Genomic DNA, 134980 nt, shown 5'->3' on the forward strand with positions numbered 1-134980 from the left:
TGAGCCAGCCAGAGGCTCCACAATTTCCTCCTTTTTAAGATTGAATAATATTCAAAGTTAAATATATCTATATATCTCACATTTTCTGCATGTATTCCTCCATTGATGGATTTCCACTTCTTGGCTCTTGTGCATAATGTTGCCATGAATGTTGGTGCACAAGTATCTCTTTGAGATCCTGTTTCCAATTCTTTTAGATATATTTTTTAGTATTTTTAAACAATGGATAATTCCAAACATACATAGAAGTAAATAAAATAGTAATGAACATGCAGGCTGAATCAATGATTCAATTAATTGTACAGAGGAGCCCCCCAAAATACCTGGGACTTCTCCTGAACCCCCCCCTTTCACAGAGAATTTGCTACAGGTGAGGATGTTGGGATGTTCCAGCTGCACTTCATCATCTAGGCCTTTAGCCCTCAGTGTGACTTGAAGGCCCATCTGCAGATCATTATGCCAGGACTGTTAGTGGAGATAAGCAGAAATGAGTGTAGATGCCTTTTCCAAATTACAGAGATGTGAGGAGCTGAGCTTGGGGTGCAAAGTGTTCTTTGGGCCTAAGAGTTTGCTCTGGTTCAGCAACTCCCTCGGATGCATGGTCATCCAGAAAACAGTCACTTTGGACAGAGACGTTGGATAATGGATGATACCAGTAGCAGGCTGGGAAGACGAGTTGTTCACACAGTAATTGCTATAGGATAGGAACTCAGAGGAGAAAGAAATGAATCCAGCCTGGGGAAATCAAGGAAGGCTCTTCTCAGAGAATGTGATGGTGACTTTACCCTGTTTCCATTGACCTTGTATGTTTGAACCTTATGCCTCTTCCTAGATGGAAAAAACCAGGGCTAATGGTCAGTGAGTACCGGAGTGGAATTACACTCTGGACTTTTACCTGTGGGACCTGTGCTAATGAAATGAAGGCTTCAAGGTGGAATGCCTTGCTAGTCAGAATTGGCTGTACCTCTAGTGGGGTTGTGTGAAGCGTACTCAGAGGCCAACTTTTCTTTCTTTTTTTAAAAGTTTATTTCTTTATGTATGTATATATGTCTGTAATCTGCACCCAATGTGAGGCTCGAATTCATGACCCTGAGATCAGGAGTTGCATGCTCTTCTGACTGAGCCAGCCAGGTGCCCCAGAAGGCCCACTTTTCTTTGCTCTGACTGAAAATTAGGTGTTTTGTTTTGTTTATGATATGGGCCTAATGTGGATTGTAGCTAATAAGACAACAGAATGAAGGATGTACCCCCCCCCCCAAATTCCCAAGGTGAAGAACTAATTGATTCTCAGTATTTTTTCTGTAATCAGATACATATGACATTTGTCCCCTTTCTTCCATGTTTCAATACTTGAAGAAACTAATGCTATCTGGATCAAGTCTGAAATTAGTGCAGTAGTTAAGAAGCTAGAGGAAATGGACTGCTTTGGGGGTGCTGACAGGGTAGGGCATTTTAATATTTTAATATGGGGGTATAAACGTGGGAGGTCATCTGTGCCTTACCATTAATTTTCAAATACTTGATTCATGAGGAAATGAATGGGGAAAGTATGGTGGTGGTATAACCAATGGTTTTGCCAAGATAAGGTGGGAGGGGATGAGATCCCTGATTTGTTTAGCATTGTAATCACATTACAGAACTTTTGTCTTCCCCAGAACAGTAGAAGAATTATTATGAAGTCATAGTAACTTCTAATACTTAAGGAGTACTTCCTATGTGGCAGATACTAATAAGCACTACACATACATTCTTTCATTTAAGCCACAGGTTAAAAGCTTGTCCAAGTTCACAAAGCTTGGAAAAAGAAAGGACTAGTTTTGGACTCCGGGTGGTCTGACATAAGAGCCTGGACTCTTAACTACTTCTCTGGATGGCTAAATCTGATTGGCCTACTTTTCTCCAATTTTATGATGTCACTGTCAGGAACAGAGGTTTCTTTGCTGAGTCTATGGGCCACAGACCCAAAGTAAGAGCCATATTTCTTTTGTTTCAACCTTTAAAACTTTTCTTTCTACATCAGTGTGTTTTTCTAAATATTTATTTGTTTGAGAGAAGGAGCACATGCATGCATGAGTGGGAGGAGCAGAGGAAGGGAGAATCTCAAGCAGACTCCGTGCTGAGCACAGAGCCCAACGTGAGGCTTGATCCCATGACCCTGAGATCACGACCTGAGCCAAAACCAAGAATTGGATGCCTAACCGACTGTACCACCCAGGCCGAACATCAGTGGTATTTATTTATTTATTTATTTATTTATTTTTTTAACTTTTCTTCTAGATCTACTGAGAATTTACACAACTTTTTTTTTAAATTTTTATTTAATTATGATAGTCACACACACACACACACACACACACACACACACACAGACAGGCAGAGGGAGAAGCAGACTCCATGCACCGGGAGCCCGACGTGGGATTCGATCCTGCGTCTCCAGGATCGCGCCCTGGGCCAAAGGCAGGCGCCAAACCGCTGCGCCACCCAGGGATCCCCATCAGTGGTATTTAAAAATTAGTTTCGGGATGGCTCAGTGGTTGAGTGTCTGCCTCCAGCTCAGGTGGTGATCCCAGGGTCCTGGGATTGAGTCCCACATCAGGCTCCCTGCAGAAAGCCTACTTCTCCTTCTGCCTATGTCTTTGCCTCTCTCTGTGTGTCTCTTATGAATAAATAAATTAAATATTTAAAGAAAAATAGTTTACATTTATGGAGCACCCACTGTGTTTTAGCACCTTTGGCAGAGTACAGCCAGATGTCATGACAACAGTGTAACATAAATATCTAAGTATATGAGTGGTTTTTAATCTTTATGGGCTCACAGCCCTTTGTGACAATCTGATGGGTTTTGGATCTTCTTTCCAGAAAAATTCACTTATGTACATACACATAATATTACATACTTCAGAGGCAGCTTCTAGGATCTATTGAAGTTTATCCTCTAGCAGTTCATGGACTCCACGGTAAGAACTCTTGCCCTATATAGCCTTTCCCGGCTGACTCTTCTATGGTGTTAAGGGGATGGGCAGTGGTGGTGGTGGTGGGGGTCTACCCTCCTCTCTTTCTCCTCAGAGAGAAATGCTGACAAAGCTTAGGCCCTCCAGATGAACCCAGCATCTGTGAACATTTTTTCTTTCTCTTTTGCACACAGGACTCCAAGGGAAGAATGCAGACAATCAAATGTGTGGTTGTAGGAGATGGGGCTGTCGGGAAGACCTGCCTCCTCATCAGTTACACAACAAATGCCTTTCCTGAGGAGTATATCCCCACTGTCTTTGACAACTACAGCGCCCAGACCTCTGTAGATGGCCAGATCGTCAGCCTGAACCTGTGGGACACAGCTGGCCAAGAGGAGTATGACCGACTGCGAACGCTGTCCTACCCCCAGACCAATATCTTTGTCATTTGTTTTTCCATTGGCAACCCATCCTCGTATGCCAACGTGAGGCATAAGTGGCACCCGGAGGTCTCCCATCACTGCCCCAATGTACCTGTTCTGCTAGTAGGGACCAAGAGAGACCTGCGGAATGATGTTGAGACAGTGAAGAAGCTGAAGGAACAGAGCCTAGTGCCCACAACTCCTCAGCAAGGCACTTCCCTGGCCAAACAAGTAGGGGCAGTGAAGTATCTGGAATGTTCGGCCCTGCTGCAGGATGGAGTACATGAGGTGTTTTCAGAAGCTGTCCGGGCTGTGCTTTACCCTGCTACAAAGAAGAGCACCAAGAAGTGTGTACTGTTATAGCTTTGGGGGGTGCTACTTGGAGACTGCACCTAGGGAGAAAAAGAGGGACTCCTTTGATAGCATTGGACAATGCCAGCATGAGCCATTTGTCTCTTTTCCTAGAAACCCTAGACTCCAGGCTATTGGAGGAACAAAGACAGCCTAGTTTATACCTGGCTGCTTGGAAGTTTGTGGAGGAAGAGAGAGAGAATAAGAGAGAGACTGACTTTCACCTCTAAATGTGGCTTTCCTAGCCATATTTACTATTGAACAAGTGCCTCAAAGAAGGACAAATCTACAGTTTTCATATCATGGCCTTAAACTTCTTGATATACTAACTTCTTGATATAATTTTGGAAAGCCATCTTATGTGTGATTTCTGGGTGTTCCCAATGTCGGCATGTTCTTGAGATGAGACATGCTTGCAAAAGTGCTTAAGCAGCATTTTTTCAAAGTACTGGGAGATACTAATAGATAAATGTTCTGTAACAAGGTTCTGTGGTCAAATAAGTCAGGAACCAGTGGGGTGTTAAATGTTTATTTAAATCCTAGTTAGTTAACACACAGTGTACTATTAATTTCAGGTGTGCAAGATAGGGATTCAATACTGCCACACGGACCTGGTGCTCATCACAAGTGCCCTCCACCTTAATCCCCATCACCTATCTACCCCAGTCCCTCACCTACCTCCCTTCCGATAGCCAGTGATTTCATTAAAGCTGAAGTTTCCTCTGCTGCAGGAATCTATGACAATATTTGTATTGTCATACAAATGTATGATGTATTCATTTATTTGGCAATATTTCCCAAATTTATTTCACTGAACTTTTTTTGGGTCCATGCAACACCTGTTAACATCTCTAGAAACAATTTCAGAGATACTGGGCTAATAGGAACTAGACATTCCCAAAGAGGCTGTGAGAAAGAAAGCGTAACCGTGGTCCTGTGCTTTTTGATGTTTCCTTCTTTAGGCCTTTGAGAGGAATTTTTTTTAAATTTTTATTTATTTATGATAGTCACAGAGAGAGAGAGAGAGAGGCAGAGACATAGGCAGAGGGAGAAGCAGGCTCCATGCACCGGGAGCCTGATGTGGGATTCGATCCTGGGTCTCCAGGATCGCGCCCTGGGCCAAAGGCAGGCGCCAAACCGCTGCGCCACCCAGGGATCCCCTTTGAGAGGAATTTTATCGCCATGGACTTGTTACTAGTTCCTCTCTGACCCTTAGGAGATGGGTTTGGTACTTAGTCATGATAGTGCATTGGATGTGGGGTCTGATGGGTGGATCTGCTATCAGATTATGGGCCTAGTGATGTGGAATTAATCCCCCATAAAGCTGTGTCCTTGAGGTCTCTATGAGGCCCTTTTTTTCTGTCAGCTTCTGCTTTAGGGAAAGACCACTGAAGGTTAACCCCATAAATCAACCAACCCACCAACCAAAATGTTCTTCCAGTCATTATCAGGGAGTTATGTGATTGTTCTCAGTGTCCTACCTTGCTCTCTTCCTGTTCCTCCCTCCTCTATACTGTATGTGTGTGTGTGTGTGTGTGTGTGTGTGTGTGTGTGTGTGTGTGTTTGCAGTCCTGGTTGCCTTTGAAGTCTTTTAGTTGCCCCAAGAAAGTTGGAGTATGTAGGATCTCCAGACCCCAGGGCTGTCACATTTGTGGGGATTTTGCTGGAGTTGTTCAGCCTGCCCAGGTGCAGTACGAGTCAGATTCCTTACCCCAGTAAGCCTGCTTCTCCTTATTCTCCCTAGTTGTACTTTTGACCTTCATTTGATATGGAAGGAAAACTCTACCTGGCAGATGGTGGTTGACAACTCCACTCTGCACATACCCTCTCACCCTGCCAAAATAAGCATTGGATCTTCGAGAGTTTGGGAAATGAAATTAAAAGAATCACATACCTCCTTCTGTGGTGAATGAAGTGTCTCTGTTTTGCTCTGTGATGGTCTTACTGTTGCTCTTTGTTAATATATGATAAGATTAGTCCTCAGGTTAACTGAACCTCCTGGATACGGTTGCCAGATAAAAGAGAGTAAATAATTCTTTAGTGTAAGTAGGTACCATGCAATATTTGGGACATAGAATGAGAAATTATTTGCTCTTTATCTGAAACTCAAATTTAATGGGACATCATGTATTTTTATTTGCTAAATCTGGCACCCTTATTCTCTGAGAACTTGGAACCCAGAGGTCAAGCAGATACCAAGTATTGTTAGAAGGTAAAAGGTTACATAAGCTCACTATTCTTCCTTTTCTCCTCTCCCTCACCATAGACTAAAGTGTTCTGTTTTGCTTTTCCTTTATCACTGCACTTTCCACTCCATATAGTAATTTCTACACCATTTATTGTCTAAAACTGTGGAGGATCCATGATGAATAGTATTGCCTCGTAGATGTCTTCTTTCTCAATTTCAGTGTACTGTATCTATTTCTGGTGTTTGGCCCAGAGCTTCCTGTTATGGGGTTGTAGGGACCCTGTATGAGCAGGTTGTTAACTGGAAGAGGGTGAGGGTGGCCCTCCTTAACTAAGGCCCAGTAACACTTTGGAAAGTGGGGGTCTATTATAGTAGTGTGGTGACTGTAGGAGTCAACTGGCCTGTGGGCATGTGTGCTAACTGCTCTGTGTATTCACTGAGTTTTCCTACAGGCAGCCAAATGAGGCACCTATTGCTTGAGTGTATTCTGGTCTCAGGATGTTCTGATTGATGCTGCCTGAGGTGCTTACAGGACTTCATGGTTGAAAGGGGCTAGAAACATGGCTGTCACTGGTGTCTGGGAACTTTCCATTTAGCTACTGAAATCTTTTTAATTGGCTTTTAATAGTGCCTCCTGCTCTCACTTTGCGTAGCAAATTGCCAAATGTAAGCCTGGGCTGGGTTTGGTCAAACTCATATCCTCTTATGAATGGAGGTGTGACCCACAAGTCTGAGAGTATGGTTCTGTATTAGACTGATCTGATGGTCTTTTTTTTTTTTAATTTTATTTATTTATGATAGTCATACAGAGAGAAAGAGAGAGGCAGAGACACAGGCGGAGGGAGAAGCAGGCTCCATGCGCCGGGAGCCTGATGTGGGATTCGATCCCGGGTCTCCAGGATCGCGCCCTGGGCCAAAGGCAGGCGCCAAACCTCTGCGCCACCCAGGGATCCCCTGATCTGATGGTCTTAAACATATACTGACATCTTGTTTTTATACTTAAAAGGAATTTGTATGAAGACTAACATGCTAATAGTCACTTTTCAATTGTTTGTAATGAATGGTAATAAACTTTTCTGATTTTACCGGGTCTGTTGCTTTCTAAAAATCAAAAATTCCTCAACTTTCCTCCTTTGCTCTGAGTGGTTTCTAAATGCCTTTAAACTTGCAAAGGATGAGAGGACTATAATTGTATTGCACATTACACCTGTGTGTAACTGTACTTATTTTTCTACCTCAGACAATCAGGATAGGGAGCTGTCTTCCCTGCTAACATTGATTCTCTAGTTCCTGCTGGTTTTCACTAGTGACAGACCATTTAGTTTCCTGTAGGCGATTTTTCTCACTTATCACACTACATTCAGTAAATAATTATCAAACTCCTATTGTGTTATAGGTATTACAGTGCTAGGTGCCAGGGCTTGTAAATATAGGACATAACATTTAATGTCCTTTGCCTCTTGCAGTTATCTCAAGGTCTCCATCCTCTGTCATAAAAATGAACTGATACTGTTAATCATATATAGCGCTGGTGCACTATTAAGTGACTAGTAAGGAAGAGCAACTGATAGTTTTGCTTTGAAAACCACATACCAAAAAATTCACCCATTTCAGGTGTACAGTGTAATGACCTTTAGTAAATTTACTGACTCATGCAGCTGTCACCAAAACCCAGTTTTATTTTTTAAAAATATTTTTAAGTAATCTCTATACCCAATGTGGGGCTCAAACTTACAACCCTGAGATCAAGAGTTGCATGTTACCAACTGAGCTACCTGGGCACCCCAACTAACATCCCATTTTTATTTTTTTTAAAGATTTTATTTATTCATGAGAGACACACAGAGAGAGACAGAGACATAAAAGAGTGAGAAGCAGGCTCCCTACAGGGAGCCCGATGCAAGACTCAATCCCAGAATCCTGGGATCACAACCTGAGCCAAAGGCAGATGCTCAACCACTGAGGTGCCCCTAAAATCCAATTTTAGAACATTTCCATCACCCCAAAGGGATCCCTCATGCAGTTAATCCCACCCCCAGCCCTAGGCAACTAGTAATCTACTTTGCTTTCTCTGAGTATTTCATGTACATGGAATCAATATGTGGTCTTTTTTTTAATCAGGAAGACCCTGAGATCAAGAGTTGCATGCTGTCCTGACTGAGCCACTCAGGCACACCCAATATGTGGTCATTTGCAACTCGCTTTCTCTATTTAGCATAATGTTTTCAAGGTTTATCTATATTGCAGCGTGTATGGGTACTTTCTTGGGGGGGGGCAGATTTTTAAAGTTTATTTATCATCTCTACACTCAATGTAGGGCTTGAACTCACAACACCAAGATCAAAAGTCACATGCTCCACTGACTGAGCCAGGCAGGCACCCCTCCTTCATTTCTTTTTATTGCTGAATAATATTCCATTGTATGGATATAAAATATTTAATCTACTTATAACTGAGGGAAATTTGGGTTGTTTCTATCTTTTGGCTATTATGAATAGTGCTGTTGCCTTGTATACAAGGTTTTTTTGTGGACATGTTTTCAGTTCTCTTGGGTATAAACTGGAGTGCTGGGAATTGCTGGGTCATATGGTATATTTATGCAAAACCACGTTTTGAGGCAAGAATACCATCTTGAGTATTTATAGTATCTGAAGTCCCCTTCCCCTTTCCATAAGCCTCCATCCCCCTCTTGTTGAATCTGCTTTTCCTTAAGCATAAGCATCTAAGAAGCAGTATAAAGTACACTTAGGGCACCTGGGTGGCTCAGTTGGTTAAGCATCTGCTTTCAGCTCAGGTCATGATCCTAGGGCCCTGGGATCAAACCCTGAGTCTGGCTCCCTGCTCAGAGGGGAGTCTGCTTCTCTCTCTCTGCTGCCCATGTCCGCGGACAATCCTGGGTCTCCAGGATCACACCCTGGGCGGAAGGCGGCGCTAAACCGCTGAGCCACCCGGGCTGCCCGGGAACCAGAATTTTAATTGTAAGAGAAGCAAGACAGAAATATGAAATAGGGAAAAGTGAGGGAGAACCCTGTGGTGTTGGACTTGAATGGGAGGTATTAGAATAAACTTATTTTTTAAAATTTCTATTGTTTTAAAAGTAAGCTCTTCACCCAATGTGGGGCTTGAACTCATGGCCCCAAGATCAAGAGTCACTTGTTCTACTGACTGAGCCAGCCGGGTGCCCTTTAAACTCTTTTTTTTTTTAGTTCTCTCCACTGAAAGGGCCTATTAAGCAATGATGCCCCAGTTTCTAAATATAATTCTCCACTAAAAGAAATCAGGGCTCCTTGGAGAAATGGCTTAAATCAGGTCTGGGACAGGGAATGTACAGAGTAAGCCTAGAACATCTTGTGCCAAAAACCAAGGAAGTACTCCGCGAATAACACAGGAGCCAGAGTGAAGTGGTTCCCACTGGACAAATTTGGAACAGTTTGATCATCAAAAAGGATAATGATGGTGCTACATTATAACACATAAAAATAAAAATGGGAGAAGGGAGGTAAGAGCAAGTTCTTCACTGAGTAAGTCCACTTAATAAATGTAGAAGGAGGGCAGCCCCGGTGGCGCAGCGGTTTAGCGCCACCTGCAGCCCGGGGTGTGATCCTGGAGACCCGGAATCGAGTCCCAAGTCCGGCTCCCTGCATGGAGCCTGCTTCTCTCTCTGCCTCTCTTTCGCTCTCTCTGAATAAATAAATAAATAAATAAATAAATAAATAAATAAATAAATAAATCTTTTAAAAAAATAAAATAAATTAAAAAAAATAAATGTAGACGGAATTTAAGAATTAGAAAAATCATCCTTTTGCACTCAACATAACTGATTCAGGCAAGGATCATTAAAGGATGCTAAACCCACTGGGTGAATATTCACACAATCTCAACCCTATTTACTAATTACAAAAGGAAAAATGTGCCTGTGCAATGGAGAGATCTGGTGCTCAAATACAGCAGCACCAATTTTGTGACAACCTGACTTTTTGCCTTCTGATGGTCGGTAAAATATTTAACCTTAACCAATTCGAAGAAACAATCAGATGAATTCAGAATATTGGATATTTTCAAGACAACTTGCCTGGATTCTCCCCCCCCAAAAAAATGTAGTGTCATGCAACATCAAGAAAAGGCTGGTGTTTCTGGATTAAGACTGAAGGGAGATTACCAAGTGCGGTGCAAGAACCTCAAATGGATCTTGGATTGAAGTGTAAAATGCTCCAACCAGGACAACTGGGGAAATCTCTCTTTTTTAAATTAATTAATTAATTTATGAGGTAAAAACAGACATAGGCAGAGGGAGAAGCTGGCTCCCCGCGGGGAGCCCGATGCGGGATTCGATCCCCGGATCCGGGACCCACACCCGGAGCCAAAGGCTTTTTTTTTTTTTTTTTTTTTTTTAAATGCAGCAGACTGGTTCTACCCAGGTAATTATCATCTGCCCTGTGAGTCTGCAGTGAAGGCCTTTCTTTTAGTAGGTCTATTGCTCTTTTCAGATAATTTTTTTTTTAAGATTTTATTTATTTATTCATGAGAAACACAGAGAGAGGCAGAGAGAGGGAGAAGCAGGCTCCATGCAGGGAGCCCGACGTGGGACTTGATCCCGGGTCTCCAGGATCAGGCCCTGGGCCAAAGGCAGCACTCAACCGCTGAACCACCTAGGCGTCCAACTGGTGAAATCTCAATATGAACTGTATGTTAAATGATAATGATTTAATACTAACTTTTAAGATGCAATAATTTTGTGGTTATGTAGAAAAATATTTTTGGGGCTGGAAAATCACAATATTTTTGTAACCTACCTTCAAGTGGTTCAGAAACTTTAAAAAAGCAAACCTGTAAAAATGTTAATCTAGGTGAAGGGTAGGTTCTTTTACTCATCTTTTTCACATCTCCCGAAAGAAAACGAGGGGGAGGGGACTCCATTTCCATGGGGGAAATGTCAATCAATTCAAAACATCTTGCATAGGTACCTCTGGCACAGTGCGATTGATGGCCAGTTTCTCCTTAACACGAAGCGGCAAAACAGCTGGACGAAGGAAAAGCCTGCTTCTAACCTTCACTTCCGCGTACCACGGCCGTGGTGACTCGCGGTCACAAGGGCGTAAGCTACGTGACCCAGGCAGCTCTTTATGATTGGAGAAACAGCTGTGGCTCTATCCAATGCACAGAGAAAGCTGTTGCTCAGATTAGTTAAATGGGGCGGGACCAAACGTTTTCTTTGACCAACCGCTTTCCAGATACCCAACCTCCTGATCGCGTATGGTCGAATCAGAAGCCGTTAGTAAAGTAGTGCAACCAATTTTCCTTTTTAGTAGGACCGCCGGTCTTTCCGGTTATTCCCACCACCATCCCTTTCCACATCCGGTAGGGCCTAGTGAGGTCAAGGAGCCCTGTAAGTCATTTCTGGGCGACTGATGTTTTTATTTCCGGTCTATGGGACCTGGCTGGGATTTGCTGCTGCCTGCAGCCGCCGGAGACACTACCAGCGCCATCATGTCAGACACGGACAGCGATGAAGATTCTGCTGGAGGCGGCCCATTTTCTTTAACCGGTTTCCTTTTTGGCAACATCAATGGAGCCGGGCAGCTGGAGGGGGAAAGCGTCTTGGACGATGTGAGGGGGGGGCGGGTGGGCGTGGGGATAGGGTAGCGGGTGGTGCGGCTGAGGAGAGGCGGTGGGGTGAGCAGAGTAGAGGGTGGTTAGAGTAGAGCCTCTGTGAAAGGGCGCGGTTAATGTAAAGAGAGGAAACCAGAAATGGAGTGTGTATCCTAGTAGAGTGTCTATAACGTTGAGCGTGGAGGCTCAGTTGTGCGTGAGCATGGGGAGAAGAGAGATTTGTAGGCAAGCCCTCGTAGGCCGAGCGCTGATGTGGGTGGCTTTGGGGATGATATTCATCCTAACAAGGCAGCCGGAAAAAATAGCGTGACCTAGTGACGTTGCTTTTAAGCCGTTGCTATGAGACCCTTGAAGATTCTTGAAACGGCACTGTCTGACCATCTTTGACCGGAAGTGGCTCTAGAGCAAGAGGACTGGACAGACCCTGTAACAAATTCTGTGGTTCAGGCCTCAGTTCGTAGAACCGTGAATGTTTAAACTATTAGGGACAGACCCCCTTCTGGTCTACTTCCTAGGTAGTTTTCCCGGTGTTCACTGGCATTCATGAAATTGTTTTCTGTGTCCAGATGAGCCTTACCTACTTTGATTTAGGTTCATTTTCTCAAGTAGAAAATATTGATCAATATTCCTCATCTGCATCATACACAAACACACAAAAGGTAGCAAAAAAAGTTCTTGCCGTCCCTTCTCTAATCCCAATGATCTTTGCTTTAGGCTTTAGAGAACTGCTGTTCCCTTTGTTTAGTCTTGGTGATGGTTCTTTGAATAATCTTTTCTTATTAAAGCATGGTAATGAAGTTGGACATACTATGTTAATAAAGATCTGATCAACGTGTGGAGTTTAGCAGAAGATTTACTTTACAGTTCTGGAATGTGATGCTCCTTTTAGCACACTGTAGAGTTGTATTTAATATGGATTTATAGCTTTGTGCTGGACCAGAGAAATAAGCCTTGTGGTGTGGGAAACTTAGGTTTAGTTGTTATCTTCGACTCTGGTGCTGTCCCTTTTTCAGGAGTGTAAGAAGCACTTGGCAGGCTTGGGGGCTTTGGGTCTGGGCAGCCTGATCACTGAACTCACGGCAAACGAAGAATTGGCTGGGACCGATGGTGCCCTGGTAAATGATGAAGGTGAAGTCTGGGGTCATGGGGAGTAAAGTGGGGGAGGAGGCTAGCCACTTAACCATGTACACACTTTTCAGTGGGCATTTACTTGCTCACTTGGGAGTGAGAGTTACTTGCTCTTTGTTGAAATATACCTGCCCCTCCTTTTATTTATAGGATGGATCAGGAGTACAGAAGATGCTGTGGACTATTCAGACATCACTGAGGTAGCAGAAGATGAAAGCCGAAGATATCAGCAGACAATGGGGAGCTTGCAGCCCCTTTGCCACTCAGGTGATTCTCTAGTGTCATCAGTAGGGCATTCCAGTTCATTTTCTTGCTGTGTAGTCTATTTTGTTTCTGTGTATGCTTTCTGCCGTTATTCCTGCTCTCTGTCCTGTGCTTCTCTCTTTGTCAGCTCAGTTCCATGTAGCTGCTTTTTTTGTTCTGGGGCAGTGTTCTACTCAGACATTTATTCCTCATAGTGGTTATTCCCAAATTCTTGGTGAATGCCAAGTAAGGATGCTAATGCTGTCCTTATCATCTGGTCCTTAAGTACCTGCAGGGTTCATGGCACTGTTTTAGATACTATTTAAACTCAGCCTTTGCCCTTAAGGACTTGGTAGTTCAAAGAGGGTTAAGTATTTACAATGACATATATAAATGAGCACATGTATTTATTAACTCCACTTCTGTTAATCACCCACCACCTGTAATGGTGACAGAATGCACTTAATGCTTGCTCACAATACAGATTTCTCTCCCTGGTGTAAGGTGCTACATGTAGAATCAGAATCAGAGCTGGAAGGAGTCTTAGTAATTATTCATTACTAACCTCATCACAGATTTAGACCTTGACTTTAATAAGATGTGAGCCTTTATTAAAAGTTCTGTAAGTTAAGTAGTGGCAGACCTTAACAAATTCAATAATTCAGATTACTAGACTTTTATTGAGCACCTATTATGGGCTATAAACTATGACAGTATTGTACAAAGATAATAAAATCAATTTTCCGATCTTGAGGAGCTTAGTTCTGTGGTCTAGAACCTAGGGCTACTGATCATAGTTCCTTTTTCTTTTTGACTTTTAATTTTTTACAACTTTTAATTGAGGTATAGTTGACACATATATAATTCATTGTTTCCACTGCCCTATACTTACTATTCTCACTGCTTGACACTTTTTTTTAAAGATTTTAATTATTCATGAGAGACACACAGAGGCAGAGACATAGGCAGAAGGAGAAGCAGGCTCTCTGTGGGAACCTGATGTGGGACTCGATCCCAGGACCCTGGGATCATACCCTGAGCTGAAGGCAGATGCTCAACCACTGAGCCACTTAGGCATCCCTGCTTGACCCTTTTGTAGGAGGCTGCTCATTGTTTGTTCATTGTCCACCTTGTTGAATTAGATTTTAGGACCAGTCAATGGATTGGAGTGCTTGTTATATAGAGAGAATTAAATGTACCACATATACAAGAGGTAACCCAGAAAAAGAGAAGATACAGGTTTCACTGTTGTGGATATTATTATCATTTGGGGAAAATGGGATAAACAAACGTGAAGTGTAATTACTCATAAGAAGAAGACATAAGCCAGCTACAAGCTCATATTTCTGTATATTGTATTTCATTTTGAGAGGTTGACAGAATATCTAAAACAAATATCATGACTATTATTTTTGAGCACCCCGACTTAGGCTAAGGGACAGGTGGTAGCAGCTCTGATTTTCAGGGAATATTGTGGTTTTTCAGGTTTGGGTTTGTTGTCTTGGCTAGGGACGTGAAGGAAGAGGAAGAGGATGAGTGCGGAATTCCTAGTTGGGTTTTATGACCTAAAAAAGGAGGATGCTGCATTTGATAGTCTCAGTAATCTAGGATGCTCGTTTCCAAGTTCTCTTACTTAGTGAAGGTGCCTTCACCTGTGCCCTTAGCTTCCTCTTTCTCTGGCATTGGCCACTTCACATGGCTTGATTTACAAGGATTCTTTGGAATAATTTTGAGTGGAGGTCATTATAAAAGATATCATAGAGGTGAATTTTGAGCAAAATTTTGACAAAGTTTCATGGAGAGGGAGCAGCAGGGCATTTTGGTTGGGAAACATGGCTTGTCTAAAAGTTTGAAGACAGAAATAATTGAGTAGTGTGGGGGGTGGGAATTGGCCAGCAGGTTTTCTTGAAAGGAGTGGAAAACATAGTGCTAGATAGCAAGAACCAAGGGTAGAGCAGTTTGACAGCACTTATATGTATGCCTTACTTGGGATTTGATGCTATAAAGGATTGTAAACCAATATAGATTGTTGAGTTAGGGTCAGGGTGGTATAATGAAAAGAAAATGGTCTTTGGAGTCAGAATGATAGATTTAAATCCCAGCTCCGTATTTAGTTTGATCCTGGGAAAGTTGCTCAGTCTTTGAGGCTTGGATTTGTAATAATCCCTCAGTTTTCTTGTCATCTATAAAGGTGATAATACCCAACCTATTAATAGGTCTTATGTAGGAATTTAAGCTCATTGTCACTTGGTGTGAAAGCACCTACATAGTATGGTGTCATAGTAGATGCTCTGTAAATGTTAGTTGCCTTTCCTTCCTAAATGAAAATGAGAAGTGATGCTTATTGCTTTGGGGTTTTGATTAGAAAAAGGGTAAAGGGGTAGACTTTTTGCCCACTATATGTAAAGTTATCAAGGTCTTTGAAAGTGACAGTTGTGGAAAATGTTAAGCAGAATTAAACTTGTGAGTTGCTAATAAAATATCAGTAGGACTGGGTGAGTGAGGAAGTGCGTGGGAAAGCATATAGGCTTTGTTGTTCAACCAGCCTTGAATTCTGTCTTTGTCACTTAAAACTGTGTGACCCTGAGTAAGTCATTTTACTATCTCAGAATAATTCTTATTTTGCCAACATTCTTGGGAGGATTGTAGATAAAATAACTACAAATACCTGGCACATAATGGAAGGTAAGTAAATGGAAGTTGCTATAATGACTACTATTAATGATTGATTGGAAAAGGTGTGTTTTCCAATCACATAATGGGAACTAAGTAAATGGAAGTTGCTATAATGACTATTAATGATTGATTGAAAAAGCATAAGAGATTGATGGAAGGGACAAGAGACAGTTATAAGGTGGGAAAATAAGGATGGAAGTGGTATTAATAGTAAGGAAAGAGAGTTTTAAAGAGGTGAAGGATATTTCAGTGTGATGAGAGATGGAGTTGTGAGGTATCTGAGTGGAAAGGTTCTTTAGGCAACAGAACATGTACAATTATAGAGGGTGGGTAAATCAGGGCAAGACCTACAGATTGGAGTTTAATCTGGATAAGGGTGATTCTTGAGTAAGGGAATGGAGCTTGTGTAGAGGAATGAAAGCAAAATGTTCACCATCTGGTATTGAGTGATGCCAGAGGTTAAAGGTCAGTGAAAAGAATAAACTGCAGAAGGTAGACCAAAAAATGTGTCAAAGACTTGGGGAGTGGGGCGCCTGGGTGGCTCAGTGGTTGTGGCTGCCTTTGGCTCAGGGCATGATCCTGGGGTCCTGCAATCAAGTCCCACATCCGGCTCCATGCAAGGAACCTGCTTCTCCCTCTGCCTATGTCTCTGCCTCTCTCTTTGGGTCTGTCATGAATAAATAAATGAAATCTTTAAAAAAAAGAAAAGACTTGGGGAATGGGAAGAGAGAAAGTCCAATCTTAAAGGAAACTGACAGAGAAGAAAGAATATTAAATTCAATTATGAGATTGAGCAGAATGAAAATAAAAAATTAAATAGGATTTGATCAGGAGAAGGAACAAAGGTTTTAGACAGTTCTTAGGAGCTCCCTAAATTTCTATATGTGGCATACATTGTGTCCTAGTATTTGGTGATAACGTGTCATCATCTCTTTCTCAAGGCAGAGGCTGCACCTCTTGTGTGTTCTTAAGGGATCTATGTAGTGTTTTGCGTGGTACTTTAAATTCTTGCTTAACAGAGGAACTCAGGACTGTTATGTGATATTTTGGGTATTGAGATCATTTTCCTGGTTTTATTAGATTATGATGAAGATGACTATGATGCCGATTGTGAAGACATTGATTGCAAGTTGATGCCTCCTCCACCTCCACCTCCAGGACCAATGAAGAAAGATAAGGACCAGGATGGTCTTACTGGTGGTGAGTAGAGACTATCTTCTTTTGTCCAAGGAACATATTTCATTTATAGGTCTAGGCTTTTGGCATACCCATAGGGAACTATTAAAATTAAGATGCTAGGAAAGGATACAACTTCCGGAAGTAAGCATATAATTTTCAAATTTTAATGTTAAAGGGAAGTTTTAAAACATTTGGCAACCGTATTTTAATATTTACTCAAGAAAAGGTAGTTTAGGTCAGTGTTTCTCAAATCTGGCTGTCCATCACAATCATCCCAAGCATTTAAAAAAATAAGATTTCTGACTCTCACACCAGAGAATCTGTTTCCGAAAATCAGCAAGAGAGCCCAGGAATTTTAAAATGTTCTCCAGTAGTTGGTGATGCAACTGATCTGCATACTGGTATTTGGAAACTACCTGTTTAGATGACTCTCTCTAAAAGAAATGACCAAATGGGGAAGGCATCGTAGAATGTACATAAATCATATAGAGCCAACTACTAGATTCAGAGATTTCAAAGGCAGGGGCTTTAGTGATCCTCTCCACCTTTCCTATGTTGGCCACAGTAGTACAGTAGTAACTTTGTCCTAGGCTAGGAGGTTGCGGAGGAGCAGTGTCTTTGAGCTCTTGTTTTTTTGAGAATTATGTTAACCTAAATTCCTCCTATTAGAGTTTTAGCCATTTCTGCATTAGTCTGCAGGCTAAATAACATCTGATAACTTTATGTTCTACATCTTATTTTATGTTAAAGAATTTCATTATCATCCTGTGGGCTTAAAAAAAAAAGTCTTCAGTTTATGTGTCTCTGAACTAGAAATGATAAGGCCTGATTGGTATAAAAGTATTATATAATTTTGCTATTGATCACATTCCTTTAAGCTAATACATGTATAGAAAGTAGTAAATGTAGTAATAGTGTTTGTTTTCTCTCATCACAACCCTAGGGTACCAGGTACAAGGTGAGTTGGGGATGGTGGGAGATAATGAGTTGGAATGAGTTTTTTTGGGTTGCATACTAGTAATCTGGGTGCTTGGAACTATATCCCCTGCCACTGAGCCATCCATATAGCCTAGATAGTGGGTATTGACTGAATCGGAGGAAATATGCTCACAGTTACATGCCAAAGGGGTTTCTCTTCCTTGTTGCAGTGTCTGAGGATGGAGAAGGCATCATCTTGCCCTCCATCATTGCCCCTTCCTCTTTGGCCTCAGAGAAAGTGGACTTCAGTAGTTCCTCTGACTCAGAATCTGAGATGGGACCTCAGGAAGCATCACAGGCAGAATCTGAGGATGGAAAGCTGACCCTACCATTGGCTGGGATTATGCAGCATGATGCCACCAAGCTGTTGCCAAGTGTCACAGAACTTTTCCCGGAATTTCGGCCTGGGAAGGTACTTTCTGTGGAGAAAGCCCACATTGCAAACCCCTGACCTCTCCTAAATACTGAGTTCTGTTCTAAGATGTTGAATACAGAATGAATAAGATTTAGAAGTTTTGGGATGCCTAGGTGGCTCAGTGGTTGAGTGTCTGCCTTCGGCTCAGGGTGTGATCCCGGTCCAGAGATTGAGTCCTGCCTCGGGCTCCCTGCAAGGAGCCTACTTCTCCCTCTGTCCATGGCTCTGCCTCTCTCTCTGTGTCTCTCGTGAATAAATAAAGAAGATCTTTAAAAAAACAAAGATTAAGAAGTTTCCTCATTCGACTGCGTTGTATTAGGTCTTTAAAAAGAAAAGTCATATGCATTGATGATAGTACATGTGATTTTTGTAGTTCTCATTAGAAATTGCCCTTGTCTTAAATGAACGAGTCCAAATTATTAAAGGATACTTCTTTACTTTCTCAGTAGATGTTATAACTCTGAGTTCAGCACTCCTGGTCCCTCCCCTACAGTCAAGTAGACCCCTCAGGGGAGTTTGCAGACCCAGACACTGCTGTTTTCCTACCTGATACTGAGTCTTTGACTTTCCATGTCCTAGGTATTACGCTTCCTTCGTCTTTTCGGACCAGGGAAGAATGTCCCATCTGTTTGGCGGAGTGCTCGGAGAAAGAGGAAGAAGAAGCACCGTGAGCTGATACAGGAAGAACAGATCCAGGAGGTGGAGTGCTCAGTAGAGTCCGAAGTCAACAAGAAGTCTTTATGGAACTATGACTATGCTCCACCACCACCTCCAGAGCAGTGTCTCTCTGATGATGAAGTAGGCAAAATAGATACCTGGGATTGAGACCTATGAGAGGAACAAATGAGTTCTCCCTAGCTTATGTCTAAATTGGAAGTACCACCTTAGCAGGCAGAGTCCTGTGCTGATAATGAACGAGAAATTGTGAGTTCAGTCTTAGTGGCTGTCCCTTCCCTTACATTATTTCTACTGTAATAACACTAGAAAGGATTGAGGGCAGGGAGTTGGTGATACACATCCTGGTGAATAGGAAAGTTTGAATGATAGGCAGAGTGTGGCATGATAGCACTCCATTGTTTACATTCTAACTCCAGTCCCATTGAAGAATTGTCCTTATGGCTCCTCTGACTTCCCTTCCTGACTGTGGACTCCCTGTAATAGCCCTAGGACATCTGGGATCAGGAAATCCTTCCCTCCTACTTTGTTCTGTTACAGATTACAATGATGGCTCCTGTTGAATCAAAGTTTTCCCAGTCAACTGGAGATATAGATAAAGTGACAGATACCAAACCAAGAGTGGCTGAGTGGCGTTATGGGCCTGCTCGACTGTGGTATGATATGCTGGGTGTCCCTGAAGATGGCAGTGGGTTTGATTATGGCTTCAAACTGAGAAAAATGGACCATGAGCCTGTGATAAAATGTAGAATGATGGAGGTAAGCGATACTGGTATGTAAGAAAGGAATCTGTGCCCAGGGCCCTTGTAGTTTTACCTAACTTTACTTTTCAGTTGAGGACATACCAGATAGGGTATCTTTGGTGGGAGATGGAGGTGTCCAATTCTTTTGCTTGTTATATAATATTGCCCTGGCAACTAGACCCTGTTGCAAGGGTACTGTTTGTGCTGGACTAGGAGTGGGAGGAGGCTGATAATGCTCCATTACCAGGTTCTTTCAAGTCAAGGACTACATTTGATGTATCTCATGTGAGATCTGGAGTGGGAACTTTGACCGTTGACCACTCAGGGATTTGTTGTTCTTTTTCTGTTTCTGTAGGATTTGAGGAAATTTGAGGAAAACAATGGCTCTGACCTACTGGCTGATGAAAACTTCCTGATGGTGACACAGCTGCATTGGGAGGATGATATCATCTGGGATGGGGAGGATGTCAAGCACAAAGGAACAAAGCCTCAGCGTGCAAGCCTGGCAGGCTGGCTTCCTTCCAGCATGACTAGGAATGCCATGGCCTACAATGTTCAGCAAGGTGTGCTTCCATGCCAGCTGTGTCTAGCACACTGCCCTTTGCCTCAGTTACCCTAAGTGGGGTTAGGTGTGCCCTATGCTGCTGCTGAGGGACAGTGAAATGTTTCAGACCTGAGCCCTGATTCTAGTCTTTAATAAGTTTTTTTACATGATTACTAAGCTAGGATGGACTCTGATGTCTCAAAAAAATGTGAAAACCAAAAAATAAATTAAATTAAAAAAAAAAAGAAAAATGTGAAAACCACTTTGAAGTTAAAGGTCTTTTTTGGACTAGAATAAGGCTTGATCTCCTAGTCTACTTTGGTTTTCAAAGCCAACCCCTTTGTTTTTTATCATGCTGGAATTTGCTTTTTCTCTCCTTAAATACGCCCAAAAAAGGTATGTCATGCCTAATGTGGAAAACTTTGAAAATAGAATAGTGTCAAAAATCACTGATAACACCAAAAAAAAAAAAAAAATCACTGATAATCCAGCTATCCAGAGATGATCGACTATCTATTAACTTTGTGGTACACTTGGTTTTTGATTTTCTGTCTTCTGTGTGTACGTGTAGTTGAGCTCATTTCTGTAGACATAGTTTTGTATGTTGTGCTTTTCGCTTGACATAAATACTATTGTGTGTCATTCCGAGTTCTTCATAAAAATATTTAATAACATGGGAAACTCGAGTAAAAAAAAAAAAACATAAAATGGCTTATACGATGCCCTGTTTGTGTGAGTGGGGAAAAAAGCACACTGTGTTATAATCACAGAAAGCTGACTGAAAGGAAATGTGCTATGGGATTCACAGTGGTTATTTCTAGTTTGTGAGATCACAGACAGTTTCCTTTATATTTTTCTGTGTCTTCCTTCAGTTAACTTGGATTACTTTTATAATTCAGAGGAAAACAAAATTGTCTTAATTTTTAATTCTAAGAAATAGTTTTTTCCTCCTTTCATTCTATCTAAACACTTTGTTTATTGCATAGTATTATATGGATGTTTCCATAATTTACCAATAGTTACTCTGTTTTAAATATATTTTACTACCGTTTATTAGTATTTTTTACCATATCATTTATTACTGTAATTTCTTTAGCCAGTCCTTTATTGAACACACTGGCTGTTTAAATTTAGTCTTTTTTTGTAAAAATTTTGAGTCACAAAAAATATTGCAAGAACATTTGTCTGCAACTTTTTTTTTTTAAGTGAGAAATAATTCCAAGAAAAATAAAGCGAGAAATACACTGTGTGCCCTAGGTTCCTTTTCAGTAGCCCCATGAATAACTGTACTAACATTTGCTCCTTTTCCCTTTGCTGGGATCATTATTGAAAGGGGCATAGATACTTTGTCAGTTATTGAGTGTTTCCTCCTCTTCTGAGTAGGTTTTGCAGCCACCCTGGATGATGACAAACCTTGGTACTCCATCTTTCCCATTGACAACGAGGAGCTGGTGTATGGACGCTGGGAGGACAATATCATTTGGGATGCTCAGGCCATGCCCAGGCTGTTGGAGCCTCCTGTTTTGACACTTGATCCCAATGATGAGAACCTTATTTTGGGTATGGTATTGGCAGGGACCAGTGTTCCTTCTCCATAATTGAAAGCTTGCTGCTAATGTCAAGGGACAGGGAGAAATCAGAAAGGTTGGGAAGGTCAAGACTAGAAGCTTCTTGGAGGTGCCTGGCTGGCCAATTCTGTGGAGTATGTGGCTCTTGATCTCAGGGTTGTGAGTTCAAGCCTCACATTGGGTGTGGAGTCTACTTTAACAAATAAATTATGCCAGCCCTGGTGGCTGAGAGGTTTAGCGCTGCCTTCAGCCCAGAGTGTGATCCTGGAGACCTGGGATCAAGTCCCATGTCGGGCTCCATGTATGGAGCCTGCTTCCCCTTCTGCCTGCGTCTCTCGTGAATAAATAAATAAAATCTTTAAAAAATAAATTAAAGAGACTAGGACTTTTAGGTAGCAGTTTGAGAGAGCAAAGTTGTGGTTCTTAGTTTCTAGTATTTCTGTTTTGCTTAGGGAAAACTCATAATGTAGGAATATTGAAAAGTAGTACTTTTGAAATTCCAGGAGTGTAGTTTGGGCTAGAGGGAATCACCTACTAGAAGTTGTCTAGGATGGGATGAGACATCTGGTTAGGAAGCACAAAGATATCTGTAGGAAAAGTGAATCTTCAGGGATAGAATCTCCAGAGTGACTTTTGTTTCATCCTTAGAAATTCCTGATGAAAAGGAAGAGGCCACTTCTAACTCCCCCTCCAAGGAAAATAAGAAAGAATCATCTCTGAAGAAGAGCCGAATTCTCTTAGGGAAAACAGGGGTCATCAAGGAGGAACCACAGCAGGTCTGTGAAGAGAAAAGGGACTTAGGGCATTTAGAAGAACAGAGAAAGGTGATGGAGAAGGGTAGTCTAAGATTTATTTGATGTCCTGTCATTAGAACATGTCTCAGCCAGAAGTGAAAGATCCATGGAATCTCTCCAATGATGAATATTACTACCCCAAGCAACAGGGTCTTCGAGGCACCTTTGGAGGAAATATTATCCAGGTAAAAGTAACATTTTTTCTAGGATGGATGGGACCCACTTCCTTGTTTTGATAGAGGATATGGATAAATCTTGCCTAGGCTGGAGATCGTATTTAATTTGAACTCTTATTTCCTGCTTTAGCACTCAATTCCTGCAGTGGAATTACGACAGCCCTTCTTTCCTACCCATATGGGGCCCATCAAACTTCGGCAGTTCCATCGTCCACCCCTGAAGAAATATTCCTTCGGGGCACTCTCTCAGCCAGGTCCCCACTCAGTCCAGCCCTTGCTGAAGCACATCAAAAAGAAGGCTAAGGTATGATTGAATTCTGGTTAGGAAAAAAAAACAGCTATAAAAGACATTAGAGTACAAACTGGGGAAATGGACTGGATATTAGGTGATTTTAGGGAATTGCTTTTTTCTCAGATGCGGTAGAATGTTATTGATGTTATTTAGGAGAATGTCCTTGTTCTTAAGAGATGCATGTGAAAATACTTAAGAGTGAAGTGTCCTGATGACTGCAGCTTTCTTTTTTTTTTTGATGACTGCAGCTTTCAAAAATGATTCAGTAATATCTATAGAGATAGTTTTAGATAAAACAAGGTAAAATAGAAAGTTATATCTAGGTGGTGGGATAGTTAAGTGTTCATAGTGTCAACTTTCTTTTTGAAAATTTTTGCATGAAGTTAAAAAAAAAAGGAAGGCAAAATCATTTTTGGTGTCATTGTCTCATCAGTTTGAAGTTATTGTCCCATCAGGAGCTGGTCTGTATTCTCTTTGTTCTGGGCAGATGAGAGAACAAGAGAGACAAGCTTCTGGTGGTGGAGAGATGTTTTTTATGCGCACACCTCAGGACCTCACAGGCAAAGATGGAGATCTTATTCTTGCAGAATACAGTGAGGAAAATGGACCATTAATGATGCAGGTTGGCATGGCAACCAAGATAAAAAACTATTATAAGCGGGTGAGTCTCTGCTCAGAAAACCTTTGTTATTAATACAGTTGTAATTAGATATCCAGCAATAATCTGCAAACATATATTTTGTCTTTTTTTATACTGTAAATTTCTTGGGAAAAAGAAATAGTATTTTCTTTGTATTTAGTAATACTAGTAAAAGTTCAAGGAATATTTTGTGTAGGCTTATTGATTATATTCTGTGATAGTAATTGTGGGTCTTCTGTGTTTGATCTAGAAACCTGGAAAAGATCCTGGGGCCCCAGATTGTAAATATGGAGAAACTGTTTACTGTCATACATCTCCTTTCCTAGGCTCTCTTCATCCTGGTCAATTACTGCAGGTGAGGGATTCTTTCCTGTTTTAACTCTTTCCTAGGGAACTTGACAGGTGAGGAGCTAGTCAGCCCAGAAAGAACCAATTCTAGTTGATTGAGTAGTACCTTAGTCAACTGTGGGGAAGATCAGCGTAATCCTCAAATGATTATAATCCCCAACATTCTTTGGATCTTTTTATTAAAACTTGCTCCTAATAATGTTATTTGTAAACTAAATTTGAGATCGTTTTTTAAGGGACACCTAGGTGGTTCAGCGATTGAGCATTTGCCTTTGGCTCAGGGCGTGATCCCAGAGTCCTGGGGTCGAGTCCCACATCGGGCTTCCTGCATGGAGCCTGCTTCTCCCTCTGCCTGTGTCTCTGCCTCTCTCTCTCTGTGTCTCTCATGAAAAAATAAAATCTTTAAAAAAATAGTTTTTTGAAAACACACACTGGTACGAAGTCAGAAACATCTGGGTGGCATTCGAAAGTCAACCTGGGATTAATCATTTACTGTAGTGACTTAATATTTAATTTGTATCTGCAGAATTGGCAGGTTTTGATTGTATTAGTCATGGTCATTTTGAGTACTAAAGCACGCCTGAAGTGTGCCATTTACAGTCCCTAGCCATAGTGAAGTGTGCCCCCTCCCCTTTCTGTTCTGATGGGCATAGAGAGGCCCTCTGGTAGTCTAGCTTTTACGTGTTAAAGGCAAGTATAGATATGTGCAAATGATGTGAGGACATCTCTAGCACTCTCCTCCCTTGTTTTTTTTTTTTTTGTTTTTTTTTGTTTTGTTTTGTTTTGTTTTGTCCTCCACTTCATTTCTCTTGGTAGGCTTAACCACTTTGCCTCCTCTCATAGCTAGTGTATTCTATTAATACTGTTGCTTATTCTCCCAAAGCATCTTTAGACTGCTGGCATTTCTCTCCCTGTAACCTTCTGTTGAGATTTTCTACCAATCCCTCCCTTTCTTTTGTGGCTACTTTTTAAAAAATATTTATTTATTTATTTATTCATGAGAGACACAGACTGAGAGAGAGAGGCAGAGACACAGGCAGAGGGAGAAGCAGGCTCCTTGCAGGGAGCCCGATGTGGGACTCGATCCCAAATCCCGGGATCGTGACCTGAGCCAAAGGCAAGCGCCCAACCACAGAGCCACCCAGGTGTCCCTTGTGGTTACTTTTATAGCCTCTTAAAGATCCTCATTTTTATCTTGTGTAATTTTGTTTTTCTCTCCATTTCACACTTAGAATTTTCTTTTTTTTCTCCCACACTTAGAATTTTCTATTCATATCCATATGTTGAAGATTTGTCTCTCTTCTGTCCTCCTTTCTGATTTTCTGAGAAGTCTTTCCTTCAAGTCACAGGTTTGATTGGTCCCCATCTGGCTGCTGCTTAAACAAGCTCAGATGTTTCTGTCCTGTGTGTTTAGTCTGTTTTTTTTCTAGCACAGTTTCTACTCCACTAATTTTTGTTTTTGTCGTTTTATTTAACAAATGTTTTGGGGGATCCTTGGGTGGCTCAGTGGTTTAGCACCTGCCTTTGCCCCAGGGTGTGATCCTGGAGTCCCGGAATTGAGTCCCACATTGGGCTCCCCTGCATGGAGCCTGCTTCTCCCTCTGCCTGTGTCTCAGCCTCCCTCTCTCTCTCTCTCTCTCTCTCTCTGTCTTTCATAAATAAATAAATAAATTAAATAAATTAAATAAATTAAATCTTTAAAAAAAACAAATGTTTTGATCTTACTTGTATTATGACAGGAGCTATGCTGGGGTCTAGGGTAATAATATATACTTGTTAGTTTATAAAGTGATTTTCATATATAAGCATAGCAATTCTGCAAGGTATAGACATTTTTAAATATCTATAGATATAGATATAGATGAGGACAATTAATTTCAGAGATATTAAATAACTTATCTGACATTCAGTGAGTAGCAGAGTCATTATCATCTGAATCCAAATCCTGTGATTTCCCTACTACTGACTCTTAAAGATAGCCAGTGGGTAAAAAATTACCTTTTTTTAAAAATTACTTTCTAATCCTGTTTGACATTCCATATTCTAATTTGTTTATATTACTGGATAGATTTTAGATGGCATTATGGGGATGGAGAGCAAATAAGCTTCATTTTCCTTTCTCAGTTGACTAAATTTCCTAGGGCTTCTCTGTATATAATTTTTGTATTTTTACTTTTGTTAGGCATTTGAGAACAATCTCTTTCGTGCCCCAATTTATCTTCATAAGATGCCAGAAACTGACTTCCTTATTATTCGGACAAGACAAGGTTACTACATTCGGGAGTTAGTGGATATTTTTGTGGTCGGCCAGCAATGCCCCTTGTTTGAAGTTCCTGGGCCCAACTCCAAAAGAGCTAATACACATATTCGAGACTTTCTCCAGGTAAGAATGACAGAATAGGGAGGTGGGTCAGGATGCATATAACAGGGTATGTGGATTTGGGGGGCACATCAGGAAAGATCAAAATACATAGGGGCTTAGCAGGGGAAGGAGTCCTGGCAAGGACTTTTATCCTTTACTTTGCCAGATGAAAAACATTGGATTTGTTTGGCAGGTTTTTATTTACCGCCTCTTCTGGAAGAGTAAAGATCGGCCAAGGCGGATCCGAATGGAAGATATAAAAAAAGCCTTTCCTTCTCACTCAGAAAGTAGCATCCGCAAGAGGCTAAAGCTCTGCGCTGACTTCAAACGCACAGGTCATGAATTGTGACTAAATATTTGTTTTCTCTTTCTCTAAGAAAGGAACTCTGGCTTTCAATGAAAGGATCAACATACAGCTCACAGAATTAGAAATTGAGAGTCATCAAAAGAAGGAAGTAGTAAATCTTTAATTATGGAGGCTGTGATTGCTTTTTGATTTTCTCCTTCCAGGAAGTTTATTGTATGTTGGATGTCACAAGGTATAGGAAACATAGCAGCAGAAGTTTTCTTTGGTAGGCAGGCTAACTGGCTAAACCTTCTGGGAGATTGCTTGATTCAGTCTTGGTTTGTTATCCTTGTTGCTGTCAGGGGAAGGGCCTTTGGGTATCAAAATGGTCTCATTCTCTCTACTTTTTCTAGGGATGGACTCAAACTGGTGGGTGCTGAAGTCAGATTTTCGTTTACCAACTGAAGAGGAGATCAGAGCTATGGTGTCTCCAGAGCAGTGCTGTGCTTATTACAGCATGATAGCTGCAGAGCAGCGACTGAAGGTGAACACCTTCCTCTTGGCCTTGCCTTTGCTCGTGGATTCGTGTCAGAGAGATGAGGATGAAGACTATCCTCACTGGCTTAGAAACGATGGTTACTAGATTATTAACCAGTTACTCAAAAATTCAGGCCATGAGGTACTCTGTGTATATTGGTTCTGAGGAAAATTATAGTGGAACTAAATAGTAGTGGGAAGGCTTAATGTGGGACTCAGGGCATATTGTTTCGTCCACTTGGGTGGTGACTTGTTCTTTACAAGACAGGTATGTAAACAGGGAAAATACTTCTCAGTTGTTTTCCAGAGCCTTCCAAATGGGCAGAGATGATGGTGCTGGACATGTGCTTTAGAGAAGCACAGTATCCTTCTCAGGCCCAAACAGGAAAGGTCTAGCCAGGGTGAGAGAGCACAGGTATACACCTGAGTTCATGAGTCTGCAGTGACGAGTGTCTCTACTTAGCTTTCCTAATGGTCCTTAACTATCCACACATCAGCTGGCAAGTTCCCTGAAACAAAATATATTTTCTGATAGTCCAAGGATGTAGAATGGGGACAGATATAGTGAAGACTTTACAGAATCCATTCTCTATGCAAAAATATACTTTGATATTTTGTTCTTGGTATTTATTGAAACTTGTACTTTGTGTTTTCCAGTGTGTTGATTGGTTTATGCTTAGATTTGTGCTCTTCCAGGATGCTGGCTATGGTGAGAAGTCCTTTTTTGCTCCAGAAGAAGAAAATGAGGAAGATTTCCAGATGAAGATTGATGATGAAGTAAGGCTTTACTCTAATTTTTTTTAAAGGTTTTGTTTATTTATTCATAAGAGACACAGATTGAGAAAGGCAGAGACATAGGCAGAGGGAGAAGCAGGCTCCATGCAGGAAGCCTTCGGGGGACTCAATCCCGGGATCCCAGGATCACGCCCTGAGTCAAAGGCAGACGCTCAACCACTGAGCCACCCAGGCATCCCTACTGTAATTTTTTTAAGCTAGTTAATATATTTATTTGAGAGAGAGAGAGCCATGTACACACGGGCTGGGTGGGGGGTGAGCAGAGTGACAGAATCTCAAGTAGACTCCATTCTGAGTGTGGAGCCTAATGTGGGGCTCGATCCCACAACCCTGAGATCATGACCTGAGCTGAAATCAAGAGTTGGATGGATGCTCAACCAACTGAGCCACTAAGGTGCCCTGGCTTTACGTTAATTTTTTTTAATTTAATTTAATTTTTTTTACGTTAATTTTTATTAGGGTACATCCCACTTAGTCTTTTTTGTTAATTTATTTTTTCCCCATTTATCCTTTAAAAAAAAACAGTTTTATTGAGGTAAGATTGATACTATAAGCAGCACATTTAAAGTGTGCTATTTGATATGTTGTGATGTATGTTTATACCTGTGAATCATCTTAACAAGATAGTGAATGTATCTGTCACCCACAAATGTTTCTTTGTACTCCTTTGGAGTTCCTTTCTCCTGTCTCCTCCCTTCTCTCCACCTTCCTTGTGCCCTGACAACCACTGATGTTTGTCACTATAGATTAGTTCACATTTTCTAGCGTTTTAGATAAATGGACTCATACAGCATGTACCTTTTTTTTTAACTGTGATAAAATATACATAACAAAATTTGCCATCTTAACTTTTAAGTGTACAATTCAGTAACATTAGGTACGTTCACACTGCTATATAACCAATCTCCAGCACTCTTTTCATCTTGCAAAGCTGGAACTCTATTACCCATTAAACGACAAGTCTCCATTCCTTCCTCTCCCAGCCTCTACAGCCACAATTCTACTTTCTGTCTATAAAATTTACTACTCTAGGTACTTCCCTAAGTGGAATCCTACAGTATTGTTTTTATGTGACTAGTTTATTTTATCCAGCATGATATCCTCAAAGTTCATCCATGTTGTAGCATATATCATAATTTCCTTCCTTTTAAAAGCTGAATAATATTCTACTGTGTGTATATTCCACATTTTGCTTATCCATTCATCCATTGATGGACATTTGGGTTGCTCCTACTTCTTGGCTATTGTGACTAGTGCTTCTGTGAAGATGGGTGTGCAAATATCTCTTCAAAATTCTTTCTGTTCTTTTGCATATATGTCCAAAAGTGGATTACTGGATCACCTGGTAGTTCTATTTTGAGTTTTTTAGTTTTTTTGGGGTTTTTTTTGTTTGTTTGTTTTTTATTCATGAGAGAGAGAGAGGCAGAGACACAGGCAGAGAGAGAAGCAGGCTCCATGCAGGGAGCCTGATGCAGGACCTGATCCCGGGTCCCCAGGATCACACCCTGGACCGAAGGCGGTGCTAAACTGCTGAGCCACCCGGGCTGCCCCCCCCCCCTTTTTTTTTTTTTTAAAGCAGCTGCAGCATTTTACATTCCTACCAGTGGTATATAAGAATTTCAATTTCTCCGCACTCTTGCCAACACTTGTTATTTATTATTTTTTGATAGTAGCCATCCTAATGGTTGTGAGGTGGTATCTTATTATGATTTTGATTTGCATTTCCCTCATGATTAGTTATGTTGAGCCATCTTTTCATGTACTTATTGAACATTTGTGTATCTTCTGAGAATGATCTATTCAAGTCCTTTGCCCATATTTGAATCAGTTTGGTTCCTGTTGTTGAGTTGTAGGAATTCTTTATATTAGTAAAGATGAGATAAACCTTTTATATTAATAATCTCTCATCAGATACATGCTGTGCAAATATTTTCTCCCAAGGTTGCGTTTTCATTCTATTGTGTCCTTTGATGCAGAGTTTTTTTATTGAGATGCAGACCAGTGTATCTAATTTTACCTCAGTTGCTTGTGCATTTGGTTCCATATCCAAGAAATCATTACCAAATCCAGTGTCATGAAGTTTTTCCTCTGAGAGTTTTTCATCTGAGAGTTTTATATTTTTAATTTTTACACTTAGGTCTTTGATCCATTGTGAGTTAATTTTTGTATATGGCATAAGGTAAAGGTCCAGCTTCATTATTTTGCATGTGGATATTCTATTTTCATTTGTTGGAAGTACATATTCCTTCTTTCACTACTATTACGTTGAGATTTATCCAGGTTATTGATCGTTTGTTTTTTGTATTGCCATATAGCACTCTATAATGTGCATATACCGCAGTTTAGCTAACCACCTACCAAAGGACATTTTGGCCGTTCCCAGTTTTTGGCTATTATGAATAAAGTTGCTATCAATATTCATGTATAAATATTTAGATGTTTTTCCTTTTTTCTTGGTTAAATACCTAAAAGTAGAATTACTGGGTTATATAGTAATTGTTTCAGTTTTTTAAAAATATTTTATTTATTAAAGAAAGCCTGAGTAGGGAGGCAGAGAGGGAGAGAAGCAGACTCCCTGCTAAGCAGGGAGCCTGACATGGGGCTTGATCTCAGGACTCTGAGATTGTGACCTGAACCAAAGGCAGATGTTTAACTGACTGAACCACCAAGGGGCCCCTGTTTAATCTTTGAAGGAACCACCAGACTGTTTTCCACCATGACTGCATTATTTTTACATTCTTATTAGCATTGTGTAAGGTTCCAGTTTTTCCACATCCTTGTCAACACTTGTTATTTTTCTTTTTTTATTATTACTATTATGGCTCTCCTGTCAGATATGAAATGGTCTTTCACTGCAGTTTTAATTTGCATTTCCCTAAAGGCTAAGGGTGTTTAGCATCTTTTCATGTGCTTATATATCATCCAGACATCATCTTTGATCAAGTGTCTGTTTATCTCTTTAGCCCACTTTTATTTTTAGTTGGTTGCTTATTTTCTTCTTACTGAGTTTTGAGAGTTCTCTATGTATTCTAGGTCTGACTACGTATTCTAGGTCTGACTCTTTATCAGGTATGTGATTTATGAAGATTTTCTCCCAGCCTGTGGCTTGTCTTTTAATTGTTTTAACAGTGTTTTTTTCGAAGAACAGAAATCCAAATTGTCAGTTTTCTCTGTTACTTGGGGTTTTGATACGTCTAAGAAACTTTTATCTAACTCAAGGATGCGAAGGTTTTCTTTTATGCTTTCTTCTAAAAGGTTTGTTGTTCTAGATCTTATGTTTAGATCATTTTGAGTTAATTTTTGTGTAGAGTGCAAGGTATAGATTAAGGTTCTTTTTCTTGCATATGAATGTCCAATTATTCCAACACCATTTTTTAGAAAATTGAATGACCTTTTAAAATAAGAATTTAAAACAAAAATGTGATCCTCTGACTTTCTTTCACAAAGACTTCTTTGGATCCTCACTTCTCTTAGAAGCTTTTCACATGATTTACAAGGTGCTACATGATTTGGGTCTTTTTTTTTTTTTTTATTTGGGTCTTATATATAACTCTAACCACCTCTCATCTGTCCCTGCCCATCTTGTACTCTAAGCTCCAAACATAATAAAGTTCATTCAGTTCCCAAATTTCTTTCTGTTGCCTCCTGGGATTTTACAACGGTTTTTCCCTCTGCCTAGAATATTTTCTTGCCACTCTTCTACCATCCTACCTTCATCTATAATTTATATTTCGTTGGAAGCTTACCCTGATTCCTGCCCTCACTCCCACCATTCATTCATATTGGATTATCATTTTTCTCTTCTTTATGTGCATGTAACACTTTTTTTTAAAGATTTTATTTATTTACTCATGAGAGACACACACACACACAGAGTAGAGACACAGGCAGAGGGAGAAGCAAGCTCTATGCAGGGAGCCCGATGTAGGACTTGATCCCGGGACTCCAGGATCATGCCCTGAGCTGAAAGCAGAGGCTTAACCACTGAGCCACCCAGGCATCCCTTTTCTTTATGTATATGTAACACATTTTACTTTGCTGTCAATGCATTGATCGTGTAGTATTAAATTTGGTTGGTTATTTGTCTCTTCCTCACAAATGTGAGGTCCATGAGAAAGTAGTGCCTGGCATGTGTGTTAGGTGTTCAATAAATATTTGTTAAAATCATTGAATGATTGTAAATGAGGTCAAACTGAATGAATGAAGAAGCATCGTTGTGTTCTTTTGAGGTTGGAGTAGAAAATGAGTGGATGTCTAAGAATTTCAAAAAGTAAAGATTTTGTCAAATAACCTTTGAGATTGAATCTTGAATAGAGAATTGGCCATTTTTTAGCTAATTGTGTATATTCTTAACTGGTCTGTGTGGACAAGCACATTCCTCTTGTCTTAATTCCCTCATTGGGGCACCTGGGTGGCTCAGTGGTTGAGAATCTGCCTTTGGCTCAGGTCATGATCCCAGGGTCCTGGGATTGAGTACTGTGTCAGGCTCCCTGCAGAGAGCTTACTTCCTCCTCTGCCTGTGTATTTCTCTGTGTCTCTTGTGAATAAATAAAATCTTTTTTTAAAAAAAATTGCCTGATTATTTTGAGGGGTCAGTAAAATACTATTCAGGGTCCCAGGAGAGGACTTCTCCCCAGAAGAGGACAGACATTTTTGACCAAACCAGTGGCAGAGGTAGAAATGGACCTGGGGTTAAAGCTGCTACTTTGCAAAACATGCTTATTATTTAATTTTAGAATATATTGGCTATTCTAAAAAAGCCTTTTGAGCAATTGGGCAGTCAAATGCATCATCAACCTCTTTGAGCATCATGAGGGTGGGGCAACACTGTCTCTGAGAACTCTCAATATATCCCAAGTGATATGGGGCTAAAGGGTACTGCTCTTCCACATATTCCTCCTTACACTGGTTGAGATCTTGATTTCTATTTAATATCATAAGTACCATGGGGGGAGGAAGAGTAAGCTGAGTACTGGGCAGCTTTATACAACTATTGATCTTTGTGGATAATTTAAGAAAGCATAAAATCTACGTGATTGTAATTATTCCTACCTCTAAGAATTGGCTACACATAGAGCAAATGTTTCCCACAGCCCTTAGAATTTTTCTCTATATCTCAGGTTCGCACTGCTCCTTGGAACACCACAAGGGCTTTCATTGCTGCCATGAAGGGCAAGTGTCTCTTGGAGGTGACTGGGGTGGCAGATCCCACAGGGTGTGGTGAAGGATTCTCCTATGTCAAGATTCCAAACAAACCAACACAGCAGAAGGTGAGACTATCTGAGATCCTAGAAGCTAAAAATCAAGGGAAGAAGAAAGGGAGATTAGGAGTGGAGGTGAATGGGCTGGAGGATCTGGAAAACACTTAGGTTGACAGAATGGCTTAGGTGCCTACTATAAGGAGTTCAGCTTATTACAGTTCTTGCCTGTTTTGTTTCATGTTTGAGGTAGGATGATAAGGAGCCTCAGCCAGTGAAGAAGACAGTGACAGGAACAGATGCAGATCTCCGTCGCCTCTCACTAAAAAATGCCAAGCAGCTCCTACGTAAATTTGGTGTGCCTGAGGAAGAGGTGAGTGTGGAAGAGGACGACTTGAGTCTCCTAGGGGCTGTGTATATAGAGAGAAAACCAAGGAGGCAGATGCAAGGAACTATCTGAATAATTTTGTGGTATCGGTTGTAGTATACTGGATCTTGGGCACTTTTTCAGGAGTTAGCTTTCTCCAAGCTTTCTGTTTAACCTGCGTTGGGTGATATATATATATATATATTTTTTGGTCTGGCTCTCTAAGTGCATGCCTTGGTTTATTTATTTATTGAAATCTCTGATGATTTAGGTATATATATTTGTGTCTGTCTCTCTCATAGATTAAAAAGCTGTCCCGCTGGGAAGTGATTGATGTGGTACGCACAATGTCAACAGAGCAAGCCCGCTCGGGAGAGGGGCCCATGAGTAAATTTGCCCGTGGATCAAGGTTTTCTGTGGCTGAGCATCAAGAGCGTTACAAAGAGGAATGTCAGCGCATCTTTGATCTACAGAACAAGTGTGTTGTTTTAGTGCTGCAGCAAATCCAAGCTGGAAAGGGGAGGGATCCCAGACACTATATTATAATAAAGAGGAGGTGGTTAGGTATCTGAGATTTCAGGGTGGTGTCTGTTCATAATACTGCAAGAATACCTATTCCTTTCAGAGCATCTTGGCAAAGGTTATGCATTGGCAAGAGATACTCTAGGTTCCATGGCAACTTTTGTGAGTGGTGATAGGGGACAGTGAATTGTTTTTTCTGAAGGCTTACTTGTGAGAGGCTGGTAATGCTCTGTTAAAAATAATCAATGTGCTGATGTATTTCTCAGGCTTTCTCTAGGATTTTTTTTCTCTAGGAATTTTGCAAGAGTTGCTGTGCTATTTCATGTTTCAAACTTGCCTTGTTGAGAGATGTCTAGGAAAACTTTGTAAAGCTTTTCTGTTAAGGCCCTCATGTCTTAATGGATTTGGGGTATTCCTTTTTAAGGCTGATTTCCCAATTTCCTATTGTTGCCTAAAGCCATATTTCTTCAGCTCTTTACATTCTTTCATGTTTCCCCTCATCTTAATTTTTAACATTGTTTTTTCTCTTTTTAGGGTTTTGTCATCAACTGAAATATTATCAACTGACACAGACAGCAGCTCAGCCGAAGACAGTGACTTTGAAGAAATGGGAAAGAACATTGAGAACATGTTGCAGAATAAGAAAACCAGCTCTCAGCTGTCACGTGAACGAGAGGAGCAGGAGCGGAAGGAACTGCAGCGGATGCTACTGGGTGAGGGTAGTGATTTCACAGTCAAGAAAGAGAAGGATCAAAAAAGTATAAATAATTGCAGACTAATAACTGAACCAGAGCTGGAGAAGGAAGAAGTAGGGGATGAGTGGAGAAAAGCCTGTAGATGAGGTAGAGAGGTTACTGCAAACCAAACTGTAGGTTTGTCAGGAGGCACAGATTGAAGAGACGCTGGCAATCCACTGTTGCCTTTGTCCATATTAGGCTTGTCCAAGCCAGGGCTATCAGTGCTGTATATCAAGTGAGCTTTCTGATCATTTATCCTAGAGGGTAAGAGTTATTAAAAACAGATGTTGTGGGTGAATTTGGAGGCTCTTGAACCCTCTGAAATCATATGTAAAATTCTGTGCAAATGTGCCTTTTCTGAGAAGATCCCCGACTTTCAGAAGATTTTCAGAGGAGTCCTAGATCCTAAAAGGAGTTAAAAATCACCAACGAAAAATTGTGGAAGTTGAGAGTGGGGATTATAAGGGCCTGAACTAGTTTGGGATATGGATATTGGAAATGAAAAGAGGTGAAAAATCAAGGTGGCCTTAAAGTTTCACTCTGGGCTTGCCAGAAAGGTGGTGGTACCATTGATTAAAGTAGTAAATTTCAGAGAAAGAAGCAGATGTGAGAAGGGAAGATGTAATGTGTGGAGTTAGAGGTCCCCGTGATACTTCCAGTGTAGATGTCAGGCAGACAAATGAAAACCTGGATATAGATACTATGAGAGAGAGGATAGAGGCTGAAGATGGAGGCTTAAAACTGTTCTCACTCCTAGTAGTCTTTTCCTTTGTTTCCTCCTCTCTATAAAAACTTTGTAAAATTTTGTGTTCTGACTACTTTGTTAAAGATGTGATAAAGTCTTTTCATCAGTATGGTCCTACCAGCAGGATCTACATCACACAGGAGCTCATTAGAAATGCAGCTTCTCAGGCCTTACCCCAAACTCTGCTGAATTGGAATCTAGTCTGATGAGAATCCTCAGGTGGATCCTATTCATTCATGTTAAAGTTTGAGAGGCATAATCTAGGCCTTAAGACTTGGGACTTGTTGGCACCACTTTTCCCTTTGGTGCTTTTCTTTAAAATGATCAACTACTTGCTACTTGGACTTTCTCCTTTTGCTACTCAGAGGAATCAGAATACAGCTGCTATTTTTCTGTCCGCTATAACAAACATAGTTCTTTGAGTTCCTTTCAGAACTTCGTGCACTTTGGAAAATGGGAACAGTGGCAGTGGTAAAATGAAGTCAGGAAAGGACAAATTGGTATATTTTGGGCCTGGTCGTGATATTGATACTTTCTGTAGAATGGTACTTCTGTAGCATGTTGAGCTTCGAGGTCTCCACTCAAACCCAGGAAAATGACCATTTGAGTGGTAGGGGGAATGTGTGGAAATCTCTTTCTGCCTTGCAGCAGCAGGTTCTGCAGCATCAGGAAACAATCACAGAGATGATGATACAGCTTCTGTGACTAGCCTTAACTCTTCTGCCACTGGCCGTTGTCTCAAAATTTATCGCACATTTCGAGATGAAGAAGGGAAAGAGTATGTTCGCTGTGAGACAGTCCGAAAGCCTGCTGTCATTGATGCCTATGTGCGCATACGGACCACAAAAGATGAGGAATTCATGTGAGTGTGACTCAACACTTTCCATTATGATAGGGAGGATGATAAAAGTGATGGGGAAAGAGGATGAGGTAGGTGCTTGAGTTTTAGTGACTGGATTCTGTACAGTTGGAAGTTGAAGGTCTGTGTTGGTTGCATGCCTTTATTTAGGTCTTTGGGTTCTTACAGAGCCAAATCACAGGGAGAATTTCAAATTTGCTACAAAATAAAGGCCTGTTTTCAGTTCAGCCTGGGTCCTTTGCATTGTGGTTGGTTGGCAAAAAGCTTAGGGATGACTCAGAAAGTCTTATTCTGAGAGAGATGCCTCTCTACATGTGGAAGGCTGATGAGTGGGAGAGTTGGGAATGCCAAGTAGTCCCTTTTATTTCTAGCTGGATGGATTACTTTAGTTCTGAGATGTTTAGCTATCATGACAGTCATCTTGGTTTGGCTTTGCTTACAGTCCCGTGATATTTTCCCCCTTGTTATTCAGTCGAAAGTTTGCCCTTTTTGATGAACAGCATCGAGAAGAGATGCGAAAGGAACGGCGGAGGATTCAAGAGCAACTTAGGCGGCTCAAGCGGAATCAGGAAAAGGAGAAGCTTAAGGGTCCTCCTGAGAAGAAGCCTAAAAAAATGAAGGAGCGTCCTGATCTAAAAGTAAATATAATGTGGTGTGACCATAGCTAACAAGGCAAAGGAAGGAAGCATACCTTTTCCCTTAGCTTTTGGCATCTTCCCTAACCCAGGAATAAGGGCAGTATTGTGGAAATCTAGTTTGATTTGGTGTGGCTACTCAGGTGTTATCAGTACCAGTGTGACTGGTACCAGCAACCTAATCTGGTGCCATTGGGTGTCATTTTATACTTTATCCGTTGGAAATATTTCCTAGGAGTTGAGGTAGGCTTGGCTGAGATAGATTTTTTTTGAAGATTTTATTTATTTATTCATGAGAGAGACAGAGAGAGAGAGGCAGAGACACAGGCAGAGGGAGAAGCAGGCTCCATGCAGGGAGCCTGACGTGGGACTCGATCCCGGGTCTCCAGATCACGCCCTGGGCTGAAGGCGGCACTAAACCCCTGGGCCACCAGGGCTGCCCGAGATAGATTTTTTTTAATGTGCACTTTTGTGTATGTGTGTATACATACACACATACATCCTTTTAAAATTGTGCATATTAAAAGAGGCAACAGAAAAAATTACCAGTACAGGTTGCTTTCCATAACTTAAGTAGGATTCCAGACATTACTATACAAGGTAACTATAATGTACACCATAAAAAGAGGACACTGTGGTATAGTGGAGAGAACCATGATTTTGGAAACAGATCTGGCTTCAGGTTCTGGTTCTGCCATTTAGTAGCTCTATGACCTTAACCTTTACCACTATACCTGTTTTTTCTTTTATGAAATGGTAGCTGTTTCATAGTGTTGTTGGAGTGATATAATGCATGGGAGGTACTTTATAAACTATAAAATTCTCAGCAAATGTAAGCTGGTGGTAACATGTACTGAGGTGATTAAATATTTTCAAGTTGCTTTCTTATATATGATATAAATATACAGTTGACCTCATATTACAGCTGAAACTGAGGTCAGTTGCAAAACTGAGACGGAAACTTGGTATTATTGAACCTTTTCCTTGGGACTGAAAATACACCTATGCTTGGCTGCCTGTGCTGCTGAATACAGTCTTCAGCTTCCAACAGACTTTCTCCTGCATATTTAACATTTTCATACTCTACAACTTGACTTGAGAGTGGAAATTGTCTCCCTGTTCTTCCTCACCAGAGGAATCCAGTCTCTGGATTGCATTTTATTTTGAATTGTCATTTCCATACAAGCTCTTTTGTCAAGTGGCTTCTCGTTGAAAGGTGTATAATAGTTATGTTAAAACAAAAGTTCAGCACCTGCCTTGTATGTATTTTGTAAAGCAAACATTAGGCAGCCTGTTTACCTCTGACACGTTGATACTTTTTCTTTCGCAGCTGAAATGTGGAGCTTGTGGTGCCATTGGGCACATGAGGACAAACAAATTCTGCCCCCTCTACTATCAAACAAATGCTCCACCTTCCAATCCTGTTGCCATGACAGAGGAGCAGGAGGAGGAGTTGGAAAAGACAGTCATTCATAATGATAATGAAGAACTTATCAAGGTTGAAGGGACCAAGATCGTCCTGGGGAAACAGCTAATTGAGAGGTAAGGGATAGCAGGCAGGAAGTGCTATGGAGAGATCTGTTCAAAGTTGATGATATCAAAGGGTGGCAGGGGTAGATATGAGTGGAACTCAGAACATGGGAACTTTGATGGATTTTCCTCAGTAATTATTGCCAGTAATGACAATTATGGTCTTTTGTCATAAAGCATTCCTTTAGGTTCTACCACTTGCCTTGGGGCTTGCTACCTAACTTAGAATTCTGAGTCTTAGTTTCCTTATTTTAACCAAATAAAACCACCCTTACCAAGGTAGTTATGAAGATAAAATGACAGACTATAAACATGTAGCACAGTGCCTGGCATGCCGTAAGGTGCTCTTCCTATTTTACTTCAAGGCACTCATCCTATATGTAAAGTCCCTAATCTCAGAGAGTTCCAGTAACCAACCATCCTAAAAGATGGTTATCACAATGTCCTTTATGGCCTGCCCTACCGCCAATTCAGGATCCAATCCCAGTTCAAACATTAAATATTTTGAGTGTGTGTGTCTCTCTTTTTTAAAGATTGTATTTTATTTATTCATGAGACACACAGAGAAGCATAGGCAGGGGGAGAAATAGGCTCCTTGTGGGGAGCTGGATGGGGGACTCGATCCTGGGACTCTGGGATCATGCCCTGAGCCAAAGGCAGATGCTCAACCACTGAGCCACCCAGGCATCCCATTTTGAATGTCTCTTAATCTAGAACTGTTGTCTCTGCCTATTCTGGTTTTCGTGGCATTGACTTTTTTGAAGAGTCCAGGCCAGTTGTCTCCTAAAATATCCTGTATTCTGGATTTGTCTGGTTGTTTTCTCATTGATTATGTTTAGATTAAATGTCTTTGGCAAGTTTACTAAAGAGGTGATGTTATGTACTTAACTATACCACATCAAGAATCACATAATGTCAGGTTTTCTTACTATTTTGATCATCTTGTTTAAGTGGTGATCCCCAGAACCCCCTATAATAAAGGTATGTTTTTACCTTTGTAAAGGTACCTATGCATGTGGGCGAATATCCTGTACCCTAACAATCTTTCAGTAGTTGTAGCATCCATTGATGATTGTTGCCTAACTCAATTGTTACATCAAGGGTTGTAAAATAGTGGTTTTTCTAATTATAGCATTCTTTCTATATTAACTGGCATTTTATAAAGAAGAGCTTTCCTTTCCTTTCTGTTTGAGTATTTCTATGGATTCTGAAATTCTTCCTTTTGTAAACTTAATATAATTTATTAACACTGTTTTCAATTGTGATAACCATATTGTTTCACTTTTGACCTCTTAAAGCCAGATCCTGTGTCCTTTTGAAACAATCCTGTAAATCTTTGAGAACTTCTTTGCTTTCTGACACAAGATATTTTAGGCTGTCCTTGAAATGTCCTTGTTCAAGACTTAGAATCAGCCATTCTTCAAGGAGCCCTGGTTCCTTTTATCACAAAATGGTATTTAGAACCAAGATCTAGGTGTTAGGTATGCTCATTGTCACTGAGATGTCATTGCTGCTAGGCTTTTAGTGGATAGGCTAGGAAATACACATAAATTATAGATCACATATCAAAATCTCCAATTCAGATCATATCTACAGATTTTTCCTCCTCTTCCCCCATTTATATCTGTATCCTATTCCTGGTTTCCACCATCAATGTTTATTCATTTGCTCTGTCTGTATATCTGTCATATACAAAGTATTTTGGGAATTGTAATACCAGTATCACTAACAACAAATTTATAAAGTAGATTCAAGGTGTTTTTTGTAGCTTATTGTCCTTAAACTATATACCATTGAAGTTGTACAGCCAGGGTATTCAAAATATATTTGAACTCTTCTGAGTATAACTTTTTGTGTGTGTATAACTTTTAGTCAATTTGACATATAGTTATATTCATTTGTCTCTGATTGAGACAAAATTGGTGGGTACCATTATGTAATTTTCAGAAGTATGTACAGTGTTGTAGATCAGTATTTATATACACTACAAAGTGGTCACCATCATAAGTCTAGTTACCACCATACAAATTGTTTCTGCTTCTATTAAGTGTGGGTTTTTAGAAATTTTTTTTAAAGTCTTTTTTAAAGATTTGTTTGTTTATTCATGAGAGAAAGAGACAGAGACACAGGCAGAGAGAGAAGCAGGTTCCCTGTGGGGAGCCTCATGCGGGACTCAATCCTAGGACCTCAGTATCAGGACCTGAGATGAAGGCAGATAGATACTCAACCTCTGAGCCACCCAGACACCCTGGGTTTTTTTTTTCCATTCTTGATTTAATTTATCAGTATCTATAGTAGTCATGTTTTGAAGCACACTATGAAAGGAAATTGTAGTGTCTTGATCCCATACAATGGAAAGGAAAAAGGTGAATGGGCTTTTAATGATTGAGGGAAACTCAAGCTAGTTTTTTTTTTTTTTTGCATACCAGTTTTTAATTTCTTCCTTGTTTCCAGTATAAGTTTAGCTTCCTAGCCCTTGAACTTTGAGATAGAATGTTGGAGCTGGAAGAATTCTTAAAATTCCTTTAGCCTAGCTCCCTTATCTTCTAAATAGGAAACTGAGGTGAGGTTGTGTCTTGCCTGGTTCTTTATTAATTTGGAGATCCTATGAGGCCTTGCCTGATCTGAGCCTTAGAATTTGGATATCTAGGGACACCTAGTCCTACATTGGGCTTCCTGCATGAAGCCTGCTTCTCCCTCTGCCTATGTCTCTGCCCCCCTCTCATGAATGAATAAATAAAACCTTTAAAAAGAAAAAAATTGGATATCTGGCCTTTGGTTTGGCTTTTTCCTCCTCAGGCTCATGCTCAGGTACTTTGGACTTCTTCATTGTAGTTGTTTTTTTTTTCTGGGGACTAGATTTAGGGACTATATGCTATGAAAGTGTCATTGATTACAGTGCAGATGAGGTTCGAAGAAAATCTCTGGTTCTCAAGTTCCCTAAACAACAACTTCCTCCCAAGAAGAAACGGCGAGTTGGAACCACTGTTCACTGTGACTACTTAAATGTGAGTATCTCCATTGCTTCTTTCTAACCAGGTGGGGTTCTCATTGATTCCTTCAGCCCTCTAACCCATGGCTCTAGCACAGCCTTAGATTCTTCCTTTGGCCTTGCCCTGAAAATAATGTGTACCGTTCATTACAAGATTTCTAAGCTATAGCTAGAAAGGATTGTTTGTTTTTCTTATCTAAAGAAGCACTCTGATTTCCCGTTTCTCCTTAGAGACCTCATAAATCCATTCACCGGCGCCGGACAGACCCAATGGTGACATTGTCCTCCATCTTGGAGTCTATCATCAATGACATGAGAGATCTTCCAAATGTGAGTTCATCACATTCATCTCTACAGTAGGAATGGCAAAGCCCTTTGTTCTATCTGTGATTTCAGATAGAGGGCAGTAGAGTATACTCGTAGGTATATGGAATTCCTAATCTTTGGGATGTAGTTTTTTGGTTTGTTTTATTTTTTAAAAAATAGTTTAGTAGAGGAAACAGATCTACCTGCTTCATCTAGAAAGATTCCTTTGAGACTTGATGGCCAGGTAGACAGGTAAGATGTGAGAGTCTTCAGGAACTGGCTCTGCCAGGTGTTCTTTGCTCATGGATAATGCTGTCTCTTATTTGCACAGACCTACCCTTTCCACACTCCAGTCAATGCAAAGGTTGTAAAGGACTACTACAAAATCATCACTCGACCAATGGACTTACAAACACTCCGTGAAAATGTGCGCAAACGCCTTTACCCATCTCGGGAAGAGTTCAGAGAACATTTGGAGCTCATTGTGAAAAATAGTGCAACCTATAATGGTAAGAATCACCTGTCCCTTGACTGCAAAGATCACCTTTCAGATCCTTATTTGTCTCTAACTAGTCCTAAATTCAGACTACATTGGACTGACTGAAAGGATCTACAGTGTATATGCATTTTGGGGTTATGAAAATCAGTGCACATTTTTGTCCTTTCATGTTGCTTCTTGGGATGCCTGGGTGGCTTAATTAGTTAAGCGTCTGCCTTCAGTTCAGGTCATGGAGTCTCAGGATCGAGCCCCTCATTGGGCTCCCTGCTCAGCAGAGTGTCTGCTTTTCCTACTCCTTTTGCTTCTCCCTCTGCTCATGTGCTTGCTCATGCGCACTCTCTCTCTCTCAAATAAATAAATAAAATCTTAAAAAATAATAATATTGCTTCTTTTTAGTCCCACTTTTTTAAATAATAAATTTATTTTTTATTGGTGTTCAATTTGCCAACATACGGAATAACACCCAGTGCTCATCCCGTCAAGTGCCCCCTTCAGTGCCCGCCACCCAGTCACCCCCACTCCCCGCCCTCCTTCCCTTCCACCACCCCTAGTTCGTTTCCCAGAGTTAGGAGTCTTCCATGTTCTGTCTCCCTTTCTGATATTTCCCACACATTTCTTCTCCCTTCCCCTCTATTCCCTTTCACTATTATTTATATTCCCCAAATGAATGAGACCATATAATGTTTGTCCTTCTCCGATTGACTTATTTCACTCAGCATAATACCCTCCAGTTCCATCCATGTCGAAGCAAATGGTGGGTATTTGTCATTTTTAATGGCTGAGTAATATTCCATTGTATACATAAACCACATCTTCTTTATCCATTCCATCTTTCGATGGACACCAAGGCTTCTTCCACAGTTTGGCTATTGTGGTTAGTCCCAGTTTTTAATGTATTCTCTGGAGAATTTGAAGTCTTTCTGTCGAAATGAAACAGTTGCATGAAGATTAGTGGAAGGAAGAAGTGGGACTGATTAAATTGAAGGAGGAGACAGTATGGATGGAACCTGTGCAGAATGTGTGCCTATGACTATATTTGCTGTGTGTGAATCTTTGATTTGATCTATAGATTTGTTATAGGGGCTCTTACATGTTCACTTTGCTCAAGATCTGCAAAGAGAAGGAATAAGAAACCTGCTTTCTGTGTCTTAAAAGGGGGGAAACAGTATAGCTTCTGCATATAAGGGATAAAGGTTTCTGATCTCCAGTTGTATCCTTGAGCACAGATTCATGTATGAGTGTGGGGATTAAGAATACAGATAATGAGTCATGGCCCTGCCACTTACTAAGATACCCTAGACAAATTCTTAGATAAGTTACCTTAGACAGCCTCTCACAGCCTCCTCAGTTTTGTCATCTGTAAACATGAGACAATAGCAGTACCTAGATTCTGAGACCTTTCTTTCACAAGCATGCCTAACCCATTTATCTAGTCTCCTGTCCAATGCCTGGCACCCATACGTACTAGAGACTTCTACCACATTCAGCATTATATTTCACTAACTCTCCTATGACATTTCTTCATGCCTCTTGCATGGTCTTTGCCCTGTCTGGAATGCCCTTTGTTTCCTTTCAACGGTGAATTTCCATTCTTATTTCCAGACCAACTCATATCATTTCTTCATGAAGACTTATTCATACTGCCCAAAATACCCATTTTGTTTGGATCTTCTGTCCTCCCCAGCACAATTAAATCAACTTTTATGACTTTTCTAAAAAAGATTTTATTTATTTATTATTAATTTATTTATTTATTTATTTATTTATTTATTCATGAGAGACACAGAGAGGCAGAGAGGTAGAGGGAGAAACAGGCTCCCTGCAGGGAGCCCGATGTGGGACTCGATCCCTGGCCGGAGATCATGCCCTGAGCTAAAGGCAGATGCTCAACCGTTGAGCCACCCAGGCGTCCCAACTTTTATGACTCTTAACTGTGTTCTATATAATTACTGAATCTGAATTATTGTATCCGAATCTCCAATCACTTTGTGACCTCCCAGAGAGACTATGTATTATTCATCTTTGTATTCTCAGGGCCTAGCAGAGTGCTCGACACACAAGGGAAGAACACATTTGTTAGGCCCAACTGTCATTCAAGTTACAAGGATAAATACTTAATGGAAGAGGAATGAGAAGATGTTAAGAGTCGACTTAGAAAGTACAGAGCTGAGGTACCTGTAGGTCATTTAGGTGGAGATTGTTAGTACAAAATCAAAAATCTAAGTTATGACCTTTTTACAGCCTGACAATTTTCTCTAGCTCAATCCCCTTCTTCCTCATACCCGTTGCTGATAATAGAAGTAGTAGCAATGCTACCAGTGGCTCCAAGTGCCCTTCTGGCAACTCTATCTGGTTGCCTTATTTAGACTGATGATATTACCATCTATCTAGTTATACATCCTAGACATGGTGGTCATTGTTGCTTCTACCCTCTCTTCTGCATATTCATAGATTACTAAGTCCCATGAATTGTACTCTCTACATACAGTTTGCTGGAACACATCCCCTTCCTTTTGGTCTTTGTTGCTACTATCTTGGTTGAAGCCCTTGTCATTTCTTATTTGACCCCTTGCAGCAGCTTCCAGATTTTCCCTTTGCTGCTTGCCATAATTCTTCACACTGTTGATAGGGTAATTTCTTCTAAAACACAGATTTGAAAATTTTTTCAGCATGGAATCTTTAGTGGCTTTGTATTATTGACGAGATCTTTCTAATGTGGCCCCTCCTGCCTTTCCAAGTTCCATTTCCTATTTATCCTCTACACATACTGTGTTGCAGTTGTATTAAACTACTTATGGTTCTTGCGAAATGTGCTGCCGCATATTTCTGTTGTTTTGCTTATCTTTGTATCTCTGTATACTTTTTCTTCCCTCTGGAATGTCTTTCCACTGTCTTGTCTACATGATGGTCTACGTGGTGGATCTCTACTCTTCACTAATGACACTACTCAAATGTCAGCCACAGCAAGCCTTTCCCACTTCCCAGTATGCAGATTTAATTGTTGTAAAACAGCTTACAACATGTTTCATATGCAACCCTCCCATATTTCTTAGAAACCAGTGTATTTCTCTATTTGCACTATACTCAGTCTTTTTAAAAAATTATGGAAATTGTTAGGTATATACAGAAGTAGAATAAACCTCAGCACACCTATTCACCTAATCAACAATTACCCTCCTGTGGCCAATTCTTGCTTATTGTTTAGTCTGTATTTCCAGACTATCCAGCTTATCAGTGCATCCATAAATATTTCAGGCACTCAGACTATTTTGGCAGTGATTTATTTTCGTGTCATTTTCTTTGACCCAAGAGCTAAGGTCGGAACTGTGTCTTATTTTCCCTTTATTTTCATCTTTGAATACATCACAGACTATCCTTAATCATTCATTGAATGAATAAACAAATGCTAGATTAATTAATTAGTTGAGAATAGAGTTGAGGCTTAGAGTCTCGGGAACACTTACATAAACAAATAGAGAAAGATAGTCAACCAAAGGATACTGAAAGGAAATAGTCAGAATTACTGCACCTAGATGAAAATGTTTTAATTATCTCTATAATGAGCATAAATCAAGGCAGCCATAAGTGGGGACTGTAGGAAATAGTTCGAGTATTTTCTGAAGCTCTTGTTGTATTTTGAGGAAATTAAGTAGTCTGAGATGAGATGGAGAATCTTTTATTACAAAGGCTTTGGATTAGCCTCATGTTGGAAGGACATTCTAAACCATGAGTTGTATAAACAAAGATTGTGATCATGAATTTTATATGTTAAGTATGGAAAGATTATAAATCATTCATTCATGTCTTCAGCCATTCTTAAATTATCATTCCCTGTCGATAGTATTACTTTCAAGGTATTAAAAGCAGCAGTATCAATAGTAGTACTGTTGCATATATATAAAAATAAGAAAGAGTTAAAATTAGTTTATCAATACTGTGTATCTGTCATGTGTTAGCACTGAAAAATGGAGATAAAACTAATATATCTCTCTAACCTAGCAGCTGGGATGGTGCCTGGCACATCCTAGGCATTTAAGTAAATGTGTTAAAAGTCTAGAGAGGTATTGGCAGCTCTCGTCTCCCATTTTTTTTTTAATTTTTTTATTTTTTTATGATAGTCACAGAGAGAGAGAGAGAGAGAGAGAGAGGCAGAGACACAGGCAGATGGAGAAGCAGGCTCCATGCACCGGGAGCCCGATGTGGGATTCGATCCCGGGTCTCCAGGATCGCGCCCTGGGCCAAAGGCAGGCGCCAAACCGCTGCGCCACCCAGGGATCCCTCGTCTCCCATTTTTAATGGCCTCACTTACTGTTCCTCTATAAATTTAGGTCCGAAGCACTCATTGACCCAGATCTCTCAATCTATGCTGGATCTCTGTGATGAAAAACTCAAAGAGGTAAGATTTTTTTTTTTGAGGTAAGATATTTAAAATGAGAGAAAGCCAGTGGTTATTGGCTGGTTCATTCAGAATATGGGGGTCATAAATTTGAATCCCATGGTGGGTGTAGAGATTACTTAAATAAATAAATATTTAAAAATAAATAGGGGATCCCTGGGTGGCTCAGCGGTTTAGCACCTGCCTTTGGCCCAGGGCACAATCCTGGAGTCCCGGGATCGAGTCCCACGTCAGGCTCCTGGCATGGAGCCTGCTTCTCCCTCCTCTGTCTCTGCCTCTCTCTCTCTCTGTCTATGTCTATCATAAATAAAGAAATAAATAACTTTCTAAAAAATAAGTAAATAAATAAATAAAATGAGAAAAAGGCGTGGAACTTGAGGATGGCTAGTAGCAGGATTGAGGAAGGAGGGAATGGTAACAGAAGGAAAAGTAGAGAAATGTAGAAATAGCAGATCTTTAGTATGTTAGAGAAATTATATAATCCAATTCCTTCGTTTGTAGATGGAGAAACTGAGATCCATAGAAAAAAATTACCTGCCCTGGGCATCATGGTTATTAAATAGTGTAGCTAGGAGTGAAATCTAGAACCCACAAAATGTTAAAAAGGGCTGAGAAAAGTGAATTCCTGAGAAGTCAGCTAGAGTTAAGAGACTGTGAGACTGTTTTGGCAGAGAGAAACTTAAATTTTTAAAAGATTTTCTTCTTAGGGAGTGGGGAGAGGGGCAGAGGGAGAGAAAGAATCTTAAGCAGGCTCCACACCCAGCATGGAGCCTGACACAGGCCTCGCTCTCGCAACCCTGAGATCATGACCTTAGCCAAAATCAAGAGTCAGATGCTTAACCAACTGAGCCACCCAGTGCCCCTGTATCCATTTTCTTACAAAAAAAAGCACCTTCCAAGCTTATAAAAAGTGGGAGTATGATGATGTGAATATTAAAGTAGACATTTCATAAAAGAAGATAATCAAATGGCTCATAAACATGGAAAGATTCATTAACTTGATCAGTCATTGGGGAAATGCAAATTTAAACCATGTTTAGATGCTACTGTATGCCCACCAGAAAGGGCTAAAATCTGAAAAGACTAAAAAATAAACTGCTAGTACTAAGTGTTGGTGAAGATGTGGAACAATTACAACATAAACTTATTCCTAGTATAGTCTGAAAAGAACTTTTTGGGTTCAATTCCCATATGTAAAAGTCACTAACCAACAGTATGTTCAGTGTTTTCAGCAACAGTTTACAGCAAAAACAGCATAATAGGGCAGCCCGGGTGGCTCAGCAGTTTAGCGCCGCCTTCAGCCCAGGGCCTGATCCTGGAGACCTGGGATTGAGTTCCACGTCAGGCTCCCTGCATGGAACCTGCTTCTCCCTCTGCCTGTCATGAATAAATAAATAAAATCGTTAAAAAAAACAGCATAATATTAAAACCTAATTGGGTGAAGATATTTTTGTTGTGGGAGCTAAGTTATCAGTTCCCAGGGATGTGTATCTTTGTGACCTACAATAATAGACTGTCTCTGCCTCTCTCTCTCTCTGTCTATGTCTATCATAAATAAAGAAATAAATAACTTTCTAAAAAATAAGTAAATAAATAAATAAAATGAGAAAAAGGCGTGGAACTTGAGGATGGCTAGTAGCAGGATTGAGGAAGGAGGGAATGGTAACAGAAGGAAAAGTAGAGAAATGTAGAAATAGCAGATCTTTAGTATGTTAGAGAAATTATATAATCCAATTCCTTCGTTTGTAGATGGAGAAACTGAGATCCATAGAAAAAAATTACCTGCCCTGGGCATCATGGTTATTAAATAGTGTAGCTAGGAGTGAAATCTAGAACCCACAAAATGTTAAAAAGGGCTGAGAAAAGTGAATTCCTGAGAAGTCAGCTAGAGTTAAGAGACTGTGAGACTGTTTTGGCAGAGAGAAACTTAAATTTTTAAAAGATTTTCTTTTTTCTTCTTAGGGAGTGGGGAGAGGGGCAGAGGGAGAGAAAGAATCTTAAGCAGGCTCCACACCCAGCATGGAGCCTGACACAGGCCTCGCTCTCGCAACCCTGAGATCATGACCTTAGCCAAAATCAAGAGTCAGATGCTTAACCAACTGAGCCACCCAGTGCCCCTGTATCCATTTTCTTACAAAAAAAAGCACCTTCCAAGCTTATAAAAAGTGGGAGTATGATGATGTGAATATTAAAGTAGACATTTCATAAAAGAAGATAATCAAATGGCTCATAAACATGGAAAGATTCATTAACTTGATCAGTCATTGGGGAAATGCAAATTTAAACCATGTTTAGATGCTACTGTATGCCCACCAGAAAGGCTAAAATCTGAAAAGACTAAAAAATAACTGCTAGTACTAAGTGTTGGTGAAGATGTGGAACAATTACAACATAAACTTATTCCTAGTATAGTCTGAAAAGAACTTTTTGGGTTCAATTCCCATATGTAAAAGTCACTAACCAACAGTATGTTCAGTGTTTTCAGCAACAGTTTACAGCAAAAACAGCATAATAGGGCAGCCCGGGTGGCTCAGCAGTTTAGCGCCGCCTTCAGCCCAGGGCCTGATCCTGGAGACCTGGGATTGAGTTCCACGTCAGGCTCCCTGCATGGAACCTGCTTCTCCCTCTGCCTGTCTCTCATGAATAAATAAATAAAATCGTTAAAAAAAACAGCATAATATTAAAACCTAATTGGGTGAAGATATTTTTGTTGTGGGAGCTAAGTTATCAGTTCCCAGGGATGTGTATCTTTGTGACCTACAATAATAGAGGATAGAATACCTAAAGTAGCGGTTGGTACATCCCTTTTGATCCTTTCACTAGAATATCATTTCTCTTATTTGGACTCTGCCTGGAACTGAAGTTGAGAATTCAAAGTTAGGCTTTTTTGGGAAAGGGCAGTAGGTAACTGAACCGTAAATTATCAATAAGTTTCTGCGGTGATTACACATCAGGGAAACCTCGTTTCTTCCTTGCTTTGTTTCATATCAGAAAGAAGATAAATTGGCTCGTTTAGAGAAAGCTATCAATCCCTTGCTGGATGATGATGACCAAGTAGCATTTTCTTTCATTCTGGACAACATTGTCACCCAGAAAATGATGGCAGTTCCAGATGTAAGTAGTCTCTGTGCTAAATATTGTGGAGAGGGGAGTCCCTGGGTGGCTCAGTGGTTTAGTGCCTGCCTTCGGCCCAGAGTGTGATCATCGAGTCCCGGGATTGAGTCCCACATCGGGCTCTCTGCATGGAGCCTGCTTCTCCCTCTGCCTGTGTCTCTGCCCCCCCCTCTCTGTGTGTGTCTCTAATGAATAAATAAATAAAATCTTAAAAATAAATAAATAACTAGTGTGTAGATAATATAGGGGAAGGGAAAGGACAGTAGAGTATATATGGGTATGTATGTTGGGGAGTCTGAACGGTAGTGTTTATAAATGCAAACTGTCATATAATTTTAAAAACTGACCTTTTTGCTGTATGAGTGTTTTATCATTAAAATCAGAGGCCATGGGCAGTCCCGGAGGCTCAGCGGTTTAGCGCCGCCTTCAGCCCAGGGCATGATCCTGGAGACCTGGGATCGAGTCCCACATCGAGCTCCCTGCATGGAGCCTGCTTCTCCCTCTGCCTGTGTCTCTGCCTCTCTCTCTCTCTATGTCTCTCATGAATAAATAAATAAAATCTTTAAAAATAAATAAATAAAATAAAATCAGAGGCCAGGAATCTGTGGATATAGAATCTTTTTTCCTATTGTTGACATTCAGTATATGAAAGCTCCTGAATAGCCCAGGAGAGAAATTAGGATGCCAGCTAATGGGAGGCTTTTGATTGAGAGGTGCTTCTTAACAGATGGCAGTTTATTAATTATCCAGTATTTGTTATCTTTTGTTTGATTTTTTTTTTGTCTTTTACAAACTTTATGGCAGGACTACTATGTTGACTGTATCATTTTTTGGTAATGATTCTTCCTTAGGAATTCTGAACTGAGTTTCTTTTTGTGTTGTAGGCATATGTTATATATGTGTTCATGCTATAAAACTTCTGGATAGGACTGGGGAATAAGAAGTTTTAATTGTGAGTATAGAGCAGGGATTCTTCCTTAAAGGAATCCATGAACCCCTTAAATTGTATACAAAATTTTGTGTGTCTCTCTGGGAAAAGGGGTTCATAGCATTTGTTGGAACCTTTAGAATATTTGTGACCCAATGATGGTTGAGAATCTCTTGTATAAAGAATGGTTTCCATTTAATTTTTCGTGCTTTCTGTTTTCTAGTCTTGGCCATTTCATCACCCAGTTAATAAGAAGTTTGTTCCAGATTATTACAAAGTGATTATCAGTCCAATGGATTTAGAGACTATACGTAAGGTGAATGATTTGAGATAAAATGTCTTTTTGGAAGCCAGTAAATTTGTACATATATCTAAGTCCCTGGGTTCTTTTAATCACAGAATATCTCCAAGCACAAGTACCAGAGTCGGGAGAGCTTTCTAGATGATGTCAACCTTATTCTGGCCAACAGTGTTAAGTATAATGGTGGGTATTTCTCCTTTTTTTCCCCTTCCCATCATTCTCTCCATCCAGTGTTAGTTAGCATTACTAAAATTTAATTACATGAAGTAGCCTTGAAAAGTACTCTGCCTTTTTTTTTAAGCAGGCACATATTTTAGTGTGTTTTGTAAAGCTTGCTAATAACTGTTAATGATAAAAAAGCAATACACATATACTTTTTTAAACTTTGGAAAGCACAGAAAAATGAGAAGAGAATAAAAATCAAATGGATCTTAACTTTGGGCTTTGAGCTGTCATGCTTTCCATGAGATGTGAAAATTCACCTATGCCCTGGGCCCTTAGATGGAGCTTAAGGAAGTGTGTAGCTATAGACCATAGTGAGCTTCCTCAGAGTGTAGAGTTTTGGTTCAGTACACAAACCGATAATGCATGCCCAGCTAGTTACTTCCTTCTATATTAGCAACTGAATCTACTGGTCAGAAAGACATAGTTACTCTGCTCACATAATTCACAATCCAACTGATGGAGAGAGACTGTTAAAATGCAGTTTTACAAGAGCTGTATTAGAAGGATATACAAAGTGCATTAGAGGAGAAAAAGGAGCATCTCAACCTAAGAATGAGGAAAGGCTTCATAAATAATCTAACAAAGACCAATGTTGAATGACTCACTTGTTAAGGAAACATTGATTGAGCACCCTAATGTATGCTGGCACCAATGGATGCTACAAATATAAAATCAACTGACATATGATTCCTGCCCCCAAATTGGTTGTAGTTTATTTAGGGAAACAGAAAAGAAAATTTTATCTAGTTAAATATTATGCTAGATGTAGGCATATAATACCATAGGGACCCAGAGACACCATATCTAAATCAGAGTGGAATTCAAGGAAACTCTCTAGAAGAGAGTTTGCTTAAGCTGAGTTCTAAAGGCTCAGTGGAGTTGCCAGGCAAAGACTAAGGAGAAAACGTTTTAGACATAGAAAAGCAGCATAAAAAGATACAGAGTCTGAAATTACATTATAGGCTTAAGAAACAACTGGTTGGGGTTGCAATGATGTATACATGTTGGTGAGTGACTGGTTCTATGTAGAAGTCTCTAGGAGTCAAATCCTAGAGACCTTTGTGCCCTGTGTCGTATTTAAGGGATTTTACTTTATCCTGAGCAGAAAGACATTGAGGAATTAAGCACTAAAATGGCAATCTCATATAATTCCTTAAGCAAAATAGAAGAGGGAGCTAAGAAAAAAAAAAAAAAAAGAAGAGGGAGCTAAGGGCATTTGAGAGAATTGCCTAGCATACTGAGGTCTCAACTAAAATATCCACGTGATTGTGTGACTTTTTTGCAGCAATATTCAGCAGCCGAACTAGTATGGCTGTACATTTGCTAGATACAAGGGACAGAGAATTAGAAGGAGGAGGTGAAGGAATGGACAGCCAGAAAGACAGATGAGGAAATGGATATAGAGAAGAGAATGTTTAATGCCATAGAGAAATGAAAGAACAAGCAAGTTCAGAGAATGATACTTGTCTAGAACTTCTATATATCATTAAGGGAAGGTGATTGGAGATGAGCCTTCCATTTTTCTTCCATCTGGGTTGGTTTAAAAGAATCTGCTTTCTCCCTTGTACTCTTTTTATTGCTCACTGGAAATTAGAGAATGGAAATGCCCTTTGTTAAGTCAGTTATGTCTCCATCATTTTCTCCTAAAAACACCTAAAGCTGATCACCCAGAATTCTGGCAAAAGAAGTGTTGAGAGGCTCACAGATGTCTAAAAATGATTGTAACAAGCGATAAAGCAAGAGTGTTAGAGAAAGCCTGCTTGGCCTTGGTGATGGCTGGCTTAAGATAAAAGGCAGATTTAAACGGAGCTAATGTAAGACAATAAGAAAAACCCAGAAGATGCTAAGTGAAAAATGCACAGAGGGCAAACAGGCAGATCACAGGAGACTGACATGAAATAGCTAATGAACATGAATAAATACTGAGTTGCACCCAATAATCAAAGAAATGCAAATTGAAACAAAAAGGTACCTTTTTCCCACCTTTTAGATGAACTCAACTTTTTTTTAAAGATTTTATTTCTTTATTCATGAGAGACACAGAAGAGAGAGAGGCAAAGACACAGGCAGAGGGAGAAGCAGGCTCCATGCAGGGAGCCTGACATGGGACTTGATCCCGGGTCTCCAGTATCAGGCCCTGAGCTGAAGGCAGGCGCCAAACCGCTGAGCCACCCAGGCGTCCCTCAACTTTTTTTTTAATGGAAGTATTCAATGCGCATGAGGCAGGTGCTCTCACATATTGCTCTTGGCAATATGTAAGACATTTCTGGAAAGCTCTTTGGCAGCATTGAGAAACTTAAAAATAGTTAAGTAAACAGATTTCATAATCAAGTAAACTTGAATTTGAATATTGGTCCTACCACTTAATAGCAGCATGACTTAGGGCAAGTGACTTAGCCCTTGCTTTCCCGTCTATAAAATGGAAATAATAATAGTACCGTCCTCAGAGGGCTATTGTGAAGATTAAGTAAAATAACACATGTTAAGGGCAGCCCCGGTGGCTCAGCGGTTTAGCGTCACCTTCTGCCCAGGGCATGATCCTGGAGACCCAGGATCGAGTCCCATGTCAGGCTCCCTGCATGGAGCCTGCTTCTCCCTCTGCCTGTGTCTCTGCCGCTCTCTCTCTGTGTCTCTCATGAATAAATAAATAAAATCTTAAAAAAAACACATGTAAGTTTAACGTACATGTAGGGTATATACAATATGGTAGAATACCCTAATCAGAGATACAGGCAAAGATATTCATAATAATGTTATTTATATTAATGAGAAATAATCTGAATGGTTAATGTTGAGGGAATGATTATTGTGCCATCTGTATGATGGATTGTCATATAAAGATTGAGCACTCTTTTTAAAAAATAATGACAGTAGTGTTCACAATGTTAAGTGAGCAAAACAGAACACAAAACTTCTTTTATCTCAATTATGCTTTTTTTTTTAAAAAAAAAAAACAGATGTATACATAGAAAAAACTGAAGGAAACATCAATGTGATAATAGTGGTTATTTCTGAGGTAGGGTTAGGATTTTTTGTTTGTTTGTTTTCATCTTTTGTATGTTTTCCAAGTTTCCTACTAGTATGAAAGACCGGAAATTCTTCCTAGAGGTTTTTGAATTTTGAAGGATGATGATTATAGTAGCTAATTCTATATTTGGCACCTTCTGGGCCAAGCTGAATAGTAAAGTAGAGAAGGGTGAAGAAATTCTAGGCAGGGACCACAAATAGAAAAGTAGGTGAGACTGTCTTGGATAAGGGAAATGTAAATAGTTGTTTGGTTAGTATGAAGAGTGGGAGCTACTTTTGGTGATAAGAGAGGAGTTTTTCAAGGTAGATGGGGTCAAATCACAAAAGGCCTAGTATGTCACACTAAGCCTTTAAAAGGAAAAAGGATTATATCAGGTATTTTAGTGAGATCATTCTGGAAGCTATCTAAAGGATAGATGAGAGGGGAATCAGGTATAGACCAGGGAGCACCTGGGTTGCTCAGTGGTTGAGCATCTGCCATTGGCTCAGGTCGTGATCCTGGGGTCCTGGGATCGAGTCCCACATTGGGCTCCCTGCAGGGAGCCTGCTTCTTCTGCCTATGTCTCTGCCTCTATCTCTCATGAATAAATAAATAAGATCTTTTAAAAAAGATATAGAAACCAGTAGAGAAACTGTTGATAATAGTCCAAGTTAAAAATACTGAGGGCAAAAAAAAAAAAAAAAAATACTGAGGTCTTGGGGCACCTGGGTGGTTCAGTTTGTTAACTGTCTGCCTTTGGCTCAGGTCATGATCTTGGGAGTCCTGGGATTAAGCCCCAGTTGGGCTCCCTGCTCACTGGGGAGTCTGCTTTTCCCTTTAACTCTGCCCCTCTCCTCCACTCATGCTGTCTCTCTCTCTTTCGAATAAATAAAAAAAAATCTTTTTTAAAAATACTGAAAGCTGGAGCCAAGGTTAAGTAGCAGTGAGAATGGAAAGATGGGGACAGATTGTAGAGATACTATGGAGGGAGAATTGATATCTTCATAAATGGTTGGAAGTTGGGGGTGTTGGGTCAAGGTTGGGGAGAATTCAAGATAATGCAAAGCACTCATGCTCTTGGGTAAAAACATAAATGGGTACAAACTTTTTAAAGGACGGTAAATGGGCATTACTTTTGATCAGTTTCACGTCTAGGGAATACTCCACACAGTAAATAATTGCAACATCATACAGTTGACCCTTGAACAACATGGGTTTTAACTGTACAAGTCCATTTATACACAGACTTTTTGCAGTAGAGTACTGTAAATGTATTTTCTTTATGTAGCATTTTCTTTTCTGTAGCTTACTGTAAAAATACAATATATAACATATAATATACAAAATATGTGTTGACTGTTAATGTTTATTAGTAAGGCTTCCGGTCAACAGTAGGATCTTTATCGGTTGTTAAGTCTTTGGGGAATCAGAAGTGATAAGCAGATTTTTGATTGCGTGGGGTGTTGGCACCCCAAACCCCTATGTTCAAGAGTCAACTTGTAATTGCAAAACCATAGGAACACCTTGAATATCCAACAATAGGAAATCAGTTAAATAAATTTTAAAAATAAATAAATTATGGTACCTATATATGATGGAGTACTGTTTAGCTGTCAGAATGGGAAATTAGCTAACAAAGTAAGGTATACTTGTATATGCTGATATGAAAATGTATTCAGGATGTATTGTGGAAAAATAGATTACTCGACAGTATGTACAGAAGAGGTTGTAAATTCAGATCTTAGAAAGGCCAGAGAGGTATGGGTGAAATGGGCACAGTAGGGACTGATTAACTGGAGAGGACATATCCATCTAAAGGAATCAGTCACTACTTGGTTTATTTGTTGCCATGGACTAAAATTACTAAAGCACTTATTTGTGCTTAGGTGTTTGAGTTATTTTAATTGAGCACACAATACTTTCATAATTTAAAAAAATATTCCACTTTCAGAGGATGGATAAATCAGATGACATCTAGAATTCTGACTTAGATAACTGGTGGTGCCATTAACTAATACAGGAAATAGATGGGGGGGGGGTTTGGAAAAAAAAGTGGTCAAGTTCAGTTTGGACTGTGTTATATTGAGGTAGAGCATCCAAAAAAAGTGGTCAAGTTCAGTTTGGACTGTGTTATATTGAGGTAGAACATCCAAACAAAAGACTTAGTAGACTAAGCTCAGAAGTCCTTACTGTAAATATGGATTTTTTTTTCAGATTATTAGCATATGAAAGTAGAAGTAGATGAGCTCAAATAGAGATTAGGGGTATTTTCCTTGAACCCCCAATACTGTACGTAAAATGATGGTTGCCATGTTTTTCAGGCAGAAAGACCATAGTTTTATCAGATTACTGAAGTTTTACGTAACCCAAAAAAGTTAAGACCCATTGATTAGTTGAGAGAATGTAGAATAGACTTGACAGATTTCCACATTAAAGGGACCAGATGGAGAATACTGAGGAGTGGCCAGAATGAAAGAATGAAAAACTGAAGAGGCTAAGACTTGGAAACCAAGAGGAGAGGAAGATAGCCTACAGGTCAAGTGCTACACAGAAAACCAGGGAGAATGGTTGTTTAAAGAGCTGTTTCAGTGAGGTGGTTAGAATCAAAAGCCAGACTTCAGGGGTGCCTGGATGGCTCAGTCAATTAAGTGTCCAACTCTTGATTTCGGCTCAGGTCATGATCTCAGGGTTGTAGGATTGAGCCCCACGTTAGGCTCCACACTCAGTACTGAGTCCACTTGTCCTTCTCCCTCTGCTCTTCCCCACTTGCACTCTCTTCTCTCTCAAATAAAGAAATAAAATCTTTAAAAGCCAGACTGCAAAGGATATGAAATGAATGGGAAGTGAGGAAGTAGAAACTGAAATTTGCCTGTGAAGGGAAGGAGGAAAGTTGTAATCAATATATGGAAGGGGATGAATGCATTTGGACAAGGGACCTTCGTATAGGTGAAAGAAAAGAAAATTAAGGAAACAAAGTGAGGTTCTTGTGGAAGGTAGGAAGATAGACACTGAGAAAGTTTCTGCCCATAGCCTCTTATTTTTTCTCTAAAGTAGGAAACACCGTCTTCTGCTGACGGTGGGTGAGATGATGGGAGAAGGAATTTGAAGAGAAATGTTGATAAGGGTTTGAATTATCTATTGTAGGAAGTTTATAAAGTAGCTGACTAGGGACATTACAGAACTATTGAGAAGCCTTTGAGGGCCCAGCTGATGTTGGAGACCATTTTTATAGTAGCATCAATTGGCACGGTTGTATTATAATTGTCAGGGAACTAAGAAGGCAGATGATAGAATTGCTTCAGGATTGGGACTTTGTTTTCTGGATGTGCTGGAAACATTGGAAATTGAAGGTGTCAGCAAAGGAAAAAAAAGGTTGAAGTTTGAGCTTCTCAAATTTTGTCACCAAAGGACCCTTTATAGCAGAGGATTCTAGTCTCTGGTTTGGGGGGGGGGGGTATTCCAAAACAGCTCTACAAAGGCTTGACATTTCTTGGAAATTCATGTTTTTTCTTTAAAAGTTACTCAGATTTTGCCTTTGATACTTACACACATTTGGTACTTACACACATTTCACATTTCTTACCAAATTATTTTCTTTTCTTCTTTTTGAAGATTTTATTTATTTATTCATGAGAGACACAGAGAGAGAGAAAAAAGGCAGAGACACAGGCAGAGGGAGAAGAAGGCTCCATGCACGAAGCCCGATGTAGGACTTGATCCCGGGACTCCAGGATCACACCCTGAGCCAAAGGCAGACACTCAACCACTGAGCCACCCAGGCATCCCTTATTTTCACTTTGTAAAGAGAGTTTACTTAATTATTTGAGAGAGAATGAGCACAAGCTGGGGGAGGGGCAGAGGGAGAGGCACAAGCAGACTCCTTGCTGAGGGCAGGAGGCTGGGACTGGATATGGGACTTGATCCCAGGACCCTGAGATCATGACCTGAGCTGAAATCAGGAGCTTAACCAACTGAGCCATCCAGGTGCCCCCAAATTATTTTATCCCCCAGCCTCCATTTTCAAATACAATTGCTAATGAAGGGAGATATACCATACTACACATTACCTTACTTTTTAAAGCATGGGGAGTGATGAGGGAGGAAACTAAAACCAAGAGAAGCTTGATAGATTGGGAAATAGGAATTAGTGGGCTTATAGGCTTGTAAGTTTCCTTGAGGTCAGAGGAAATGAAAAAAAGTGGGCAGACAGAAGGCTGTAATTTAAAAAGGATATTGGTGGGGCACTTGGGTGGCTCAGTCTGTTAAAATATCTGCTTTCGACTCAGGTCATAATCCCAGGGTCCTGAGATCGAGCCCCATGTAGGGCCCCCTGCCTAGTGGGGTACCTGCTTCTCCCTCTCCCTCTGCCCCTGCCTGTACTCTCTCACTCTCTCTCCGTCAAATCACATCTTTTTAAAATGTAGGTTATTGGAATTGAAACTTTCAGAAGTCCATCTGTTTTCACTTAAAGACCACATTCTGGGTAGAGCCTTGGATATGTTTGGCTAGAGTGGAAGTGCAAACTGTCAGCATGAAATTAGCAAGGATTTTGGTTGGGTGGTACATGTGAGCATTAGAGTAACCCACCATGATAGGGAGGGATTTGGAGCCAAGAGAATGACTCTGCCAGGTGTGTAGGCCCTTGGTGAATGTGAGTAGGTTCGTAATGGTGAGTAGAGATGAAGAGCAGAGATCTCAAACTCAGGTGGCTTGCAGGGGCCAGGCAAGTAATGGAAATGAGTGAAGTGGGCCCAGTGTGGATTGTATTAAAAGAGTACTATTCCATCTAAAGAGTCATTTTCTTCATGTGATCATTGCCCTAAGGAAATGAGTATAGTGTTGCTAGCTAGTTTCAATTTTTCAAGAGAAGCTGAAAATGTGGGTTTTTGTGTATGACATTTCCCAATTTTTACATATTTGCAAATTTAAAATTTTTTAAAAATTCTGTGGGCCAATCAGAAAACCTCTATCTGCAGGCCACGTCTGCTCCAAGACTGGTTTTCAACCTCTGGCACAGTAGAGAACAAGTCTCAAAATAGGGTTTTTTTTTCCCAAGGTGGGGAGTAAATAATGATTTGGTAGCAGCAGTGGACAGCCTGACTTTTCCCCCTCCTAAACAAGTTGATGAGAGTAGAAGAAACTTCTGACTAGAGCTGTAATGGTTCATAGTATCATAGGATACAAGATGTGACATCTTTTATACTAAAAGGACATCAGTCTTGGAGTTGAAGGTCACAAATGAGATGTTTCCTACTATCAAGTACCATACACAAAATAATACTTCTGTGTAAAATTTTGTTGATTTGGTCAGATTTGTTTGTTCTTTTTAAAGGTTTTATTTATTTATTCATGAGACACGCAGAGAAAGGCAGAGACATAGGCAGAAGGAGAAGCAGGCTCCCTGTGGGGAGCTTGATGCAGGACTCAATCCCAGGACCCTGGGATCACACCCTGAGCCAAAGGCAGACGCTCAACCACCGTGCCACCCACGCACCCCAATTTGGTCATATTTGAACATGCTCTGTTTTTTTTTCATGCCCTGTTTTTAATTAATAGTAATAGAGTTCGGGATCCCTGGGTGGCGCAGCGGTTTAGCGCCTGCCTTTGGCCCAGGGCGCGATCCTGGAGACCCGGGATCGAATCCCACGTCAGGCTCCCAGTGCGTGGAGCCTGCTTCTCCCTCTGCCTGTGTCTCTGCCTCTCTCTCTCACTGTGTGCCTATCATAAATAAATAAATAATAAAAAAAAATTAAAAAAAAATAGTAATAGAGTTCACGTAGGGTTTATTCCCTACTATAAAATTTTTATTTCAAAAAATTTTACTAACCAAAGTTAGTAGAATAGTATATCTAGTTAACATTATCTTGACTCTTTCCATTCAGAGCCTTCCCACATAGTATCACACTACATATAAACATATTCCTGTAGCATTTTATGTAACTCCATCAACTTATCCTATATTATCGTGTGTGTGTGTGTGTGTGTGTGTGTGTATGTATGTGTGTGTGTTTACAGTATGTAGCCAGAATGCTAGCACTGAGACTAAGGTCATTAGGCAACAAGTGGAAGATAAGTAATACTCCATGTAAAAGTGCACCTGGAAGGGTGCAGGACATGTCAGAGGACTGTCTTGTACTTACATGGTGGTGATGGCCTGCACACTAATAGAGTTCAAGCCCTTATGCCTCCTGGCCACCACATAGGTACTGAATCAATCTCAGAGCCTCTCTCTATGTTAAAGTCACATTTGAAAGGAGCATTAATAACCAGGGAAACCCAGAATTTGGAATTGGAGCTCTTTGCAGTAGCCTCAGAAGGCATAGAACATTCTGTGTTTGTGACAGGAGAGAGACATATAGATCAAGAAATCCCTTCTGAAAAACACAACCCAGGGATGCCTGGGTGGCTCTGCGATTGAGCATCTGCCTTTGGCTCAGGGCATGATCCCAGAATTTCGGGATTGAGTCCCACATCGGGCTCCTTGCGAAGAGCCTGCTTCTCCCTCTGCCAATGACTCTGCTTTCTCTCTGTGTCTGTCATGAATAAATAAATAAGATCTTTTTTTAAAAAAAAGAAAAAACACAACCCAAACATTTTGCCAGGCTTTATAAAACCGTAAGGTCATAAGTTGTTGATAGAGATGAGTTAGTACTTAAATGTTGGGTTAAGTTTGAAGTGAACTGCACTGTCTGTACCAGTAGGTGATGCCAAGCTATTCATAATATTTCTTTTCCCAAAGAATTTCCTAGCAAGTTCCTCCTCTGGTGCTCTTCAAAGCAAAAATCAGCTCTGATGAGAAGCCATCATCAGGGTAGGCCTAGGATAGGTAGATCATGTATCCTTAAACCCAAGACCCCAAACTTTTATAATGTTCAGTGGAACCCTACAATCTAGATAAGATATAACTTTACAAAAAGAAAAGAAAACTGCCCCCCAAAAAAATCTAAAAAAAAAAAACCCTAAAAACTCCTGGGAGGGATTTTTTCCCCACTTTCATTTGAGTAACTCCCAACCCTGTTTGAGCTCTGATAGTTGCTCTGGTTAAAGGAGCCCTTGTAGAATCTCATGCTAGACAGTTTATTATTCAGCCAGGGGCTTAAGGGAGCCTCTGCAGATCTTAGGTTATTTTTCTGTGGAGGTCTCTCCTCTCCACTTCTACCCTGCAATTTCCAGCAGTCTTCACCTCCAATTCCAGTATTGATATCTGTGGCTCTGTTAAGACTGCTGTGCCTTGCTTGGGTTGAGTAGAAAGATAAGGGCAATTGTAGAGCCCACCTCCTTTATTTCCCTTATCTCAGGGATCCTAGGCCCACACTTCTTGTGGGGCAGTGTTTGAAAATAGCTATTTCATAATAGGCTAGTAGCAGTTAGTCCATCCATCCAGTTTGTTTGTAATGTTTTCTGACACCGAGAAACTTACTTTTTGAAATTGTATAATTAACATAACAATGTTCTGTTAGTTTCAGGTGAACAGTAGGATTCAGTTTTATACATTTCTCCCTGCTCATCAAGATAAGTGCAGTCTTTAATCCCCATCATCTACTTCACCCATCCCCCCACCCATCTCTCCTCTGGCAATCACTAGTTTGCTCTCTGTATTTAAGAGTCTGTTTGTTTGTCTTTTTCTTTGTTGTTTTGTTTCCTAAATTCTACATAAGAGTGAAATCATATGGTGTTTGTCTTTCTCTGATTGCTTCACTTAGCATTATACTCCATAGCTCCATCCATGCCATTGCAAATGGCAAGATTTCATTGTTTTCATGGCTGAGTAATATTCCATTGTGTATATATATCTATGTCTTTTGTATCCATCTATGCATGGATACTTGGGCTGCTTTCATACCTTAGCTATTGTAAATAATACTGCAGTAAACATAGGGCTACGTATATTTCTTCAAATCCATATTTTCATTTTCTTTGGGTCAATAGACACATGAAAAGACATTACTAATCATCAGGAAAATGCAAATCAAAACCACAGTGAAACATCACCTTACTTACACCTGTCAGAATATCTAAAATCAAAGACATAAGAAACAAGTGTGGATGTGGATGTGAAGGAAAAGGAACCATCTTGGTGCATTCTTGGTGGGAATGCAAATTGGTGCAGTCATTGTGGAAACAGTATGGAGCTTTCTCAACAAATAAAAATAGAAATACCATATGATGCAGTAATTCCACTACTGGGTATATACCCAGAGCAAATGAGAAACTTTGTTTTTATGTAGTTGTATTTATCATCTGTCTTTTCATTTATGATTGCTATCTTTGGCATAATTGTTTAAGAGATCTCCCCTATCCCTAAGATATCCAACTATGTTCTCTTCTAATACCTACCATATTTTAAATATTTGAATGTATATATATATGAATATTTATTGATTTTTAAAAATAGATTCTATGGAATAAGGTAAATATCTAACTTCTTTTCTCTTCCTTTTTTTTTTTAAAGATTTTATTTATTTATTAATGAGAGACAGAGAGAGAGGCAGAGATGCAGGCAGAGGGAGAAGCAGGCTCCATGCAGGAAGCCCAACGTGGGACTCAATCCCAGGACTCCAGGATCATGCCCTGGGCTGAAGGCAGGCGCCAAACCGCTAAGCCACCCAGGGATCCCCTTATTTTCTCCTCCAAATGATTTAGCCAATGTCCCAAATTCTATTTATGGAATAGTCTGTCATTTTCTACTACATGAAATGATACCTTTATCATGTACTAAATTCTTACATATTACTAAACCCATTTGAGGTTGTGTATTCTCTTTTACTTACCTATCTAATACACACAATTATCATCAGATAGTATCACTATGATCATCACTCAGAATTTATAATTTTAGCAGTGCCTGGGTGGCTCAGCAGTCAAGCATCTGCCTTTGGCTCAAGTTTGTGATCCCAGGGTCCTGGGATCAAGTTCTGCATCAGGCTCCCAGGAGGGGAGCCTATGCCTCTCTCTCTGGGCCTCTCATAAGTAAATATATAAATACATAGCCTCTCATAAGTAAATACATAAATACATAGCCTCTGCCTATGTCTCTGCCTCTCTCTCTGGGCCTCTCATAAGTAAATACATAAAATCTGTAAAAAAATAAAATAAAATAATTGAAGAAAGCCAAGGAATTTAAAATTATACTTTTTTTGCACTTAAAAAATTAATTCATTTGTGTGTATATGTAAGTTTCATGCAGTTTATGTCATCATGTAGCCTCCACTGCAATCAAAATTTGAGAACTGTTCTATCACCACAAATGAACTCCCTGATGCTACCTCTCTGTATCCACATCCCCCCACATGCACCTACCATTGTCTTGTCACCTGGCAACCGCTTATATGCTCTTCATCTTTATAGTTTTGACATTTGAGCATGGGTTTTTTTATTATTTTATTTTATTTACATTCAATTAATTAACACATAGTATATTATTACAGAGACAGAGTTCAGTGATTAATCAGCTGTATATAACACCCAGTGCTCATTCCATCATGTGTCCTTCTTAATGCCTGTTACCCAGTTAGTCCCACCACCACCCCCCGCCCCTCAACCCTGAGTTTGTCTCCTCTGATTTCGTCTTGTTTTTTTTCCTCCCTTCCCCTATGCTCCTCTGTTTTGTTTTTTAAATTCCATATGTGAGTGCAATCATATGATAATTGTCTTTCTCTGATTGACTTATTTTGCTTAGCATAATACCCTGTAGTTCCATCCACATTGTTGCTAATGGCAAGATCTCATTTTTGATGGCTGAGGAGGATTCCTGTGTGTGTGTGTGTGTGTGTGTGTGTGTGTGTGTGTGTGATATATATACCACATCTTCTTTATCCATTCATCTAGTGATGGACATGTGGGCTCTTTCCATAGTTTGGTTATTGTGGACATTGCTGCTATAAACATTGGGGTGAGGGTGCCCCTTCAGATCACTACATTGGTATCTTTGGGGTAAATACCTACTAGTGCAATTGCTGAGTCGTAGGGTAGCTCTATTTTTAACTTTTTGAGGAACATCCATACTGATTTCCAGAGGGGCTTTACCAACTTGCATTCCCACCAGCAGTATAAGAGGGTTCCCCTGTCATCACATCCTCACCAATATATGTCGTTTCCTGACTTGTTAATTTTAGCTATTCTGACCAGTATGAGGTTTTGATTTGTATCATTGTGGTTTTGATTTGTATTTACCCAATGCTGATATATTAACATGCCCAGATGCTCAACATCACTCAGCATCTGGGCATGTTAATATAAAAAATAATACTGTTTTTGACATTGACTTTTTCACTAAGTGTAATTGTCTTGAGATTTATTCAAATTGTTGTATGTACCAGTAGTTCATTTTTTTCAAATTGTTGAGTAGCATTTCATTGTGCCAGAGTTTGTTTAACCATTCACTTGCTGGAGGTCTGTCAGATTTCCAGTATTTTGTATTGTAAATAAAAGCTGCTGTGAACATTTGTCTACAGGGTTTTGTATGAGTATAAATGTTCACTTCTCAGGGATAGATGCCCAAGAGGATGATGGTAAACATATGTTTTGTAAGAAATTGCCAAACTCTTTCCAGTGTGTCTGTACCATTTTACATTCCTACAAGCAGTATGTGAATGATCCAGTTTGTCTTTAGTATTTAGTATTATCATTTTTTTCATTTTAGACATTCTTTTATCTCCTTGTGGCTTTACTTTTCATTTCCCTAATGGCTGTTGGTGTTAAATATCCTTTTATATGCTTATGTACCATCCACATAATTTCTTTGTTGAGGTGTCTGTTCATTTCTTTGCCCCAGTTTTAATTGTGCTGCTTTCTTTTTTGTGTGTGCTGTTTTCTTTCTTTTTTAAAAAAATATTTTATTTATTTATTCATGAGAGACACAGAGAGAGAGATAGAGACATAGGCAGAGGGACAAGCAGGTTCCCTGTAGGGAGCCTGATATGGGACTCTATCCCAGGACCCTAGGATCATTACCTGAGCCAAAGGCAGATGCTCAACCACTGAGCCACCCAGGTGCCCCTGTGCTATCTTCTTATTAATGAGTTTTGAGGGTTATTTTAGGTACTTGTTCTTTGCTAGATGTATGATTTTTTTAATTTGCATTTTTAGAAATAAAACCAAAATGTATTCAAGTATAGTTGACATAGTGTTATATTAGCTTGAGTTGTACAACATAGTGAATCACCAATTTTATACATTATGCTGTGCTCACCATGATAAGTGTAGTTACCACCTATCATGGAACATTATTACAAAATTATTGACTACATTTCCAGTGTTATACTTTTTATCCCCATAACTTACTTATTTTATAACTGAGTGTTGGCAAGAGCATGGAGAAAAAGAACCCTCATGTACTATTAGTGGTAATGTAAATTGGTGTAAACACTGTGGAAAACAGTAAGGAGGTTCCTCAAAAAGTTAAAAATAGAGATACCATAAAATCCAGTAATTTCACCACTAGGTATTTACCCAAAGAAAATGAAAACACTAATTTGAAAAGATAGTATGGGCCCCCTATGTTTATTGCAGCATTGTTTATAATAGCCAAGAGATGGAAGCAACCTAAAGTGCCCATCAGGGGATGAATGGGCAAAGGTAGATGTATGATCTACAAAGATTTTCTCCCAATCTGTCTTCTCATTCTCTTGACAGTATCTTTGGAAGAACAGAAATGTTTAATTTTGAAAAAGTCCAATTTATCCATTTTTTTCTTTTATGAAGTGCACTTCTGGTATATCTCTAGGAAGTCTGTTTAACCCCACCTCACAAATATTTTCTCTTATATTTTCTCCTAAAAGTTTACAGTTATAGTGTTTCACATTTATTTTTTTTTAAATATTTATTTATTTATTTATTTATTTATTTATTTATTTATTTATTTATTTATGATAGTCACAGAGAGAGAGAGAGGGAGAGAGGCAGAGACACAGGCAGAGGGAGAAGCAGGCTCCATGCACCGGGAGCCCGATATGAGATTCGATCCCGGGTCTCCAGGATCGCGCCCCAGGCCAAAGGCAGGCGCTAAACCGCTGCGCCACCCAGGGATCCCCAGTGTTTCACATTTAAATCCACATCCACTTTGAATTAATTTTAGTATATGGTATGAGGTTTTCGGTTGACGTTCATTTTGTTTTGCCTATGGATGTCCAGTTGTTCCATTTCATTTGTTGGGAAGGCTGTCCTTTCTCCGTTGAATTGTTTTGAGCACCTTTGTCAAAAATCAGTTGAGGGGCATCTGGGTGGCCCAGCAGTTGAGCATCTGCTCAGGTCATGATCCCAGGGTCCTGGGGTCAAGTCCCACATCAGGCTCCCCCGCAGGGAGCCAGCTTCTCCCTCAGCCTATGTCTCTGCCTTTTTGTATGTCTCTCATGAATAAATAAATAAAATCTTTAAAAAAAAGAATCAGTTGAGTATATGGGTCTATTTCCGGGTTTAATTGTTCCATTGATTTATGTATCTATCCCTCTGCACAGTACTACAATTATTGTAGCTATTATAGTAAGTCTTGTCATCAGGTAGAGTGATTCCTTTCATTTTATCTTTTTATAAATTGTTTTCTTATTCTTTTGTCTTTCCACTTAAAATTGATTCTGTCTTATTGTTAGTACATATTGCTTTCTCATCCTTTTTAATGTATTACATGGCATAGATGTATTAATTTATCCCCTTGTTGGGTAGGTACTTCAAGTATTTCTATAATGCTGCCTTGTGAACAGCTTTTCACTATTTATATATTTCATTGATCATTGTGTACTTATAAGAGTATTTTTATAGGAAATTTTGATATATGTTCTAAAATTGTGTTCTAAAAATCTGTACACCGGGATCCCTGGGTGGCGCAGCGGTTTGGCGCCTGCCTTTGGCCCAGGGCGCGATCCTGGAGACCCGGGATCGAGTCCCACATTGGGCTCCCGGTGCATGGAGCCTGCTTCTCCCTCTGCCTGTGTCTCTGCCTCTCTCTCTCTGTGACTGTCATAAATAAATAAAAAATTTTTTAAAAAAGATAAAAATCTGTACACCTATTTATAGTGAAAAAGAATAGTGAGGAGAATGCCTGTTTCCTATAACCTCTGCAACATCGGGAATTATCAATACTTAAAAATCTTTACCAGTGAAATTATTTCTGTAAAATTCAGGTGTATAACTGAAACTAGATTTTTCCATCTTAAAAAATTACATGCTCATTTCAGAAAAAAAAATCAAACCATGTAGAATTGCATTAAGGGAAAATGAAAAATCTTTATGTTTTTCTCCTTTTCCCACCCCAGTCTCCACAGTGGCCACTGTCAGGTTTGGTGCGAAGCATTCTGGATCTTTTTCTATACATATGATATACTTTTTCTTTTCTGACAAATCATATATTTACATTCTGTTTTACAGTTTTCTTTTTTCATTTGATAATGTGTTATGGACAATTTTTCATTCATGTATGTGATCTTGTTTAAGTAAAATCTGTTCATATTGACTCAAAGAAAAAAGTTAAATGAATGTCATTATGAATGTTTCTGCAAAAAGTATCTAGACTGGAATTCCACTTTAAAAAAATACTGTGGCTGAAGTAGAGGGAGATTGCTCAGTGGTAAATGTCGTTTGAGTTTTCATTTTTATGAGAATACTTGCTCTGTTCAACAATTCAGTTTCTACTTATATTTGATAGGGACTGAACATATGATGTCCATAACTTGTTAGCTCTCTTATGTACTGTATTGAGTTAGTGGATAATGATATAGCAACCTGGTATAAGGCAGTGTCAGATAGCAATAACACTTTTCCTCTCTAACTAGAACCATTTTTCTCGATTTGATGGAAAATCAGCTTTCCAAAGCTGTCATTGGAATTACCACTATTTAAGGACATTTGGATTTGAATTTTATGTGATTCTGTAGGTTACTGCTAATCCTTATTTGGAATGAGACAAAGTATAAATCTATTTCCTTAACAAGACATTTGCAATTGCATTGCTGTGATTTAATACGGAGAGAGTAAAAGCAAAGTATATGTGGAAAAATATTTCTTTTTGTAAATGGTAGCTAATTCTCCTGTAGGGCACAGTGATAATTCATAGATGGTCTTATCTTTTATATTCATTTTGGTGTTGTGTTGAAAATTACTCTTTCAAAAATTAATTTTGGTCTTCCATGTGGAAGTGGTGTAGTTATAGACTCCTTTAAGAGTCTGATGAAAAACTATGGATATTCTACCCAGAAAACTGTATATTACATACAGAATTTTGTTGACAGTTTCAGGACATTCATGGATCTCTTTCTCTTACTACAACCCCATTCAAGAATTATTGGATACGAAAACATCTAGTATCTTACCCCGTTTTTTTGGGGGGTGTACATTTATTTATATTTTTATTGAATCTTTTTGTCATTTCTAAGTTAATTTACCTCTTTAGTGATGTGAGAAGAAAGTTACAAGCATGGTGAAATCATATGGCATTTGTCTTCCACTGTCTGACTTCTCAGCATTATTCCCTCTGGTTCCATCTGTTATCAAAAATGGCAAGATTTCATTCTTTTTAATGGCTGAGTAATATTCCTCTGCATGCACGCATGTGTGTGTGTGTGTGTGTGTGTGTGTGTATACCACATCTTATATCCATTCATCTCTCTCTTTTTTTAATATTTTATTTGTTAGAGAGAGAGAGCACAAGTAGGAAGAGCAGCAGGCAGAGGGAGGGGGAGCAGCAGGCCTCCCTGCTGAACAGGGAGCCCAACGAGGGGAGGGACTCAGTCTCAGGACCCTGAGATCATGACCTGAGCTGAAGGCACTCAACCAACTGAGCATTGCTTCCATATCTTGGCTACTATAAATAATGCTGCAAAAAACATAGGGGTACATGTATCTTTTCAAATTAGTGTTTTCATTTCTTTGGGAAAATCAGATATTTTATCCTTCTTTGGTCTACTTTGCATATAGTAGAGTAACAGAGTTAAATAGCCAAACCCTTCATAATGCTTGAGAGCACAGACTGTTAAAAACTGAGGACACAAACAGCTAGTAATCCAAACACAGGGACAGGTATATCAGTTTATGTAAATAACTGTGTTTATATATATCCTAGAGTTATTATTAGCAGGTGTTTCTTTAGAGTTCTGTGTTGCAAAGAAAATGGGCAAGGAAAAGGTCCCATCTTCAAAGTGGTTAAGAGAGAAAATTGTGCAAATACAAAAAAACAATTTTTCCCTGTATTTTAAATGGGAGCAATGAGATGTTAAATGGTTAGTTTAAGTTTTTTTTTTAATTTTTTTTTTTATTTATTTATGATAGTCACAGAGAGATAGAGAGAGAGGCAGAGACACAGGCAGAGGGAGAAGCAGGCTCCATGCACCGGGAGCCCGACGTGGGATTCGATCCCGGGTCTCCAGGATCGCGCCCTGGGCCAAAGGCAGGCGCCAAACCGCCGCGCCACCCAGGGATCCCCTAATTTAAGTTTTAAAACTGAAGTCGAGTAAGGTCTAAATTCTTCACTTATAGGCTGGAATTGTAGCCACAAGGCAAGTTCCCATAGATAGAAGAGTCCATGTACCATAAGAAACTGATGTTGTATTGGCTCAATGAAGGGGGCCTGTAGACTGTATGCAGCCTGTTTTTACCCTAGCATCACGCATTACTATCAACATGGACAAGCTTTCTGATAACTTTTACAGTCTGTCTCCATCATTATTTTGAGGACCAGCCTACTGGTGGCCCTAGGAGATTAGAACTCTGAAACTTGAGCTGCAGTCTTATCATTCACACTGTTCTTGATGGTGAGCCAGCTCTGGCTGTCTTTATACATGTCCTAAATATCTTGATGGTCAACTTTGTCTTCTTTCTGGTTTATTTGTGTTTGGCATAGCTTGTGTGAAGATAAAATTTTTATTACGTCTTTGAGGAAACAGATGTCCTAGCTTAGGTTTTAACTGAGACTTCTTTGTTCATATAATAGTTTGTTATAATTAGAATAGGTCCAGCATGAAAGTTGCACATATACATCATGTATTATATATTTTATCCTTTGCATCCTAGTAAATAGTAAGTCTAATTCAGGGATCATCTCCTCTGTGAAGCCTTTCCTAATTCCTTTTTCCCTCTCACTTCCCATAATTGGCTGCTTCCTCCTCTGTACCTCTACTGAACCCTGTATGATTTTTCCCACTTCATTATATTGCCCTATTTGTTTCTAGTTGTCTCATTGTCCTAGACCATAGGCTTCTGGAGGATATGGTCTGTATCATACTCATTTCTGCCTGGCACATAGAAGGTACTCAAATGCTTGAAGAATGAATGAACAGATGAATGACCAGTAAGTATATGAAAGAATATTAAAGTCAGATGCCTTCAGGGTCCTGGCAAAAATGAGTTAAACAGACCTGGTAGGGAGTATGGTAACCTGTGGAACACACTATCTAAAAGGGGCAGCTGCTACTCAGCTCCAGCCCATTGGTGCTTTGTGGGATTGATGCCTTGGAGTTACGGCTTTTTAATTTAAGAGAAGCCAGACATTTGGGTTTTTTTTTTAAGATTTATTTTTTTTTAATTTTTATTTATGATAGTCACAGAGAGAGAGAGAGGCAGAAACACAGGCAGAGGGAGAAGCAGGCTCCATGCACCGGGAGCCCGACGTGGGATTCGATCCCAGGTCTCCAGGATCGCGCCCTGGGCTAAAGGCAGGCGCCAAACCGCTGCGCCACCCAGGGATCCCGACATTTGGGTTTTTATATGAAATTTCTCAATTATTAAATGTTGTCAATTAAGATTTTTCTAAAAACTTTTTATTGAGGTATAATTTGCATACAAAAAGTGCAAATGTTATGGATGTACAGTTCAGTCTGTCTTCACAAGCTGAGGTGATTTTTCATGTGGACCAAACAAAACCGGATTGACTTACAAGCTACCAGTTGACTGACATGCAACTCATGACAGAGACCATATGGGGAACTGTGTAGTCTAGTTAAGAATCACCTAATAGGGGGATCCCTGGGTGGCTCAATGGTTTGGCCCCTGCCTTCGGCCCAGGGCGTGATCCTGGAGTCCCAGGATCAAGTCCCAGGTCGGGCTCCCTGCATGGAGCCTGCTTCTCCCTCTGCCTATGTCTCTGCCTCTCTCTGTCTTTCATGAATAAATAAATAAAAATAAATAAAATCTTAAAAAAAAGAATCACTTAATAGGTAGTAAAAGTATCTCAAAGCAGTGTGTGGAATTTATTTGAATTATGATTCAAAGAAATCAAATGTGGAAGAACCTTACAAAACAGTTGAGGAATTTAAATGTTGACTGGCCATTTAATAATATTAGAGAATTATTGTTAACTATGTCAGACATAATATAGTTGGTTTGGTTTAGATAGATAGATGTATGTATATATATATATATATATATATATATATATATAAGAGAGAGAGAGAGAGAGAGAGAGAGAGAGAATTTTTAGAGCAGTTTAGGGAACAATTGAGTGGAAGGTATAGAGTTCCCATACACCCCCTACCTCCACACATGCATAGGCCTCTCCATTATCAACATCCCCTGCAGGGTGATACATTTGTTACATTTGATGAACCTGTGTTGGCACATCATAAACCAAAGCCCGTGGTTTACATTAGGGCTCATTCTTGTATATTCTGTGGGTTTTGACAAATGTCTAATGATACATATGTACCATTATATCCTCATATGTAGTTATATTTTAGAAGAGTTCTCAGAGACACATGCTAAAACAATTTATGAATGAAATAAGTGATGCTGGAATTTGCTTCACAATAATCTAAAAGGAGTATAAAAGTTGAGGTGTGAATGAAACAGGATTGGCCATGTATTGACAATCATTGAAGCTGGATAATGTGTACATGGAAGTTCATCATATTAGTGTCTCTGTCGTTGTATGCGTTTGAACTTTTCCACCTCCAGAAGTAGAGCAAGAGTCCAAGATAAAGCTGAGGCATAGTTTTTTGAGTCTAGGATAACATGGGACACTACTGCTGGCAGAAGTAAATTTCTGAAACTGAAGTCTGCAAAAGCCATGGTATTTTTCTCTTTTCTTTTGTAGGGCCTGAAAGTCAGTATACTAAGACTGCTCAGGAGATTGTAAATGTCTGTTACCAGACATTGACTGAGGTAGGTGGTAAAGAGAAGGTCTCTTTGGGATGTATTCTGGAATACCTTTGTTCCCTTGGGTGAGGAGGCCTTCCCTGCCTCTCTGATTTTCAGATGTGACCTCCCCCCTCCTACCCTCACCCCACATCCCTCATTTCCTTTCCTGTTTTATTTTCCTACCTAGCACTAAATGTTTTTAACAAACTATATAATTATTTACTTTAGTTATCATATGTGACCTGCCACTAAAAGAAGTTCCATGAAGACAAGGATTTTAGTCTACCTTATTTACTATTTTATCTATTAAGTAGGCTCCACACCCAATGTGGGGCTCAGACTCATGACCCTCAGATCAAGAGTCAGATGCTCTACCGATTGAGCCAGCCAGGCACCCTACTTCGTTTACTTTTATATGTCTCCGGTGCCTAAAGCACATGTTCAGGGAATTCATTAATTTTCTTTCATTTCTCAGTATGATGAGCATTTGACTCAACTTGAGAAGGATATTTGTACAGCTAAGGAAGCGGCTTTGGAGGAAGCAGAATTAGAAAGCTTGGACCCGATGACCCCAGGGCCTTATACACCTCAGGTGAGTCTAAAGACTAGGAACTGCCTCTTAAAGTTTTCTTATTGGTTTGGGAAATTGGGAACATGTTAACATATATTTACTGAGATACCCTTCTTCTCTGTCCTTCCTCTTCATATGCCTTTCGTGTGCTTTCTTGTCTTCTCAAAGGCTAAGGTGAGTGAGGGCCATGGGTCTTGGTGGCCTTGTTGAATCCAGAAGAAGCAGGTGTGGGATAAATGACCGGGTGGGGTCTTAGTTGTTGAGGCAGTATTTAGGAATACCAGATTCCTGACTGCTGTGGCCAGAGGTATCCTCTTGAGTCTCTGGAGTTCCCTTGCCCATGAACTAGGACATCCCTAGAGTAGAGAATTCTCAATTACAGACATTCGCCATATTGTTCCTGTGCCTCATAGGTACCTGATTAGTCATTTCCTCAGATGTATCTCAGTGTAGCTCAGATGTCAGCCATTTTCCTGGATTGACTCCCTCTCCTTGTAAATAACGATAGGTAACATTTATAATATTCTTAAAGTTACATGTCATGAGAGTAGGGAGCAAGGTTAATAAGAAGTTCTTAATCTTTCTGTTCTGTCCCTTGAATATATTTGAACAGAAGTGTATGTTTCCATATTGGAAGAATAGGACTCACCAGAATGTAACCAGTGCTTGGTTTCTGTATTGAAAGCACTATGGCAAAGTGGGAAGTACATGAATTTTGGCAATAAAACAGGCCTGGGTTTGAATCTTAGCCCTGCTGTTTGCTAGCTTTGTGAACTTAGGAAGTTACTTAAGCCCTCTTGCTTAGTCTCCTTTTCTCTAAAATGTACATTTCGAGATTATTATAAACATTAAATGAGTGAATTTGCCTGGCACGTAGGAGACATTCAGTAAATGTTTCTTAGTCTGTGTGAAAATTGTCTAGAGTTCTCAGACTTCCTTTCACATTTAACCAAATATTTCAATACAAAATTCACCAGATTTCCACTGGAAAACTTTTTTTTTCATTCTACTCTGAACTAACACCGCAACCTATATGATCTCTGTTGGATTATTGCTGTTTTTATTTCATTCATGCACTCTCCCTATCTATCTTGTACTCTCTTTCACCCCAAAACATAGGTTACTGAGGGGCCAAGTAGAAAGAGCCCTCAGATCCTACTTCCAAGCCCAGAACAAGGAAAGGCTCTTGGAGTGTGTGGGCAGATTGGGGCCGGGGGCTCGGGTGAGTGCTGTTGCCCAGGAAGGCCCTTTTTGCTAATAGGCCCACAGCTCCCACAAGGGCCCTTTCTGGTAAGTTAAAGCCTCGGTTTTAGCCATCATTCCTCAGAAGAGTATAGCCACTGAACAGCATGTGGTTTGTTCTAGTCTGTGACAGCATAAACCTAGTCCTTTGATGAATCAAAACCTTAGACCCAAAGGTTATTATCCATCCTTTCCTGCCCCTGCCACACTGTCTCAGATGGCCGAGGAATGCCTGGCACCTGTTCTCCCTTCTGAGCAGTAGCTACTGTTCGGTACAGTTAGAGGGTCCCCTGTGAAGAGTAGGGTGTAGATAGCACCTCTTCATTATTCCAGTTCACCCTCTCATCATTGCTTTCACTCCTATATACACGTTGTGAAATAGTAAACCCAGTGCATTTTCTCTTAACCTGAGGAAGACACGCCTGAATGATTGCCCTCACTCATTGCTACTTTCAAATACAGATGTTACTAAAGAGTATTGGTGTAGGTTTAACCTGTCATAACTCTAGTTGTAGAGAAACATAACAGTAATCATACTTTACTTCCAGCCTTAAATGGTGGTAATAATGTATTTTCACTCACCTGTTTCTACCTAGCTTGGATTACATCATACATTCAGCTCAACACTTTATATTAAAATTGCTCACTTCGCAGTTTCCCACTAGCCCCTCATTCCCTGATATTCTCTTCTCTTCAACCATTAGTTTACCTACTCTATAATGCTTTAAATTCTCTGTTGCCTCTCTTTTTCCAAAACCCTCTTCAGCCTTGCTTGTTTGCTTTTGATTTTTTTAAGGATTTTATTTTATTTATTCATGAGAGACACAGAGAGAGAGAGGCAGAGACACAGGCAGAGGGAGGAGAAGCAGGCTCCATGCAAGGAGCCTGATGCAGCACTCGACCCCAGGACCCCGAGATCATGCCCTGAGCCAAAGGCAGATGCTCAATCACTGAACCACCCAGGTGGCCCACTTGTTTGCTGTTTAAAAAAACCCACAAAGTAACACATATGTGGGAGTTTTTTTTGTTGATAAAAGCAACATGTTCATTGGGAAATATAAAGGAGAACTATATCACCTAGAGTTAAGTCCACCACTCAGAAATAACAAACCACTGTAAACATCTTGGTGTGTTTCTTTCAAATCTGAGAAGTGTGGGTGCGTGTACACACGTGGGGATGTAGACACTTTTAAAGTAAAATTGGTCCATATGTTTTTGTGTCTTATTGTTTTCATTTCATATTATATTTTGAACATTTTGTCTCATTAGTCTTTGAAAATATTATTTTTAAATAGCTACATAATATATCTACCCTCCGCCAAAGTTTTAGAGAACTCTTTCCTACTTCTCCAGCTTATTTATCAGTTCCCTCTGCCCTCGTGTCACTGAAAAGTCCATTTGCTAAATTCCTGGTCTCTTCAGAAGAGGGAAGAGGGAAGGGATCTATAATTTGTTGAATACTAGGCATGGGCTAAGGAGCTTACACATATCTCTTCATTCTCCCAACAACTTTGGGAGGCAAACATTATCATCCATGTTTTATACTTGAGGAAACCAAGGCTTAGAGTGATTAAATAATTTGTTAGTTACTCAGCTAGCAAGTGGTGGAGCCAGGACTCAAACCCAGGGTATTTTATTCCAAAGCCCATGTTTTTTTCACCATACTATTTTGCCTCATAGCATCCTCTGATGAGCTCATAAACTATTAACCCACTATATGCTCTTATTATAATTGAAATTTCTTTATCCGATTTCCTATTAGATGTCTCTAAACCAAACAATCAAGATTGTTTTGCGCAGGTATGAAGCCCTAGACCTGAAAAACATAAGACAAGGCTTAGAAGACACTAGGTTATTAACCAGAAAGACTGTGAGGGCATAGAATTGTCCCATAGCTTTGTTGCTTTTCTGCTTCAAGCTTCTGGTCATATACATCAGATGCCTCTCTGCTAGAATGAGCAAGCATTTTTAAGATTCCTAAAAATCTGTCCATCAAGTTGTGTCAAACCATTTCTCTTTAAATGGATTGCTCTGCATGACTTTTTTCTGCAGTGAATGCTCTAAAGGGGAGTTCTGTATTTGCTCCCTTTCCTAAATAGAAGCTAAGTTTTACATTTGTGCCACAGCCTCCTGATTTGTATGACACCAACACATCCCTCAGTATGTCCCGAGATGCCTCTGTATTTCAAGATGAGAGCAATATGTCTGTCCTGGATATTCCCACTGCCACTCCAGAAAAGCAGGTGACACAGGTAGACTGTTCTTTTTCTCTTTGTGACATTGTTAATATGCTTTGGTGGGGAGTGGGGGAGTGATGGTGGTGATATATGACATGTATCATGGATGATTAAGCCCCTTTGACCCTGGGAATGAAGGCTTAGAAGTGTGATTTCAAGGTGGGCTGGTGGCAGGTCACATGACTGGCATTGTCTTCTGTCTGTCCCTATGGGCAGAGTCAGGCACAACAGACTTCAGGGAAGGCACAAGTATGAAAAGTGTATGAGGCATCAGAACAACCTCACAGGTTACTGGAAAGATCAACTGCATTCAGAGACAGAGTTCAAAATTATTGGCCCTGCTACTGTACTGTATGTATGCTATAATCTAAATTAAAATTATTTATAAAATTAAATTTTAAAAACTGGCCTGTTCTAGAGGTGTCAGAAGATACTCCTGATCTGAAGCCAAAAATCCTATCACCTAATCTCAGTCAGGGTTCCACTGGAGAGTCCAAAACCCAGGAGAGTTTTTCTGTCCTGAAGAGTCCCCCAACAGAAGCTAAGGAAAGCTTGGTTTAGGAAGGAAGAGTCTCCTTGTGATGACACAGCAAAAGCAGACCAAGGACTGTCCTATTCTATGGGGTTTTTTTGTTTGTTTGTTTGTTTGGTTGGTTTTTTGTGGGGTTTGTGGGGGGTTTTCTAGTTTTTTTGGGGGGGGGAGGTTTCCTCTACCAATGATTTCCAAAGAATGAATGGGGAAAAGCACACATGCCTTGAGCTGTGTAAACAGCCCCCACTAACTGTGGGGTTGGCTGGGATATCAGGGAGGAGCATCCGCCCTGGGTGAGAACCCTTGGTTAACTCCTCCTATAGGCACGTCCCTCAATGATGTGCTATTTGTGTTCCTTACTCAGATGCGCCAGGGCCGAGGTAGGCTGGGCGAGGAAGACTCTGATGTAGATATTGAAGGGTATGATGATGAGGAGGAGGATGGGAAACCTAAGACTCCAGCCCCAGTGAGTATGCTTACAGAAAGCTTATGGTTACATTATACCCTTGTGTGATAGGAGCCCCTCTAGTACAGGGCAGGCCAAATCCCAAGGTTATACCAGGGTCTTCATAGTGAGGCCCAATCGGACTTTAATCCTTGGAATCAGCTGAACGAGTCTATCCACCACAATTACTTAACTTCTTGTGAGGCAGCAAGGGGGGTGCTGGTGGTGGCTTCTGAACTCTTACACGGTCAATTGATGGGACTTTGACCCCAACTGGTCTCATTCAGGAAGGTGAAGATGCAGATGGTGATCTTGCAGATGAAGAGGAAGGAAGTATGCAACAGCCTCAAGCCAGTGTCCTGTATGAGGATTTGCTTATGTCTGAAGGAGAAGATGATGAAGAAGATGCTGGGAGTGATGAAGAAGGAGACAATCCTTTCTCTGGTAAGTCTTGTTCCTGGGCTTCTGTTATAGGTAGCTCACTATAGCACCCCGAGGACTGAACAGATGACTCTTGGCCACATATGCTGTTACCAGAAGCTGCTCTTTTCTTGAAATCCCATTAGTAGACTCAGTACTGGGCACTCACAGGGTGAGTACATTCGTTAGCCTTAGAGGAGGTGAAGAAATATAACAAAGAAGTGCAAAAGATGACAGTGGAAGAGGCAGTGCCCAAATAGCATCTTTGATTTGAATATTCATTATGATAAAGATGAGAAAGAAATGTTATATCTGTAATAGGGAAGGGGAAAATAAAGAAATAAAATCCTGCTTTACTCTGCCGTAAGAAAGAATGAGATCTTGACATTTGCAACAACATGGATACACCTAGAGGGTATAATGCTGAGGAAAATAAGTCAGAGAAAGACAAAATGCCATACGATTTCACTCATATGTGGCATCTAAAAAATAAAACAACCAAACAAAGCAGAAACAGACCCATAAGTACAGAGAACAAACTGATGGTTGCTAGAGTACAGTGGGGTGGGGAATGGGCAAATGGGTATGAAGGGGAGAGGGAGATACAGGCCTCCAGTTATGCAGTGGATAAGTCTCGGGAATAAAAAGCACAGCATGTGGAATATAGTCAGTGATATTGTAATAGTGTTGCATGTTGACACATGGTAGCTACACTTGTAGTGAGCATAGCATACTATATGCATTGCCAAATCACTATGTTGTAATCCTGAAACTAATAAAACATTGTATGTCAACTACACTTCAATTGAAAAAGAAAGATCCTAATCAGTTTATTTTGTCAATTAATAGCAATGGCAGGGAAAAGTATAGGAGATGATAGAGGAAAAGGAGTAAGACTGGACTGAGACGAGTAAAGGAAGTGATTGTTTGGATTCTGTTTCCACGCTATGGTCTTGCCAATGCTGGCCCTAGGCACTCCTCCGAGCTGAGGGGAGTCCAGGCAGGGTGCCTTTATAGATGTATGGCAGTAACGGGTTTTGAAAGACCAAGCCAAAGACATTAATTCTGTCCAGCTAATCTCAGGACCTCCTTCTTTTCACAGCTATCCAACTGAGTGAAAGTGGAAGTGACTCTGATGTTGGATCTAGTGGGATAAGACCCAAACAGCCCCGCATGCTTCAGGAAAACACAAGGATGGGCATGGAAAATGAAGAAAGCATGATGTCCTATGAGGGAGATGGTGGGGAGGCTTCTCATGGTTTGGAGGATAGCAACATGAGGTAATCAGCAACGTGCTACAGGGGTATGGCATCAGTGCCCAGCTATACCCTCATATCAGAGGGCCCAGCATCAGATTATTTTCATCCACTGACTATTTCCTGAGCTGTGCTAAGCCCTTGGGGATACACAGAGGAGTAAACCATATCCTGCCCTTGAGGAGCTCACAGTCTAGTGGAAGTGACTAATAACAAAATCATTACCCATACCGTTGTGGTAAGTGCTGTAGTGGGAGTTAAGTAAAGAGAGTGCCGAGTCACCCCTGAGGAGGGAGTGTCTCACTCTGCTTGGAGTGATCAGGGAAAGTTTTGCAGATGAGGGAACATTTGAACTGGACCTGGCAGTAAGGCTGAAATAGGAGTCTGCTAAGTAGAAAAATGACAAGAGGTGAGGAGACCCTTAGAGATGGAACAGTATGTTCAAAGGCACAGGAATATAAAAAAGGATGTTCCAGAGTGAAGGAAATTGTGGCTCCAGAAGCAGCAAGGGATTATATCGTAGAGGACCTTACATGGCATGTTGAGACGCTTGGAGTTTGGGTAGCGGGAATCATCACTTCAAAGAAAAGGAAGTAACATATTTTTGTGTTAAATAACTCTAGGCAATGGTAAGAGTTTCAGTTGGGATCAGTTAGAAGTAGGGGGAAAGGAAGGGACATATTTAAGTTATATTAAAAGGATATATCAATTGGATTTAGGGTGGGAGATAGGTATATAATGAATGGGAATGTCACTGAGAGAGAAGAGAAAAAGCGCAGGTATTAGATGAGGTGGGAGAGGAGGAAAAAAATGAATGTGTCTTTGGACATGTTAGATTTAAAGGTACATTGGATACATCTAGCTAGAGGTATCTAGCAAGCAGAGTATTTACTCATTAAGCAAAGATTTATCACAAGTTCAAAAGCAACTAAGATGTTCAAGGCGTTCGGTTTGGTGGGAAACCTAGAACAGCTTAACAGATGATCGTAGTGTAACATGGAAAGTGTTGTGATAGGCAACCATGGTATTTTTCTGGGAGTTGGATAGGAGTGGGGTAGGGGAACTATTTAGAGAAGGAAACTGAGCTAACTCAGACTAGGAATTAACTAGATGAAGAAGAATGCAAAGGACGCTTGAGAGAGCAAGAATAGCATATGAGGCATGAAATAGTTCTAGAGAATGCAAGCAGCCTGATGTGGCTGGAGCTTCTGATCCATGACCCATGTGATAGAGATGATTTACACAGGTAGGTAAGGACCAAATCAGGACCAGAAGTTTAGGGCAGATACTGAATGAGAGGTAGGAGCAGATCTTGGTATGAGCAGTTTTGGAAAGAGCGCCCTGCACTCCCAACAGAAATGCACACGGCCAATAAACAACATAAAGAAATAATGCCCCTAAGAATGAAAGAAAAGCAATAAAAAAAATGAAATGTAGTATTTTACCTATAAGATCAACAAAAATTAAAATGAATGATAATACCTGGTGTTGGGAAGGTGTGAGGAAAAAGACATTTTAATAGTGGGAATATTGGAGACAGCTTAAATGTCCTAGTGAGAGATTGGTAAATAAATCATGTTGCAGCCATATAGTGGACTACCATATAGCTGTTAAAATGATGCTGTCGATGTATGTTTATTGACCTGGAAAGATGCTCGTTTTAATCATTAGTGCAAAAAGCGAGTTCCTGAAGATTATGTAGAGTATTCCAATTTTGTAAAATAAAATGTGTAAGCATCTAAGTTAAGTGCATAGAAGAAAATTTGGACGGTCATATACCAAAAGATTATCTCTGAGTGGTAGAGTTACTAGTGATTTTTTTCCTGATATATGTATATATGTGTATACATACATATGTATATATATTTAATTACTTAAACCAGTGGACATGCATTGCTTATGTGGGTTTTTTTAAGTAAAATTAAGAATAAACAAAATTAAAGAGCACTCTTACAGCAGTGTGAAGAATTAATTAAAGGAAAGCAAGACTACACCCAGTTTGCTAAAGACTGACTTGAGTGGCATGGGCCAGAGATAACAAAGGACTAAGTTAAGGCAGGCAGAGTAGAGATGGAAAGGAGGGGACAGAGATAAGATATATTGAAGAAGTAGAATCTTCAGGATTGGTGACTAATTGGATCCATAGATGAGTGAAGCTGTAAGTGGGAGATGAAACTATGAGGCCATCAGAGCACTTATGATCATGCCAGCCGGCAGCATGTTGTCCAGCTGTGGGGGAGTTTCTTTCATTTTGGGTTCTTGTGTATAAGTTGGCAGGTGGATGTTTTGAACAGGATCGTTTTTCTCTCAAGTACCTAGAGAACAGTCTGGAACAAATCCTTTTAGTGTCTCAGGGAAGTGAGATGGGCTGATTCCTTGGTGGCACCAAGAACGGGACTGGTCGGCTAGAGGGTGGTGCCTGAGCTTAAGAGATGATGTGTTTCTCTTCTCAGTTATGGGAGCTATGAGGAGCCTGATCCCAAGTCGAACACCCAAGATACAAGCTTCAGCAGCATCGGTGGGTATGAGGTATCAGAGGAAGAAGAAGATGAGGAGGAAGAGCAGCGCTCTGGGCCAAGTGTACTAAGCCAGGTCCACCTGTCAGAGGATGAGGAGGACAGTGAGGATTTCCACTCCATTGCTGGGGACAGTGATTTGGACTCTGATGAATGAGGCTTCCTTTGGGCCTCCTTGGTCAGCCTTCCCTGTTCTCCAGCCTGGGTGGCTCACCTTCCTTAACGTGTTCATAATTGTGTAGTGTCTGATCCTGAAATCACCAGATTGACTAATACCTTAGCCTTTAAGAAAGAATAAATAAAGGATAATAAATCACCTCTTCTGACCTTCCTGGGGCCGTGTCACACCTTGATTTAAAGCCAAGTAACCCCTTTTCCCCTACCACTAACAGAAAGAAAGCAGTCTGCTCCTTCTCCAGTGCCCTCTTTTAGCTCCACTTGCCACACATGTTATCACTTTTCCCTTGGGAAGGAGGAGAAATTGTGAAAGGACTAACAACTTTCTGTCCCCTTGGTGTATTAGACCTTTCCCAAGCATGATATCATCTCAGTTTTCTAATTTGCAGGCTGGAACTGGTGGCCACCTCCTTGTTGAGACAGAGAATTGAGTACTGGTCGACTCTGTGCCCCAGTAAACACATAAACCTATTGGACAACCTCCCTGTTACTTTATTGTTCAATTATGCAATGCCTTATTCCTAAATGGATTTGAGGCAAATGACTCTAAATCTTTGAAACCGCCTATATGTCAGAAATGATGTGTTGCCATGTGAAATGTGTTCTGTGGTAAGCGCCTTAGGGCAAAGACTGTGTGTCTTATGTTTCTTTTCATGCTCAGGATATGGTTCTGTGCACAGTGGGTACTCAGTAAATGTTTGTAAAATCAGAACATCCTTGAAAGACTTGTCTTTGAGCATCTGCCCCGTGATAAGCACTGTATCAGATCCTTGGGATGCAAAGGTAAATAAGACACACTGCTTTTACCCAAAGAGCTCACCCACAGGTTGGGAGAGGGGGAGTGGAATTCAAAACTTGTTTCTTAAATAATTGCAGTGGTGCGGTGAGATAAGTGCAATGAAGAATCTAGATATAAAGTAGAGGGGAAAACAGAGGAGTGACCATGTCAGAAAAAGTCAGGGAAGTCTTCCTAGAGGTAATTGATAAGCTTACTGTTGAAGAATGAATAGGAACTTGCCAGATGGAAAAGTCCAGGCAGAGTGTAACATAAGTGAAAAGGCCGATAGCAGAGCATGTTCCTGGTCAGTTGGTTGGTTTGTGTCTGCCTTGTTTCAGAAAGGATTGGAAGGAGTTTATGCTCTAGTCATTTAATGCTGGAATGGCTAGAGATGAGACTGAAAGACTGGCAGGAAACACATCCTCGATGACAACAGGTGTGAACTGTATATTTCAGGAAATGAGCACTAGTGGATTGATTTCATCATATTTGTGTTCTAGAAATTTTCTGTATGTTGATTGTGAAAGAAATTGAAGAATCTATGTGTAACAGAAAAGTTTGACCCCACTTTTGTAAGACAAAACCACGGGTGTATATCTATATGTGTGTGTGTATACTTGTATATGCAAAGGAAAGGGTCTGAAAGGATATACACTAAACTGTTCACAGAGATAACCTCTGAGGAATGGGATCAGAGAGGAGGGGGCTATATGGTTGTATGTGTACTGGGAACGTACTGTGCTTTTGTTTCTGTATCATTTGAATTTTTTTATAAGTATGTACTATTTTTGTAATAAAAAATGTAAAAACCCAGCTATAGTGTGGAGAACGGTTTTGGAGGGGAGCAAATCTAGTTCAAATAAGGGGTAACGGAGCCCAATCTAGGGCTGTGGCATGAAAATGGGGAAGAGGGGCATGAATCTGAGAGCTCTTCAGGGGGTAGAATCAACAGGACTTGATGACCAGTCGCATTCATGGATGGAAAAGGCAGAATGGAATGGATGGTGGCTTTCAGAATTTTGGCTCGGGAGATTGGGTGGGTATGTGGTATTCATCCATTTGTTCATTCAACATATATCCAGCCCCTGTCTTTATCAAGCGGTCTGCTAGATGCTGATAAAAAACGTAAGGTCTAGTTTCTAATTGCAGGGAACTTTAGGAGCTAGAATGAGAGACAGGTAAATAAGTTGAATAAAATGTGATCATGGCAATAAATAATGAGAATCTGTGGTCAGAGGAAGGAGTTAACCAACTTTGCTCATGGAATAAGGATGGGAAGGCTTCAGAGAGGAGATCACTGAGATCATGAAAAGTAGGTAGGAGTTTGCTGGAGAGAGGGAAGAGCATTCTCGGCAGAGGGTGTGAAATTACATGGTCTGTTTGTGGAACAAGTAGTTCTGGATGGTTGGAAGGGAGGGAACATGTAGCATGGTGATTACAATGCTCAGGATCAAATGCTCATTTTAGAGAGATCTCGCTGGTGGCACTTTGAGAATGGATAAATGGAGGAGAGGGTGATGCCAGATGAGATGATGGAGACTCAGGCTGGCAGAGGCATGGGCAGTAGGGAGGGGCATGGTGAGGCTGATTGATAATGGAAGGGAAGAGGGTGGAACCTAGATTTCTGACTTTGAGGTGACTGGGTCGATGGTGATGCTGTTCACAGGCTGTGGGGGGAAGGTAGGAGAAAGAGCTAAATTTGGTTAGAAGCCTGGAAGTCAAAAGGACAATGGGTAGAAAGCTTAGGATTTGTGCAACCTCGGGAGCAGGTGAGATCAGCCAGGAAATGTGCAGACAGAAGAGCATGGAAGACAGAATCCTGGTAAAGACCAATATTTAGGGTGGACAGAAATAGAAGCAATACCGGAAGAGTGCCATTTCTCAAACCAAAGGAGTTTTAAGACAAAAAAGGCAACATGGATGCCACAAAGAGGTAAAGTTAAAGGAAGCCTGAGCAAGAGAGCCCTTGGTTTTGGCAATTAGGAGGGTCCCTGGTGATCTTAGCTAGCAAAAGCAGTTGTAGAGTTATGAGATTGGAAACCAGCCAGCAGCAGGGTCTGAGGAGCAGATGGAAGATGAGGAAAGTGACTGTAGAGATCACAAGACTACTTAAGAAACTAGGCTGGAAAGAAAGAAAGAAGAGAAAGAGAAAAAAGAAAAGGAAAGAAGAAAGAAAGAGAAAGAAAAAGAAAAGAAAGAAGAAAGGAAGAAAGGAAAGAAGAAAAAAGAAAAAGGAAGAAAGGAAAGGAAAGAAAGAAGAAAGAAAGAAAGAAAGAAAGAAAGAAAGAAAGAAAGAAAGAAAGAAAGAAAGAAAAAGGAAAGAAAGAAACTAGGCTGTGAGGCAGAAGAGGGGGAGAGTCTTAAAATGGAAAATAAGTAACCATGCTTACTTAAGCTTAGGGGAGAAAGCAAGAGAGAGAGGTTGGGGGGGAAAAAGCCACTGAGAGGATAGGCCCTGTGTGAGAACAAGTGGGACTGTTAGGTAGCAAAGCTAGCATTCACTCTGCAGAAGAGATCCTCTCCCCTGAGACCAGAAAGGATGGCTAGAGTTCCAGATCAGTGTATAGATAAGGGAGATGGGAAGCTGGAGGAGTTCTCTGTGAGAGAGGGAAGAAGATCCTTGTGAGGAAAAATGAAAATGGGATGAGAGCTTGAATAAAAGTGTGGAACTACCAAGGGAGGTCATGAAAACCCGGGAACTAGGTAAGTGTCCACTTGTAGCAGACAGGTTGAATTATGGCACGTCCATTCAGTGAAATACCATGCTGTGGTTAAAAAAGAATGAGGAAGATCAGTATGTGCTAATATGGAAAGGTATTCTTGGAAAAAAATAAGAAGATAGGCAGTGATGTTTTATTTCATTTGTTTGGGGGACAAAGGGGATATAAATCCATGTTTGCATACTCACAGAAAGGAGGTGGCAAGATGCACTTCAAGCTGTTAACAGCTCTAGGAGTGAAGACGAGCAGGGGGTGGGGCTTAGCCTTTTCACCCAAACCCCTCTAGTCACATTGAAGTATTTCTCTTTTGTTTGTTTGGTTTGGTTTTTTAATGATCCCTGAGGGAGGAAATGAGGGCTGAAACAGGATTTTTAAGATTGTATTTATTTATTCATGAGAGATGCAGAGAGAGAGGCAGAGACATAGGCAAAGGGAGATGCAAGCTCCCCACGGGGAGCCCGAAGCAGGACTAGATCCCAGGACTCAGGGATCATGCCCTGAGCCAAAGGCAGATGCTCAACCACTGAGCCACCCAGGCATCCACAGACATTCATTTTATAATGGTAGCAGTTGGGATGCCTGGGTGGCTCAGTTGGTTGAGTGCCTGACTCTTGATCTCAGCTCAAATCTTGATCAGGTCATGAGTTCAAGCTGTGTGCTGGGCTCCATGCAAGCCCACCTACTTAAAATACATACATACATACATACATACATACATACATACATAGTACCAGTTTACTTTATTGTGTGATTTTTTTTCCAGAGGTACTTAGCAACACAGCTATCGGTGTAGAAGCAAAGGTAAAGCAGTTTGGGGCGAAGACCCAAATATAAGAGTGAAATTGGTGGAATTCCTTTCAATCACTATTTCTTGACTACTCTCCACCAAGACTTTGCTGCTGTCATTGGCATATAGAGAGGCCATGTATTACTTTAATAAAGTTAAGATGTTTTTTATTTTTTATTATTTTTAAAGATTTATTCATTCATGAGAGATGGAGAGAGAGGCAGAGACACAGGCAGAGGGAGAAGCAGGCTCCCTGCAGGGAGCCCGATGTGGGACTCAATCCCAGATCACACCCTGAGCTGAAGGCAGACGCCCAACCGCTGAGCCATCCAGATGTCCCTAAGATGTTTTTTAAAAAATCTGGAAAGGTAAGCAACAAAAGAACCACAAGAGTTGCTTTAAGGGCAGCCTGGGTTGCTCAGTGGTTTAGCGCCACCTTTGGCCCAGGGCATGATCCTGGAGACCTGGGATCGAGTCCCGTTTTGGGCTCCCTACATGGAGCCTGCTTCTCCCTCTGCCTGTGTCTCTACCTCTCTCTTTCTCATGAATAAACAAATAAAATCTTTTTTTTAAAAAAAAGAGTTGCTTTAAAAGACTGGCCAGAGGGATCCCTGGGTGGCGCAGCGGTTTGGCGCCTGCCTTTGGCCCAGGGCGCGATCCTGGAGACCCGGGATCGAATCCCACGTCAGGCTCCCGGTGCATGGAGCCTGCTTCTCCCTCTGCTTGTGTCTCTGCCTCTCTCTCTCTCTGTGACTATCATAAATAAATAAAAAATAAAAAAAAATAAAAAAAATAAAAGACTGGCCAGAGAAGTATGAATAAAACAGAACACACTGTTTTTAGGGAAGCCAAAGGAGAATTTCAAAGGATAGAGTGGTCAGTGATGTCTGGTACTTGCAGAAAGATTAATCAGATAAGGACTGAAATTTGTCCTTTGGACTTGGCAATTGGTGAGCCTAGTGCAGTTTTCCTTGGAATGGCAGGTACAGAAACCAGATGGCAAGTGGGTTGAAGAATTGAATTGAATGTGAGCATAGACACAGCTTGATTTGATTAAATAATAGCCATCATTCGCTGTGCCAGCCTCTATGCAAAGAGCCCTTCTTATGTGATCTCATTTAATCCTGAACCATCTATGAGATAGGTATTATTATTCTCATTTTACAGATGAGGGAACACATTTAGAAATACAAAGGGTAGAGGGATGAGCCTTGGACTGGAGAAGGACCCCCTTTATTTATTTATTTTTTTAAAGATGCATTTTAGAGAAAGTGTGAGCTGGGGGCAGGGAGGGGCAGAGGCAAAGGGAGAGAATCTTAGGCAGACTCCCCACTGAGCATGGAGCCCGACATGGGGCTCAATCCCACAATCCTGAGGTCATGGCCCAAGCTGAAATCCAGAGCTGGACCAATGTTCAACTGACTGATCCACCCAGGTGCCCCAGAAGGACCTCCTTTAAATTAAGACTGGGGGCAGCCCGGGTGGCTCAGCGGTTTAGTGCTGCCTTTGGCCCAGGGCCTGATCCTGAAGACCCGGGATCGAGTCCCACATCAGGATCCCTGCATGGAGCCTGCTTCTCCCTCTGCCTGTGTCTCTGCCCCGCCCCTTTGTGTCTCTCATTAATAAATTTTTAAAAATAAATAAATAAAGACTGGGAGAATGAGTGTTGGATGTATCTAAGCAGTAGGAAGGAGGCAAACCAGGCCTCTAGGTATTGCAGAATCTAATAAGGAGTTTTGTCTTTATCCTGAAAGTAGCGAGACACTTTTCAGTGGGAGAGGAGTGGAGCTGGAGAAGGTAGTCTCAGCTTTGTGTTTCCAAGGCCTCAATCCCTTATCAGTGTAAAAGTAGCCAATTTTGGGATCCCTGGGTGGCGCAGCGGTTTGGCGCCTTCCGTTGGCCCAGGGTGCGATCCTGGAGACCCGGGATCGAATCCCACGTCGGGCTCCCGGTGCATGGAGCCTGCTTCTCCTCCCTCTGCCTGTGTCTCTGCCTCTCTCTCTCTCTGTGACTATCATAAATAAAATAAAATAAAAATTCTTTATAAAAAAAAAAAGTAGCCAATTTTTTTTCCTAATGGTAGTTTAAGTTTCTTTTCCAACTCCAAGGTCTTAGGTATCACAGTACAGTATTTGCCTAAATATAATAATAGTCTAACTTGTTTTCCCCTGACTTTAGACAACTAGTGTGCCTGTTAAGAACACTGCTTCACGGGGCCCCTGGATGGCTCAGTTGGTTAAGCATCAGCCTTCAGCTCAGGTCGTGATCCCAGGGTCCTGGGATGGAGCACCCCCTGCCTTGGGCTCCCTGCTCAACAGGGAGTCTGCTTCTCCCTCTGCCCTTTCCCCTGCTCATGCTTGTGCTCCCTTTCTCTCTCAAATAAGTAAATAAAATCTTTAAAAAAAACCCCACTGGTTCCTAGGTCCCAATTCAGCCCTCTTGAGTCAGAATATCTAGAGATGAAGATGCTGGTCTGTGTATTGTACTGATGGCCCAGGTAATAGAGGTTTGAGAAACTGATCCAGCAACATTCCCAAATTAATGCTAGTCTCTGTATCAGCTGTTCTTTTATTTATTTCAAGCATGTGAGTGGGAGTAGGGGGGCAATGAGGAGCAGAGGAAAAGGGACAAGCAGACTCCATGCTGAGCACGGAGCCCAACACAGGACCTGGAGATCACAACCCCAGCCGAAATCAAGAGTTGTATGCTCAATTGACTGAACCACCCAGGCACCCTCAGCTATTCTTAAACTAGTATACATCCAGGTGACAGTAGGGGTCACTTACTGTAAAATCAAATTCCTGGGCTTGGAATGCAAGCCTGCAGTAATAATAGTAATTTTAATATGCATACCTTAATGTAATAATAGCAACAACATTAATAATAGTCTTTGGTAACTATAAGTGCTTTAGAAGAAATATACAACCACAGTTTTAAAATTATCAGGTAAATAATGCAAATTTATCATTTGCTTTTTGGTTCATAAAAACACTCAAAGGTTTTAAAAATAAAAAGTTATTTTGGGGGGAGGGGCAAGATGGCGGAAGAGTAGGGTCCCCAAATCACCTGTCCCCAGCAAATTACCTAGAAAACCTTCAAATCATCCTGAAAATCTACGAATTCGGCCTGAGATTTAAAGAGAGACCAGCTGGAATGCTCCAGTGAGAAGAGTTCGCGCTTCTATCAAGGTAGGAAGACGGGGAAAAAGAAATAAAGAAACAAAAGGCCTCCAAGGGGAAGGGGCCCCGCGAGGAGCCGGGCTGAGGCCGGGGCGAGTGACCCCAGGACAGGAGAGCCCCGTCCCGGAGGAGCAGGAGCTGCACCAACCTTCCCCGCGGAAAGGCCTCCCGGGGAATTGGAGCAGGATCCCCAGAAAGGCGGGGACGCCCTCGGGCTCCCTGGGACAGTAACAGGCACCTGCGCCCCGGGGAGATGCGCCGAGCTCCCTAAGGGCTGCAGCGCTCGGCGGGACCCAGAGCAGCTCGGAGGGGCTCGGGCGGCGGCTCCGCGGAGGGGGCTGCGGAGCTCCGGGAGCAGCTCGGCGGCGGCTCCGGCGGAGGAAGAAGCTCCGCGCGGAGGGGGCGGCTCGGCTCCGGGAGCAGCTTGGGTGGCGGCTCCGCGGAGGGGGCTGCGGGGCGGGAGCGCGAATCCAACAGCGCAGGCTCCGGAGCACAGGGCGCAGGGACACAGCCCAGGATCCGGCCTCCCCCCGGGACAGGCAGAGGCCGGGAGGGCCCAGGACAGCGAGGACGCTCCTGCCTGGAGCTGAGCAGATCAGCGGCCCCGCCCGCGAGCCCCCAGGCCCTGCAGACGGAGAGCCCCGGAGCTACTGCGGGGCCGAATCCAGGTTCCCAGAGCTGCCCCCGCCACTGTGGCTTCCTCCCGGGGCCTCACGGGGTAAACACCCCCCACTGAGCCCTGCACCAGGCAGGGGCAGAGCAGCTCCCCCAAGTGCTAACACCTGAGAATCAGCACAGGAGGCCCCTCCCCCAGAAGACCAGCGAGACGGACCAGTTCCAGGGGAAGTCAAGGGACTTAAAGTATACAGAATCGGAAGATACTCCCCCGTGGTTTTTTGTTTTGTTTTTTTGTGTTTTTTTTTTTTTTGTTTTGTGCTCTTTTTTCTTTCTTTCTTCTTGATTTCTGATTGCTTCCCCCACCCCACCACCTTTTTTTCTCCTTTCTTTCTTTTTCTTTCTCTTTTTCTTCTCTTTTTCCCCTTTTTTTCTTCTTTCTCTTTTTTCTTTTTCTCTTTTCTTTCCTTCCCTCTCTTTTTCTCCTTTTCCCAATACAACTTGTTTTTGGCCACTCTGCACTGAGCAAAATGACTAGAAGGAAAACCTCACCTCAAAAAAAAGAATCAGAAACAGTCCTCTCTCCCACAGAGTTACAAAATCTGGATTACAATTCAGTGTCAGAAAGCCAATTCAGAAGCACTATTATACAGCTACTGGTGGCTCTAGAAAGAACCATAAAGGACTCAAGAGACTTCATGACTGCAGAATTTAGATCCAATCAGGCAGAAATTAAAAATCAATTAAATGAGATGCAATCCAAGCTAGAAGTCCTAACGACGAGGCTTAACGAGGTGGAAGAACGAGTGAGTGACATAGAAGACAAGTTGATGGCAAAGAGGGAAACTGAGGAAAAAAGAGACAGACAATTAAGATACCATGAAGACAGATTAAGGGAAATAAACGACAGCCTGAGGAAGAAAAACCTACGTTTAATTGGGGTTCCCGAGGGCGCCGAAAGGGACAGAGGGCCAGAATATGTATTTGAACAAATCCTAGCTGAAAACTTTCCTAATCTGGGAAGGGAAACAGGCATTCAGATCCAGGAAATAGAGAGATCCCCCCCTAAAATCAACAAAAACCGTTCAACACCTCGACATTTAATAGTGAAGCTTGCAAATTCCAAAGATAAGGAGAAGATCCTTAAAGCAGCAAGAGAAAAAAAAGTCCCTGACTTTTATGGGGAAGAATATTAGGGTAACAGCAGACCTCTCCACAGAGACCTGGCAGGCCAGAAAGGGCTGGCAGGATATATTCAGGGTCCTAAATGAGAAGAACATGCAACCAAGAATACTTTATCCAGCAAGGCTTTCATTCAAAATGGAAGGAGAGATAAAGAGCTTCCAAGACAGGCAGGAACTGAAAGAATATGTGACCTCCAAACCAGCTCTGCCAGAAATTTTAAGGGGGACTCTTAAAATTCCCCTTTAAGAAGTTCAGTGGAACAATCCACAAAAACAAGGACTGAATAGATATGATGACACTAAACTCATATCTGTCAATAGTCACTCTGAACGTGAACGGGCTTAATGACCCCATCAAAAGGCACAGGGTTTCAGACTGGATAAAAAAGCAGGACCCATCTATTTGCTGTCTACAAGAGACTCATTTTAGACAGAAGGACACCTACAACCTGAAAAAAGTTATTTTTTTTAAAGATGTTATTTATTTGTGAGAGAGTGTGGGGAGTGGGGAGGGGTAGAGGGAAAGGGAGAAGCAGACTCCCCACTGAACAAGGAGCCTGACACAGGACTCAATCCCAGGACCCTGGGATCATGACCTAAGCCAAAGGCAGATGTTTAAGTGACTGAGCCACCCAGGTGTCCCTAAGTTACATTTACTGTTATGTATCTCACCTATTATTTATAAATGTCATACACAAACTGTGACAGTTTAAATTATATATAAATTATAAATTCTGCAAGTTGGTATAAATAGATGTAAGACTTTGAAAATCGGGATCCCTGGGTGGCGCAGCAGTTTGGCGCCTGCCTTTGGCCCAGGGCGCGATCCTGGAGACCTGGGATCGAATCCCACGTCGGGCTCCCGGTGCATGGAGTCGGCTTCTCCCTCTGCCTGTGTCTCTGCCTCTCTCTCTCTCTCTGTGACTATCATAAATAAATAAAAATTTAAAAAAAAGACTTTGAAAATCACTTCTCTTGAATTTTAGCTATATAGGTTTGGATTTTCTGTATTTGGGGGACTTGGAATCCAGTATTTTCAATCAACTCCATTTTACAGTGTTTCAAGTTTTTAAAATATTCATCCATCCTGATTTGCAATAAAATAAAGATGCATGCTTTATAACCTATGTTTGTGACTCTCTCATTTTCATAGTACAAGTAAGACCTTCTACCAACCAAAAATTTGACAGAGGAAGCAGAATTTTACATTTTAGTAGGTGGAAAGTAAGTAATGTCAATGATCACAGAGCTGTTCCCTCTTTGTTTTCTTCTTATGAAATCAGGAATATTTTAAGAGGAGGAAAAAAGGGATCCCTGGGTGGCATAGCGGTTTAGCGCCTGTCTTTGGCCCAGGGCGCGATCCTGGAGACCCGGGATCGAATCCCACATCGGGCTCCCGGTGCATGGAGCCTGCTTCTCCCTCTGCCTGTGTCTCTGCCTCTCTCTCTGTGTGACTATCATAAATAAATAAAATTTAAAAAAATTTAAAAAAAAGAGGAGGAAAAAACTATATGGGAAAACTGGGAGTAAATAAATGTTCTAAAGTAGAGAAATAGTTAAATAATTAGGGAGGAAAAAGATTTTGCAAGTGAGAAATGCAGATTGCTAGGATGCCAGATATATTTCCCTCAATTTTCCTAACTGCATTTCAGAAGAATGCATACCAGTAGTAAGTGTATTAGATGTTGTGTTTTTTAAGATTTATTTATTTATTAAAGAGAGAGAGTAGGGGAAGAAGCAGAGGGAGCAGGAGAAACTTAAGCAGTCTCCACCCCCCAGTGCAGAGCCAGACACCTGCCCTTCACACCCTCTCCCTCTCAAGAAAAAAAAAAAGAAAGAAAATATGGTAAAAGCTGTGAACTCTTCCTCCAGAAAAAAATGTAAATATATACATAAGGTTATGTGTATAATATTATGTTTCTTTGACTCCTGGTTAAGAAGCTAATTTAAGGGATGCCTGGGTGGCTCAGGGGTCCAGTGTCTGCCTTCAGCTCAAGGCATGATCCTGGAGTCCCGAGATTGGGTCCCACATCGGGCTCCCTGCATGGAGCCTGCTTCTCCCTCTGCCTGTGTCTCTCATGAATAAATGAATAAAATCTTAAGAAAAAGAAGCTAATTTAAAAGAGGTGTGGCCTGAGGTCTAAAGAAATTTTCCCTCGAAAGGTGTCTAAATCTCAAAACAATAGAGCCTAATATAAATACTCCTAGATTTTTTTTTTATTTATTTATGATAGTCAGAGAGAGAGAGAGAGAGAGGGGGGCAGAGACATAGGCAGAGGGAGAAGCAGGCTCCATGCACCGGGAGCCCGACGTGGGATTCGATCCCGGGTCTCCAGGACCGCGCCCTGGGCCAAAGGCAGGCGCTAAACCGCTGCGCCACCCAGGGATCCCAATACTCCTAGATCTTAAGAATCATTAGCAAGTTACAGGCTGGATGTCCATCTAACAAGAGAAAGAAAAGCTGGAGCAACATATTTTCATTCTCTTGAGGTAAGCTTACAAGACATTCCACTTTCTACAACCTTCTACATGCCAGCTATAACTCCGGGTTCCAATAAAATCTCTTCATGGACTACAGGGGAAAAAAACACATTTCAACAGAAGCCCGCATTTCCGATCCAGAAATATCTTGGAAAAAGTGTAGTGTGGTGGTTTGAAATACAGGCTTCAGGGATCCCTGGGTGGCTCAGCAGTTTAGCACCTGCCTTGGGCCCAGGGCCTGATCCCAGGGTCCTAGGATCGAGTCCCGTGTCGGGCTCCCTGCATGGAACCTGCTTCTCCCTCTCCCTCTGCCTGTGTCTCTGCCTCTGTGTGTGTGTGTGTGTGTGTGTGTGTGTCTCATGAATAAATAAATAAAATCTTTAAAAAAAGAAATACAGGCTTCAGGTTCACACTTGCGACTCCCATAACTTACTATCTGTGTGACCTGGAACAGTTAGCTAAAGTCTAGTTTCCTCAGCTACCTGACAGGGCTGTAGGGAAAATTAAAGGCGCTGATGCATAGAAAGTGCTCAGCAGGGTGCCTGGCACATAGTATGTACTCAGTAAATGGTAGCTGTGATTATCATGTATTCTGAATAAACAAGAGTTCAACAGACCAATTAAAGTAATTCTAACTCCGTAAAATGAAATCTTGAATTCCAAACACCAATTAGTCTTATTATATTCCAGACTAAGTAGAAATTCTTTTTTTTTTTTTTTTTTTTTTTTTTTTTTTTTTTTTAAGTAGAAATTCTTAAGGAAGGATGGTTTGTCAGAATTACCCAAGAGAATTTTTCAAACTCCCAATTCTCCCATTAATCTTCTTACCCACATTCAGATTTACTTCCATCATCACCCCGAGTTGTATGTTGCCCATGGCTGAAAATCAGTGCCTTGGTGAGCCACTGCTACCAATGAAAATGTGTAAAGGTAGAGGAAAGCTGAAAAGCTTCAGAACCACATACTGACCTCATTTCCTATTCCAGCAGGCCCAGAAAATTTAACTGTTCAATTTACTTGACTCCCCTTTATTGAGAATTAACTCTATGACACAATCGAAATGAAAACAAATACCTGAGGGCTCTAGACATTTCCAAGTACTATAATACAGCCAAACTTTTGTGGCTATGAAGAAAGTACAAGAATTTCTTCATCACTAGCTTTTATTTCTTTATTTTAAAATTTTTATTTTAAGTAGACTCCATGCTCAATGTGGGGCCTGAGCTCAAGACCCTGAGATCAAGCGAGGCATGCTCTACTGACTGAGTCAGCCAGGTGCCCCTTTATTTATTTACTTATGTAATTTTTATTTTCAGTAGGTTCAGCCCTAACTTTTGTAATTTAAATTTCATTTTAGCTTTTCTACAAGTGTCTTGATGTGTTTCCAGAATCCAAGTTTCGAATAAAAATTGGGGGTTTTTAAAGGTTGGCTTCTTGGGATCCCTGGGTGGCGCAGCGGTTTAGCGCCTGCCTTTGGCCCAGGGCGCGATCCTGCAGACCCGGGATCGAATCCCACGTCGGGCTCCCGGTGCATGGAGCCTGTTTCTCCCTCTGCCTGTGTCTCTGCCTCTCTCTCTCTCTGTGACTATCATAAATAAATAAAAATTTAAAAATAAAAATAAAGGTTGGCTTCTTGTTTCCTCTTCTTATGATTTCCTTTTTTTTTTAAACTTTAGAATCAAATTATAGGTTATCAGATTTAACTTTCAGATCACCATGTAAGTATGGTTTCTCCTAACTTCGAGCAATAAATATCAAACTGGACAGAATGTATTTACCAGAATTAATATAATTCTTAAAAAGGTAAGATGAGATTTCTTTTTTTAAAAAGATTTTATTTATTCATGAGAGACACAGAGATACAGAGAGAGGCAGAGGGAGAAGTAGGCTCCCTGCAGGGAGCTGATACACAGCTGGATCCCAGGTCCCTGGGATCATGACCTGAGCCGAAGGCAGACGCTCAAACACTGAGCCACCCAGGCACCCCATGATGACTTTATTTTTAAGATTTACTTATTAATAAATAATTTAAAAGTGGGGGGCTCCTGGGTGGCTCAGTTGGTTAAGTGTCTGCCTTCAGCTCAGGTCATGATCCCAGGGTCCTGGGATGGAGCCCTATGTCGGGCTCCCTGTCCAGTAGGGCTGCTTCTCCCTCTGCCCCGCCCCCTGCTTGTGCTCTCTGTCAAATAAATATTTTTTAAAATAATAATAAAGATTTATTTATTTATTTGAGAGAGAGCACATGCACAAGTGGCAGGAGGGGCAAAGGGAGAGGGAGACAGAAACCTCAAGCAGACTCCTGGCTGAGCAGGGAGCCTGACATGGGGCTAGATCTCACAACCCTGAGATCATGACCTAAACTGAAATCAAGAGTCAGATGCTTAAAACAGACTGAGCCACCCAGGGGCACCACATGATGACTTTTTAAATCGTTATTTAGAAATAAGTTATTACATAGTAAGACATCCATTTGATTAATACACATTTTATATCCCGGTTTAGTCTATTGACTTCTGGTTTCAAGAGCTCTTCATTTTCTAACATACGAAGTCTAGGTTTTCCCACGCAAACCTCTAATTATTAACATTCAAACACTTAAACTGCTTTTGATGTTGATTGGAGCTGTGGGACAAGGACTGCCTGGAACTTTCCCTAGGTGTCAAGTCTTAGAGCCCCAAGACTGAGAAGATAGTCTCTAAATATATAGGCAAAAGAGACTAGGCTGCTCTGTCCCCTCGCCCCCCCCCCCAGTACTCATTACAAAATAATAATTGTGAATTTCCATGAACTCGACTGTTCTCCAATATATGCTATTCTTACGCATTTTGCCAGGAACAAACTTACCTGCTTCAGAGCCTAGAGGCAGTTCAGAGATGCTTATGTACATGATTTACAAAATAGTTAGATGAGATAACTTCTGACATTGTTTTCAGATTAAGATAATACATCACAGTGCTAAGAACATGGCTTTGAAGCCAAACTCTTGTGCTCAAACTCTGGCTCTTTAAGGCAAATCTCCCAGGCCTTAGTTTCCTCTTCTGTAAATGTAGGATCATCAGAAAGATAAAATGAAATAACACATGGTGAAGTGCTTAGAATGATGTTTGGCACATAGTGAGCCCTCAATCTGTGTTAACTGTTATTTTAGTACTTACTATTATACTATTTAAATAAGAATAATGGGTAGAAGAGAGGTGGACCTTCCCTTGTCCTGACTCCACAGCTGATCGATTCCTAAATCACAGTCTACCAGTGTTGAAGTTCAAGTAGAAAAACAAAGCATGCTGGTAAAACAGTGAATGCCAAACTACTGAGAGGTAGTAGGTTTACTCAAGGGCAACCATCTTGCCACCCAATTGGTTGACCACTGGCAGCATTCATCCCAGCCCATGGCCTCATCTCACTAATCAGATGCTATTCCAAACCTCAAAGTGATTTATGAAGATTTACTAAATTGTTAATCAGCAGTGAGAAATTGAACACATAGACAAGGATTTGTATTTGCTCATCAGTACATGCTGTACTGAATGACAAATCTAGATGAGAAGACAATGCAATCAGGATGTTGCTAAGTGAGGAGAAAATCAGAACCAGAACAGTAAGTTGGATTCTACTTCTAACTTTTCACTATAGAAAAATTTAAACATACTTAAAAATAGGAGAGTAGAGACACCTGGGTGTCCCAGTCGGTTGGGTGTCTGCCAGTTCAGGTCATGAACCCAGGGTGGATCTCCATATGTTTTCCATCGCAGCTGTACCTGTCTGCATCCCCAGCAACAGTGCATGAGGTTTCCTTTTTCTCCACATCTTTGCCAACACCTGTTGGTTTTTGTGTTGGTGATTTTAGCCATTCTGACAAGTGTTAGGTGATATTTCATTGTAGTTTTGGTTTGCGTTTCCCTGATGGTAAGTGATGATGAGCATCTTTCCATGTGTCTGTGGGCCATCTGTACATCTTCTTTGGAGAAATGTCTGTTCGTGTCTTCTGCTCAGTTTTTAATTGGATTATTCATTTTTTTTGGTGGCCAGTTTTATAAGTCCTTTATATATTTTGTATACTAACCTTTTATCAGATATGTCATTTGTGGGATGCCTGGGTGGCTCAGCAGTTGAGTGTCTGCCTTTGGCTCAGGGTGTGATCCTGGAGTCCGGGGACCGAGTCCCACATTGGGCTTCTTGCATGGAGCTTGCTTCTCCCTCTGCCTGTGCCTCTGCCTGTCTCTCTATGTGTCTTTCATGAATGAATAAATAAAATCTTTTTAAAAAATACATCATTTGTGAATATCTTCTCCCATTCCATGGGTTGCCTTTTAGTTTTGTTGATTGCTTCCTTCACTGTGCAGAAGCTTTTTATTTTGATGTAGTCCCAATAGTTTATTTGGCTTTTCTCCTCCTTGCCTCAAGGGACCTATCTAGAAAAACAAGTTGCTATAGCCAGTGTCAGACATGTTACTGCCTGTGGTCTCTTCTAGGATTTTTATGATTTCAGGTCTCACATTTAAGTCTTTCATCCATTTTGAATTTATTTTTGTGTATGGTGTAAGTCATGCAGTTTCATTATTTTGCATGTAGCTGTCCAGTTTTCTCAACATCATTTGTTGAAGAGACTGTCTTTTTAAAGATTTATTTATTCATTTTAGAGAGGGAGAGGGAGAGAGTGCCACAAACGTGAGAGGTGAGGAGTGGCAGAGGGAGAGGGAGAGAATCCCAAGCACACTCCACACGAGCACAGAGCCTGGTGCAATGGCCTGATCTCATTACCCCCAAATCATAAACCAAGCCAAAATCAAGACTTGGGTGCCCAACCCCCGAAGAGATTGTCTTTTTCCCATTGGATATTCTTTCCTGCTTTGTTGAAGATTAATGGACCATACAGTTGTGGGTGCATTTCTGGGTTTACTATTCTGTTGCATTTTTCTATGCTCTATTTTTGTGCCAGTACCACACTGTTTTGATTAATACAGCTTTGTGATATAGCTTGAAGTCCAGAATTGTGATGCCTCCAGCTTTGCTTTGCTTTTTCAGGTCTTTTGTGGTTCCATACAAATTTTAGGATTTTTGTTCTAATTCTGTGAAAAATGCCATTGGTATTTTGATAGGGATTGCATTAAATCTATCCATTGCTTTGGGTAGTGTAGCCATGTTAACAATATTTGTTCTTCCAATCCATGATCATGGAATGTCTTCCCATTTTTGTGTCTTCTTCAATTTCTTTCATAAATATTCTATAGTTTTCAGAGTACAGATATTGTATCTCTTTCATTAGATTTATTCTTAGGTATATTATTGTGTTTGGTGCAGTTGCAAATGGAATCAACTCCTTAATTTCACTTTCTGCTGCTTCATTACTGGTGTATAGAAATACAACAGATTTCTGCATGTTGGCTTTGTATCCTGCAAATTTACTGAATTTGTCTATCAGTTCTAGCAGTTTTTTGGAGTCTTTCAGGGTTTCTATATAGAGTATCATGTCATCTGCAAATAGTGAAAGTTTTACTTCTTCCTTACGTATTTGGATGCCTTTTATTTCTTTTTTGTTGTCTGATTGCCAGGGCTAGGACTTCTAATACCATGTTGAATAAAAGTGGTGAGAGAGGACATCATCGTCTTGTTCCTGACCTTAGGGGAAAAGCTCTCAGTATTCCTCATTGATTATGATATTCACAGTGGGTTTCTCATATAAGGCCTTTATTATGTTGAGGTATGTTCCCTCTAAACCTATTTCGTTTAGGATTTTTGTATACATGTTCATCAGAGATATTGGCCTCTTTTTTTGGTGGTGTCTTTATCTGGTTTTGATTTCAAGCTAATGCTGGACTCATAGAATGAATTTGGAAGTTTTCTATCCTCTTCTATTTTTTTTTGAATAGTTTGAGAAGAATAGGTATTAACTCCTCTTTAAATCTTTGGTAGAATTCATCTATGAAGCCTTCTACTTCTGAACTTTTGATCGTTGGGAGTTTTTTTTATTACTGATTCAGTTTATTTGTTTGGTAATTGGTCTGTTCAAATTTTCTGTTTCTTCCTGTTTCAGTTTTGGTAGGTGATATGTTTCTAAGGAAATTATCCATTTCATCTAGGTTGACAAATTTGTTGGCATATGGTTTTTCATAATATTATAATTGTCTCTATTTCTGTGGGTTTTTTTTTAAGATTTATTTATTTATTTATTCATGACAAACATAGAGAGGCAGAGACACAGGCAGAGGGAGAAGCGGGCTCCATGCGGGGAGCCCAACGCGGGACTTGATCCCTGGACTCCAGGATTGCGCCCTGGGCCGAAGGCAGGAGTTAAACCGCTGAGCCACCCAGGGATCCCTCTGTGGTGGTTGTTATTTCTTCTCTCTCATTTGTGATTTAAAAAAAAATATTTTATTTATTTATTTGAGAGAGAGAGGCAGAGATAGCAAGAGAGCACGAGCAGGGGAGGAGAGGGAAAAGCAGGCTCCCCACTGAGCAGGGAGCCTGCTGCAGGGCTCCATACCAGGACCCTGGGATCATGACCCGAGCCGAAGGCAGACACTCAACTGACTGAGCCACCCAGGCATCCCATCATTTGTGATTTTATTTGGGTCATCTCTTTTTTTCTTGATACATCTGGCTGGAGGTTTATCAATTTTGTTGATCTTTTCAAAGAACCACCCCCTGGCTCACTGATATGTTCTTTAAAAAGAGAGAGAGATTTTCTTTATTTGCGAGAGAGAGAGACAGAGAGAGAGCAGGAGTAGGGGGAGGGGCAAATGGAGAGGGAGAAGTCGACTCCCTGCTGAGCTGAGAGCCCGATATGGCTCTCTCCCAGGATCCTGAGATCATGGCTTAAGCTGAAGCAGATGCTTAACTGACTGAGACACCTATTAGCTGATTTGAATGGCTGGTATCATCAAGTTGTGATAACCTCATGTGCCCATCTCCTCTATAGGGATGGATTTGATACCAGAACTTCTCACTACTAGACAATGCTGGTGAATACTGATGAATTTGGCCCCTATTGTGGACTCTCTTATGTGATGTCTTAAGACTACCCTTTTTCTGTTAATACATCATTTTATCAGATGAAGGTCATTATAAATGCTGAAACCAAAGCCTTCTATACTAGAAAAATTCATCATGTGTTTATCCTATCTTAAATGAATTGAATTTAGAGTATTAAAAATTTCATAGATCCCTTCCACAGATAGCTTAGTTTAGATCCCTTACATTTTTTATTGTTTATTTTAAGATTTTATTTTTTTATTCATGAGAGACACAGAGAGAGAGAGGCAGAGAAACAGGCAGAGGGAGAAGCAGGCTCCCCACAGGGAGCCCCACGCGGGACTCGATCCATGGACCCCAGGATCATGCCCTGAACCGAAGGCAGATGCTCACCTGCTAAGCCACCCTGGCATCCCTCCTTTATTGTTTTTTAATTACGAAATAGTTCATGTGTATAAATAAATATAATGGATATACTAGATATAAAGAATAATAAAACCATGAAATGTACCTACCACCTAATTTAAGAAATTACATTTTTTCTTCAATTGTATTGAAATAATCTTGAATTTACAGGAAAGTTTCAAATATAGTACAGAGAATTCCTGTATACCCTTACCTGTCTTCCCCTGATGCTAACATCTTATCATGGCATATTTATCAAAACTAAGAAATTAGTATTATACAGTTCTATTAGCCAAACTACAGAATTTTTTTTCAAATTTCACTACTTTCTTTTTTAATTTTTTTTATTTTTTTATTTTTTTTTACTACTTTCTTTTTTTAAAGATTTTTATTTATTTATTCATGAGAATACACAGAGAGGAGAGAGAGAGAGGCAGAGACACAGGCAGAGGGAGAAGCAGGCTCCATGCAGGGAGCCTGATGTGGGACTCCATCCAGGGTCTCCAGGATCACACCCTGGGCTGCAGGCGGCGCTAAACTGCTGAGCCAGTGAGGGCTGCCCTCACTAGTTTCTTTTTTTCACTTATGTCTGTTTTCTATTCCAAGATTTAATCAAGGATACCATGTTGCATTTAGTCATTATGTTTCTTTAGTCTCCTCCAATCTGTGGAAGTCTCTGGGACTTTCCTTGTCTTTCATGCTTTCCATGACCTTCATTCTTTTTAAAGGGTACAGGTCGGTAGACTGTCCCTCAATTTGGGTTTGTCTGATACTTTTCTCATTAGGCTGGGATTATGCATTTTGGGGAAGAAAACCACAGAAGTGAAGTATCCTTCTCACTGCATCACAAATGTCAACATGACTTACTACAGATATTAACCTTGATCATTTGGTTAAAGTTGCTATCTGCCAGGTTTCTCCACTATAAAATTACTATTTTTTCTTTTGCATATACTGTTCCTTAGAAGCAAGTTATTAAGTCTAGTCCACACTCAAGGTGAGGGGAAATTAAGTTCCATCTCCTACAAGGAGAAGTCGCAAAGGAGTTGTGGTTGTGGACATATGTTAAAAATACCACAGTAAGGGGATCCCTGGGTGGCGCAGCGGTTTGGCGCCTGCCTTTGGCCCAGGGCGTGATCCTGGAGACCCGGGATCGAATCCCACGTCGGGCTCCCGGTGCATGGAGCCTGCTTCTCCCTCTGCTGTGTCTCTGCCTCTCTCTCTGTGTGTGTGTGTGTGACTATCATAAATAAATAGAAAATTAAAGAAAAAGGTTCGTGAAAAAAGTTAAAAAAAAATACCACAGTAATTAATAAACTTTCTATAGATCTCTTACATTTTGACTTGTCCTAATTTCATGATCATTACCAACATTGCCTGCACCATCCATCAACCACTTCATATGGCTTTATCCATGACATTATTATGAATTTGTCATTGCCACCTTGAGAGCTATAGACATTTGTACAGCAGTTTCCCAGATTTGTCTGATTATCATCATCACCTGGGGTACTTAACTGTAGGTTTCCAAGCCTCTCCTCTACAAGATAATTCAGCTTGTCTGAGGTGTGGGCTCAGAAAAGAACTTTACAGCATCACAGATGATGCTTATTAGGGGGCCAAATTTCAGAAACACTGGCTTAGAGCATTTCTTTCTTCTCCCTCTTTCCTAGTGAAACATGGACACAAAACATATTATTCTATGGGGCGCCTCGGTGGCTCAGTTGGATAAGCGTCTGACTCTTGATTTCAGCTCAGGTCATGATCTCAGGGTCCTGGGATTGAGCCCACATCAGGCTCCATGCTCAGTGGGAAGTCTGCTTCAGGATTCTCTCTCTCCGTCTCCTTCTGCTCCTCCTTCCACTCGCACACACACTCTCTCAAATAAATAAATCTTTTAAAAAACCTATTATTCTATAGTTTATAGTTTCCTTATTTATACAGCCTGTAGCCTCCTTGTTTCCCTTTTTGAAATTCATGAAATTTGTTATTTGCCATTCTTCCACAAAATATGGACATTTGAATGTAAACTACAAGAGATATTTCCAGTTGGGAAAGGGTTGGTGATGTTCCAACTCTTTCCCTGTAGTTTTGGTCTTTCTCCTATTATACTTCAAAGCCTCTACTACTTTCTAAAAACGTAAGAGTTTATATCTGCTTATTTTCTTCTAAGTTTTGAGGGTAAGAATGCCATTAATTGCTTTTATCCTGCTTCCATAATAATAATTTCAACAGCTACCATTTATTGACCATGTAGTATGCCAGATATCATGCTTTATGTATTAGGTGGAACCATATGGAAAACATTTTTGTAGATCAAAGTGATCGAATGATGGCAATTTCATTATGGTTCAACCTCCTACATTATCTTCCTTAATCCTCACAATAACCCTCGGGGCAGGTGGTAGTATGCCCATTTTTACAGATGAGGAAACTGAAGATCATAATAATTAAGTGACTTTCCTAAAGTTACACACTTAAAAACTGTAGAGCCAGGGTTCGGATATAGGGCTATTTCTGAAGCCCATTTTTTTTTTTTGAAGCCCATGTTTTTAAACACAACACTGCTTTAGAGAAGATGTTAAGATAAGGATGTAATAAACAGACACGGACCCGCTATGTGTGGGAGTGGAAGTTGATACAACTGTGCTGAAAGCTATTTGACATTTGCCTCAAGAGCCTTAAGAATTTTCGTACCCTTGCACCTAAAAAGTTATCCCGGGCAGCCCCGGTGGCTCAGCGGTTTAGCGCCGCCTGCAGCTCAGGGCGTGACCCTGGAGACCCGGGATCGAGTCCCACGTCGGGCTCCCTGCATGGAGCCTGCTTCTCCCTCTGCCTGTGTCTCTGCCTCTCTCTCTCTTTTCTGTGTATTCTCATGAATGAATAAAAAAAAAAATCTTTAAAATAAAAAAAAAATAAAAAAATTATCCCAAGGGAATATTCAGAGATGAACATGAAGATTTATGTAAAATATGCTTGTCAAAGCATTATATTTTTAATATTAAAAATTGGAAACAGGGACGCCTGGATGGCTCAGCAGTTTAGCGCATCTGCTAAAATTTTTTTGTTAAAAAAAATAACTATAGAAAAAGTCTGGGGGCACGTGGGTGGCTCAGTCAGTTGGATATCTGACTCTTGATTTCAGAACCTGAAATCAAGCCCTGCATCAGACACTGCGTGCTGGGTGTGGAGCCTGCTTAAGATTCTCTCTCCCTCTGCCCTCCCTGCTCATGCTCTCTCTTAATAAAAAAAAGATAGGGGAATATTTCTATAACATTGGTATAGGAAAGGATTTCTTGGACAAAATATAAAGCACATTAACTGGAATTTAAATTAAAACTTGGGGCAAAATAATAAAAAGAAAAAATATAAAGCACAAACCATAAAGAGTTGATATAGTTGATTATGTTAAAAAAAAAAAACCAACTTCTGGGCAGCCCGGGTGGCTCAGCGGTTTAGCGCCGCCTTCAGCCCAGGGCCGGGTCCTGGAGACCCAGGATCGAGTCCCACGTCGGGCTCCCTGCATGGAGCCTGTTTCTCCCTCTACCTGTGTGTGTGTGTGTGTGTGTGTGTGTGTGTGTGTGTGTGTGTGATGAATAATAAATAAAATCTTGGGCAGCCCCGGTGGCGCAGCGGTTTAGCGCCGCCTGCAGCCCACGGTGTGATCCTGGAGACCCAAGATCGAGTCCCACATCGGGCTTCCTGCGTGGAGCCTGCTTCTCCCTCTGCCTGTGTATCTGCCTCTCTCTTCGCTCTCTCTGAATGAATAAATAAATAAATCTTTAAAAATAAATAAGTAAAATCTTTTAAAAAACCAACTTCTGTTTATCAAAACACATTATTTAAAAAGGCTACAGGGTCTGGCAAATGATATTTGCAATTTACATAACTAATAAGGGATAACTATCCTGAATATATATTTAAAATATTATTTATCAATAAGGAAAAGACAAGCCACCCAACAGAAAATTGACCAAAAGACCTGAATAGATATTTCCAGAAGTGAAAACAGGAATGATCGATAAACAATGAAAAGATGAACCACCTCACTGATAATCAGGGAAATGCAAATGACCATAATAAGATTAATTTTATACTCATCAGACTGACAAATATTAAAAAGTCTAATACCAGTGTTGTTAAGGAGGTTGTACAATGGAAATCTTGCAAGCAGAAATGTAAATTGGTACAATATTTTTTCTTAGAGGAGAGGGAGAAAGCAGGGGAAGAGGGTCAGAGAGAGAGGGAGAGAACAGGCTCCACACTCAGCACAGAGCCCTAGGTGGGGCTTGATCTCACAACCTGAGCTGAAATCAAGAGTCAGATGCTTAACTGACTGAGCCACCCAGGTGCCCCATAACCACTTTTAATACATTTTTGCCATTTAATAAATCTAAAAACATGGTTATACTGTATGACTCAGCAGTTCTACCCCTAGAATATACCCTAGAAAAAATATTTCATAAATGTATCAGAATATATGTACAAGAATTCAAGTGTGGAGGCATCTGAGTGGCTCAGTCTGTTAAGTGTTTGACTCTTGATTTCAGCTCAGGTTGTGAGATCGAGCTCTGTGTGGGGGTATACGCTGAGCATGGAGCCTGCTTAAGATTTGATCTCCCTCTCCCTCTGCCCCATTTCCCCCCACTCCCTCTCTAAAAAGAGTAAAAAAACAAAAAAAACAAGTGTGTTCATAGCAGCACTGATCTTAATAACAAAAAGCCAGAAATAGCCTAAATATCCAGCAGGATATTTGGCTTAATAAATTGTGGTGTAATCATCAAATGGAAAACCACATCAGTGAAAATAGATACTTACAGTTACAAATATCAATATGATGAATCCCACAAATGTAAAGAGAGCAAATTCAGGGGAAAATCATATGTCATGATTCTATGATGTAAAGCGCAAAAACTCAGGCAAGAAAGCAATAAAGAAAAGCAAAATTCCTGATAGCAGTTATATCTTGTGGGGAAGGAGAGGGATGCAATTCTGAAGGACATATAGAGGGTTTCAGAGGCTCTGCTGTTCTGTTTCTCAAGCTGAGGGATGGAATTGCAGGTATTTGCTTTATTATTCTTTAATTCGCATACACATTTATGATTTTATTCTTTAGATATATATATATGGTTCAAAGAATCAAATCTGAAGACTACATATGTATGTACTCTTGTATTTGTGATACATTTTCTAAAAGTTTTTATGCTAAAAACTTAGTGATTAGAAGATATAGATATCTGGGAGAAGATCATTCTGGGTAGAGAGAACAAGGACCCTGAAACAGTAAAGGTGTGTTAGACGAATAGCAAGGAGGCCACCTTGTCTGGCGCAGTGTAAACAAGGGGAGAGAGGCAGGAGATGAGGTCATAGAGGTTTCCAGGAGCCAGATTATGTAATTCTGTGTGGCCTGGGAAACCATTAGAAGGTTTTAAGCATGGAGCACATAGAGGGCCATAATTTTATTTATGTTTTATAAAGGATCACTTAGGCTTTGTGGTAAATACTAGGGGGCAATGGTTTTTGTTTTCATTTATTTATTTTTAAAGATTTTATTTATTTATTCATGAGACACACACACACACACACACACACACACACAGAGACACAGGCAGAGGGAGGAGAAGCAGGCAGATGCACTTAACCGCTAAGCCACCCAGGCGTCCCTAGGGGGTAATGATTTTGTAAAATGTTACCATTTAGAGAAACTAGGTAAGGCGTACAAAGGATGTCTATTATTTCTTACAATTATCTCAATAAAAATTTCAGTTCGAAAAGAGTATTCACAGTAGTCTCTTACAATGTTTGTTATTTTTGTAAAGTCCATAGTTTTGTCCCCTCCTTCATTTCTGATGTTAGTACTTTGAGTCTTCTCTCTTGCTCTTTCTTAGTTTAGCTAAGGGCTTGTCACTTTCATTCTTCTCAAAGAAGTCAATTTTTGTTTCATTGAATCTTTCTGTTGTTTTTCTACTCTATTTTTATCCTATAATCTTTATTTACTTCCTTCTGCCAGCTTTGGGTTTAGTTTGCTCTCTTTCATGGGGTAGGCTTTTTCATGTATCTTGTGCTTGGAATGTAGTTCATTGGGATTCTTAGATCTCTGTGTTTATTTTTGTTTTCATGAAATTCGGAAAATTTTCACCTATTATTTTATCAAACATTTATTCTGTCCACCTTTTTCCTTCAGGGACTCCAATTACATGTATAGAAGTGTGCTTGGAAAAAAAAAAAAAAGAAGTGTGCTTGGAGTCACCCTCACAGTTCACTGGGTTCTCTTCATTTTTTCAGTATTTTTTCCTCTGTTTCATTCAGTTTCTATTATGCCTTCAAGTTCACTAATATTTTTCTTCTGCAGGATGTATCTGCTATTAATCCTATCTAGTGTATTTTTTATTTTAGACATTTTTTCCTTTCTAGAAGTTTGATTTGTACCTTTTTTATCTTTTATGTCTCTACGTAACATACTCATTTTTTCTCTGCCATCTTGAATATATGGAATATAGCTAAAATAACTGTTTTGGGGGCGCCTGGGTAGCTCAGTGGTTGAGCATATGCCTTTGGCTCAGGGTGTGATCCAGGGGTCCTGGGATCCAGTCCCGCACTGAGCTCCCCTCAGGGAGCCTGCCTCTCCCTCTGCCTACGTCTCTGCCTCTCTCTGTGTCTCTCACATGAATAAATAAAATCTTTTTTAAAAGACTGTTTTGTTGTCCCTGTCTACTAACCTTACACCTGTGTCATTTCTGAGTCTATTGATTGATTTTTCTCCTCATTATATTTTCCAGTTTCTTTGCATACCTATTAATTTTTTTATTGGATGCCAGACATTGTGAACTTGACCTTGTTGGATGCTGGATATTTTTGTACTACTAAAAATGTGTTTGAACTTGTTCTGGAGATTTCAATTACTTGGAAACAATTTGGTGTTTTTAAGGCTTCCTTTTAAGTTTGTATTTTTTAAATATTTTGTTTATTTATTTTAGAGAGTAGGGGGAGAGGAAGAGGGAGAGAGTCTCAAGCAGACTCCCTGCTGAGCATGGAACCTGATGCAGGGCTCCATCTCTCAACACTGAGGTCATGACCTGAGCCCAAACCAAGAGTCAGATGCTCAACTGACTGAAAAACTAGGCAAGGTGCACTCAGGCACACCTTTAGTTTTTTTTTTTAAAGCTGGAATCAAAGGAGACTTTTAGCCTCCAACCAATTTTTTCCCAATACTGAGGCATAACTTTTCTCAGTATTCTACCCAGTGTCTTATGAATTATAATATTTCCCGCTTGGGTGGTTGGGAATGCAAATAATCTGGTCCCTGTGTGAACTCTATTTTTCCCTCTAATCCCTTCAGGTGCTTTTTTTCTCCAAATTTTAGTAGTCTCTTACATTCACTAGCCAGTACTCAGCTGAAGACTCCAGGGGGATTGATCCTCTGCAGATCTCCAGAGATTTCTCTCTCTGCAGTTCTCTTCTCTCCAATACTCTGTCCTATGAATTTTAGCTACCCTGGCCTCCATGGACTCCCAAATTTGTCTTCTCAGCTCAGAGATGCTAGGCTTTGCCTACCTCTCTATATTGTGGCCTAGAAACTCTTTCCAAGCACTGTGCTAAGGCAGTCATAAGACTCAGCTTGTTTGTGTCTCCTCTTTCTGTGATCATTGTAGTGAGGCGCCTGATGCCCAATGTATAAAAACAACGTTTCATATAGTTTGTCCATTTGTTGTTGTTGTTTCAGGCAGGAGGGTAAATTATTCAGTCTTGACCACAAGTGGAAGTCCCCTCTGGATTTCTGTGAGTGGGGATTAAGATTTCAGAAGTCCCAATTTTCTGGTCCCAGGAAGCCTAAGACATTGGCTCTGAGAATGGAGGCTGAAGTAGAATGGAGAATGAAGTTCCTAGAGTAAAGGCAGAAAAAGAAATGGAAGGCTAGATTGTTAAATGAGTCATTCATATGGATGCTCAATAAGCAAACTACGTGGGGGTGGAACTGGCATTACAGACAGAGGGATGAGGATGGCAAAGGGCTTGGAGGAATAAATTAGCAGTGGCTTTGGAGAACTGTAAAGCGCTTCTTAGAGCTGGAATATAAAGTACCTAAGAAGCCATGTCAGAGAATAAAATAGATTGGTGACTATATTTGAAAAATGCTGTCTATCTGCTAAGAATTTCGGTATTTTTCTTGAAAGCATTGAAAAGTCAAGAAATTGAGAAGCCAGAAAGTCAGATGGTCAACCAGATTAATGGTGGTGTCTTCTAGCTGATGATAAGACAAGGGATAGAAAGGAAAACTGAAAGCTGAATTCAAAAATTTTTGCTGAATAATGAGGCTGGAATGAGAGGGTTTTTTTTAAAAAAAGATTTATTTACTTATTTTAGAGAGAGAGAGAGAAAGAGAGGCAGAGGAAGAGGGAGAAAGAGAATCTCAAGCGGACCTCCCACTGAATGTGGAGCCCAATATGGGGCTCAATCCCACAACCCTGAGATCATGACCTGAGCTGAAGTCAAGGGTTGGACCCTTAACCAAATAAGCCACCCAAGTTAGGTTTTAATCCAGTTAGTTACCATACACTGTTATATTAGTTTCAGGTGTATATATAGTGATTCAACACTTCAGTACAATAACCTGGTGCACATCATGAGAAGTAAACTCCATAATCCTCATCACCATTTTATTTTTCTCTCATCACCAATTTATTTATTTATTTATTTATTTATTTATTTATTTTTTGGTTCATCACCAATTTAATCCAACCCCCACTCACCTCTCCTCGGATAACCTTTAGTTTGTTCTCTATAGTTAAAAGTCTGCCTCTTGATTTCTCTCTCTCTTTCCCTTTGCTCCTTTGTTTCTTAAATTCCACATATCAGTGAAATCATATGTTTTTCTCTAATTTATTTCACTTAGTATTATACTCTCTAGCTCCATCCATGTCATTACAAGTGGCAAGATTTCATTCTTTTTTATGGCTAATATATATATACCACCTCTTCTTTATCCATTTATCTATTGATGGACACTTGAGCTACTTCCATAATTTGGCTGCTGTAAATAATGCTGCTATAAATATAAAGGTGCATGTATACCTTTGAATTAGTGTTTCTGTATTCTTTGGGTAATAGCCAATAGTTTGATTGTTGGATTGTATGGTAGTTTATTTTTAACTTTTTGAGAACCTCCATACTGTTTTCCAGAGTGGCTGTGCCTGTTGCATTCCCACCAACAGTGGGCTTCCTTTTTCTCCACATCCTCACCAACACCTGTTTCTCATGTTTTTTATTTTAGCCTTTCTGACAGGTGTGAGGCGATATCTCATTGTAGTATTGGTTTTTATTCCCCTGATGGTGAGTGATGATGAGCATCTTTTCATGTGTCTGTTGGCCATCTGTAAGTCTTCTTTGGAGAAACATTTATTCATGCCTTCTGCCCAGTTTTTTTTTTTTTTTTTTTTTTTTTTGCATTTCAGTAACTTTATTGAAAGGTATAGCCCTTAGTACCAAAACATAACGGTAGTTGGTTAGGCTATCTCTGCCAACTCAGAATTAACACTGATGTCAAATTATTGAAATATGTCAGCTTTTTGGGAAAACTGAAGTTATCCATAAAACACAGTTCACAAAAGTATAAGATATATTGTGGTTCTTTGGTTTATTTTCCAGTGCACATTTACCCATAACATGTCATAAATGGGTACAGCCATTCTGGATGGACACAAGCTACTTGCTGCACTGAGTAACTGTTTACATCACTTTTAATACCGTAGATCTCCTTACGGTCACTGACTTAATAGAAAATCTCAAATACTACCTTAGCAACTTCATAATTATGAGGATGCCTACTGACTTTTTAAAGACTTTCTTTGGGGACAGGAGGTTCTGCCCAGTTTTTAATTGAATAATTTGTTTTTGGAGTGTGGAGTTTTATAAGCCCTTTATATATTTTGAATACTAACCCTTTATCAGATAGGTCATTGGCAAATCTCTTCTCACATTCCATAGGTTGCCTTTTAGTTTTATTGATTGCTTCCTTCAGAAGCTTTTTCTTTGATGTAGTCTCAATAGTTTATTTTGGCTTTTTACCCCCTTGCCTCAAGGGACCTATCTAGGGAAAAAAAAGTTGCTATGACTGATGTCAAAGAAGTTACTGCCTGTGCTTTCTTCTAGGAGTTTTATGATTTCAGATCTCACATTTAAGTTTTTCATCCATTTTAAATTTATTTTTGTGTGTGGTGTAAGAAAGTCATCCAGTTGCATTCTTTTGCATGTTGCTGTCCAGTTTTCTCAACACCTTTTGTTGAAGAGACTGTCTTTTTTGGATATTCTTTCCTGCTTTGTTGAAAATTAATTGTCCATATAATTGCGGGTTTATTTCTGGGTTTTCTAGTATGCTCCATTGATCTATGTGTCTGTTTTTTGTGCAGTACCATACTGCTTTGATTAATACAGCTTTTAAAAATTTATTTATTTATTCATGAAAGACAGAGAGGCAGAGACATAGGCAGAGGGAGAAGCAGGCCCCGTCCAGGAAGCCTAATGCGGGACTCAATCCCAGGACCCCTGGATCATGCCCTGAGCCGAAGGCAGACGCTCAACCACTGAGCCACCCAGGTGCCTGTAAACCTATTCTTTACTCCTTTCCTCCCCAAGTTTTAGATATATGGTGTCATAATTTGCATCCTTTTATTTTATGAGTACATTGATTAATTTTTTAAAGATTTTAAAAAAGATTTTATATATTTATTCATGAGAGACACAGAAAGAGAGGCAGAGACATAGGCAGAGGGAGAAGCAGTCTCCATGCAGGGAGCCCAATAGGGGACTCGATCCCTGGACTCTGGAATCACGCCCTGAGCCAAAGGCAGATGCTCAACTGCTGAGCCACCCAGGAACCCTCACTGATTAATTTTTTAAAAGATTTATTTATTTATTTGAGAGGGAGAGAGCAAGGGGTGGGTAGGGGCAGAGGGAGAGGGAGAGAGAATCCCAAGCAGACTCTGCAGTGAATGTGGAGACTGATGCAGGGACCAATCTCAGGACTCCAAGATCATGACCTGAGCCAAAACCAAGCATCAGATGCTCAACCGATTGTGCCACCCAGGTGCCCCTGCTTGATTGCTTTTTTACAGAAATATTCATTTTTACCTCTTTTGTATTTACAACCTTCATACAGTCACTTTTGTTATCTCCTTTCCACTCAAAGAGTTCCCTTTAATATTTCTTGCAGGGCTGGTTTAGTGGTCATGAGCTCCTTCAGCTTATGTTTGCCTGGGAAACTCTTTATCTCTCCTTCTATTCTAAATAATAGCTTCACTAGATAGAGTATTCTTGGCTACAGGTTTTTCCCATTCAGGACTTGAATATGTCATGCCAGTCTCTTCTGGGTTGGAAAGTTTCTGCTGAGCAACCCACTGATAGCCTTATGGGACTTCCTTTGTATGGAGCTGTCTACTTTTGTATTGCTGCTTTTCATATTTTTTCTTTATCACTGTATTTTGCCTTTTTACAATTTTATTTATTTATTCATGAGAAACACAGAGAGGCAGAGACACAGGCAGAGGGAGAACAGGTTCCACACGGGGAGCCCAATGCGGAACTCGACCCCAGGACCCTGGGATCACAAACTGAGCCCAAGGTAGACGCTCAACCACTGAGCCACCCAGGCATCCCTATATTTTGCCATTTTAATTACAATATGTCTTGGTGTGGATCTGCTTTTGTTGATTTTGTTAAGGTTCTTTGTGCCTGCTGGATCTGGATGTCTGTTTCCTTCTTCAGATTAGGGAAGGTTTCAGCTGTTATTTCTTCAGATATATACTCTGTCCCCTTTTCTCTCTTCTTCTGGGACTCCTATAATACAAATGTTAATGCTTTTATTGGAGTCACTGAGTTACCTAAGTCTATTCTTGTTTTGCATAATTCTCTTTTCTCTCCTTTGTTCAGCTTGATTACTTTCCATTACTCTTTCTTCTAGGTCTCTAATTCCTTCCTCTGCTTCTTCTAGCCTGCTGTTCATTCCATCAAGCATGTTTCTCATTTCCTTTTATTGAACTCTTTATCTCTGCTGTTATTCCTTATCTATGTGTTAAGGGTCTCACTGATGTCCTCCTCCACTCTTTTCTCAAGTCCAAGGTACTCCTTATGATCATTGCTTTAAATTCTCTACCAGGCATGTTACTTATATCTGTTTTTGCTTAGATTTTTGGCCATAGCCTTGTCCTGTTCTTTTGTTTCAGGCAAATTTCTCTGCTTTCTTATTTTGTGTAAGTCTCTGTGCCTGTTTCTCTGTGTTAGGGAAGTCAGCTACATCTCCTGTTCTTGAGTGTAATGAATGGTTTTAGGAAGAAGGGGTCCTAAAGTGCCTTGCAATGTACTGACCCTTGTTTCCCAGGACCTGGCTCTTTTGGGAGTATTTCCAATGTGTGCTGCATGTGCTCTGTTGTTGTGTCCTGTGCTCTGTTGTTGTGTCCTGGCCCCTTTATCCTTCAAGCCAGTTGTCTGCAGAGGCTCTTTTTGTTTGTTGTGGGCAATGTTTGGTTCCTACTCTGATTGTGGTGAGTTTTAACTACATGTGCTCTGGTCTGCTTGTGAAATTAACCTGTCGCCCACCTCCACCACAACCAAAGCTCCACAAAATTCCCGGGTAAGGTGACATGGTGTGGACTGGGTTTAGGCTGGTCTTCTGGGGGAGGGTACTCACCCAGCTGGGACTGATGTTAGGGTGACTGGGAGGGGTAGTTCCACCAGAGTTCAGGGTTGGGGGCTTGGTGTAAGCAAGTGAGGTAGCAAATTTGGGCACTGCACTGGTTTCCACAAGTGGCCCTGTACTTATGCTGAAGGGTGGGGGAGGAGATGGTGCCTGCTGGTTCCTTTGTTCAGGGAGGGGTCTCTGGGAATGCTGTCTCTCTGGGACACACTCTGCTCCCAAATGAGTGACTAATCTCCCCACTGTACCCCAGGTGCTCTTCAGATCACTGTTTTCATGCTGTGTGTTGAAGTTTATTTGCCTACCTTCTCTCCAAAAGCAGGACAATGGGCTCTATCCCACTCAAGCCCCATGACTTTTAAAACTCCAGTCTTGGGATGCCTGGGTGGCTCAGTGGTTGAGCGTCTGCCTCTGGCTCAGGTCCTGATCCTGGGGTCCTGGAATCGAGTCCTACATCAGACACCCCACAGAGAGCCTGCTTCTCCCTCTGCCTCTCTCTCTCTCTCTCTCTCTCTCTCTCTGTGTGTGTGTCTTTCATGAATAAATAAATAAAATCTAACAAAAATAAAAATAAAACTCCAGTCTTTAAGCCCTGCTGGTTACCAGAAGTCACGAAATTTGGCCCCTCTCACTTTTCAAGCCAATTGCTATGGGAATTAATTTCCCCCTGCACTCCCCTATTTGCTAGTCTGTCTGTTGCCCTTCTCTATGACCCTGTTCCCTTCCCACTGCAATGGCCATGATCTGTTTCTCTCCTAAGCTGTGTCTCCATACTTCCTACCTGTTTTAATGTGGCCTTTTCTCTACATTTAGTTGTGAAGTTCGTTCTGTCAGTCTACAGGTTGATTTCTGGGATATTTAGGATGATTTGATAGTTATCTACTTGTATTCCTTGGACAAGGCGAGCTGAGGGTCCTCCCATTCTGCTGCTGTCTTCCTGTCCTTGCTCCTGGAATGATAGTCTTAAGGTTGCACAGAGAGTTATAAAGCCAGATGCCATGAGCCTTGAACAAACAGAAATTGTTTATTCATGACTGGTCGACTTTACAATGGGGTGCAAGGAGAAAGCTTCCTCATCCTCCCCTTCATATCTTTTGTATTCAGGTTATGAGAGAAGAAGGACTCTCCTGGGAAGACTGCAGGAAAGAGCCTCAGTTCAGTGAAGGCAAGGGTTGGAGGGGAACATGCAGTTAAGAAAACCAGGGTGAAGTGTAATTTGTTTCTCTTGAAACAGGGGCTCCAGAGGGCATAGTGGAAAGGGCTCTGAGAAAAGCAAATGATGGGGAAAACAGGTTGGGGGTGTATGTGCAGTAAACAGAGCATTTGGAACTCTCATATGAGATATTAGCTCCTTCCCAATCTTGTGAAAGTGGCAACACCTACTCTACTGTCATTTTTTTAATGCCATTCTTTTTTTTTTTTTTTTCTTTAGAGAGGGAAGGGGAGGCGGAGCAGAAAGAGAGGGAGATAATCTTAAGCAGGCTCCACACTCAGCATGGAGCCCAATGTGAGATGCGATCTCACAATCCTGAGATCCTGACCTGAATCAAATCAAGAGTCAGACAACTTAACCAACTGAGTTACCCAGGCACCCCTCTTTTTTTTTTTTTTTTTTTTTTTATTTTATTTTTTTTTATTTTTATTTTTTTTTTTTTTTACCCAGGCACCCCTCTTTAATGCCATTCTTAATGTGCTTCATTGCAACCAATTATAGTTTCACTTGAACATATTTCTAACTCTTTCCTTTCTGCTTAAAATCCATAAAATAAGATTGGTATGTTTCCAAGTAAATACTCTCTCTAACTCTTATGAAATGTCCTCATTCTATAGCTAAAACCCTGTTATTTCAGTCTCCTAAATCATGGTCCAAAAGGCCAAATTGATTTTTCTAACACTATCAAATAGCTATGCATTCACCTATGTTCATATCCTCCCTGCTCTTCCAAAACCCCTGCCTTCAGTTGGATGAAGAAATGGAAATGCCCTCTTATGCTCCTAAGGGCTTCAGCTTTTGGCCAGGCACCATAAAAAATACGAGTGCTTTGCAAATTAGTTATAGAAGTGCTATTCAACCCTGTGTGAAACACCAGGAGCAGATAGAGGCCAGAAAGTTTGATAGAGATTATGTGACATACTCCAGACTCACAGTTTGGGAAAACACCACCCCATCCCCTTTTAGCATTGCTTTATATACAGTATTTAATTTTTGTGTACATAATGTAGACTTCAAAATTAAAATCTACAAAAAGATATGTGGATAGAGTAAGTTTCCCTTCCTTTTCTTTCCCCCAATTCACTTACCCTCCCTAGAGGCAGCAACAGTTATCAATTTCTTGTATATTCTTCCAGATATTCTATTTATCAACATGTATCTATGTTTTTTTAAAGATTTATTTATTTATTTATGATAGACATAGAGAGAGAGAGAGAGGGGCAGAGACACCGTAGGAGGGAGAAGCAGGCTCCATGCCGGGAGCCGGACGTGGGACTGGATCCCGGGACTCCAGGATCATGCCCTAGGCCAAAGGCAGGTGCTAAACTGCTGAGCCACCCAGGGATCCCCTATGTCTTTTTTTTAAATCTTCACAATTGAAGTATTATGTGTCCACTATTTTGCACCTTGCATTTTTTCACCTAATAGTACATCCTGGAGTTTTTTCCAAGTCAGTCCATAGAGAGTCCCTAGTTGTTTTTGTGATTGCATAATATTACATGTTAACTGTACCCTAGTTTGTTTCATCAATTTCCTACTGGTGAACTTTTAGGTTACTTCCAACTGTTTGTTCTTGCAAACAATGTTTTAGTGACTATTTTTGTACATGTGTCACTTCAAAAATCTATTTATAGAATAGAGGACAAATATATACACTATATATAGAATAAATATATAAAATATATAGAATAAATGAATATAGAAAACATCTCAAAGTGAAATTTCTAGATGAAAGACTATGGCACTATCCCTTTTGATTGACTACAAAGAGGCTTTATCCAGTAATCTCTTGAACATAAAAATGACTGTGGCAACAAGCCATCCACTTCCACAGAGTCCCTGCTACTCCTGCCAAGGGCAACTATTTCCACTTCTTTTTTGTTTCCACTTACAGAATCCTCCCTCTTCTGTGGGACCTTCTGAGATTCTGTGGAGTATGTGATAAAACGTCTTGTCTAGTGGGTATGTACAGTTCCTTCATAGGGAATGCTTCATGTCTGTGGTATAATGTGGCTGGTTCAATTTGCTTTTCTTTTCATATCCTTCTACTTAAGATTATAACCTTGGTTATGGAAACCCTCTGCTGACCTCCTGGCATCTTCCTTCTCCTTTTTCTCTTTTTCCTATACTTCTTTATTCTCCCTCTTCCTTCTTTTTTTCAAAGATAGTATTTTTCCAACTCTCTGAATAAGGCCCATGGTATTTTAATAGGGATTGCATTAAACGTGTAAATTGCCCTGGGTAGGGCAGCCTGGGTGGCTCAGGGGTTAAGCATCTGCCTTTGGCCCAGGGAGTGACCCTGGAGACGGGGGATCGAGTCCCACGTTGGGCTCCCTGCATGGAGCCTGCTTCTCCCTCTGCCTGTGTCTCTGCCTCTCTGTCTCTCTCTGTCTCTCTCTCTCTCTCTAATGAGTAAATAAATAAAATCTTTTAAAAAATTGCCCTGGGTAGCATTGACATTTTCACAATATTAATTCTGCCAATCCATGAGCATGGAATATTTTTCCATCTCTTTGTGTCTTCCTCAATTTCTTTCACAAGTGTTCTGTAGTTTTTAGGGTATAGATCCTTGACCTCTTTGGTTAGGTTTATTCCTAGGTATCTTATGCTTTTGGGTGCAATTGTAAATGGGATTGACTCCTTCATTTCACTTTCCTCAGTCTCATTGTTAGAGTATAGAAATGCCACTGACTTCTGGGCATTGATTTTGTATCCTGTCACACTGCCAAATTGCTGTATGAGTTCTAGCAATCTTGGGGTGGAGTCTTTTGGGTTTTCTACGTAGAGTATCATGCCATCTGCAAAGAGGGAGAGTTTGACTTCTTCTTTGCCAATTTGAATGCCTTTTGTTTCTTTTTGTTGCCTGATTGGTGAGGCTAGGACTTCTAGTACTATGTTGAATAGCAGTGGTGAGAGTGGACATCCCTGTCTTGTTCCTGATCTTAGGGGAAAGGCTCCCAGTGTTTCCCCATTGAGAATTATATTTGCTGTGGGCTTTTCGTAGATGGCTTTTAAGATGTTGAGGAACGTCCCCTCTATCCCTACACTCTGAAGAGTTTTGATCAGGAATGGATGCTGTATTTTGTCAAATGCTTTCTCTGCATCTATTGAGAGGATCATATGGTTCTTGTTTTTTCTCTTGCTGATATGATGAATCACATTGATTGTTTTATGAGTGTTGAACCAGCCTTGCATCCCGGGAATAAATCCCACTTGGTCATGGTGAATAATCTTCTTAATGTATTGTTGTATCCTATTGGCTAGTATCTTATTGAGAACTTTTGCGTCCATGTTCATCAGGGATATTGGTCTATAATTCTCCTTTTTGGTGGGGTCTTTGTCTGGTTTTGGAATTATTTTAAGATTTGTGTGGAATCAGAAAAGACCCCAAATAGCCAGGGGAATATTAAAAAAGAAAACCATAGCTGGGGGCATCACAATGCCAGATTTCAGGTTGTACTGCAAAGCTGTGGTCATCAAGACAGTGTGGTACTGGCACAAAAACAGACACATAGATCAATGGAACAGAATAGAGAACCCAGAAGTGGACCCTCAACTTTATGGTCAACTAATATTCGACAAAGCAGGAAAGACTATCCATTGGAAAAAAGACAGTCTCTTCAATAAATGGTGCTGGGAAAATTGGACATCCACATGCAGAAGAATGAAACTAGACCACTCTCTTGCACCATACAGAAAGATAAACTCAAAATGGATGAAAGATCTAAATGTGAGACAAGAGTCCATCAAAATCCTAGAGGAGAACACAGGAAACACCCTTTTTGAACTTGGCTACAGTAACTTCTTGCAAGATTCATCCTTCATCCATGAAGGCAAGAGGAACAAAAGCAAAAATGAACTATTGGGACTTCAAGATAAGAAGCTTTTGCACAACAAAAGAAGCAGTCCACAAAACTAAAAGACAACCTACAGAATGGGAGAAGATATTTGCAAATGACGTATCAGATAAAGGGCTAGTTTCCAAGATCTATAAAGAACTTATGAAACTCAACAGCAAAGAAACAAACAATCCAATCATGAAATGGGCAAAAGACATGAACAGAAATCTCACAGAGGAAGACATAGACATGGCCAACAAGCACATGAGGAAATGCTCCACATCACTTGCCATCAGGGAAATACAAATGAAAACCACAATGAGATACCACCTCACACCAGTGAGAATAGGGAAAATTAACAAGGCAGGAAACAACCAATGTTGGAGAGGATGTAGAGAAAGGGGAACCCTCTTGCACTGTTGGTGGGAATGTGAACTGGTGCAGCCACTCTGGAAAACTGTGTGGAGGTTCCTCAAAGAGTTAAAAATAGACCTGCCCTACGACCCAGCAATTGCACTGCTGGGGATTTACCCCAAAGATACAGATGCAGTGAAATGCCGGGACACCTGCACCCCGATGTTTATAGCAGCAATGTCCACAATAGCCCAACTGTGGAAGGAGCCTCGGTGTCCATCGAAAGATGAATGGATAAAGAAGATGTGGTCCATGTATACAATGGAATATTACTCAGCCATTAGAAACGACAAATACCCACCATTTGCTTCGACGTGGATGGAACTGGAGGGTATATGCTGAGTGAAATAAGTCAATCGGAGAAGGACAACCATTGTATGGTCTCATTCATTTGGGGAATATAGAAAATAGTGAAAGGGAATAAAGGGGAAAGGAGAAAAAATGAGTGGGAAATATCAGAAAGGGTTGAACAGAACATGAGAGACTCCTAACTCTGGGAAACGAACTAGGGGTGGTAGAAAGGGAGGTGGGCAGGGGGGTGACTGGGTGACGGGCACTGAGGGGGGCACTTGATGGGATGAGCACTGGGTGTTATTCTATATGTTGGCAAATTGAACACCAATAAAAAATAAATTTATTTAAAAAAAGATTGTATTTTTTTTTATTCATGAGAGACAGAGAGAGAGAGAGAGGCAGAGACACAAGCAGAGGGAGAAGCAGGCTCCCTCCAGGGAGCCCCATGTGGGACTTGATCCCAGACTCTGGGATCATGCCCTGAGCAGAAGGCAGTCGCTCAACCGCTGAGCCACCCATACGTCCCATAAACTTCTTAATATATGTCTTCCACTGGTTCTGTTTCTCTGGTTGAAATCTGACTAATGCATCTTTTAAAGTATTTTCACCATCCAGTCTGGGATTGATAAGCATAGGGAAGCACTCCCCAAAGGCATCGCTTTTATCTGTACCTCAAGGGGGAAAATCAACTTCAGTAAATACTTACAAAGAGCTATCATTGCTTCTGACAAGGAAAACATCCTGCAGGTCCCTGGAAATGTTTCCCAGCATCAGGAACAATGTGCTAGGGGTGTCAAGTGAACAGCCCTATTGGTTGTTTGATGCCAGAGTGCTGTTAATTGCGTAAAAAGGAAGGTAAAAATGAAAAATGATTGAGCCTAGTGGCTCAGCTTTGAGTGTCTGCCTTCAGCTCAGGGATGGTCCCAGAGTCCCAGGATCGAGTCCCATTCGGGCTCCCTAAAAGGAGCCTGCTTCTCCCTCTGCCTATGTCTCTGCCTCTCTCTCTCTCTCTCTCTCTCTCTCTGTGTGTGTGTGTGTTTCTTATGAATAAATAAATAAAATCTTTTAGGGATCCCTGGGTGGCGCAGCGGTTTGGCGCCTGCCTTTGGCCCAGGGCGCGATCCTGGAGACCCGGGATCGAATCCCACGTCGGACTCCCGGTGCATGGAGCCTGCTTCTCCCTCTGCCTGTGTCTCTGCCTCTCTCTCTCTCTGTGACTATCATAAATAAAATAAAATAAAATTCTTTAAAAAAAAAATCTTTTAAAAAAGAAAGAAAAATGAGCATAAAAATGAGTATGGGACAAAGAATAAAATAAAGACCGGTGAGTCCGTACTGGTATAAATAAGTGATTGAATAAAGAAATAGAAGAGACAAAAAAAAAAAAGAAGAAGAGAAGAGACAGATGTCCCATGTCCCATACAGAAAAATTCCAAATAATCAATGTAGTTACTCTGCCCTCAAAGAGGTGGAGCGTTAATTTCTGTTTGCTATGATTGGGTGTGTATAGTGACTTCCTTCCAACAAGTACAGTATGAAAAGGAGGGAAAAGAATAACTTTATAGGGGAGAAATCTGACAAACACTACCTCAGTCAGTCAACATCAGCAGTGAAAACTCATGTTAATAGTATATATTGTAACTATGACACAATGGCAATGGCAATTTACATTTGTGGTCTTCCTTCTGAAAACTCATAATCCAGGTCTAATCATGAGAAAAGGGACACCTGGGTAGCTTAACCGTTTGAACGTCTGCCTTCAGTTCAGGGCTTGATCCTGGGTCTGGGGATTGAGTCCCGCATCGGGCTCCCTGCGGGGATCCTGCTTCCCCTTTTGCCCATGTCTCTGCCTCTCTCTCTGTGTCTCTCATGAATAAATAAATACAATATTTTTTAAAAAATCATGAAAAAAACACCAGAAAAATCCAAATTGAGGGGCATTCTACAAAACACCTGACCAGCGCTCCCTACAATTATTAAGGTCATCAAAACCGACAAAAGTCTGAGAAACCATTACAACCAAGAAGACATGATGACTAAGTGTAATATGGTATCTTAGATGAGATTATGGAACCAAAAAATAGGATATTAGGTAAAAACTAAAGGAGTCTGAAGAAAGTGTGGATTTGGGCTAATAATGATGAATCAATATTGGTTCATTAATTATAACAAATGTACCATAGTAATAGAAGATGTTAATAATAGGGGAAGCTGAATGTTGGATATATGAGGACTCTGTACTATCTTCTCAGTTTTTCTGCAAATATAAAACTTTTCAAAAAAATAAAGTTTATCTATGGAGATAATAAGGTCAGTGGTTTCCAGAGAGTCAAGGAGAAGAAGGAAGAGAGGTTGAATAGCTAGAGCACAGGGAATTTTTGGGGCAGTGAAACTATACTGTATGATAGTGTAATGGTGGATAAATGTCATTATATATTTGTCAAGGCCCATAGAAAGTGCAATATAAACAGTGAGCCCTAATGGAAACTATAGATTATTAGACTATAACAATATCAGTTTTGGTTCATTAAGTGTAACAAATGTACTATACTATTGCAAGATGTTCCTAATTGGGAAAATTGAGCATGTGGGGCACCTGGGTGGCTCAGTGGTTGAGCATCTGCCTTTGGCTCAGGGCGTGATCCTGGGGTTCGAGATCAAATCCTGCATCGGGCTCCTTGCGGGGAACCTGCTTCTCCCTCTGCCTATGTCTCTGCCTCTCTCTGTCTCTCATGAATAAATAAAAATTAAAAAAAGAAAAAAGAAGAAAACTGAGCATGTGTGAGTGGGAATGGGTAGAGGTGGAGAGAGTAAGTTGGGTATGTGAAACTCTATGTAATATCTGCTCAATTATTCTGTAAATGTAAAACTTCATTAAAAGAATTAAGTCTAGTAAAATCAATGGATGGGGTGCCTCGGTGGCTCAATAGTTGGAGCATCTGACTCGATTTCAGCTCAGGTCATGATCATACTCTTGATTTGGGTTCAGGTCATGATCTCAAGGTTGTGAGATCAAGCCCTGCATCAGGCTCTGCACTCATTGGGAAGTATGCTTCTCTCTCCTTCTCCCTCTGCCCCTCCCCCTGCTCACATTCTCTCTCTCTCTCTCTTTAAAATAAATAAATAAATCTTTAAAAATTAAAATAGGGGGCACCTGGGTGGCTTAGTTGGTTAAGTGTCTGACTTTGGCTCAGGTCATGATCTTGGGGTCCTGGGATCAAGCCCCACATCCAGCTCCCCACTCAGTGTGGAGTCTGCTCCTCCCTCTCCTTCCGACCCTTTCCCTGCTCGTGCTCTCTCTTAAATAAATAAATAAAATCTTTTTAAAAATTGAAATAAATGGATGAAGGATTTGAATAGACATTTCTCCAGAGAAGATATACAAATAGCCCACAAATACATGAAAGATGTTTAACATTGCTACTCGTTAGGAAAATGCAAATCAAGCCCACAATGAGATACAAATTTACACTCACTAGAGTGGCTATAATTTTTTTTTAAGAAAAATAAGAAGTGTTAGGAAGGATGTGGGAAAATTGGAACCCTTGCATGTTGCTGGTGGGAATGTAAAATGGTGCAGGCACTGTAGAAGACAATCAGAGAAGGACAAACATTATATGTTCTCATTCATTTGGGGAATATAAATAATAGTGAAAGGGAATAGAAGGGAAGGGAGAAGAAATGGGTAGGAAATGTCAGAAAGGGAGACAGAACATAAAGACTCCTAACTCTAGGAAACGAACTAGGGGTGGTGGAAGGGGAGGAGGGCGGGGAGTGGGGGTGAATGGGTGATGGGCACTGAGGGGGGCACTTGACGGGATGAGCACTGGGTGTTATTCTGTATGTTGGCAAGTTGAACACCAATAAAAAATAAATTTATTATTAAAAAATAAATAAATAAAATTAAAGATGCATAAAAAGAAAACAATTTGATGATTCCTCAAAAAGCTTTAAAAAAATAAAATTGCTATATGATCCAGCAATTCCACTCCTAGTTATATACCCAAAAGAATTGAAAACAGGTATTCAAATCACAACTTATACACACATGTTCATAACAGCACTATTCACAATAGCCAAAAATGGAAACAACCCAAATATCCATCAGTGGATGAGTGGAATAAGATATAGTATATCAGGGCAGCCCGGGTGGCTCAGCGGTTTGGTGCCGCCTTCAGCCTGGGGTGTGATCCTGGAGACCTGGGATGGAGTCCCACGTTGCACTCCTTGCATGGAGCCTGCTTCTCCTTCTGCCTGTGTCTCTGCCTCTCTCTTTCTCTCTGTGTCTGTCGTGAATAAATAAATAAAATCTTTTTTAAAAAAGAAAAAAGACACAAAAGATGACATATTGTATGATTTCATTTTTATGAAATATCCAGAATAGGTCCACAGAGACAGAGAACAAATTAGTTGTTATCAGGACCTGGGGCGGGAGGGGCAGGCAGCAGAATGGGAAGTGACTGTTTAATGAGTATATGGTTTCCCATTGGGGTGATGAAACTGTTTTAGAACTAGACAGAGGGGATGGTTATACAACGTTGTGAATATACTATATACTACTGAAATGTACTCTTTAAAATGGTTCATTTTTTTCGATTTTATTTATGTATTCATGAGAGACACACAGAAAGAGGCAGAGACATAGGCAGAGAGAGAGAGAGACTGATGCGGCACTTGATCTCAGTACCCCAGGATCACGACCTGAGCAAAAGACAGATGCTCAACCATTGAGCCACCCAGGTGTTCCCGAAACAGTTCATTTTTAAGGAGGGCACATGATGAGATGAGCATTGGGTATTACACTATATGTTGGCAAATTGAATTTAAATAAACTAAAAAAATAAATGAAATGGTTCATTGTATGTTATGTAAATTTTACCTCAAGTAAAGAAAAAAAGAGGAATTTTTACAAGTGCATAGAAGAAGGAACCACTAACTGCTTTAGGAGAGGTCCAGAAAATGAGAGGACAGTGAGGTTTAGAGAAATTTTCATAGAAGTGATGTATGAATTGAGTCAATCAATTTATGAATCAATTATCAAACATTTTGTGTGCATGCAAAATGCCAGACACTAAGGTAGACATTAAGAAGATAGATGATAGATAGATGATAGATAGATAGATAGAATTTCAGTTCTCATTTTTCCCTTCAGAGAGCTCACAATCTAGGTGGGAGAGAGTTACATAAATCATAAATGGATAATTATAGTGCCTTGCATTAAGTGCAATGATAGATACATGCACAAAGTATTGTGGAAATAAAGATAAGAGTCACCTGACACAGCCTGGGGGTGTTTGAAAGAATGAGTAGGAAGTGGCCAAGTGAGGGGGTAAGGAATTTCATTTTAGTCGGAGGGAAGAGCACAAGTAAATGCACGGGAGCCAGAATATAGAGGATGTATGTGTGTGTGCGTGCACATAGGGAGTAATTACAACTGGTTCCATGTTGTAATAGCAACATTTTTCACAATAGGAGGTGGCAAGAAATGAGCTTGAGGGTGAGTGAATGACAGCCAGGCTTATGTTTTAGATAAATCCCTCTATTAACAGTGTGGAGATTAGGACTAGAAGGGAGCCAGATGGGAGGAAGGAATATTAATTAGGAGGCATTGTAGTCCAGCGGAAAAACTACCAGGGCCTGGACTAAGGAAGTGGTAACTGGGATAAAGGGGAGGAGTCAAGAGTGTTGGGGTGGCTCAGTCAGTTAAGTCATGACCTTTGGCTCAGATCATGATCTCTGGGTCCTGGGATCAAGCCTCACATCCATTTCCCTCTCCCATTGCCTGCCACTCCCCCTGCTTGTGCTCTCTCTCACTCTCTCAAATAAATAAATGAAATATTTAAAATAAAAAAAGGGAGAAGGGTCAGAATCAAGAAATGCTTGAGGGGTGCCTGGGTGGCTCAGTCGGTTAAGCATCTGACTCTAGATTTTGGCTCAGGTCACGATCTCAGGGTCGTGCAATTGAGCTCCACGTCAGGCTCTGGCTGGGCATGGAGCCTGCTTGGGATCCTCTCTCTCCCTCTCCTTCTGTCCCTCCCCCACTCTCCTTTTCTCTAAAAAAAGAAAAAGAAATGTTTGGTTTTTTTTAAAATTTTTTTTTAAATTTATTTATGATAGTCACACAGAGAGAGAGAAGCAGAGACACAGGCAGAGGGAGAAGCAGGCTCCATGCAACGGGAGCCCGACGTGGGATTCGATCCCGGGTCTCCAGGATCATGCCCTGGGCCAAAGGCAGTCGCCAAACCGCTGCGCCACCCAGGGATCCCCAAGAAATGTTTGGAAGATAAAATTAAGAGGACTCACATTGATTGACTGTTGGTGGTGAGAAAGAGTCAAGATGATTCTAGGTTCCTGTTTTGTGTGATGAGGAGTATATTTGTCAAAGATATTGGTTGATAGCAACACAGAGGCTGTTGCTCTAATTGACTAAACTGAAAAGACACCCTCCCCCCTCCATGTTGATAGCAACATTATCCACAATAGCCAAATTATGGAAAGAGCCCAAATCTCCATTGACTGATAAATGGATAAAGAAGATGTGATGTACACACACATACACACACACACACACACATATCTATACACAATGGTATATCACTCAGCCATCAAAAAAGAATGGAATCCTGCCATTTACAATGGTGTGGATGGAATTAGAATATATTACACTAAGTGAAATAAATCAGTCAGAGAAAGACAAATACCATATAATTTCACTCATATGTGGAATTTAAGAAGCAAAACAGATGAACACAGAGGAAGGGGAGAAAAAACAAAAAAGAGAGGGTGAAACAAACCATAAGAGACTCTTAAGGAAGGATAGATAACAAACTGAGTGTTAATGGAGGGATGTGGGTGGGGGATCGGCCAAAAGGGTGATAAGTTTTAAGGAGGGCAGTTGTTATGATGAGCACTGGGAGATTTTATGTATTCATGAAAGACACAGAGAGGCAGAGATATAGGCAGAGGGAGAAGCAGCCTCCCTACGGGGAGCCTGATGTGGGACTCCATCCTAGGACCCTGGGATCATGCCCTGAGCCAAAGGCAGATGCTCAACCACTGAGTCACCCAGTCGTCCCAGCACTGGGTTTTAAATGCAAGACACTCAACCGCTGAGCCACCCAGGCGTCCCAAATAACTAGAATTTAAATAAAAACTTGAAACATTAGGGTCGCCTGGATGGCTCAGCGGTTGAGCGTCTTGCCTTTGGCTCAGGGTGTGATCCTAGAGTCCCAGGATCGAGTCCCACATAGGGCTCCCTGCATGGAGCCTGCTTCTCTCTCTCTCTCTCTCTCTCTCTCTCTCTCTCTCTCTCTGTGTGTGTGTGTGTGTGTGTCTCATGAATAAATAACTAAATCTTTTTTAAAAACTTGAAACATAAAAAAACTTGAAACATTAAATAAATAAATAAATAAATAAATAAATAAATAAATAAATAAATAAAGCAAGCCAGGAATCCACACAATTGTAAGTATTTGCAATAGAAAATTATAACAATCCTCTACATCACAATACGTACTGAGACAGGGAAAAACCTATGTCTTATTAAAGTTTAAACTAAATTGCGAGGCACCTGGGTGGCTCAGTGGCTGAGTGCTGCAGGTGCTTCTGATTGGAAGAGCCTAAGTTCCCCTACCCTGTCCTATCTATCTATCAGGGAGGCTGGCTGAAGAGTTCTGACTCTTCCAAGAAGGAAGCAAAGCTCATAAGGTGGAAATTCTTCTATATATATGTTGGACCCTGGCTCACGGGTGCCAACGTGTCCCGGCGGACGCCCCAGAGACTCAGACCCCAGACAGGCAGATGCAATTAGCAAGAGGGTTTATTGGACGTTTGCGCAAACGGGCTCTCCGCCTCAGAGGTGGCAGAGAGCCCCGATTAGCAATCACAGGCATCTTTTAAAGGCAAAAAGACCGCTTAAAGGCAAAGAAACCGGGGGAATAGCATAGCATCCAGGTTATTGATTTCTCAACATGAACCTGTTCAGGGACATTTCAGTCAGGGCGTGGGGGGGGATGGTTTTCTTATCTTGGACAACCAGAATATTTTTTGTTGCTTAAATTCCAGGGAGGTGCAGGGATGGGCTGCCTCTGGATTAGGGCTGGTCCTACTCACAAGGGGGGGGCGGGGGTTCTTCATTCCCTCCTCTTTGTTTGGGCTGATTTTAATCTTAAAATCTTAGGGAACATTTATTTCTTCAGTTTGGAAGGCCCGATATTGTTGAGTTAATACCAGAGCTTGGGTAATGGACAATCTTTCTCAGACGAACTGGGGCAGCTGGTTGAGGATGCAGGGGCCGAAAGTTAGCAGCAGGAGCAGGATAACTAGAGGGCCCATAATGGTAGAGATTAGGGTGGTCATCCAGGGAGACTGGTTAAACCAGCCTTCAAACCAGCCCTGCTGGGCCTCCCGGTCCCTTTGTCTTTTATTTAACCTATCCCTGAGTTTGGCCATGGAGTCCCTGATGACTCCAGAATGGTCTGCATAGAAACAGCATTCCTCTCCCAGGCCGCACACAGTCCTCCCTCTTTCAGGAATAGTAAATCCAAGCCTCTCCTGTTTTGAAGTCCTACTTCTGAAAGTGAGGTGAGGGACTGTTCTAACTTAGAAACGGACTGCTCTAGTGCCCGTAGATCCTCATCTACAGCTGCCTGGAGTTCTATATGACGTCGTGAGCCCTGGATCAGAGCAGCTGCACCAGTACCCACCCCAGTTGCGACCCCTAGTCCCAGCATAACGACTAGGGTTAGGGAGACAGGCTCGCGCTGAAAACGGGTGGGATGTCTGTCATACTGATTTTTTAGAGTTTCAGCAGGGTGATAGAACACCCTGGGCATAATCTGCACCATAACACAGAAGTTCTCAGAGTCATTTAGGACCTGAGCAGATACACAGGGGGTGAGGCCTTTGTTGCATGCCCACTAGGTTCCCGGCTGGGGTACCAGGTAAGAGTCAGTCCCTAAAATCAGGGGGGTAGTATTGCAGAGTTCCTGGTAACCCCGGGTGAGTATAGTTAGCCTTGACAGTGATGTAATCCCAGGAGGAGGAGGGCCTCCCATCCTGTGTCTCCCGTAGTCTCGCACCCCCAATTTTCACAATAGAAGTGTTCCTCCCTCCAAGATGGGATTTAGCCTGCGATCTCTGTGGTACCCCGGACAGACATAAAAGGAAAGAAAAAGCATGGAAAGCCATGCTTAGCATGGCCCTTCTGTCAGGCATGCCACATTCTCCCCATGGGTCTAATCCCAGTCACCCTGGGGGGGCTTTCTCGGTTGGGGGCCCTAGAGGTGTCCAAGTATCCCTCTAGGTCCCATGGGCTGGGGGACCCTATGGTTAGCTTACATAAGTCAGGATATAGGTTAGGCCACCAGGTTCCCAAGGGAGCAGTCTTTAGTTGTGGACCAGACCTCATCACCCCCAGATGTTAGTACTTGCCAGGTTAACCTTTTGGGGGCATGAGGGTTACCTTTGGCGGGGGTGAAGAGCGCTAGGAGAGGTAGGAATATAACAACTGTCATTGAACAATTTTTGAAAGTCTTATCTTGAGCGGGTTTTGGGTGCGGTGGAGCTTCCATTGGGGTGGCTCACCCGGTCCGTCCTGGCTGGCGTCAGCGGTGCTCGTTGATGGGGCGCGCGTGTGAGGCGTGGACCCAAGCAGCAATACCGTCTACTTTTAGGGCGGTTGGGGTGGTTAGTAGTACAGTGTATGGGCCCTTCCAGTGGGGCTCAAGGGTCCTGGACTGATGTCTCCTGGTTTAGACGGAGTCACCGATCTGGAACGGGTGTGGGTCGGTTGTGTCTCCGGGGCAGTAAACAGCTGCAAGGGGTTTCCAGATCTGGCGCTGGATAATCTGGAGCGCCTTTAGCCTGTCCTGTAAACCGGGAGTGTTAGCAAGAGGGTCAATAGCAGAATCTAGTAAGTCCGTTACTGGTGGGGGACCTCCATAGAGAATCTCGTAAGGAGTTAGCCCATGGCGCGCTGGAGTGTTCCGGACTCGGAACAGGACCATGGGGAGGAGTTGGACCCAGTCTCTAGTGCCAGTCTCCAATGTCAATTTGATTAGGGTCTCTTTAATTGTTCTATTCATTCTTTCTACCTGCCCTGAGCTCTGGGGTCTGTATGCACAATGTAATTTCCAATTTATCCCCAGTAATCTGGCCACCAACTGACTTACCTGGGAGACGAAGGCGGGGCCATTGTCCGACCCTATTACCTTGGGCAGTCCAAACCAGGGGAAAATTTCTTCTAGGATTTTCTTGACAACCACCTGGGCAGTTTCTCGTTTGGTGGGGAAGGCTTCTGTCCATCCTCCTGTGGGCCTAGTGCAGCGGCCCGTGCTGTTTCATCGGCCATCCTGTTCCCCTCTGCTACTGGGTCGTTGCCTCGCTGATGCCCCGGACAGTGAATTATCTACCACGGCCGCCCCGGCTTTAAGTTCACCATTTTGTAGAAAGCTACTCCCCTCGGTGTACCAGGTTGCTTCAGCATCTGGCAAAGGCTGGTCCGTCAAGTCCCCTCTGGTGCCATCGACCTCTGCTTGGATCTGATGGCAATCATGCATTACCAGGGAGGGGGACTCGGCTTCTGGAAGCAAGGTAGCCGGGTTTAGGGATGTAGCCGTTCCGAACCGTATCCGCTCGGAATTCAGTAACATGGCCTGATAATGGGTGGCCCGAGCGTTTGAGAGCCATCGATCAGGGGGCTGGCGGATGACTGTCTCTATAGCGTGGGGGGCCACTACAGTGAGGGGTTGGCTGAAGGCCAACTTATCTGAGTCTTTTACCAGGACTGCCACAGCCGCTATTATTCGGAGACATGGGGGCCATCCTGACACCACGCTGTCTAATTTTTTTGAAAAATATGCCACGGGCCTTTTCCAGGGTCCCAGTTTCTGAGTTAGGACCCCTTTGACTATTCCATTATGTTCATCAGCATATAGCGCAAATGGCTTGGTTACATCTGGGAGGCTCAGGGCAGGGGCGGTCAATAAGGCCCTTTTTATTTTGTCAAAAGCCAATTGTTGCTCCTTTCCCCAGTGGTAGGGGGTGTTGGATTTCGGGAGAGGATATAGGGGAGCCGCCAGCTCTGCAAACCCGGGTGCCCAGAGGCGGCAGAACCCGGCACTGCCGAGGAACTCTCGTAGCCCTCTGGCATTAGTGGGTGCTGGGATCAGGGCTACAGCCTTTTTGCGGCCCTCCGTCAGCCACCTCTGGCCTCCTTCCAGGAGATATCCCAAATAGGTCACTCGTCTCTGGCCTATTTGGGCCTTTTTGGCGGAGGCCCTATACCCCAGTCCTCCCAGTCTCTCGAGCAGGGCCCCCGTACCTTTTACACAATCCTGTTCTGTCTTAGCCGCTATGAGCAAATCATCCACGTACTGCAGGAGAACGAGGTCCGGATGGCCAACTCGGAAGTCTGCCAAGTCCTGAGCAAGGCTTCGTTGAACAAGGTGGGGGAGTTTTTGAATCCCTGTGGTAGCTTTGTCCAAGTGAGTTGTCCTGAGAATCCGTCTCAGGATCTTTCCATTTAAAGGCAAAAATAGGCTGGCTTTGAGAGCTTAACTTTAGGCAAAAGAATGCATCTTCTAGATAGAGCTCAAGGGTCCTTCTGCCTCAGTTAAAACTGAATGTTGAGCTCCCGTAGCAACCAGGAAGGTCACTGGTTGACCCCCCCACTTTAAGGGTTATCCGAGGCTCGGGGGGGGGGGGGGCTCCTGGCCCTGACATCCCTAATCTTCATCCTCTAGGGACAGTACGGGAATGGGCTTCTTCTTAGGTTCCTGCGTTTGGCCCTTCTTTGGACAATCTTTAACCCAATGTCCTTTTTCCTTGCAGTAGGCACACTGGTCTCGTTCAACCCGTGGCCTTCTTGTCTCCCAGGTCCTTACTCTGTCCTGACTTACTCTGCCCTGAGCCCTGTACTATGGTGGCCAGTATCCCAGTCAGTTCTTTATTGCGTTTCCTTTATCTCTTTTATTTTGTCTCTCTAAGTATACATACGGTAGCCCTCCAGTAATCTTTCCAGAAAACCTGCCGGCGTCTCATCTTTTCCCTGCACTATAGTACATACCTTTGCCAAATTGGTGGGGCGCCGCCCTGCCCCTTTGAGACCCGCTAGGAGTACCTGGCGATAGAGACGGAGCCGCTCCCTCCCAGCAGCAGTGTCGTAGTCCCAGGTCGGGCCAACCAAGGGGAAAACATCCTCGATTTCATTAGGCAGCTGGGGCGGCCTCCCATCCGCCCCGGGGCCGTTTTTCTGTAGACCCGCTGTCTCTCCTCCGTGGTGAGGAGAGTCTGCAGGAGCTGATCAGGGTGCCCATGGGGTCCTGGCTGAGAGACCAGGGCCTTCACCTGCAAGATAATATCAATATTAAAAGTTCCATTCCTGGGCCACCCGACGTTGAGATTCGGCCACTCTGAGGAGCAGAAGGTGACCCATTTTCGTCTTCTGACTTCGACCGAAAGGTTGTGTGCCCGGCCGGCGACTTCTTTCCAGTGATCTAGAGCGAGGCTTAAAGGGGTGGTTACAGTTTGCCCCGCGGGTGTAGAAAAGAGGTGAGCGGTGAGGAGGAGGACAGGAAGAAAGACACAGAACAGACAGACGCACACAGATGACAGGACCCGCACGGCGGATTCAGACGGGAGCGGTGGCCAACAAAGACCCTCCCTGAAGAGGAGGGAGTGCCGGGCTCCTTTCCTCTTCCAGACCACTCCGGAGTCGGACTCCGGAGCAGGACCAGAAAGACACAGAACAAACAGACACACACGAATGTCAGGACTGGCGCGGCAGATTCAGATGGGAGCGGTCGCGAACAACGACCGTCCCCGAAGAGGAGGGAGTGCTGGGCTCCGTTCCTCTTCCAGACCACTCCGGAGTCCGACTCCGGAGGGGGACCAGGGGTCTCAGGGCACGTCTGCCTCCCCCGCTGGTCCAAATACAGAGTACAGCGTCCTGCAGGCACAATACAGACCCGGCACAGACCCGGCCAGTCAGATAGACGGGACGGACGAGACAGATATGACATTTAGCGAGCTCGGTCTTACCTCCTACCGGTCTTAGGATTGAGCCTGGGGCGTCTCGGATCCCGGACGAGCCCCCAAATGTTGGACCCTGGCTCACGGGTGCCAACGTGTCCCGGTGGACGCCCCAGAGACTCAGACCCCAGACAGGCAGATGCAATTAGCAAGAGGGTTTATTGGACGTTTGCGCAAACGGGCTCTCCGCCTCCGAAGAGGAAGAGAGCCCCGATTAGCAATCACAGGCATCTTTTAAAGGCAAAAAGACCGCTTAAAGGCAAAGAAACCGGGGGAGTAGCATAGCATCCAGGTTATTGATTTCTCAACATGAACCTGTTCAGGGACATTTCAGTCAGGGCGTGGGGGGGGATGGTTTTCTTATCTTGGACAACCAGAATATTTTTTGTTGCTTAAATTCCAGGGAGGTGCAGGGATGGGCTGCCTCTGGATTAGGGCTGGTCCTACTCACAAGGGGGGGGGGCGGGGGTTCTTCATATAGAAAGGCTATTCAAATAATGAGGACAGCCACAAGTGTGACACAGATGGTGCTGCTGTCAACTAATGTAGAGCATACAAGACCGTCGGGGTGGGGATGAGGAGTTCCAGTGTGAACACGTGGAGGGTGACGTGTCTGGAGAACACACAGATACAGATGTCTGGCAGGGGGTGAGATATTTGAAGCGTGTAGCATACAGGTAACAGCTAAAACAAGACTGAGTGGGATGGTCCAGGGAGCCTGTAGAGTGAGTTGAGAAGACAGAATCCTGGTGTGGGAAATAAAACCACCCTGGGTTTCTCAGTGGCCCTGTAAAAAGCCCTAGTCACCTGAGACACGGGGCTGTATACAATATACAGATAGAAAACATTTGCTTTCACTTCTGCTAGACAAGTTTCACTTTTCACATCTTTAGCCATTTGCCTAACTGCTCTGATCCGAATGGATAATAAAACTTCTCTTATCTCCCCCAAGAGATTCAAAGGGTCACAGCCAGGATTAAGGCCCCTGGTGAAGCTCCCAAGATGCCAGGAAGAAGAGCATTATTTCCCTAGGCATTAACACTTCAAAAGGGATGAAGCCTAGACCTTAGAGACATATCTAGGCTGTAAAAAAACTGGAGATAACAGGGCTTATCTGGCCCTTGGGAAGACGTTAACATTACAAAATGTTAGTGTAAGAACCAGGATCCTCTACTTCCGGCCTCGCCTCTGCCTCCAAGCAACAGTTTTCTCTCTCAGAAGGGAGCAGGATGGCTGTCTCTCTCCCATATATATTTTTTCTGTTGTTTATAATTTTATTCCAATTCCAGTGTAGTTCACATACAGTGTTACATTCATTTCCAGTGTACAATTTAGTGATTCACCGCTTCCATAAATCACCTAGTGCTCATCCTGATAAGTGTACTCTTAATCCCCATCACCTAATTTTACCAACCTCCTCCCACTTCTCTGGTAACCATCAGTTTGTGCTCTATAGTTGAGGCTGTTTTTTGTTTTGTCTCTTTTTTTCCCTTTGTTCATTTGTTTTCTTAAATTCCACATATGAGTGAAATCATAAGGTATTTGTCTATCCCTGATTGGCTTATATCACTTAGCATTATACTTTAGCTCCATCTATGTCACAGCAAATGGCAAGATTTCATTTTTTATGGCCGAGTAATAATCCTATACACACACACACACACACACACACACACCACCACCACCACCACCACCACCACCACTTCTTTATCCATTCATCTATCGATGGACACTTGGGCTGCTTCCACAATTTGGCCACAGTAAATAATGCTGCTATAAACATAGGCGGGCATGTATCCCTTTGAATTGGTGTTTTGTATTCTTTGGGTAAATACCCACTAGTGCAATTACTGGATCATAGGCCACAGTTCTATTTTTTTATTTTTTGAGGAAATTCCATATTGTTTTCCACAGTGGGTGTACCAGTTTGCATCCCCACCAACAGTGCACAAGGCTCCCTTTTTTTCTCTACATTTTCGTCAACACCTGTTGTTTCTTGTGTTATTGATTTTAGCCATTCTGACAGGTGTGAGATGATAGTTCACTGTGGTTTTGATTTGCATTTTCTCTCCCATATATAACTGGAGACAATCCATTGTTCTCCATCTCTCATCTATGGGGTAAAACCTACCACTCATACAGAAAGTTTTCATCCGTTCTTATCCTGTCACATGTGGGTCTGGGTGTGGGGACCAACATGGCAATGTTACTATGGCTATTGATCCGATTGTGAATATTTTTTTAAGATTGTATTTATTTATTTGACAGAGACAGAGAGCAGGGGCAGGGGGAGTGGGAGAGGGAGAAGCAGGCTCCCCACCAAGCAGGGAGCCTAATGCAGGGCTGGATCCCAGAACCCCAGGATCATGACCTGAGCCAAAGGCAGACGCTTAACAGACTGAGCCACCCAGGTGCCCGGGTCGTGAATATTAAGAAAAAACTCTGTTCCCTGATCCAGGTGCCTCATGTTTCTTTAGTATTCATACTAAAAGTCCATAGGTGTGCATATGAGGTAACATCTCAGACCCTTCACAGTTCCTGACAAAGCATTGGGGAAGATTAACATTTCAGGTGTGGAAGGAGGAAGAGATAAGAAAATAAAAGCAAGAACAAACAGAAATGGCCAGAGAAGTAGAGAATAGCCAGCAAAGTGAATTAATT

The 134980-nt window shown here is 41.2% G+C and overlaps 2 protein-coding genes across 11 annotated transcripts in view; both read left to right on the plus strand.

The window, feature by feature from the left end:
- LOC121483447 (rho-related GTP-binding protein RhoG-like) overlaps positions 1–6997 on the plus strand; it is an 11350-nt gene extending 4353 nt beyond the window's left edge. Inside the window, exons 1-3 of one of the 4 annotated variants that reach the window (XM_041741999.1) lie at positions 2172–2229; positions 2860–2957; positions 3146–6997. In XM_041741999.1, the coding sequence (XP_041597933.1) occupies positions 2946–2957; positions 3146–3736 (603 nt within the window). In that variant the 5' untranslated portion in view covers positions 2172–2229; positions 2860–2945 and the 3' untranslated portion in view covers positions 3737–6997. Of the gene's footprint in view, positions 1–2171; positions 2230–2859; positions 2958–3145 lie in introns of those variants that run through there. The other 3 variants (XM_041742000.1, XM_041741997.1, XM_041741996.1) reach the window with 3 other exon arrangements.
- A 4232-nt stretch (positions 6998–11229) lies between these two features.
- On the plus strand, positions 11230–83309 carry TAF1 (TATA-box binding protein associated factor 1). 7 transcript variants are annotated; one of them, XM_041740900.1, is made up of 40 exons: positions 11230–11519; positions 12536–12650; positions 12801–12917; positions 16650–16769; positions 17897–18138; positions 18721–18939; positions 19357–19575; positions 19915–20122; positions 21487–21663; positions 22320–22447; positions 22543–22650; positions 22772–22945; positions 23421–23594; positions 23824–23928; positions 26104–26304; positions 26477–26618; positions 26983–27113; positions 27803–27883; positions 33022–33171; positions 33353–33472; positions 33769–33944; positions 34523–34701; positions 36119–36332; positions 36802–36967; positions 38295–38506; positions 41394–41502; positions 41718–41816; positions 42124–42301; positions 46620–46687; positions 49679–49801; positions 50953–51045; positions 51129–51213; positions 72279–72346; positions 72798–72914; positions 73062–73067; positions 76262–76387; positions 77269–77370; positions 77637–77793; positions 78872–79049; positions 81479–83309. In XM_041740900.1, exons 1-40 carry the CDS (start codon positions 11340–11342, stop codon positions 81696–81698), a joined length of 5787 nt encoding a protein of 1928 aa, XP_041596834.1. In that variant the 5' UTR covers positions 11230–11339; the 3' UTR covers positions 81699–83309. The 7 variants fall into 7 exon arrangements, with proteins under 7 accessions (XP_041596834.1, XP_041596835.1, XP_041596837.1 ...); XM_041740901.1 differs by having other exon boundaries at positions 36122–36332; XM_041740903.1 differs by having other exon boundaries at positions 17960–18138.
- The last annotated feature ends 51671 nt before the right edge of the window (positions 83310–134980 follow it).

The sequence above is a fragment of the Vulpes lagopus genome, chromosome X (genome assembly GCF_018345385.1).
Source record: "Vulpes lagopus strain Blue_001 chromosome X, ASM1834538v1, whole genome shotgun sequence".
NCBI lineage: Eukaryota > Metazoa > Chordata > Mammalia > Carnivora > Canidae > Vulpes > Vulpes lagopus.

Excerpts from the sequence above, each read along its gene's own strand:
- TAF1 (XM_041740900.1), top strand. The coding sequence starts at position 11,340 with ATGGGACCTGGCTGGGATTTGCTGCTGCCTGCAGCCGCCGGAGACACT. Across the intron at positions 21,664-22,319 it reads TGATGAGAACCTTATTTTGG|AAATTCCTGATGAAAAGGAA; the intron begins GTATGGTATTGG and ends TTTCATCCTTAG. Across the intron at positions 22,651-22,771 it reads TTGGAGGAAATATTATCCAG|CACTCAATTCCTGCAGTGGA; the intron begins GTAAAAGTAACA and ends TTCCTGCTTTAG.